This window comes from Macaca mulatta, chromosome 12 (genome assembly GCF_049350105.2).
Source record: "Macaca mulatta isolate MMU2019108-1 chromosome 12, T2T-MMU8v2.0, whole genome shotgun sequence".
Classification (NCBI taxonomy): Eukaryota; Metazoa; Chordata; class Mammalia; order Primates; family Cercopithecidae; genus Macaca; species Macaca mulatta.
In genome coordinates, this window is record NC_133417.1 from 101596280 (window position 1) to 101718694 (window position 122415).

Here is a 122415-nt window from a genome sequence, read left to right on the forward strand (position 1 = left end):
TGAGTTCACCAGGCAGAGACAAGTCACTGTGAAGTAGATAGCACAGGACCTCCCGGAGGGCAGCGGCCAGAAACTACATATCCCGGCGTGCCCCGCTCGAGAGCACAATGGAGCCTGTCGTCATTCGGTTCACGACGCTACGCATTCCCTGAGCGCCGCCGGATGCCGGCCTGGGTCCCGCCCAGGGCGGAGGGCCCTCCTGGGCCGGCTAAACTACAGTTCCCGACATGCCCTGCCACGGGTGCGCCTGCGTACCGGAGCTACTGCGCCGGGGAGCGGGTTGGTTTAAAACGCGGTGTTAGTTTCAAGGAAACCCGCCAGCCTGTAGCAGTACGGAGCCTCAGGCGGACAGATGGACTGTAGGGTGAGGCTGCCGGGCCCTGGGCGGGTGAGCTGTGGTCGGAGGCTCGTTGGGGAGAGGCGTCGGCTCAGATAAGGACAGTCACCACTCCCTGGCGCCCTCTCCCTGTCCTAACGGAGTCCAGTCTCACTCCCTGGACCTCAGGGCCCTGATTTAAGGCGCTTCGGCGTTGGCTGCTGATGAAAGCCATTTAGGAGTGAAGTTTGCATTGGCCTGGCTCCAGCTGAGGTATGGGAGATAGTCGCTGAAGCCTCCAGATAAGCCCAATACCACCTTTATTTATGTGTTAAGTTGGAGGTTAATAGGTTCCTGGGAAGGCTATTTCGGCGTTAATGTTTGATTTTTACCCCCAGTTAATCCTGCCTGGCTTGCTTACCAGAATATAGGTGTCAGGAATTTGCACTTGTTCTTTACGGCTTCTGCAGTACCTGGCGCTTTTGCTAGAACGGAATAGACATTCGTTAAGTTCCTGTCGAAGTAGTCTCCTGTTTATTTACCACCCATAATTTCCCAGGCACTGTACTGGGCTCTAAAGATAGAAAAGTGTCTATTTTGACCCCACTTTAGGGAAGTTCTATTAGTCTGCCCTAAATGCCCGCACACACGTGCTTCTAATTTGTTAATCTTGACGTGCTCAGGACTAGGTCCTTTAATCCTTTCTGTTCTCTGTTACCCCGCCTTATGGTTTTCTTGAGCTCTTCAGAAACTAATCTCCAGTCCACACCTCATCCCCAAACTTTAGATCCACAAATTCAATAATGTATCTTTCATGTTTTAAATTTGACATTTTAAAAACTACTATCTTTTCCACAAAACGGATTCTTCCTTAATAAGTTTCCGTAGTCTCAGTGATAGCACCATCCAGGCCAAAAACCTTGGAGTAATCTTGGCTTTTTCCTTTCCCTCATATCTCATATCTAATGCATCAGCAAAAGCTGTCTTTCAAGTATATCTAGCTACCAACCTCTCTTACAGTAAGAATACCACTGCTGTCACGTTGGTTCTGACCAGCAGCATCTCTACTTCTGCTCTTGTTCTTCCACCATTTCGAGTGGGAGGGAGTCAAAGTGATCCAGTTAAAAGGAAAATTAGATAGCATTCCTCAGCTATAGACCCCCAGTGGCTCTGAGAATCACTGACAGCAAAAGCCAGACTTTTACATTGGCCTTCAAGGCTCTGTGTATTCTGATTTATTTATTTATTTTTTCTTTGAGACAGTCTCGCTCAGTCGCCCAGGCTGGAGTGCAGTGGCGCGATCTCAGCTCGCTGCAAGCTCCCCCTCCTGGGTTCACGCCATTCTTCTGCTTCAGCCTCCTGAGTAGCTGGGAATAGCTACAGGCGCATGCCATCACGCCTGGCTATTTTTTTTTTTTTTTTTTTTTTTTTTGTATTTTTAGTAGAGACAAGGTTTCACCGTGTTAGCCAGGATGGTCTCCATCTCTTGACCTCGTGATCCGCCCGCCTCGGCCTCCCAAAGTGCTCAGATTACAGGCGTGAGCCACCGCTCCCGGCCGTATTCTGGTTTTATTATTACCATCTCAATTCATCTGTCAATGTTCTCTGTGTTACTCCTTCCTCTCCAGCCAAACCCACGTCATTATTGTGTGTGAACTCATCAGACTTTCTAACTTCAGGCCTTTGCACTTGCTGTTTCCGACTTCTGGGCCTTTCTGCCCTCTGATATCTATATAGCAGGTCTTTGCTCAAATGTTATGAGGCTTTCTTTGACCACACTGCTTAAAATGAAAACCTGCCCTGCAGCCTCCATCCCACGTACTTTCCTATTTCATTTTCCTCCTTTGCACTTATCACCAATAAACAGACTGTGTATTTTACTTACTGTCTGTCTTCTTCACTGGAATATAAGCTCCGCGAAGGCAGGGAGTTTTGTCGGGACTGCTCTACCCCGCCCACGCCCCGCGCCATTGCCTATGACAGTGTCTAGCTCTTGGTAAATGTTCAGGAAATGTTTGTTAGATGTGAGTGAATGAAGATAGTGTTACCATATTATTTTCCAGTGGTTGTGATAAACAACATTGACTCCCTGGACTGTTATTTTGGAACCAATGGCATATACTTGTATATGCTTTTGCCAGTGTGCACCTATTGCCAGGTGTAGGAATGAAGCCTGTGTCCACAGAAGCAAGTGTTCTCTTTTCAAAGTCATCTGGCTTTTACTAGTATATTACTTGTGACATGGGTCTTTTTCTTGCCGTGCTTTCCATAAGGTTACCTGCCTAGAAGCTCTTTGGAAATTTTCTCCCTAAACATTAAGACAGAATTCTATTAGTTTGATAATGATATATGCATAGAAATTAGTTATGAATGAACTTTTTTAAAATTAAAAGTTTATATCTCTATTTTTATTGCTGTTACTATCAAGCATTAGGACTTAGGTTCAAGGCAGCAATCAATATTTGCTCCTTTTCAAACACAACAAAGCACAGATATGTTAAAGCCGTTTTCTCTTTACTAGAATGTCAGCCAGTAGAGGTAGATTCTTTTCATGTAAGACTGTTCTTCTTAGACTATGAGCCATAGAACTATGACTTATGAGGATCTGCCAAGTGGCCAATGGAGAGTGTGTGTGTATTTATGTGTGTATGGGTGTGGGTGGCATTTCTGCTATCCCTGCTTTGGGCCTACCAGATAGGGAGGACAAACAAGGGTATGAGCAACTGCAGTGAAAATGAGAATCTTTCTCTAACTTTAAGCCCCAACGTGGTAGATTAATTTACTGGATTGAAAGTTCTTATCTCATACTTTAACAGCCTCCCAGATACTTGGGGACTCTGCCTGGTGGCTTTAAGACTGTCTTCTTGCTACTCAGCCATCACTGCCCCCTCCCTTGCTTCCAAGGACTCTCCTGACCTTGGCATTGTTTGGTTTTGTTTTTGTTTTCCCATGGTGGGAAGTGGAGGTGGTGGTTGGGAGGGAAGGTTTTCAGCTAACCCTGAGACTTGTTTTTATTTTTATTTTTTTAGAGACAGGGTCTTGCTTTGTCACCCAGGCTGGGGTGCAGTGGCACAATCATAGCTCACTGCAGCCTCTACCTCCTGGGCTCAAGTGATCCTTGTGCCTCAGCCTCCCGAGTAGCTAGGGCTACAGGCACAGGCCACCATGCCCAGCTCATTTTTAAACATTTTTGGTAGAGAATAGGGTCTTGCCATGTGGGCCAGGCTGGTCTGGAACTCCCGGCCTCAAGTGATCCTCCCACATAGGCCTTTCAAAAATGCTGGGACTACAGGCATGAGCCACTGTGCCTGGCCATGAGATCTGTTTTTAGTAAATCCCCAAAGGCTAGATTGGCTTAATTTTTGCATCAGCAACTTTGATGACCTGAACAGGATTCTCAGCGATTGACTAAGAGGATATTTTAAGGACAACACCATGTGTTTCACTCAAAAGCTTTGTCCCCTGCCTACCATCAATCAGTGTCCCAGTCACTTCAATCTCCCCCTTCTTAGGGTGAATTTTCTATAAACTTCCTGCCCCTCAGAGACTGGGGCAAGTTGGTTCCTCCTTTTTGAAAGTATATTTTCTCTATGGAAGCCTGAGAAGCTTTAGTGTAGAGCAGGGTCGGGTGGCACTGGGTATGGATGCAAACCAAATTCCTACCACGACACGTTGGACCTTTTTTTAAAAACAAATGAAGCAACTTAAATGATTTGCCATTTTTTCATGGCTGAAAGTACACATGTCCTGGAGAGTGAATGTAAGCATTTAATACAGATCATAGGTTCCTTAGGGAAATATCAACAAAACTAGACATTTGAACAATTACATGAAAAAATTTTAGTTGGGAATCTGCATCCTATTCAAACTGTGTGGGGGAGCTTCTCCATTTCCTATATATTTTTTTCCAAAGATAGACTTTTGCAATATGCATGTTAGTATTATGTGCTTGGCTTTTGATATAAATGAACATAGACAAGACTCTATATATATATATATATTTTTTTTTTTTGAGACTGAGTCTCGCTCTGTCGCCCAAGCTGGAGTGCAGTGGCACAATCCTGGCTCACTGCAAGCTCCGCCTCCTGGGTTCATGCCATTCTCCTGCCCCAGCCTCCCGAGTAGCTGGGAATACAGGCGCCCGCCACCGCGCTCGGCTCATTTTTTGTATTTTTAGTAGAGACGGGGTTTCACCGTGGTCTCGATCTCCTGACCTTGTGATCCGCCCGCCTCGGCCTCCCAAAGTGCTGGGATTACAGGCGTGAGCCACCGCACCCGGCCAAGACTATATTATAACCGGCTACCTGGGCCTAATAAATTGCCACAGAAATCGTTCTCCCTCCCCTGCTCTGGCACTGCTTGTCATTTTTACTTCTTCGTTCTACTTGTTTTTCCACCAGCTAATGCCTGGGCCTACCGTATGTAGAAGAAAGTGACTAAAACAAAAAACCAAAAGTTTTAAATCTCACATTAGCAGAGTTTGAAGATTACTGGTTTTGCCCAAATGTCATGTTAGTCTGAGGTGCTCTGTCTTTTCCTTGTGTTTATCAGACCCTGGTGATCCTTGGCTCTTTGTTTGTATTTGAGAGTGAGGTGCTGCATGCCTGACTGATAGAACGCTCTGGGAATTGTAAGGGGGTAGGAAAAGACAGGTGCCATCTTTTCTCTCCTTTTTATTTAGAAAAACAAAAGTCTGCCTAGGAGCCCTTTTGCAAACTTCTGCCCAAAGTCTCTTTGGCCAGAATATTCACATGAGTGTGCCCGCTGAGGCGAGGCTGGGGTCATGAGCTTTTCTGCTTCTTTTGGAGAGAGGACAAAGGAGCTGTGTCTGCACACACCCCATTAGCCAACCTTTCCCTACTTTTTCTCCCCACCTTTGGCCTGATTTATCTCTAGGTCAGTAGCTGGACAGCAGGTGACAGAAAATAGAATGGAGGTGTTTCTCCATTGTTACCCCTCCATTTTTTCCCCATCCATTGCTGTTGGTGGCTCCCCCAATTCCAGCCCTGGTTTATGGCAGCTGATCCAGCCCTATGGGCTTACTCAGAGGCTCTTCCTTTTCCTACTTGAGGAATACTATACTGGCTCATGTGGTAACATTACCAGGAGTCTCCACATCTGTTTTTTTTTTTTTTCCCCCAGAAATGTAGATGAACCCTACTTTGAATCTTTGTATGTCCAGAGACTGCATCAATATCTGCATGTCTTTGTCTTTCCTTCAGGAATGAACTGAAAAAAAAGAAAGAAAGTTAATAGAAGGGAGCTTCTTTCACCCCATGTCGTTAAGCTGACTTAACAGCAGATCTAAAGAATGCAAAAAGCTTGTGTCAAAAAATGCATTGTTTCACAGTAGGGCATGAAAGAAAAATTCTGGTCAGAAACACCATAATAAGAGTAAAAAGAAAAACAGGCTGGGTGTGATGGCTCATGCCTGTAATGCCAGCACTTTGGGAGACTGAGGCTGGCGGATCACTTGAGGTCAGGAGTTTGAGACCAGCATGGCCAACATGGTGAAGCCCCGTCTCTACTAAAAATACAAAAAAAAAAAAAAAAAAAAAAAAAATTTAGCTGGGCCTGGTGGCACACACCTGTAATCTCAGCTACCCGGGAGGCTGAGGTGGGAGGATTGCTTGAACTCAGGAGGTGGAGGTTGCAGTGAGCCGAGATTGCTCCATTTCAGTCCAGCTTAGGTGACAGAGCAAGACTCCGCCTCAAAAAAGAAAAAAATAGAAAGGCCATTTTCTGGGACCTGTGGGAAGAGATAGAAAGTGAATTGGAGAGCTATTTCAGGATGAAGAAACATCCTCAGCAGGTATAGCAAGCTCAGCCCCACCATGATTCTTGCTCCCACCAGTCCTCCCGCTTCATGAGTTCTTGCCGTGGGTCCTGGGACCACCTTCAGCAACTTGAACATGAGGTGGACCCCCCTTTCACTTCCAGGAAGGTGAGGGTCAGGGAGATACCTGATTATGTAGGAAGTGGTAACAAGGTATATTCCTGATATTCCAAGTTGGACCCTTGTGAACACATTCCCATACGAACACAATCACTAGAAATGGCTGAGGTTTACAACATGATTAGTAGAGAAATGTCTGTACAGGATGGAGTGTCAGGAAAATGTTTTTAAAGTTTTCATCAATTACTTTGTCATTGAACACGATTCATTTACACGTTGGGACCACATATAAGCTAATTCTGCTTCTGTCACTAATGTCTTGAAAGAGTATTCTCACTATTATTTTCATTGGGTTTTGGGGGAGGAGCCTGTGGAAATTTGATGTCAATAGCTGTAGAAAGGTCTTTGCTTTTGCTTGAAGTTAAGGTTGCATGTTATTTTTTAAAATGTTGCTTCAATGTAGGATACATAGTTGGTAAATCATTTATTTTGTGACAACTGTACAGAGGTCCAAGTATAGAATGTTTTTCAAGAAGGTTGAATGGTAATAATGTTACGATGAAAATGGCTAATAATAAAAGCCATTCCCTCAGCAAGTCATAGGTCCTCGTGTGTGACCAATAGTGGCAAATAGAATAGACTAAATTATGATGAAATAAACTACTCAACAATCTTAATGGCTTGCAACAACATAGGTTTATTGTATGTCATGACATCCACACTGTATATCATGAATGGGTTGTGGGTCTGTTTGATGTCATTGTCACCTTGGGACCCTAGTGCATGGAGAAAGTCCTGCCTGGGATGTTGCTCATCTCATGGGGGAGGGAAAAGAGAGAGAAGGTGAAGAACAAGCTGGCTCATAACTTCCACCTACATTTAATTGACCAAAGCAGAACACATGACCATTCCTGAGTTCAACAGGACAGTGATGCCTAATCCTGGCACAGGAATGGCAGTGACTATTTTTGATCAATAATAGGACCTACCACGCTAAGATTGTGACTGTATTCTTAGGTACATATGGAAACTACAGTGTCCAGACCGGTCCTTTCTCCAACCCACATCAACGCTACAGCTTCTGAAACATTCACAGTACTTCAGCAAAGGATGCGAATAGTTGAGGAACAGACCAGTTCACTGAGGGATGACCTAATAATGTTGGATTTTGGTGAAAAAAGGTAACAAAAATGAACTAGATCTCCGTAGGTTGAAGAATTTTGCTTCACTGCTTATTAAGTCACAGTAGTTTGGCAGATGAGATGGATATTTGCAAAGGAACTGGGAAATAATTTTCATTTGAGCATTACTTAGAAAATATTTACAAAATGAAGAGTTGTCATTCTGTGGTAGAGCTAGAGCTATTATCACTTCTTTCCTAAACAGATACTTAAAATGTGTTAATTAGGTATACAAACTTCGGTATTCTGTTTGCTTGATTAAAAACAAATGTAAGTTTTCATGTAATAAAAAAAGATTGGTTCTTATTTTAAAATAGAGACATATTAAGGTTAAAAGCTAGAATGTTGCTTCATGCCATTAATTTGGTCATTTTCTTCTCCCATATTTATTGTAAATTAAAAGAGGTTTTTGAAGTCTTTAAAAATTTTATAATTTAGAATGAGATACTCAAAAAAAAATTGTTTTTTCCCCTAGTGCCTCTAAAGAAGTAATTAAAAGTTGGATTATCAATGACCTGCAGAATCTGTGGGCTTAAGCAGCCAATTTAGAATTTACTGGTGTGATTTTTTAAAAATTACATATATATTTCCTGAGTGTCTCTCATGAAAGGTATCAAATTAGTATAGTGGGTATTGCACCCATGGAATAAATAACCCTTTATTCACAATGTAGTTGGTATAGCACCCATGGAATAAGTAACCCTTTAGCAGTTAAAGATTAAATTTGGTTCAAATGTTGAGTATGTTGGTAACACAATAGGAATATTTATTATGAATTTAAAAATGTTCTAAAAACATGAATATATTGCCTCCATGCAGACTTTAATAATTAGTTCACTATAATAGAATTAACATTTAACATTTTTATGCATATAAAATATACATATATACATACATATTTTATATGCATGTATTATGTATGTAATTATCACACCTTAAATATTTAACATATTTTTATTTATTTATTTATTTTTTATTATACTTTAAGTTCTAGGGTACATGTGCACAACATGCAGGTTACATATGTATACATGTGCCATGTTGGTGTGCTGCACCCATTAACTTGTCATTTACATTAAGTGTATCTCCTAATGCCATCCGTCCCCCCTCCCCCTCCCCACAGTAGGCCCTGGTGTGTGATGTTCCCCTTCCTGTGTCCAAGTGATCTCATTGTTCAATTCCCACCCATGAGTGAGAACATGCGGTGTTTGGTTTTCTGTTCTTGTGATAGTTTGCTGAGAATGATGGTTTCCAGCTGCATCCATGTCCCTACAAAGGACACAAACTCATCCTTTTTTATGGCTGCATAGTATTCCATGGTGTATATGTGCCACATTTTCTTAATCCAATCTGTCACTGATGGACATTTGGGTTGATTCCAAGTCTTTGCTATTGTGAATAGTGCCACAATAAACACATGCGTGCATGTGTCTTTATAGCAGCATGACTTATAATCCTTTGGGTATATACCCAGTAATGGGATGACTGGGTCAAATGGTATTTCTAGTTCTAGATCCTTGAGGAATTGCCACACTGTTTTCCACAATGGTTGAACTAGTTTACAGTACCACCAACAGCGTAACAGTGTTCCTATATCTCCACATCCTCTCCAGCACCTATTGTTTCCTGACTTTTTAATCATCACCATTCTAACTGGTGTGAGATGGTATCTCATTGTGGTTTTGATTTTCGTTTCTCTGATGGCGAGTGGTGATGAGCATTTTTTCATGAGTCTGTTGGCTGTATAGATGTCTTCTTTTGAGAAGTGTCTGTTCATATCCTTTCCCACTTTTTGATGGGGTTGTTTTTTTTCTTGTAAATTTGAGATCTTTGTAGGTTCTGGATATTAGCCCTTTGTCAGATAAGTAGATTTTAAAAATTTTCTCCCATTCTGTAGGTTGCCTGTTCACTCTGATGGTAGTTTCTTTTGCCGTGCAGAAGCTCTTTAGTTTAATTAGATCGCATTTGTCAATTTTGGCTTTTGTTGCCATTGCTTTTGGTGTTTTAGACATGAAGTCCTTGCCCATGCCTATGTCCTGAATGGTATTACCTAGTTTGTCTTCTAGGGTTCTTATGGTTTTAGGTCTAACATTTAACTCTCTAATCCATCTTGAATTAATTTTCGTATAAGGAGTAAGGAAAGGATCTAGTTTCAGCTTTCTACTTATGGCTAGCTAATTTTCCCAGCACCATTTATTAAATAGGGAATCCTTTCCCCATTTCTTGTTTTTGTCAGGTTTGTCAAAGATCAGATGGCTGTAGATGTGTGGTATTATTTCTGAGGGCTCTGTTCTGTTCCATTGGTCTATATCTCTGTTTTGGTACCAGTACCATGCTGTTTTGGTTACTGTAGCCTTGTAGTATAGTTTGAAGTCAGGTAGCGTGATGCCTCCAGCTTTGCTCTTTTGGCTTAGGATTGTCTTGGCAATGCGGGGTCTTTTTTGGTTCCATATGAAGTTTAAAGCAGTTTTTTCCAATTCTGTGAAGAAAGTCATTGGTAGCTTAATGGGGATGGCATTGAATCTATAAATTACCTTGGGCAGTATGGCTATTTTCATGATATTGATTCTTCCCATCCATGAGCATGGTATGTTCTTCCATTTGTTTGTGTCCTCTTTTATTTCACTGAACAGTGGTTTGTAGTTCTCCTTGAAGAGGTTCTTCACATCCCTTGTAAGTTTGATTCCTAGGTATTTTATTCTCTTTGAAGCTATTGTGAATGGGAGTTCATTAATGATTTGGCTCTCTGTCAGTTATTGGTGTATAAGAATGCTTGTGATTTTTGCACATTGATTTTGTATCCTGAGTCTTTGCTGAAATTGCTTATCAGCTTAAGGAGATTTTGGGCTGAGACGATGGTGTTTTCTAAATATACAGTCATGTCATCTGCAAACAGGGACAATTTGACATACTTAATTATGTACCTAATTATCACACCTTAAATATTTAACATGTTTTATGTATCACTTGTTTCTACATAACAAGAAAAGGTTTATGAAAAATCCATATTAAAATAAACAACAATTAAAAAGTCAGTGGTCCTCATTTATCCCACATTGGTCTCATCTTTACCTAATAACAAGAAATATATTTAAAATTGGAATGGTTAATAAATGCTTGTTAACTAAAGAGTCTATTCTTTTTTCTTTTTTTATAGTTTATTTTTAATTGACAATTGTATATATTTATGGGGTAAAATGTAATGCTATGATGCATGCATACATTGTAGAATTATTGAATCAGGCTAATTAACATATCCATAACCTCACATACTTATTTCCTTGTGGCAAAAGGATTTAAAATTACTCTTTTAAGAATTTTGAAATATGCAATACATTATTATTAATTATAGTCAATGTACTTTGCAGTGGATCGCTAGAACTTATACCTCCTCTTAAAATGGAGCTTTGTACTCTGATGAACAATCTCTTCTTTCCCTGTCTACCTCCTCACCTTTACCCAGCCTTTGTTAACTACTGTTCTACATTCTACTTCTGTGAGTTTGATTTTTTAAGATTTACATATAAGTCAAATCATGCATATTTGTTTTTCCATGCCTGGCTTATTTCCCTGTTGATGGGCATTTAGGTTGTTTCTATATCTTGGCTATTGTGAATAGTGCTACAGTGAACACAGGAGTGCATATATCCCTTTAACATACTGATTTCAATTCCTTAGGTTGTGTATCCAGAAGTGGGATTGCTGGATCCTATGACAGTTCTGCTTTTAGTGTTTTGGGGACCCTCCATACTGTTCTCCAAAATGGCTATACTAATTTACATTCCCATCAACTGTGTACAGGGGATTCCCTTTTCTCAGTACCCTTGCCAACTTGTTAGCTTTCATCTTTTTTATAATAGCCATTCTAACAGGTGTGAGGTTTTCTCATCGTGGTTTTAATTTGTATTTCCCTGATGATTTGTGATGTTGAGTATTTTTTTTAATGTATCTGTTGGCCATTTGTATGTCTTCATTTGAGGAATGTCTATTCTGGTTTTTTGACCATGTTTAAAAAATAAGGTTGTTTTCTTATTATTGAGTAGTTTGAGTTTCTTGTATATTTTGAATATTAGTCTTTTATCAGATGTATGATTTGCAAATATCTTCTCCCAATCTGTGAGCTGTCTCTTCATTCTGTTGATTGTTTCCATTGCTGTGCAGAAGCCTTTTAGTTTGATGCATTCCTGTTTGTCTATTTTTGCTTTTGTTGCCTGTGCTTTGGGAGTCACATCCAAGAAATCATTGCTGAGACCAATGTCAAAGAGGTTTTCCCTTATGTTTTCTTCTAGTAGTTTTAGTTTCAGGTCTTATGTTTTACATTTGTCTTTAATCCATTCTAAGTTGATTCTAGTATATGGGGTGAAATAAGGGCCCAATTTCATTCTTCTATATATGGATAGCCAGTTTTCCTAGTACTTGATTGAAGAGACTGTCTTCAGTCATTGTGTATTCTTGGCACCTTTGTTGAAAATCAATTGACCATAAATGCATAGGTTTATTTCTGGGCTGCCTATCATATTTTGTTGAGATATGTGTTGTTATGTAGAAATGTTTAGATATACAAATACTTACCATTGTTTTACATTTGCCTACAGTATTCGGTACAGTAACATGCTATACCGGTTTATAGGCCAGGAGATATAGCCTAGGTATGGAGTGGGCTATAGCATCTATGTTTGTGTAAATATACTCTATGATGTTTGTACAATGACAAAATCACCTAACAACACATATCTCAGAATGTATCATTGTCATTACATAACTCATTACTGTATTTGTGTCATACTCAATTTCTTTCATCAGCCTTTTAGAGTTTTCATTGTACAGATCTTTCACCTCCTTGGTTAAACTTATTCCTCAGTATTTTTTTTTTTTTTGATGCTCTTATAAATGGGATTATTTTCTTAATTTCTTTTTCAGATAGTTCATTGTTAGTGGATAGAAATGCTACCGACTTTTTGTATGTTGATTTTGTATCCTGCAACTTTACTGAATTCATTTATTGTAATTGTTTTTTGGTAGTGTCTTTAGGGTTTTCTGTACATAAGATTTTGTATGTCTTCAACAAAAAGAGACAATTTCACTTCTTCCTTTCCTGTTTGGATTTCTTTTATTTCTTTTTCTTTTCTAATTGCTTTGGCTAGGACTTAAAACAGTGCATTGAATGGAAGTGGTAAGAATGGTCATCCTTATCTCAGTCCTGATCAGAAGCTTTCAACTTCTCACCATTGAGCATGATGTTAGCTGTAGGCTTATCATATATGGCCTTTATTATGTTGAGGTACATTCCTTCTATACCTTTGATGTTGAGAGTTTTTATTATGAAACTATTGAATTTTGTTAAATGCTTTCTCTGCATCTATTGAGATGATTATATAGTTTTTATCCTTCATTCTATTAATACAGTAGATCACATTTATTGATTTGCACATGTTGAACTGTTGTTGCATCTCAGGGATGAATCTCACTTCATCGTGGTGAATGATCCTTTTACTGTACTGTGGAATATGGTTTGGTAGTGGTTTTTTTTGTTTGTTTTTGTTTTGTTTGTTTTTGAGACTGAGCCTTGCTGTGTCCCCCAGGTTGGAGTGCAGTGGTGCAGTCTTGGCTCACTGCAACCTCTGCCTCCCAGGTTCAAGCAATTCTCCTGCCTCAGCCTCCTGAGGATTTGGGATTACAGGCATGTGCCACCACGCCTGGCTAATTTTTGTATTTTCAACAAATACGGGGTTTCCCCATGTTGGTTAGGCTTGTCTCAAACTCCTGGTCTCGTGATCTGCCCACCTCGGCCTTCCACAGTGCTGGGATTACAGGCGTGAACCACCATACCAGCCACTGATGTTTTTATTGATAATTTTTGCGTCTGTGTTCAGGAATATTTACCTGTAATTTTCTTTTCTTTTAGTGTCTTTGTCTGCCTTTAATTTCAGGGTAATGCCGACCTTGGAAAATGAATTTGATGTATTCCCTCCTCTTCAGTTTTTTTGACAGCTTGAAAAGAATTGGTATTCTGCATTAAATGTTTGGTAGAAATTCGCAGTAATGCCATCTGGTACTGGGTTTTTATTTGATAGGAGGAAACTTTTTATTACTGATTCAATCTTCTTACTCTTTATTGGCCTGTTCAGATTTTCAGTTTCTTCATTATTCAGTCTTGGTAGGTTACATGTTTCTAGGAATTTATCCATTTCTTCTAGATTATCCAATGTGTTCTCATTTTGCTGTGTGGTTATTCTGAGGATTGCAAAAAAAACACAATAGGCTATTTTAAAGTGATAACAATTTAATTTTTACTGCATGCCCGAACTCCACACTTTCACTCTCCCTGCTCCCACTATTTATGTTCTTAATGTCACAAATTACATGTGTTTATAACGCGTATCTCTTAGCAAATTATTGTAGCTATAGTTGTTTTTATTAGTTTTGTCTTTTAACCTGTATACTAGAGATATAATTGATCAATAACCTGCTATTACAGCATTAGAGTGATTCGAATTTGACAGTGCTTTTACTAGTGGTTTTTATGCTTTGTTCTTCCTTCAGCTTGAAGAACTTTCTTTAGCTTTTCTTGTAAGGTAGTGGCAATAAACTCCTTCACCTTTTGTTTGTCTGAGAAAGTCTTTATTGCTCCTTTGTTTTTGAAAGATAGCATTGCTGAGTATAGTATCCTTGGCTGACAGTTTTATTTTTCTTTCGGGATTTTGACTATATATTCCACTTTCTTCTTGCCTACTAGGTTTCTGTTGAAAACTTCATTGATAGTCTAATATGGGTTCTCTTGTATGTAACAAGCTACTTTTCCCTTGATGCTTTTAAAAATCTTTGTCTTTAACTTTTGACAATTTGATGATAATGTGTCTGCATTGGTCCATTCTGCATTGCTATAAAGGAATACTTGAGACTGGGTAATTTATAAAGAAAAGAGATATATTTGGTTCATAGTTCTGCAGGCTGTAAAAACATGGTGCCAGCAACTACTCAACTTCTGTTGAGGCCTCAGGAAGCTTACAATCATGGTGGAAGGCAAAGGTGGAGTAGGTGAGTCACATGGTGAGAGAGGGAGGGAGAGAGAGGAGGAGGTGCCAGGCCCCTTTAAACAACCAGTGTGAACTAACAGAGTGAGAAGTCACTCATTACCATGGGAAGGGCACCAAGCCATTCATGAGGGATCTGCCCCCATGACCTAACAGCTCCCACCAGGCCCTACCTCCAACAATGGAGATCACATTTCAACATGAGATTTGGAGGGGACAGACATCCAAACTATGTCATTCCACCCTTGGCCCCCAAATCTCATGTTCTTCTCATACTGCAAAATATAATCATCCCTTCTCGATAGTACCCTAAAGGCTTAACTTATTCCAGCATTAATTCAAAAGTCCCAAATCTAAATTCTAAAGTCTCATCTGAGACTCAAGGCAAGTTCTTTCCACCTATGAACCTGTAAGACAAAATGAAAGTTATTTACTTCCAAGATATAATGTGGTACAAACATGGGGTAAACATTCCCATTCCGAAAGGAAGAAATTGGCTAAAAGAAAGGAGCAGTGGGTCCCACAGTTTAAAGCTCAAAAACAATCTTTGACAGTGTCCCATATCCTGGGCACACTGGTATGCCAGATGGGCTAGCAAAGCCTTGAGCAGCTCTGCCCCTCTGGCTTTGCAGGTTGCAGCCCCCGTGGCTGCTCTCAAGGGTTGGAGTTGAGTGCCTATGGCTTTTACAGGCTCAGGGTGAAAGCTGCCAGTGGCTCTGCCCTTCTAGGGTCTGGAGGGTAGGTTCATTCCCACAGCTCCCCTGAGCAGTGCCCTCAGGTGGGCCATTTGTGGGGACTCCAGTCCCATATTTCCCTTCAGTGCTGCCCTAACAGAAGCCTGTTGTAGGAGCAGAGCCTTTGCAGAGAGCTTCTGCATGGGCACCCACACTTTCTCATACATCCTCTGAAATCCAGTGGGAAGCTGCCAGACCTCCTTCATTCTTGCATTCCGCATGCCTGCAAGCTTAGCACCACATGGAAACTACAAAGGCTTATGGCCTATATCCTCTGAAGCAGTGGCCTGAGCTATATTTGGGGCCCTTTGAGCCTTGGTGAGAGCTGGAACAGCCAGGATGTGGGGAGCACTCCTGAGGTGGTACAGGGCAGTGACACCCAGTCCCCAAAACCATTCTTTCATCCTAGGCCTCTGGGCCTGTGATGAGAGGGGCTGCTTCAAAGATTTCTGAAATGCCTTCAGAGCCTTTTTCCCATTGTGTTGGCTATTAGCATCTGGCTTCCTTTTAGTCATGCTAATCTCTCTAGCAAATGGTTGCTCCACAGGCCACTTGAATTCCTTTCCTGAAAATGTTCTTTTGTTCTCTACCACGTGGCTAGGCTGTAAATTTTCCAAATTTTTATATTGTGCTTCAATTTTCAATATAAGTTTCAACCTTAAGTCATTTCTTTGCTCCTATATCTAATTGTAGACTGTTAAAAGCAGCCACGTCACTTCTGGAGCGTTTTACTGCTTACAAATTTCTTCTGCTTGATACCCTAGGACATCACTCTTTTTTTTTTTTTTGAGATGGAGTCTCACTCTGTCGCCCAGGCTAGAGTGCAGTGGCCGGATCTCAGCTCACTGCAAGCTCTGCCTCCTGGGTTCACGCCATTCTCCTGCCTCAGCCTCCTGAGTAGCTGGGACTACAGGCGCCCGCCACGTCGCCCGGCTAGTTTTTTGTATTTTTTAGTAGAGATGGGGTTTCACCGTGTTAGCCAGGATGGTCTCGATCTCCTGACCTCGTGATCCACCCATCTCGGCCTCCCAAAGTGCTGGGATTACAGGCTTGAGCCACCACGCCCGGCCTGACATCACTCAGATCCCTAAGGGCATGGACACATTGACACATTGCAGCCAAGTTCTTTGCTAGGGTGTCACATGGGTCACCTTTACTCTATTTTCCAATAACTTCCTCATTTTCATCTGAGACCTCATCAGCCTGTCCTCTGTCTATATTTCTTTCATCTGAGACCTCAGCAGCGTGTCCTCTATCTATATTTCTGTTGGCATTTTCATCACAACTACTTAAGTCTCTGAGAAGTTCTGCTTTCCCTCGTTTTCCTGTTTTCTTCTGAGCCCTCCAAACTCTTCCAATCTCTGCCCATTACCCAGTTCCAAAGCTGCTTTTACATTTTCAAGTACCTTTATAGCAATGCCTCACTATTTGTTTCCAACTTTCTGTGTTAATCTATTTTGTGTTTCTTATAAAGGAATACTTAAGGCTGGGTAATTTATAAAGAAAAGACGTATATTTGGCTTATAGTTCTGTAGGCTAAAAAGCATGGCACCAGCATCTGTTTACCTTCTGTTGAGGGCCTCAGGAAGCTTACAATCATGGTGGAAGGCCAAGGGGGAGCAGGCGAGTCACATGGTGAGAGAGGAAGTGAGAGAAAGAGGATGAGATGCCAGGCTCCTTTAGATAGCCAGCTCTTCTGTGAACAAAAAGTGAGAACTCACTCACTGCCAAGCCATTCATGAGTGAGCTGCCCCATGACCCAGATAGCTCCCACTAGGCCCTACCTCCAGCAATGGGGATCACATTTCAACATGAGATTCGGAGGGAACAAACATCCAAACTATATGAGTGTCTAAGTATGGGACTGCGGAACTCTGAATTTATCTTATTTGTTGTCCTTTGGGTTTCTTGGATCTGGATTTCTATGGCCTTCCCCAGGCTCGGTAAGTTTTTTGTTATTATTTCTTCGAATATGTTTTCTATTCCTTTCACTTTTCCTTCTGCAATTTTGATAATGGGCATATTGTTCTGTTGATGGTATCTCATAAATTCCATAAGCTATCTTCACTCCTTTTCATTTTTTTTTCTTTCTGCTCCTCACATTGGATGATTATCAGTGACCTGTCATCAGGTTTACTTATTCACTTCCACTTGATATAGTCTGCCATTGAACCCCTCTATTGAATTTTTTCAGTTCTCTTACTGTATTCTTCAGCTATATGATTTGTTGGGTAATTTTTTATACTTTCTTACTGTCTTTTGTTGAAATTCTGTTTGTTCTTGCATTATTCTCCTGACCTTGGCGAGCATCTTTATGACCATTATTTTGAATTGCCTCTTGGAAAAACCACATATCTCCATTTCAGTAGGATTGGTTTCTGGAGATTTGTCTTATTCTTTTATTTGGAACATACTTTCCTATTTCTTCATTTTTTTAAAAAACTTTCTGTGTTGGTTTCTGTACATTGAGTAAGACAGTAACCTCTCCCAGTCTTGTCAAACTGGCCCTCATGTAGGAGATCTTACCAATTTGTACAGCCAGAAATTATAATGTGTCTCACAAATCTCTGTGTTTGTACAACCTGATTTTTCTGTTTTTGGTGGCCCCAGAAGATTAAGATGTGCCGAGTCTTGTTAGTACCATGAGAGCAGTAAGACAGAAGCCACGGTCTCTAGATGCAGCTGAAAATGTTAGAGTATTAGATGCATGTTCCAGTTCCTTCTATCCTCAGGGTGAAGCTGAGAGCAGGTATTTATCCCTTACTGCACTAAAGCAGGCATTATCTATCTGCACTAAGGCAGGCATTTCTCTCTCTCTACTCTAAGCCAGGGAGAAGCTCTGTGGCAAATACCTATACTACTGTCATTCAGACTACATCCTCTGAGGGTATGGGCACTGGGAGTGGGCCCGTTGTATGTCTACCTTTTTGTTTTCTGCGGTCTAGAGAGACTTGGAAATACACAGCCAAATCAGCTTCCAGAGCTGGGTGGCTAAGGAGGTAGTCCTTGTATGAGAGCTGTAGAAGTTATGTCACTTGATGAGTGGACAAACTACTTTTAGGAAGCCTCTATAGACTTGGAGTTATTGCTAGGGCAAGCTAGGGGAGAAGTCTTGGCAAGTACCAAGCTCTCATTTAGGCTGCTAGAGGTGTATTGTTTGCCTGCCCCGTTAATTCCCTGATGCAAGTTAGTTAGAAGCCAGACCATCAAGTATTCACTGGGAGAATGTACAGAGAAATCCTTTTTAGTGAAAAACAGAACTGTGTGTTTCAGCACTTTCTCCGCACTGCTTCCAAGAGGTGTAGTCCCTGGAACTGCTTGCACTCCTGTTTAAAACCACCTCTTAGTTTTGTGATTTGGGAAGATTCTCATATGAGACTCTTGTATTCCTAATCCTTTCTGTCCCTAGAGCTACAAGGTTTAAAATGCAGTCCCTCAAGTAGAAGCTATAAAAGTTGGGGCGCTTGATGCATGGAAAAAGTTTTTCCAGGAGGAATTGGTAGACTGTAGTTATTGACTGAGTGAGCCAGGGGAATAGGCTTGGGGGCTGCCAAACTCCTGTTTAGGCTGCCACAGGTTATGTTTGTCAGCCCAGTTAATTCCCTGATGCAGGCTTGTGTGAAACTCAACTGGTAACAGCAGCAGTTGACAGAGTACATTGGCAAACTCCTTCCAGGCAGAAACTGGGAGCTTTGAGTTGCAGGCCCTTCTCTATCCTGATCCTGGGGGATGAAGCCTCTGTAAGTGCCTACACACCCATGTATAATCACCTCTTTGTTCTGTGGTCTAGGGAGACTCGGGTATGCCTAACCGCTTCTGCTCTTAGAGGCAGGTGAATTAAGAGCCATACTGTGGGGAATCTTAGAGTTAGGGTGCTAAATATGAGGTCCAAACCCTTCTCTCCTCAGGGAGAGAATACGTGTTGGGATACCTTCTTAATTGGATGGCACAGTGCCTGGGGTGAGGTTTGGACCTGAGTCTGCCTCAGCTTTTCCTACCTAGTCAATGTGGATATTTTCTCAGTTACCAGATACAGAAGAGTCTCTCAACTTGTTTCTGACTTTCCCTCAGAGGGAATTGATCTGTGTCAATTAATCAATTCTCGGAGGGAATTGATTAGCATGTCCCTACGTGGAGGGAGAGTCAGAAGCCCACCCTGTTGGTGGGCTCCAATTATTATTCTTATTGGAAATGTTACATTGACTCAGTTTTGGGCATTACTGTAGTAGAAATTGCATTGCATAATATTGTTATTTTGGGATCTTTGTCCCAGAGGCTATTTGGAGGCTCCAAACTGTTTAGAAGACCTGGACAGCCAGAAAGTCATTAGTCCTATCCAAAATGAAGCAATTTGTGCAGGAAAAACAGATATTTTATGGAAGAACTGTGAGTTTCTGGTAAATCGAATGTGTCGTCTTGAAAGCCTCATTCAGTCCTTGAAGATGAACATCTTCCGGCTGCAAACTGAAAAGGATTTGAATCCTCAGAAAACAGGTATAGAGATAAGAATCATCAGAAATGTCCTGTGTAGGTGCTTGATTTTCTTTACTGACCTTCTTTCTGCTGCTTGATGCCCCTCTTGTGCTCTCTGGTAGCTTTTCTGAAAGATCGACTGAATACAGTACAGGAAGAGCATTCTAAGGACCTGAAGCTGTTGCATCTTGAAGTGATGAATTTGCGCCAGCAACTGAGAGCTGTAAAAGAGGAAGAAGACAAGGCACAAGATGAGGTGCAAAGGTTGACTGCCACCCTGGAGATTGCCTCGAAAACAAAGGTTTGAGTCTAAGAGTTCTGAAGTGTAAACACACTGTTAAGTGTTAGCTGGAGGAGGCAACAGACCTATGACACTGACTTTTAAAAATAGGTGATGTCGATATGAGGATTCTTGGCATTTGACATTTGGCATGTTGATTTGAGGATTCTTGGCCTATTAGATTTGCACTGTACAACCCTTACCCCATACAAGTGATTGTGTGGGTCCAGAGGTATGAGATGGAGCCTGTGCTCTTCAGGAACTCATATGCTAGTTGGGAGAACACGCCACAGCATGAAAAATTAAAAAAGGAAAAAATAAGTATAGAAAGTGTTACAGAACAGTATAGTATAGGACAAAAAGTGAATATTGCCGAGTAAGGGCTTTGTGTTCAGACATGTTTGAGAGGGTGAGGATGCCCTATCTGGAATAGATTAGGCAGGCTTCAGGGAAGGGATAGGATCTTTAGAAGCAAAGTATAGGGGTGAGGACATTTCAAGGAGCACACGCAGAGGCAGCAAAGAATAAGGACTACTTGGAAAAGAAACTAACAGTGTTGTTCTCCCTTTATGGGCTAGGCAATGTAATAGATGTTCAATGTGTTATTTTGTTTAATCTTTGCAAAATCTTGGGTGAATAGGATATTATTGTCCCCATTTTTTAGCAATGATAGTACTGGGTCCCTGGGCTAAGTCACTTGTCCAAGATCACACATGCCTGTTGTCTTCTTGTTACCCAGGTTTGAAACTGGGTCTTTCTACTGGGTACAGCTAGGAGAAATCTATAAACTAGCCTTACAAGAGTGAGGATTTGTTTGTGGGAAATAAGTTGGATATTAGCTAGCAATGACATTATAGAGCATCTGAAAATCAGGAATAATTAGTAGTTGGGGTTGATCCTATGGGGAGTGATTAAGATTTTTGATATGGAAGTGACATAATGAAAACAGGAAAACAAATTTAACAATATATAGGGAGAGAAATTGGAGGCAGGGAAACCAATTAGGAATCCATAGCATTATTTGAGGCGTGAGCCAAATTAGGTCTGATCTAGGGTTGTGGCATTTTGAAAGGAAAGAGAAATGTTCTGTAAAAAAAAAAAAGATATGCTAGAATATGGTGCTGGGAAGGACTGAAGGCAGTAAAGAAGGCAAAGATGGTTCTGAGGTTTTACATCTGAGATTGTGGTGCCATTTATCTTAATAAAAAAGAATAAGTAGGGAAAGCTGTGTTTTTCATCCTCCGCTTGTAAGCACGAATAATATTTGAAGCTGGAAAAAACAGAATTCTTTAAAAAATTAAGAATATATCCTGTAAGTAAAATGTCTGTCAATTACCAGATTGACCTCTAATTATTGAATTTTATATAGGAGGTGGGTGCAATTAATCACTGTTTATGATATAAAAGAGGAAATTATAGAAATCATGTATCAAAGTAATAAAATAGCTTTCCTGTTAAATAACTCATGGTAATAATTACTTCAGACTTATAACAAAGAGTATTTATAACCATATTAAAAATAGCATTTATAGGTTGCCAGAAAAAAACCTGATTTGATCTGATACACCGATAGACAATTTCTTCCTGTCATTTCAGATTATTTAGAATCTTTTCTCCTTCTACTTTTAGAAGAATGCAGCCATTGTTGAAGAGGAACTGAAGACCACAAAACGTAAAATGAACCTTAAAATTCAAGAGGTAAGACAAAAAGATGGAGGGTGGAGGAGGTGTTGGAATTGCAGAGGGGAAATCAAGACAGCAGAAAGAGAGAATGAAAAGAAACCTTTGAAGAAGAAAATATGTGACTATGTAGTAGGAAGACTTTAAAAATATGCCACATTGAATTCAAGTGAAAGTGCCTGCCCTTACATGACATTAAGACTTCCTTTTACCTCAATACTGGCATGAAACTAGAAATAAAAAATAAATGCTTTGTGAGCCAGGAAGGAATAGTTACCACTTGTGGCTGCCCATATACTATAGTTAAGTGGACACTTTCATGCAAAGGCCTTTTAAAGTTGTATTTAAAATAAAAAACTATTAATAAGTCTGTTCATCTAATTTTACCTTAAACTTTCATTTCAGCTTGTTTTTAGTAGATAGCAGATTGAGAAATATGAAGTAGGTGGCTGCTAAAAGCTGTTGGACTAAAAATTTGCAGCTGAAAACAGTGGAAGAATCAGTAGAATTACTAACTCAATATACTCTGGCAGTGGCCTGAAACCTCAATATTCCCTGACATAATAGTATTAATAATTGATGTTCAAATCAAATGGGTCAAATTATATTTAAAAGATTCTGTTAATACAAAATAGAGAAGTAGACATACTTTTTAGGAAAATTCTTATGCAAAACTATTTTTAAGGTTATAAATTTTAGTGCTTAGGTGGTAAGCATAGGTATTTGGAAAATTGTATTATATTAAGTACTTTATTTGCCAGTAATTACTGATAAAAGCTTGATTGTTTATAGTTAGAATGTATTAAGTTTATTTTTAAGGTATTTTAATAGACCATTTTTAGGGCAGTTTTAGGTTCACAGAAAAATTATGCAGAAAACACAGAGTCCTGTATACCCCTCTCTACACTACCTCAGTTTCACTATTATTAACATCTTGATTTAGTATGGTACTTTTGTAACATTTGATGAGCCAATATTGAGCCATCATTTAGTGAAATATGTTAAGATTCACTATTCATCATGTTGTAAAGTTGTATGGGTTTGACAAATGCATAACACCATATATTTATCATTACAGGATCACACAGAATAGTTGCACTGCCCTAAAAATGTCCTGTGCTTCACCTACCCCTCCCTCCTCATGTCTTCTCCTGAGCCCCTGACAACCACTGATCTTTTTATTGTCTCTCTAGTTCTGTTATTGTTGGAATCATACAGTATGTATGTAGTCTTTTTGTACTGGCTTCTTTTATAACATATGGGCTTAAAGTTCCTTCATGTTTTTTCATGATTCAGTAACTCATTTCTTAATATAGCTGAACAATATTCTGTTGTATGTACCGCAATTTGTTTATCCATTCACCTATTGAAGGACATATTGGTTGCTTCCAGTTTTTGGCAATTATGAATAAAGCTGCTATAAACATTGTGTGCAGGTTCTTACATAGACATAAGTTTCCCACTCATTTGGGCAAATATAATACCTAGGAATGCAATTGCTGGATCATCTGGTAAGCCTACGTTTAGCTTTGTATGAAGCTGTTAACCTATCTTACAAAATGACTGTATCGTTTGCATGCCCATCAGCAAGGAATAAGGGTTATGGTTGCTGCACATCCTCACCAGAATTTGGTCTTGTCAGTGTTTTGAATTTTTGCCATTCCAGTGGGCGTGTAGTGGTATCTTGTTTTGATTTTCAATCCCTAATGATGTAATGACATTGAGAATCATCTCATGTGTTTATTTGCCATCTGTATATCTCCTTTGGTGAGTTATCTGTTAGACTCCTACCCCATTTTGTAACTGGGTTATTTCTTATTGTTGTGTTTTAAGAGTTCTTTGTATATTTTGTATACCAGTCCTTTATCAAAGTTGTGTTATGCAGTTATTTCCCCCTACTCTGTAGCTTATCTTTTTATGCTCTTAGCTGTCTTTCACAGAGCAGGAACTTTTAATTTTAACGAAGTCCAGTATATCAATTTTTTTCTTTCATGGATCGTAATTTTAGAATTGTATCTAAAAAGTCTACAAACCCAAGTTGCTAAGATTTTCTCTTGTGTCATCTTCTAAGAGATTTTATAGGTTTTCATTTTACATTTAGGTCTTTGATCTATTTTGAGCTAATTTTTATGAAAGGTATGAGATCTGTATCTAGATGAATTTCTTCTTGGCATGTGGATGTCCAGTGTTTCCAGCACCATTTATTGAAAAGACAGTCCTTTCTCCTTTGGATTGCCATTTAACATTATTTTTTACTGGGAAAATCTTATTCTTAATTTTTGGTTCTATGGTAAAGTCTTGAATTTTGATTAAGCTCTGTCAAAGACTTGCAAAAGTGCTATAATAGTCAAACATGGGCATTCTGAGGGTATGTGAAAAAGAAAGGGTGTGTTAGTTTGCTGGGCTGCCATAACAGAGTCCTAAAGACTTGGTGGTATAAACAGAAATTTATTTGTTGAAGTTCTGGAGGCTTGAAGTCCAAGATCGAGTTGTTAGTAGATTTGGTTTCTCCTGGCCTTTCTCCTTGGCTTGCAGGTGTCCGCCTTCTAACTGGGTCCTCACATGCTTTTCTATTTGTGTGTAGCCATCCCTGGTGTCTCTGTGTGCCCAAATCTCTTCTAATCAGGATATAGTCAGATTGCATTAGGGTACACACCAATGGCTTCATTTTAATTTAATCACCTGTTGAAAGGCCCTGTCTCCAAAGAGAGTCTCATTGTGAGGTAGCAGATGTTCGACTTCAACATAGGAATTTTGGAGGACACAATTCAGCCTATGACAGAGGGTTATATACAGATAGAAGTGTGGTATTTATCTTCCTAAGACATATGAAATATATATAAAATAGATACAAAATCTGGATGTTATAAACATTAAATGGATTAACTGATTGCCCTTAATAGTACTTCAGAAACAAATACTTCATTAGTAAAGGATTCTCTTTGTAATGTGCTTTTGTACGGCACATTATAGGTATATCATGTATAAAAGAGGAAAATATCTCTTTTTAAAAGTGACCATTCTTTAAAAAGTGGCTAGCTGAATGCTTTCAAGCCTGCATAATAGGGGTCATTAAAACAGAATTTAAAAGAGTGAAGTATTTAATTCTGAATGAACTAGAGGTTGAATCACATTTGACAGTGATACAACTAAAATTTAAACAAGATGATTTCCTGGGTGAGTATTTTGAAACTTTCAAGGAATAAATTATATCTTGAACAAATTGTAGTACATAATTTGATGCAAGTTTAGAAAAGTATATTAAGCTACTATATTTGAGAAAGTAATTATAATCTGATACTAAAATCTGAAAAAATATAACCACAAATAACATGGCTCATTCTTACATAAGATTGTAATATTTAACTTATCATTGGATAAGTAAGCAATTTCTAAGCTTAAAAAGAACGAAATTATAAAAAGGTCAATAGATTTGACCACATAAGAATACTTCTACATATAAAAAGCAAAACTAATAAAGCAGTAGTTCCTAACCTTTTTGGCGCTAGGGACCATTTTCTTGGAAGACAGTTTTTCCATGGGGTTGGGGGAGTTGAGGGGAATGGTTTTGGGATGAAACCGTTCCACCTCAAATCATCAGGCATTAGTTAGATTCTCATAAGAAGCACGCAACCTAGATCCCTTGCATGCCCTGTTCACAATAAGGTTCACGGTCCTATGAGAATCTGATGCTGCTGCTGATCTGACTGGAGGTGGAGCCCAGGCAGTAGGGCTGGTTCACCCACTGCCCACCTCCTGCTGTGTGGCCTGGTTCCTAACAAGCCATGGAGCAGTACTAGTCTGTGTCCCTGGGGGTTGGGGACCCTTATAATAAGGTATTATAACACAAATAGGCAACGTGTTAATAGTTTTTCCTTTTAAAGAGTTTAACAGCCTGGGCAACATGGCAAAACCCCATTTCTACAAATAAAAAAAAACAAAACAGCACGATGGTATACACCTGTGGTCCTAGATACTTAAGAGGCTGAGATGGGAGGATCACTTGAGCCTGGGAGGTCGAGGCTGCAGTGATCATGCCACTGCAGCCTGGGCCACAGAGTGAGATCCATCTCCAAAACCCACCGCCCCAAAACTTAAAACTGCCAGGCACAGTGACTCATACCTGTAAGCTCAGCACTTTAGGAGACTGAGGCAGGAGGATTGCTTGAGCCCAGGAGTGAGACCAGCCTTGGTAACAAAGTGAGACCCTGGCTCAACAACAAATTTTTTGAATTAGCTGGGCATGGTGGCACACTCCTTTAGTACCAGGTATTCAGGAGGCTGAGGTGGGAGGTTCACTTGAGCCTGGGGAGGTCAAGACTGCAGTGAGCCATGGTTGCACCATTGCACTCATCCTGGCTGACACAGTGAGACCCAATCTCAAAAACAAAAACACGTAAAATTGTCTTAAAATGCCCAAAAAACAATGGACAAAGGATAAGTATGACAGTTTATTACATAAATATATAAAGAGCTGATAACTATATTAGAAGATATTTAATCTCACAATAACCAAAGAAATCCAAAATTATTAAGATGTTAGTTTTCATTTATTAGAAGAGATTTAAGAAAATTTTAATACATATACTATTGATAAGGTAATAATTGGAAAATTATGAAGGTAATAATTGGAAAAAATGATTCTTATAGGAATTTATCCTTAGGAAATAATCAGAAATGTAAGGAAAGACCTGCTCACAAGTATGTTCAGGAGAGCAGCATTTGCAATAGTGAAAAATTGGAAAAAGCTACATGTCAAATATCAAGGATATGATTAAAAACATTATAGAGCATTTCCAAAATGAGCAATCTTGTAACAGTTTTATCCCAAGACATTTTTTACCTTTTAACTTTTAAAAAACATTTTAAAAATTATAAAATATATTCTCCATAGAGAAAAAAATGTGTACAATTTAGAAAACAGGTATAGTGTACTCTTAATGTCATCTACACTGGAGTTTTAAAATAGAATTTCTTTCAGTTTCACATCACTTCTTAAAAGGAATAGCATTCTCTGCAATTCCCATTTCAATTGGAAAGGATCTCTTTCCCTAATAATAAAAGAGACTCTTAACCTTCTTTATGTTTTATGTGATTCTTTTTATAGTCATTTGTTGACAAAAATAAGGTCAGTGTGCCTCCAAAATAGGGAAGAAAAAAAAAAGTGTGTTTTTCTACTCTCACATACCTCACAGCAGAACACTTCTGACACCCGACGACACACCAAGAAATTCTGTTCTTCAGTGGACACCAGTTGAGTGTCCTGTAATTCAATTCAGTCCTTACATTATCTACCTGAAGACAGGTGAGGACTCAGTCTCACAAGATTGCCCCCCACTTTAGACGCCAGTTGCAAGCCCCAAGTTGTCCTTCTGACTGACTTGCAAAAAATCGGTGTTCCCATGATGCCCCTCCACAAGTTTAAATAATTTGCTAGAACAGCTCAGAGAATTCAAACACTTCACTTACATTTGCCCATTTGTTATAGAGGACATTACAAAGGATACAGCTGAGCAGCCAGATGGAAGAGATGCATAGGGCAAGGCATGTGGGAAGGGGCACAGGCCCTTTCTGGGGCTCACCACCTTCCAGGCACCTCCATGTGTTTAGCTGTCCAGAAGCACTCTGAACCCAGTTCTTTTGAATTTTTATGGACGCCTCATTACATAGGCATGATTGATTAAATCACTGGCCATTGATGATCAACTTACCTTCCAGCCCTTCTCTCCTCATTAGAGTTGAGAGGAGGGGCTAGAAGTCCCAGTCCTTTAATCATGCTTTGATCTTTCTGGGGACCAGCCCCCATCCACAGCTACCTATCTTCCCCCATCCCCAGCCAGTCAGTCATTAGCACACAAAAGACACTCTTCTGAGGTGATTCCAAGTTTTTTATGAGCTATGTACCAGGAACCAGGGTCAGAGATGCAATAATATATTTCTTATTATATCACAATATCACAGTACCCAAATTCTTGGAGTGTCGGTTTGGTCTGCTACCTAATGGTTACTTCATTATTTGTTTAGACCTCTAAATTCCAAAATTGAATGAAAACAGTTTTCAGAGTGATGTTTATAATACTGCAAGATAAAAAATATATAGATAAATCAAAATACAGGAAAATAAGAGTTGAAAAATAAAGTCAGAAAATATAGGAATACAAAAAATACACAGTAAGGTAAGATACTAGTGTTTTTCAAACTTTTTGACAATCCATTGTTGAACATGTATTTTACACTGCAACACACATACATATACACAAACATTTCACAAAGCAGCACATACTCTTACTACTTGCTATGCACTCTCATATTTTCTTTCTACTCTTATTTTTTCCTTTTTCTGAGTGCTGCTTTCAATTTACTAATGGATTTTGACCTCCATTTTAGAAAACAGACCTAAATTATAGGAGGATGAGTGCAATACGTTTGATCTACATTCCTTAGGAGGTAATCCTAGGCCTTCTAGGGAGAAACAAAAGCATGTTTCTGAGTAGTCATAAATGAATTAAGACTGGGGGTGAGATGGCATGTCTGATAAACTTCTCAGGTAACTTTGATCTTTGTTAAACTAGTATGATGTTCAGTTGGTCTTGCCTAACTGTAATATTGCTTTGTAGCTAAGGAGACAACTGGCTCAGGAGAAGTACCTTAGGGAATCTTTAGAGAAGTCAGCATCAGCCATGCTCCTCAAAATACAAGAAATGGGATCAGCAGTGGAGGTAGAACGAAAACAGGTAGAAAGATTTCTTCTTATGTATGTTTGGGAAGTGAAACCAAACAAAAACTGATATTTTACCTATACACTTAAAATTTTACTAATTTCCTCTAGATTTGTTAAAATATTTACTTTTTGTTAGCAATATGTTAACAATCTTACTACAGTTTTTTTTTTTTTTTTTAAGTTAGTGCAAACTAAGAAAGACCCTAATATCACTATTCAACACTCTTAATTTATGAATCAGAGAGCTAAGGACTGGAGAGGTTAATTTACCTCAGGCTTTATAGAGGTGAACTCTTAGCTCCTAAGAGAAAGATAAAATATTTTTCCATTATACCATACAATCTCTGTTATAGACATTGATTTTGGAAGGCGTTGCCCTGGTCTCATGCTGTATATGTCTGCCATGGATCGAAAATAAAGACTAATGCGATCTAACACTGGAAGCAAAGAATATCAATAAGTAAAACAATTTGGACTGTATTTACACTGCTGTTTTCAATTATCATTATTTTAACATATTTTGGCCTTCATATTTATTTGAAGTACCTACAAATAATTTAGAATACTTTAACTGAGTCAATTCATATTTTCATTTTTAATATAATTGGATGACATAATCTTTATTATTTTAACGAATGGAAATAGTTTCCATTCATAACTGAATTATAACAAGGATTCTACTTTAGGAATTTGCAAATGATCCTTTGTTGCCATAACTTGCAATGCCAGTATGGTAGCCATTAGCCACATATGGCTATTTAAATTAGTTAAATAAAAGATTTATTTCTTCACACACTAGCCACATTCAGGTGCTCCGTAGCCACTTGTGGCTAGTGGATTGTTGCACTGGAAAGTGCACAGAAGGTTTTATTGGATGGCACTGCTCCAAGACCACATTCTGTTGAGATTTTAACTGTAACATAGACTAACTTCTCGTTGCTTCTCAGTGACATTAAGATTGGAATGTTGCCTTATACATGTGCTATAAGGCAGCTTATTAGAAATCTTTACCTTATAGAAAAGGAGTTTTTCTTATACAATTTCAGGTGCATATTTTGCAGCAAAACTGCATTGCTCTACATGATTCTATACAGAGCACTCAAGAACTACTGGCCCAGGAACAACAAAAAAAAGAAGAGTTGGAGACTGCTACTTCACAGCTCAAATCTGATCTAAGTATGAAAATAGATGCCAGAAATCACCCTCTCGTTAGTTTTTTGAGATTTCATGGAAGAACTCTTAAGATCCCAAATTCTTGAAGTGGCCCATGTTATTGATATTTCCCACAGTGCTGTATGTAAAACACTGCGGATTTCCCTTCTACCTGTAGTACTGAGACAGAGAAGGAATGTTGTTAATAGTATATTTGACCCTCTTAATTGTAAACGATTCCTTATTTTTTTCCAGCTTGTTTGTGGACCTGGAAATATTTGGTTTCTAGACATCTGGCTTGAATATTGGGCAAAAAAGTAAAACAATAGATTGAATATTGGATAATAAAATGTTAATAAGGAAGTAAGGCCCTGAATCCTTGATAACTTATGGATTCTGTCAGTTCATGTCAGATTCTCCATTCTTCATGTTATCAATCTATTTTGATTAACTTATATTTGTAGAGATGGATAGTTGTAAGGTACCTTAAAGAGAGCTTAGGTTAATCTCTTTTTATAGATGAGTCCTCAAAGATGACAGAGCTGGGAAATGAAAGAGCCTAGACTTGATCCCAAGGTGTTTGGTCATGTTTCTTCTAACCCATCAGCCTTTTATCATACTACTGTTGCTAGTACTTCATTATAAAGCAGTTTCCAGATAGTCTCAATGACAAAGGTCATGGAGTTATAAGGGCAGTGCTTCATGTGATTAATACATCATGGTTTACACCGAACTTTCACATAAATTATTTCATTCAATACTCAAATTTATCCTTCCAGACTTATAAAAGGAAAAAATGGCAAAGTAAGACCTAGAACTGGATCTTCTAACTCCAAGCTAGTGTACTCTCCAGTTCACCTTCTGTGCTCTGTGGCTGTAATGGGGGCAGAGAATACCAAAAAGGAAATGGAAATTATAAAACATATAGAGCAAGAGTAATCTATTCAATGTTTTGACTTACTGCTTTTAGCAGAAAATATTCCCTTTTCTTATAGTAGTGAATTACTGTGTGAAGTTCTCACTGACAATGCCCCTGGATAATTTTCTGTCTTCCTGTAATTGTGTGCCTACAAAAATATATGTACGTTTTATGGTGCTGCCACATTATCTCATTTGAGTACTGCAACAACCTGTCAGAAAGATAAGAAAATACTCACATTCTATAGAAGATATAAAAGGGGCTGGACGTGGTGGCTCACGCCTGTAATCCCAGCACTTGGGGAGGCCAAGGCAGGTGGATCATGAGGTCAGGAGATTGAGAGCATCCTGGCTAACACGGTGAAACCCCATCTCTACCAAAAATACAAAAAAATAGCTAAGTGTGGTGGCACACGCCCGTAGTCCCAGCTATTCAGGAGGCTGCCAGCTACTCGGGAGGCCGAGGTTGCAGTGAGCCGAGATCGTGCCATTGCACTCCAGCCTGGGCGACAGAGCAAGACTCCATTTAAAAAACAAAAAAAAAAAAAAAGAAAGAAAATATAAAAGGATCCACACTGACCGTACCCAAAGACCCACAGCAAGTAGAATTAGAATAGCTGGGCCTAAAACAGGTATCTATTAGTTGGCCCTCTGAATTTTTATGTTACTTTCTTGTTGGATTAATGCTTTATTTTTGAATTTTATAAAGAATTTGTGCAACACCATTAAAAAACCAAGATTAAAACAACAATAATTCAAAGTGACATGAGGAAAAGGAAGCCCGTCTGAATGCCAACTAGGTGCATAATACTGAATTATAGACTTGACATATATGCAGTTTTATTACTTTAAGGTACAAGTAGTTATTCAAGCTACATTAATAAAAGGAATGCCTTTAAATATTTGCTTCAATGAATTTAAACATGTAATTAAGTTTATTAACAATAAGCATATTATATACAGATTTATAGTACTTACGATGAATAAATTGTTCTTCAAAGTAAGATAAACACTCCCCTTTCATTCTTACTTTGATTAGTAGAATTTTCCCAAGGTCATATAGTTCGTCTTTTTTCTCCTTCATGTATTTTAAATTAGAGTTTATTCTGTTGAATTGTGGATTCATATGTTCAAAAAGTATAGTTTTTCTAAGGTATATCCTATATAAAATATCAGTTTTCATATGTTTTATAATTTCTGGCTTTAGAATATTTAAGTGAAACAAGACTGATAGATCGCTATGAATTTTTCTGTGAAGGCAAAACATTACTCTCAGATAAGTTTACACTTTTTGGCTACTAGTATATGATGCCAAACTGTTCCACAATTTTTGGTCTTTGGTTTTCTTTTCATTTGTGCATGCTCTGAGTGGTTTCAGATCTTTTTTTCCATACAAAATCATCCTCCTGAATACCAGTATCTTACTGACAACTAAATATCTACATTTGGATGCCTTGCAGATATGTCAAAACACATAGAAAACTTAAGTGTTTCACTCATTCTGTCCCCAAAACTTGCTCCGTGGTCTGTATTCCCTATTTAGCTGAAGAGTCCACTGTTCATCCTGCTGCCCAAGATGTTCTCCTTGTCTCATCTGTTGATTTTACCCCACTAGTAAGCCACCAAGTCCAAAAGTGCTCTCTGTTTAGTTTCACACATCTGTTTTTCCTCTGTGTCTCTGTTGTCATGATCAGTGAGAGTCAGTCCTCATTATCATTACTTTATTGAATTGTCATTTACTCATGTGTCAGTTACTTTAACAGCTACTAAATTCATCTCCTTGCCTTTATTGTACCTTTGTTAGAGTGATCTCTCTAACAGAATCTTTTGATCATGCCCCTCCTCAGCTTAAAATCCTTCAGATACCTCATTTACCATTGCAAATGACTGTGGACTAGTTTCTTGATAATTCCATAACAGTTTCTAGTCTATAAAAATATGATAGAAATAGTTGGGTTCTCCTTATCTCTACAAAAAATAGACATAAAATATTTAAAGCTTCTCACTATGTGATTTCAATGTAACAAGTTACTATTATCATAGTTGTGTGTATTTTTTGTTTTTAGCTTCTAGAGATGACCTCATTTCCAAGTTGGTTGAAGAAAATAAGGTGAGTTGTGAAGTTGTGGAGTACAGAGGTGGTCTTTCCTCTCTTCGCTAAGTCCTGTTTCTTCTTCCATGTTGGCTTACAGTGCTTCTTATTCTCATAAAAGTTTTATAAAAAAAAAAAAGTTTCATGTCAATGAGTAGTATATTTAGGATAATAGTGTTAGGAACTAAGAAATCATTTCATGAAGGTTATTAGAGTTTGAAAAATGTCAGTTGGCAAAAATAATAAGACTTATTTGTGCTTTTTGCCTATTGCAAACTAATTGTTTAAAATAAACTTAATGTAAGAAATATAACTACTTTTTGATGTTGGTGGTTGCACAACAGTGTGGATGTGTTTAATGACACTATACACTTAACAGTGGTTCAAAGGATAAATTTTGTCTAATGTATATTTTGCCATAATTTTTAAAATTAAAAACATAATGACTTTATATCTTACTACATTTCTAAGTCTCTTGATGTGTCGATTCTATTTCTTTTGGATGCTGTCGCATCCTGTGTTATATGATGTTTATTTTTCTTGAGATGCTTCTCCTGGGAAAATAGAAGGGTGGTTCTTCCTCTATAGGAAGAAGATTTATATTTTGTCTTTCCCCATTCTACTAAGTATGTTTTAGGGAAAGTCCCACCTACAATGCACGTCTGTTATCACTTCTCTCATCTCAAAGAAAACTAGCTTTTTTTTTTTTTTTTTTATAACCACAGAACAAAGGTGTTTTCTTCTGCTCCACCCTCGGGTCCTCATTTTTGAAAATATGTTCACTTATAACTTTAAAAGATCCTTGAATGTCTTCCTTTGAAGTCATAAGATCTTACTGCTAATAGGAAAAAATGTGTATGTATAATAATATAACAAATATTTAATCTTAGGGAGCAGAACTTTGATGTAAAGATACTAGGTATATTTAGGTTATGGTTTTAGGCAAATTCTTTCTAACTGGAATCTCAATATAAGAATAGATTTAATAAACAGTTTTAAAAAAATAGGCTTTATTTTTAAGAGCAGCTTTAAGTTCACAACAAAATTGAACAGAAGGTAAAGAGATTTCCCCATATACTCTGTACCCCTGTTCATGCATAGGATTCCTCATTAGCCATTTGATGGATATCCATTTAAAAAATTGATGTACCATTTTACATCCCCCACCAGAGTGGTACATTATTACAGTTGATGAACCTATATTGACACATTGTCACCCAGAGTCCATAGTTTACATTAGGGTTCACTCTTGGTGTTGTGCATTCTATGGATTTAAACAAATGTATAATGACATATATCTACCATTATAGTAGATATATTATAGTATCATACAGAGTAGTTTCATTGCTCTAAAAATCTTCTGTGCTTTGCTTATTCATCCCTCCCTCCCCTTCTAATCCCTGGCAACCATTGGTCTTTTTACCGTCTCCATAGATTTGCCTTTTCCAGAATATCATATAGTTGGAATCACACCGTCTATAGCCTTTCAGACTGGTTTCTTTCACTTAGTAATAAGTATTTATGTTTCCTCCATGTCTTTTCATGGCTTGATGGCACATTTTTCTTTTTTTTTTTTTTTGAGACGGAGTCTCACTCACCCGAGCTGGAGTGCATTGGCGTTATCAGATCACTGCAACCTCTGCCTCCTGGGTTCAAGTGATTCTCCTGTCTCAGCCTCCCGAGTAGTTGGGATTATAAGCGCCCTCTACCACGCCTGGCTAATTTTTGTATTTTTTAGTAGAGATGAGGTTTCATCATGTTAGCCAGCTGGTCTCAAACTCCTGACCTCAGGTGATCTGCCTGCCTCAGCATCCCAAAGTGCTGGGATTACAGGGATGAGCCATTGTGCCTGGCTAAAAGCTCATTTATTTTTAGTGCTGAATAATATTCCTTTGTCTGGATATACCACAAGTAATCCATTGACTTACTCATGGACATCTTGATTGCTCCAAGCTTTGGCAATTATGATTAAAGCTGCTATAAGTATCTGTGTGCAGGTTTTTGTGTGGGCATAGGTATTCAGCTCCAAATGGATAAATCTCAAGGAGCATGATTACTGGATCATATGGTAAGAATATATGTAGTTTTATAAGAAATCACCAAACTGTCTTTCAAAGTGGTTGTACCATTTTACATTCCCACCAGCAATGAATGAGGGTCCCTGTTGCTCCACATCCTTGACAACAGTTGGTGTTGTCAGTGTTCTAGATTTTGGCCATTGTATTAGGTGTGTAGTGGTATCTCATTATTGTTTTAAATAAACAGTTTTGATAAATAGTTCTGAAATAAAGAGAAGTTTAGGAGTTGAAGATACCAAGATTTTTATACATTCTTTATAAGACATTTATAAAGTTCCAGTGTATGTCATTGGAACTTGAACTGGTACTGGCTGAAATACAAAACAGTTATTTTTATAGGGGTGCACACAATATCTCTTATATGTGAAAAAGAGAGTAATTTTTTTCTTATAGAACCTGCAGATATCTTTCAACAAGGAGCACGAAGAAAATGCATATTTGAGGTCCAAAATAACATCTCTTCATGAAGCATCAGAAAAAGCACAAGTAAATGCACATGATTTTGCTAATTTTTAGATGTTATTTAATTTTGTTCAGTTAACCAAGAAACAAAATTAGTCTTGATTATATAAATTCATACCATCTCCATCGCTCAACTTTTCATTTCCATAAGATTTATTTCATCTTTGAAACATTATCAAATTAAATACATTTCTCATTTCACTCTCCAAATTCCTATGATATATAAGTATACAAGATGTACCACTAAAATTATATACTAGTTTACACTTTGCCTTTGCTTGCTTGCTAATTTGATCATTAAATATATGTATTTCCCCCTCCAAAGTGAACTTCTGAATAGTTCCATGGCAAGGGCTATGTCTTATGCTTTCTTTGTATCTTCTATAGTGAATAATTATACAGTAGGAACCTAACAAATGCTTGCTGGATTTTGAAGTTAGAGGTAATCATTGTGATGTTTTATATATATGTGCATCTGCAACAAGAAGAGTCACCAGATATGCAGGCAAATTGGAGTTACTTACCACAGAGCCTAAAGAATTGTTTATTGTTTAAAATACCTTTTCTCTTGGTACAATTTGATTGTCTCAATATTAGGATCATAGTGTTGCTGGGCTCTCTGTATAATAAAAATAATAAAATACAAAGTGACTGTGTTTTTAATATAATAACATCAACTACTATTACTCTTCATATATTAATAGTAGTTAACATTTTTACTGAGCCCATTCCACATTCCAGGCACAATTCCAGGCACCTTATATTAGTAACAAATAGTAATCCTCACAATAGCCCTATGAAATGAAAACTATTATTCACATTTTAAAGATAAGGAAGCTGATGTACAGAGAAGTTCAGGAACATAGATAATAGGTGGCAGAGTTGGAATTTGAATTCAGGTAACCTGGCTCCAAAGAAAATTAGCTATTTTTTTTCAAAGAGCAAGGGTTCTCTGTTTCATCCCCAGGTATTCCTTGATGAATAGTTTGTACATCTGCATCTGGTGTGACTTTGTGCCTCTGAATGTGTTTCTAACTACTGTACTGTCCATACCACTTGTGATGTTTGTCAGATAATCTTTTATTTATCTTTTACTCCATTTTATTTCTTGTGTTTTTTTCCTAGTGCTCCTTCAAAGTTGCTTGTTCTTGAAGAACTTGTTTAAAACATAAGATTTTTGCCAAATCTACCTTGCAAAAAGAACTGATATTTGATATAAATGTTTTCTCAATAATACAAATTTCAAATTATGAAAAGAGAATTATTAACTACCTGCATATGTGATAGATCTGTGTAGCTCAAAAGATTTTTGTTTTATTTTGAAACATTAATCTCATGATGGTAAAATCATCTATATTTTGCTTTTATGAATATTGTCAGCTAATGGCGAAGGAGCTTAGGTATGTTGTGTTACTAGCTAAATAATTCTGAATGCTCATGGATTTCTATAATATTGGCTAGGTACTGACATTGTAAATTCCATTTTGCAGATGTCTTGCTCTAATGAACCAGTGTTCAAAATTGTGAAGAGTAGATCAGTAAAATGCCATATGCTTCAGTTGCTCTATCAAATCAACAAATCTCTTAATTTAGAATTATTTAGGGTATAGACTTTTAATATTTGAAAGTATTTTTTAAACTAATGACATGTGAATTGAGGATAGGTTAAATAGATTAGGTTCACATATACAGTAAGATACTATGTAATCATTAAAAATAATGCTTAAGTAAAAATAATTCTTTATTGGAGAGACCAATGACTTGCTGTGTGTGTTTTCTTAGGTTTTGAATGACCAATTGACTAAAAAGTGTTCAGAGCTGAGCTGCATGCTTCAGACTGTTACTATGGAAAAAGCCAGAATCATTGCTGACCATCAGGCCATTCTGCAGGTATTCATTTAACACTAGTGAATGTGTTAAATTTAATAGAGTTCACCAGGTGGCAGAAAGCCAGCCTGGTTGATAGATCAGGAAATGTTTATGGGCAACTGGAGAAATAAAATATTTTAACAATAAATTTAAAAAATCAACTGAATTATCTTATTTCTATTAGTGCTTTTCAATTTTCATCAGAGGGGTGATTTGGCCTTACATTCAGGGCTTTTCATGATTTCTAATCAAATATCATCGCTTGAGGAAAAGTAATTATTTGTCCCATTATTTATAGAATCATGGAGAACACGTATAACTAACCCTAAAGTACTTAACCTTTTCCTCAAACACCTTACGGTTTCTCATTTTGCTTATGCCATTTTCTCTGCTGAGAATGCTTTTTACTTCATCTTCAATATTTGAAATTCTCTTTATTATTTGAGTCACTTTCTTCAGGGAGCTTGATCATCCCAATAATAAGGGATAAGTTTTCCCTTTCAACTTCTATTCCTGGAAAATTAACAGACTACCATAGAAATAGATCACTTTCTCTTTTTGTAAGCATACTTACTATATATACTAAGCATTGTGCTAAGGATTTTACACATATTACCTCCTTTAATTGTAGCAGCCATTATGTAAAAGGGTATTTATTATCCTTATTTTACAGATAAGAAAATGAGGGTTAGAGAAGTTCACTTGCCCAAATTCACCTAACTAGCAAGAAGTAGAGTTGCCTTTTAACCTCAGGTGACTCCAGAGTCAATGTATGTAATCATTATGTTATGCTGTATCCGCATTCTGCATTCTCTAGTAGTAATTTATGTGCTGGTTCATTTCCTGGATTACACTGTGAGCTCCCTAGAGGCAAGAACATTGCCTTATATATCTTTATTTCTCATAGTGCTAAGCCTGCTTTGCATGTAACATATACTCAATAAATATTTAGTTTTTAACTCTGTGCAAGTATAATGCTATATCTAGATAGGATTATAGTGGTGAACAAGACAAAATTTCTACTTTCATGGACTTATAATTCTGTGGACTGAATATATAATGAAATACTTATTACAAATATTTCAAAATTTTGGAATATAACACAATTGGGATCCCATTTTACCAGTGTGAAGACTTGCTTTGCAATCAAATGTTAAAATAGAAGTCTTTTTAAAAGAATTTTTAAAACTAATTATTAATATGTACTGTATTTGCAAAAACTTTATGGATTATGTATAGGGGTATATGGTACATAAAAATGTCATGTTTTGATAATCCCAAAATGGTGAGCCAAAGAAAATAAATTATGTAAAACAGTTATAGTGCTTCTGCTGTAACATTATCTGAGTGCAATTTAAGATGGTCTCCAAAGAATTCACAGCAAACTGTTAAACATGCTAATCCTTAGAATGTGGGATTATTTGGAGGGAAAGTGTAGAGAGGAAGGGATCTTTTCATTTTATATACATTTATGTTGCTTTACTTTTAAAAATGAAGCACCATATTGAAATTTTAAAATACCAAAAATACTCGTAATATAATTTTCTATCTTTAAAAATATGTTGGTATTAGGAGTTGTATAATTTTTCAGCAGGCTGGGTAAATAATGCATCTTGACTATTGGCTAGTAGAGCTATAAAATGGTAGAACTGTAGTCAACTCAGAGGAGGACAAAGAGAAACTGGGCGTTAAAATAAATTATTTTAAAAAGAGGTTTTATTTATGTAAATATAACTTGTTTTTTTAAGTTAGTTCAGTGTTTTTGATCAGTTACTCCAAATGACACCCTATCAAAAGACTTTCTGGAGTTTCAACTTCTACTATTGCTCTTAACACTCAGGTAGAGCAGAAAATGATGACGCAGACATTTCAAGAACAAAACTTATTGCTGGATGCAGCCCATGCCAGTATCACAAATGAACTACAGACTGTTCAGAATGAGAAAACCCAACTCCAAGCACATCTGTAAGTAAATTATGGGCAACTTCTTATACATCTTTTGTTCTTCCATTTGTGTTTCTTGTCATGTGTCTGTCTGTCTCAGTCTTATCTTCAATGAAAACATTTGATTGTGCATTTTTTGGACCGGCCACAGAGATAAAATAAAGACTCTGCCCTTAAGAAACTAGTTTTGTTGGAACATTTTAGTAACTACTCTCAGTCAGGAAATATGTTCTATAAGAACATGTAATTGCTCTTTCTGTTAAATTAGAACTCTCATTTAGCTTTCATATGTTCTTGTTCTCTTCCTGCAGGGATCATTTAATCCTTGAGCGTAACCAGTGTATCCAGAAAGCACAGGATGCTGAAAAGAGAACAGCTGTGCAAAAAGAGTTGCTAGAATCAACTATTGCAAGATTGCGAGGTGAATTGGAAGCATCAGTGCAAGAGAAGAAATCTCTGCTAGAGGAGAAAGAAAGATTTCAGAGGGAGGTAGGTAGAACCAAATTTACATTATCTTCTCGTTGTGGTGTGATGATGTTTTAAAATTGTATTCTAAATGCAAAAGACAAGAAAAGAAATAAAACCCAGATGCAGTTTGTCTGAGTTGCCCAATGAAGAATCTTTAGGTGGCTAACCTATGCCTTTTAGCCTGTGAAGTAGTCTGTGCCAAATAGAACAGTATATTCTTATCCAGCATTAGTGAATGTTAATTAGTAACTCACACATCCTCATGTTAGTTAAGGAGTCAGATTTTAAAAATTGATTTCCCCTGAAGGAGTGGGACAGTGAAGGTTAAAGGGGAACAGCCCTGTCTCCCTACTTAGGAAGGAACCAGCAGAGTCTGACATGCAGACGTGTCTTTCTAATTTCAGGGCTATTTGTGAAGTCTGCTCTGCCTCAGAGACTCCCTGATTGGCCCCTTTTCTGAGAGGATGTGCTATCTCTGCAGTGTAGGTATTAATTGACATGCAGGATATGTCTGCTATAGTGGAGCCTGTCAGCTACTATAAAATTGACCTATTTCTTTTTTTCCCATCCCCCTTGGGCAGGTTAATAAAACAGAAAAAGAAATAGCACAAGAAAGATGCAATTTGGAAAAGGAATTAGCTAAAAACAAGGTATTCTACATTTTACTTATTGATATTTCACTATATTTCCTTCTATATTGCTGCCTACTGTATCAGCTTATGTTAATGAGGAGATGGGTGATGAATACCAAGCTGCGGGGGAAAGGAAAGCTATGAAGCTGGATGCCACTCAGAGCACACCAGTCACTGCAGCAGACGGTTGTCTCTGGGGAACATTTTCTTGTTGAGCATCTGATGTTTGCCAGTGAGTCATCACTGCCTCTGGCCCTAGTGTTAACTGAGGATTCTAGCCAAGAAGTCACCTGAGAGTTAGCTAATGGGCCTGTGAGAGGCAAAGAGATGATTGCTGACTAGGCTGTTTTTAAATAAAAAACTAAAGGCTGGGTGAGGTGGCTCATGCCTGTAATCCCAGCTCTTTGGGAGGCCAATGCAGGTGGATCATTTGAGGTCAGGAGTTTAAGACCAGCTTGACCTACATAGTGAAACCCCATCTCTACTAAAATACAAAAATTAGCCAGGCATGTTGGTGGGTGCCTGTAATCCCAGCTACTCGGGAGGCTGAAGCAGGAGAATCTCCTGAACCCAGGATGCAGAGGTTGCAGTGAGCCGAGATCGTGCCACTGCACTCCATCCTGGGCGACAGAGCAAGACTCCCTCTCAAAAAAAAAAAAAAAGCAAAAACTAACTCAGGCTGCCTGAGTACCTATCAGCACCTGCCACTTTATCTTTGAGGTACCATTTTCTATTCTAAAATAGAATGTTCAGAGAAACAAATGAAATCCTTATTAAACAAGAACCAATCTTTAAAACATTGCTGTTTGTGTTTCAAATTTTGAAGAGAGTAAAGATTATGTATCACTGTCATCTAGAGAATATATCTGGAGCAGCAAGGAGTATTAGCTTACTTAGGCAAGAAATCCAGCAATAGGTATTGGGTATAGTCATCAAGCCTTGACTGTTTCTTTGCTTCTGGTTTGCCCAAGTAGCATTTGTATTACTATATATACATGTAAACTTTTAATTTAAGGATTGGAGAGAGGAGAAATGCTAGAGTTTGAGCCTGAACTCAAACGCAGTTACCACCAAGCTAGCAGGTGCCTTCTCTGGTTCTAGTGATATGAAAATAGTCCACCCTAAGAATCCTCAAATGAGGCTGACTTCCTGTGGCAAGGACTTTGGTGGTATCAATTTAGCCTCACCCATGCTTTCTAAAATTGGGAAAATTGGTGACTACCATTAAATTCATTAATGCTTTTTGCTTAAAAATATTAGTGAATGAGGGCGGGCATGATGGCTCACACCTGTAATCCCAGCACTTTGGGAGGCCGAGGCGGGCAGATCACTTGAGGCCAGGAGTTTGAGACCAGCCTGGCCAACAAGGCAAAACCCTGTCTCTACTAAAAATACAAAAAAATTAACTAGGCACGGTGGCACACACCTGTAATCCCAGCTACTCGGGTGACTGAGGCATGAGAATTGCTTGAACGTTGTAGGTGGAGGTTGCAGTGAGCCAAGATTGCACCACGCACTTCAGCCTGGGTGACAGAGTAAGACTCTGTCTCATAAAAAAGTTAGTGAATGTTACATGGCCAAGGCAAATGCTGTGAATATGTTTGGGATAGAAACATAGCATTATTATTTTGCTTGTCTGATTTCATTCGTCTTAATGTAGCTAAGTATAAGTTCACGGTGCTGAAAGATACTTGCTCATTAGAGACATTCTGTGAAGCCAAATGATAATGCTTATAGAGAATCTCATTTTGTGGTATAAACTGATTTTTAAAATATGTGTTCTTTTAATGCTATGCTTTTTTTAAAAAGTCAGGTTTATTATAATTTACATACAGTGAAATTCACCCTTTTTTAGTGTATAGTTCTATGAATTTTGACACATACAATCTTGTAACCACCACCACAATCAAAATATAGAACATTTTTGTCACCCTAAGAAAGTTCCCTTGTGCCCTTTTGTAATCAATGCCTTCTTCCACCTCCTTCCCCTGGCAACCATAGATCTGTTTTTTTTGTCCCTATAGTTATAAATTATCCAGAGTGTCATATAAATGGAATCATATAGTATATAGCATTTTAAATTTAATTTCTTTCATTTAGCATAAGGCATTTGAGATTCATCCATGTTGTGTGTCAGTAACCTGTGCTCCATTGCCTGGATGTATCACTTTCTTTATCCATTCACCAACTGAAGGACATTTGGGTTGTTTCCAGATTTTTGGCAATTAATAAAGCCCCTATAAATATTCACATATGCAGATATATATTTCTGTTGAGTAAATTTCAAGAGTTGGATTTCTGGTTCCTATGATAAATATATGCTTAACATAATAACAAATTGCTCAACTGTTTTTCAAACAATCTGTACCATCTTACATTTCCATCAGTAATTCATGAGTTCCAGTTTCTCTACATTCTCACCAGTGCTTGGTTTGGTTTTTTAGTTTTATCTATTAGAATTTGTGTGTATCAGCGGATCACTGTGCTTGTAATTTGCATTTCTCCAATGACTAATAATATTGAGCTGCTTTTCATGCGCTTATTTGCCATTACAAATTGACATATCTCATCAAATCTTTTAACCATTTTAAATTCAGCTTTTTTTCTTGAGTTTTCAGAGGTTTTAAAACATATTCTTAAATCTTAAAAATATTTTTACTGTTTGTATATATACAAGTCTTTTGCCAGATATGTGTTTTACAAATATCTTCTTCCATTTCATGATTTTTCTTTTCATTTTCTTTCAAAGAGCAGAAGTTTTAAATTTTAATGAAGTCTAATCAATTTTAAAAATTTTGTGGATCATACTTTTTGAATTTTTGCCTAACCTAGGATCACCACAATTTTCTTTTTTGTTGTCCTCCAGACGTCTCATAGTTTTAGGTTTTATACTAAGTCTATGATCCAAGTGAATTTTTATGTATCATGCAAGATATTGTTCAGGATTCATTTCACTTTTTTTTTCAGGGTCTCACTCTGTTGCCCAGGCTGGAGGGCGGTGACACAATCACAGCTCACTGCAGCCTGACCTCCCCAGGCTCAGGTGATCCTCCCGCCCACCTCAGCCTCCTTAGTAGCTGGGACTACAGACGCATGCCACCACACCCAGCTAATTTTTTTTATTTTTTGCAGAGATGGAGTTATGTTATGTTGCCTGGCTGGTCTTGAACTTCTGGGCTCAAGCAATCTGCCCAGATATCTCAACCTCCCAAAGTGCTGGGATTACAGATGTGAGCCACTATGCCCAGCCTGGTACCTTTTTTAAATTGCTCCATTGATGGGCTTTTGGGTTGTTTCAACTTTTTGGGTATTAATGATTCTATGAGCATTTGTATACAATTTTTGTGTGTAAACATATGTTTTCAGTTGTCCTAGGTATAACCTAGGAGTGGAACTACTGGGTCATGTGATTACTCCATGTTTATCATTTTGAGAAACTGCCAAACTCTTTTTCAAAGTGGCTACACCGTTTTACAATCCCACCAGCAATGTTTGAGAGTTCCAGTGTCTCCACATCCTTACTAACACTTGTTATTGTTCACATTTTTAAAATACCCATCCTAGTGGGTGTGAAGTATTTCACTGTGGTTTTTAAATTGAGGTGAAATTCACATAATGTAAAATTAACCATTTTAAAGTGAATAATTCAGTGGTATTCAGTACATTTGCAGTGTGGTGCCACCACTGCCTCTGTCTAGAGTCAAAATATTTTCATCACCCCAAAAGGAAACCCTGTACTAGTTAAGCAGTCACTCCCCATTCCCTCCTTCTCCCAGCCCCTGACAACCACTAGTCAGCATTCTGTCTCTATGGATTTACCTATGCTGGGTATTTTATGTAAATATAATCATACAATATGTGATCTTTTGTGTGTGGCTTCTTTTACCTAGCCTGATGCTTTTGGGGTTCTTCAACATTGTAGTATGAATCAGTACTTCATTTTATGGATGAGTAATGGTGATTGTATGTATGTATGTGCATGCACACACACACACACACACACACCCCAAATTTGTTTGTCTGTTCATCTGTTAAAGAACATTTGCACTGCTTTTACCTTTGGCTATTGTGACCAGTGCTGCTATGAACCTGTATATACATATATTTCAGTACCTCTTTTCAATTCTTTATGATATATGTATCTAACAGTGGGATTTCTGGATCACATGGTAATTTTATATTTAACTCTCTGAGGAATCACCAGTTTTCCACAGCACTAAACCATTTTACATTCTCACCAGTGATGTACAAAAATTTCAGTTTCTCACATCCTCACAAACACCTATTTTGTGTTTTATTATAGCCACCCTAATGGGTGTGAAGTGGTACCTCACTGTGGTTTTGATTTGCATTTCCATAATAACTAATGATGTTAAGCATCTTCTTGTGTGCTTACTCGTCATTTTATATCTTCTTTGGAGAAATGTCCATTCAGATCCTTTGCCTATTTTAAAAAGGGATTATCTTTTAATTATCAACTTGTACGAGTTCTTTACATATTCTAGATACTACACCCTTATCAGATATGTGATTTGCAGGTATTTTCTCCCATTATGTGGGTTGTATTTTTATATTGGTAATGTCCTTTGATGCATAAAAGTTTAAAAAAATTTTAAGTTTGGTTTATCTGTATTTCCTTGGATTGTTTGTGTTTGGGTATTATATTTGAGAAACTCTTGCCTAACTGAAGGTCATACAAATTTATCCCTATTTTATATTATAAAATTTTTTATAGTTTTATGTATTTATTTAGGTCTTTGATCCACTTTGAGTTAATTTTATATGTGCTATGAGGTAAGGGTTTGACTTCATTATTTTGGCTATAGATATGCAATTGTCCCAGCACTCTTCTTTGAAAAGATCATTCATTCTTTCTATTGAATAGTTTTCACTCCTCTGTCAAAAATCAGTTAATCATAGATATGTAGGTTTATTTCTAGACTCTTAATTCTCTTGCATTGATCGATACGTCTATCATTATGCCAATGCCACACAGTCTTGATTACTATTGTTTTGTAGGAAGTTTTGACGTCTAAATGTGAATCTTCCAACTTTGTTGCTGTTGTTGTTGTTTTAAAGATTGTTTTAGCCATTCTGGGTCATTGCATTTCTGTATGAATTTTAGAACCAGACTCTCCATTTCTGTAAAAAAGAACAGCTGGAATTTTGGTAAGGTTTATATTGAATCTGTAGATCAATTTGAAGAGTATTACAATCTCAATAATACAATTTGTTGTGTATTTTCTGTATAAAGTATGTCCTCACTTAATGTCATCAGTAGGTTCTTAGGTTTCAACTTCAAGTGAAACGATATACAGCAGGTCCTTGAATAACATCATTTCATTCAATGTTGTGTTATGATGTTGATAAGAAAAAACATTGATTTTGTTATACATTATCATTTCACTTAAAGTTGCAGTCTCCAAGAACCTATCAATGACAGTGAGGACTACTGTATAAGATAGTGTCATCTCTATAACTGTCTTACAAACTATATCTCTATAAATTATCTCTATTTGTAATAGAGATAGTTATTTTTTGTAGAGGCGGAGTTTTGTTATGTTGCCTGGCTGGTCTCGAACTCCTGGGCTCTCTATTTGCTATGTCTATTTGTAATAGAGATAGTCTCACTTCTTCCTTTCCAATTTGGCTGCCTTTTATTTCGTTTTCATATATAACTGCCTGATAGAATCTCCAGTGCAATACTGAATGGAATTGGTGAGAGCAGATATCTCTGTCTTGTTTCTGATCTTAGGGGGAAAGCTTTTAGTTTGTCACCATTAAGTATGATGTCAACTGTGGGGGATTTTCAATGCTCTTCATCAGGATTAGAAAATTCCCTTATATTCCCAGTTTGTTGGGGATTTTTGTCATGAAAATATGTTGAATTTTGTCAAATGCTTTTGCTATGTCTATTGAGATGATCTTGTGGGTTTTGTTCTTTGTTCTATTACTATGGTGTATTACAGTGGTTGACTTCAAATGCAAAACTAAGCTTGCATTCCTTGGATAAATTTTACTTGGTCATGTTGTCCTTTTTATATGTTGTTGCATTAGGCTTGCTAGTATTTTTGTTAAGATTTTTGCATCTGTATTCATAAGGGGTACTGTTCTGTAGTTTTATTTTCTTGTAATGTTTTTGGTTTTGGTATCAAGATACTGTTGATCTCTTAAAATGATTTGGTAAGTATTCCCTCCATTTCTATTGTTGGGAAGAGTTTGTGAGGGATTGGGGTTAATTCTTCTTTAAATATTTTGTAGCATTTACCAGTGATGCCATCTGGTTCTGGGCTTTCTTGTATGTAAAAGGTTTTGTTTCTTTGTTTGGTTTATTCTTTTTATTCTATAGGTCTATGCAGATTTTCTACCTTTATTTGAGTCAGTTTCAGTAGTTTGGTTCTTTCTAGGAATTTATCCATTTCATCTAGGCTATCTAATTTGTTAGCATACAGTTTTCAGAGTAGCCCCTTGTCTTTCTTTCTGTAAGGTCAGTAGCAGAGTCCTCTCTTTGATTTCTAATTTTAATAATTTGTGTCACCTGTATTTTGTTCTTGTTTAGTCCAGCTAAAGGTTTGTCAATTTTGTTGATCTTTCTAGAGAACCAACTTGTGGAAGTTTTTAGAGATTTTTCTCTATTATTTTTCTCTATCTTATTTTTGCGTTAATCCTTACTGTTATCTTTAGATTTGCTTTGGGTTTAATTTGATTTTCTTTGTCTAGTTTCTGAAGATAAGCTTAGGTTATTGATTTGAGAAATATTTCGTTGTTAAAATGTAAGTGCCTGTAGGAGTCACTCTGAACCTATTCTCGTTCAGGGGAGTGCCCCTAAAAAAATAAAAAATAAGTGCCTGCAGCTACAAATTTCCCTCTCTGCACTGCTTTAGCTGCATATGAGATGTTTTGTTATTTTGTGTTTTCATTTTTGTTTATCTCAAACTGCTATTTAATTTCCCTTGAGATTTCTTTTTTGACCCATTGGTGGTTTAGAAGTGACATGTTTAGTTTATTCACATATGTGAATTCCCCAAATATTCTTTTATTGATTTCTAATTTTATTCCATTGTGGTTGGAAAACATACTTTGCATGGTATCAATCCTTTCAGATTTATTGAGAGTTGTTTTATGGTGTAACAGGGATATACCCTGAAGAATGTTCCATGTGCACTTGAGAAAAATGTGTATTTTGCTGTTATTGGGAGGATTGTTCTATAGATGTCTGTTAGGTTACTTGGTTTATAGTGTTGTTCATGTCTTCTCTTTCCTCCTTAATCTGTCTAGTTGTTCTGTTGATTAATGAAAATGGGATATTGAAGTCTCCAACTATTACTGTTAAATTATTTATTTGTTCCTTCAATACTGTCATTTTTTGCTTCATATATTTGTGGCCTCTGTTAGGTGCATATATATTTATAAATGATACATCTTCTTGACAGGTAAACACTTTTTCAATGTCCTTTATCTCACCAGTTTTTTCTTAATGTCTATTTTGTTTATTAGGACAGTCATTTAACTCTTTTTAGATTACTGTTTAATTTATATGGTATATGTTTTCCACGCTTTTGTTTTCAACCCCATTTGTAACTTTGGATCTAAAGTGTATATTTTATAAAGAGCATATAGTTGGTTTTTTAAAAACTCATTTTGCCTATCCATATAAATGGAGTGGTTTGATCCATTTATATTTAATATAATTACTGTTAAGGTAGGATTTATATCTGCCATTTTGCATTTTTTGTTTTTTGCTTTTTGCTCCTCTATTTCTCAATTAGTGCCATCTTTTATGTTAAATATATATTTCTAGTTCACCATTTTAACTCCCTTATCATTTCTTTTATTCTATATTTTAGTTTATAGGTAACAGAAAGAATTACAAACAAAAATGTATAGTACCTTTTATATATACCTATGTTGCTACCTTTACTGTTACCTTTTATTTCTTATATGGATTCCAGATATTGTCTACTACCCTTTTATTTTAGCCTAAAAAACTTCCGTTAGTATTTCTTACAGCATATGCTTTCTAGCTTCACAATCCAAACCCCACCAAAAATGGGGACCTGGAGAAATTACTCTACATTTTAGGTGAAGTCTGAAGAACCACATTCTCAAGAGTGTATCTAAACCAGAAGAAAAACTCTTCTATGAATTATTTCAATTTTTATTTATCTGGGAATATCTTAATTTCTTTGCTGTTTTTGAAGGATAGATTTGCTGAATTTAGAATTCATGGTTGAGTGTTTTTCTTTCAGCGTTTTGAGTATGTCATCCCGTTGCCTTCTGGCCTCAACTTTCTGATGAGGAATCAGCTGTTAATCTTGTTGAGATTATTTTGTACATCAGGAGCCACTCCTCTCTTGGTACTTTCAAGATTTTGTGTCTCTTGCTTTCGACAGTTTACTTGTGTATGTTTTGGGGCATGTCTTTTACACTCATTCCCACAGTTGGCAACTCTCCTTTAGCTTTCATTTCTGATCACCAAACTGCTGCTGGAATGCTCACACCTGTTACTGCAAATTCAAAACCTAGGGAAGACTTCTGGGAATTTACTTTATGTCGGCCTTGGGCTGCCTGGTACATAGCTGCACCCACAACTGGGCAAGTTCAACAACACAGGAGCCTTTCCACAGACCATGATTATTGTAGCTTTATAATAAATCGTGAAATTAGGTAGAGTCCTCCAACAGTGTTGTTTTCCAAAAGTGTTTTAGCTATTTTAGTTTGTTTGCTTTTTCATGTGTTATAGAATGACCTTAATGATTTCTACAAAAATGTTCTCTGGGGATTTCAACTGAAATTAGAGTTAACATCTCAGCAATATTGAATCTTCTAGTACAGTTAGGTTGTCACTTAATGATGGAGATACATTCTCAGAAATGCATCTCTGGGCAGTTTTGTTGTTGTGCAATAGAGAGTACTTACACAAACCTCGATGGTATTGCCTACTGCACACCTAGGGTTTTTCTTTAATTTTTAAGTTCAGTGTACATGTGCAGGTTTGTTATATAGGTAAATGTGTGTTATGGGGGTTTGTTGTGCAGATTATTTCATCACCCAGGTATTATTATTTTTCCTGATCCTCTCCTTCCACCCACCCTCCACCCTCTGACACACTCCAGTGTGTGGTGTTCTCCTCTGTGTGTCCATATATTCTCATCATTTAGCTCCCACTTATAAGAGAACACGCAACATTTGGTTTTCTGTTCCAGTGTTAATTTGCTAAGGATAATGGCCTCCAGCTCTATCCATGATCACGAGGACATAATCTCATTCTTTTTTGTGGCTGCATAGTATTCCATGGTGTATATGTACCACATTTGGTTTGTCTGGTCTATCATTGATGAGCATTTAGGTTGATTCCATGTATTTGCTATTGTGAATAGTGCTGCAGTGAACATACACATGTGCATGTATCTTTATAATAGAATGATTTATATTCCTTTGGGTATATACCCAGTAACAGGATTGCTGGGTCAAATGGTATTTCTGTCTTTAGGACTTTGAGGAATTGCCACACTGTTTTCCACAATGGTTGAACTAATTTACACTCACACCAACAGTGTGCAAGTGTTCCTTTTTCTCCACAATGTCACCAGCATCTGTTATTTTTTGATTTTTTGACTTCTTAATCATTCAGACTGGTGTGAGATGGTACCTCATTGTGGTTTTGATCAGTGATGTTGAACTTTCTTCATATGATTGTTGGCCACATTTATGTCTTCTTTTAAGAATTGTCTGTTTATGCCTTTTGCCCACTGTTTAATGAGGTTGTTTGTCTTTTTCTTGTAAATTTAAGTTCCTTATAGATGCTGGATATTAGACTTTTGTCAGATGAATAGTCTTCCATTCTGTAGACTGTTTACTCTGTTGATAGTTTCTTTTGCTATGCAGAAGCTCTTTGGTTTACTTAGATCCCATTTGTCAATTTTTGCTTTTGTTGTGTTGCTTTTGATGTCTTTGTCATGAAATCTTTGCTCGTGCTTTGTTCTGAATAGTATTACCTCAGTTGTCTTCCAGGGTTTTTATAGTTTTGGGTTTTATATTTAAGTCATCAATCTATTTTCAGTTAATTTTTGTATATGGTATAGGGAAGGGGTCCAGTTTCCATCTTCTGCATATAGCTAGCCAGTTATCCCAGTCCCATTTATTGAACAGGGAATCCTTTCTCCATTGCTTGTTTTTGTCAGGTTTGTCAAAGGTCAGATAGCTGAAGGTGTGTGGTCTTATTTCTGGGTTCTCTATTCTGTTCCATTGTTCTGTGTCTGTTCTTGTACCAATACCATGCTGTTTTGGTTACTGTAGCCCTGTAGTATAATTTGAAGTTGAGTAGCATGGTACCTCCAGCTTTGTTCTTTTTGCTTAGGATTTTCTTAGCTATTCAGGCTCTTTTTTGGTTCCATATAAATTTTAAAGTAGTTTTTTCTGGTTCTGTGAAGAATGTCAATGGTAGTTTAATGGGAATAGCATTGAATCTGTAAATTGCTTTGGGCAGTATGGCCATGATTCTTCCTATCCATGAGCATGGAATGGTTTTCCATTTGTTAGTGTCATCTCTCATTTCTTTGAGCAGTGTTTTGTAGTTCTTCTTGTAGAGACCTTTCACCTACCTAGTTAGCTGTATTCCTAGGTATTTTATTCTTTTTGTGGCAACTGTGAATGGGAGTTTATTCATGATTTGGCTCTCAGCTTTACTGTTGTTGGTGTATAGGAATGCTAATGATTTTTGCACATTGATTTTGTATCCTGAGAGTGCTGAAGTTGCTTATCAGCTTAAGAAGCTTTGGGGCTGAGGCGGTAGGGTTTTTGAGATATGGGATCATGTCATCTGCAAACAGGGATAGTTTGACTTCCTCTTTTTCTTTTTGAATGCCCTTTATTTCTTTCTGTTTCCTGATTGCCTTGGCTAGAACTTCGAAGTTCTGTGTTGAATAGGAGTGGTGAGAGAGGGCATGCTTGTCTTGTGCCGGTTTTCAAGGGGAATGATTCCACTTTTTGCCAATTCAATATGATGTTGGCAGTGGGTTTGTCATAGATGGCTCTTATTATTTTGTGGTATGTTCCTTCAGTACCTAGTTTATTGAGAGTTTTTAACATGAAGGGATGTTGAATTTTATCGAAGGCCTTTTCTGCATCTATTGAGATTATCATGTGGTTTTTCTCTTTAGTTCTGTTTATGTGATGAATCACATTTATTGAATTGCATATGTCGAACTAACCTTGCATCCCAGGGATGTAGCCTACTTGATCATGGCAGATAAGCTTTTTGATATGCTGCTGGATTCAGTTTGCCAGTATTTCATTGAGGATTTTTGCATCAATGTTCATCGAGGATATTGGCCTGAAGTTTTCTTTTTTTGTTGTATCTCTGCCAGGTTTTGGTGTCAGGATGCTGCTGGCCTCATAGAATAAGTTAGAGAGTAGTCCCTCCTTTTCAGTTTTTTCGGAATCGTTTCAGTAGAAATGATACCAACTCTTCTTTGTACCTGTGATAGAATTCAGCTGTGAATCTGTCTGATCCTGGGCTTTTTTTGGTTGGTAGGCTATTTATTACTGCCTCAATTTCTGAACTCGTTATTAGTCTGTTGGGGGATTCAATGTATTCTTCCTGGTTAAGTCTTGGGAGGGTGTATATATCTAGAAATTTATCTTTTTCCTCTGTATTTTCTAGTTTATGTACATAGAGGTATTTTTAAGATTCTCTGATGGTTGTCTGTATTTCTGTGGGGTCAGTGGTAATATCTCCCTTATCATTTCTGATTGTGTTTATTTGAAACTTCTCTCTTTTCTTATTAGTCTAGCTAGAAGTCTATCTATTTTATTTTCTTGAAAAAACAGCTCCTGGGCTGGGCACAGTGGCTCATGCCTGTAATCCCAGCACTTTGGGAGGCCAAGGCGGGCGAATCATGAGGTCAGGAGTTCGAGACCAGCCTGGCCAATATGGTGAAACCTTGTCTCTACTAAAAATATAAAAATTAGCCAGGCGTGGTGGCACAGGCCTGTCATCCCAGCTACTTGGGAGGCTGAGGCAGAAGAATCACTTGGATCTGGGAGGCGGAGGTTGCCGTGAGCTGAGATCGTGCCACTGCACTCCAGCCTGGGCGACAGAGCAAGATTCCATCTCAAAAACAAAACAAAACAAAAACAGCTCCTGGATTTGTTGATCTCTTGAATGGTTTTTGTGTCTCTTTGTCCTTCAGTTCACCTCTGATTTTGATTATTTCTTGTCTTCTGCCAGCTTTGAGATTTGTTTGCTCTTTGTTCTCTAGTTCCTTTAGTTGTGAAGTTAGGTTGTTAACTTGAGATCTAATTTTTTGATGTGGGCATTTAGTGCTATACATTTTCCTCTTCACAGTGCCTTAGCTGTGTCCCAGAGATTCAGGTATGTTATCTCTTTTTTCTCATTAGTTTCAAATAACTTACTGAATTTTGCCTTAATTTCATTATTTACCTGGGAGTCATTCAGGAGCAGGTTGTTCAATTACCATGTAGTTGTGTGGTTTTGAATGAATTTCTTAGTCTTGAATTCTAATTTGATTGTGTTGTGGTCTGAGAGACTGTTATAATTTCAGTTCTTTTACATTTGCTGAGGAGTGTTTTGCTTCCAATTACATGATCAATTTTAGAGTAAGTGCCATGTGGCAATGAGAAGAATGTATGTTTGTTGTTTTGGGGTGGGGAGATCTGTAAATATCTGTCAGTTCCATTTGATCTAGTGCTCAGTTCAGATCCTGAATATCTTTGTTAATTTTGTGTCCCTATGACCTAATATTGTTAGTGCAATGCTAAAATCTCCCACTATTGTTGTATGGGAGTCTAAGTCTCTTTGAAGGTCTTTAAGAACTTGCTTTGTGAATCTGGGTGCTCCTGTGTTGGGTGCATATATATTTAAGATAGTTCTTCTTGTTGAACTCTCCACCATTATGTAATGCCCTTTTTTGTCTTTTTTTTTTTTGTCTTTATTGGTTTAAAGTCTGTTTTTTCAGAAACTAGGATTGCAACCCCTGCTTTTTTCTGTTTTCCATTTGCTTGGTAGATTTTCCTCCATCCCTTTATTTTGAGCCTGTGATATGCCTAGGTTATATGGTGTAGCTTGTTGCTCCAACCATTGTTGTATATGTGGTCCATCGTTGATTGAAACATTGTTATGGAACACATATCGGTACATGAACATTATATATCTCTCTGTTTTATTTTGGTTTTTTATTTCTCTCAGTATTTTGTAATTTTCAGCACATCATATCTTAGACATATTTTGCTAGATTTGCACTTAAAGAATTTCACAGCGTTAGTACTGTTTTAAATGGCATTTTAATGAAATGTGAATTTCCAATTGTGCGTTGTTAATATGTAGAAATACGATCGATTTGCCATTATATCCTTCAGCCTTGACACACTCACTTATTGTAACATCTTGCCTTACTGCACCAGCTATGGCCTCCTGAATGATGTGGAATAGGAGTGGTGAAAGTGGATAACTTTGCCTTTTCCCAGTTTTAGGGGGAAAGTTTTTCACTATTAATATTGATATTAGCTGTAGGATTCTTATAGAAACTTTTTTAAATCAACTAGAGGTTTCCTTTCATTTCTAGTTTGCTGAGTTTTTATAATGAACTGATGTTGAATTTTATGAAATTCTTTTACTGCATTAAGATGGGTATGTGGGTTTTCTTCTATAGTCTATTGAAATGGCATATTATACTGATCGATTTTGAATGTTCAACAAGCTTTGCATTACCGAGATAAGCTTCACTTAGTCCTAATTTGTTATCTTTTTATATGTTGCTGGGTTCATTTTGCTAATATTTTGTGGAAGTTTTTTTTTTTTTTTTTCTTTGAGACGAAGTTTCACTCTTGTTACCCAGGCTGGAGTGCAATGGCGTGATCTCGGCTCACTGCAACCTCTGCCTCCCGAGTTCAAGTGATTCTCCTGCCTCAGCCTCCCAAGTAGCTGGGATTACAGGCATGTACCACCACGCCCGGCTAATTTTGTATTTTTAGTAGCGATGAGGTTTCTCCATGTTGGTCAGGCTGGTCTTGAACTCTCAACCTAGGTGATCCGCCCACTTTGGCCTCCCAAAGTGCTGGGATTACAGGCGTGAGCCACTGCTCCTGGCTGGAAGATTTTTGCATCTATATTCATAAACTTGAATTGACTTTAAGTAAATACCAGAAGGACTTTAACTTAGAGTAAAGGGGAACTATATAATTTACAATAACCCTTTTGCTGAGGGCAACTAGAAAAACTCAAAAAATGGACGAGCGAGAAAAAGGGTTCTTTTTAAAAAAATTATTAGACCCACAAACCACACAGAGAAAAGGGTTCTTAAAAACATCATAAAGTGGCTGGACGCTGTGGCTCACATCTGTAATTGCAGCACTTTGTGGGGCTGAGGCAGGAGCATCACAAGGTCAGGAGTTCGAGACCAGCCTGACCAACATGACGAAATCCCATTTCGACTAAAAATACAAAAATTTTCCAGGCATGGTTGTGCGTGCCTGTAATCCTAGCGACTCAGGATGTGCCCCGAATTGGTGGGTTCTTGGTCTCGCTAACTTCAAGAATGAAGCCATAGACCCTCGCAGTGTTACGGTTCTTAAAGATGGTATGTCCGGAGTTTGTTCCTTCAGATGTTCAGATGTGTCCTGAGTTTCTTCCTTCTGGTGGGTTCATGGTCTCGCTGGCTTCAGGAGTGAAGTTGCAGACTTTCACAGTGTTCCAGCTCTTAAAGGCGGCACGTCTGGAGTTGTTCGTTCCTCCTGGTGGGTTCATGGTCTCACTGGCGGGTTCATGGTCTCACTGGCTTCAGGAGTGAAACTGCAGACTTTCGCAGTGAGCGTTACAGCTCATAAAGGCAGTGCAGACCCAAAGAGTGAGCAGCAGCAAGATTTATTGCCAACAGTGAAACAACAAAGCTTCCACACCATGGAAAGGGACTCAAGTGGGTTGCCACTGCTGCCTCGGGCAGCCTGCTTTTATTCCCTTATCTGACCCCACCCACATCCTGCTGATTGGCCCATTTTACGGAGAGCTGATTGGCCCATTTTACAAAGAGCTGATTGGTCCATTTTGACAGGGTGCTGATTGGTGCGTTTACAAACCTTGAGCTAGACACAGAGTGCTGATTGGTGCATTTGCAATCCTTTAGCTGAACACAAAAGTTCTCCAAGTCCCCTCTAGATTAGCTAAACACAGAGTGCTGATGGGTGCATTTACAAACCTTTAGCTAGACAAAGAGTGCTGATTGGTGCATTTACAATCCTTTAGCTAGACACAAAAGTTCTCCAAGTCCACACTAGATTAGCTGGACACAGAGCACTGATTGGTGTGTTTACAAACCTTGAGCTAGACACAGAGTACTGATTGCTGCATTTACAATCCTTGAGCTGGGCACAAAGTGCTGATTGGTGCATTTACAATCCTCCAGCTAGATATAAAAGTTCTCCAAGTCCCCACCAGATTAGCTAGATACAGAGTGCTGATTGGTGCATATACAATCCTCCAGCTAGACATAAAACTTCTCCAAGTACCCACCCGACTCAGGAGCCCAGCTGGCTTTGCCTAGTGGTTCCTGCGCCAGGGCCGTGGGCAGAGCTGCCCACCAGTCCCATGCCGCGTGCCTGCACCCCTCCACCCTTGGGTGGTCGATGGGACTGGGTGCTGCAGAGCAGGGAGCGTTGGGGAGGCTGGGGCCGAGCAGGGGTTGGGGCTTGGGCATGGGTATGGCAGGCTGTAGGTCCTGAGTCCTGCCCCATGGGGAGGCAGCAGCTGACACCCAGCAAGAATTCCAGTGTGGCACAGGGGGGCCAGCAGTGCTGGGGGACCTGGCGCACCCCCTCGCAGCTGCTGACTGGGGTGCTAAGCCCCTCACTGCCCAGGGCTGGCAGCGCCAGCTGGCTGCTCCAAGTGTGGGTCCTGCTGAGCCCCCGCCCACCTGGAACTCACGCTGGCCCGCAAGGGCCATGGGCAGCCCCAGTTCCTGCCCACGCCACTCCTTCCACACCTCCCCACAAGCAGACTCTGCCTCGCAAGCCCAGAGAGGGGCTCCCACAGTGCAGCCGCAGGCTGAAGGGCTCCTCAAGTGGGGCCAGAGTGGATGCTGAGGCTGAGGAGGCGCCCGAGAGCAAGTGAGGGCTGCTAGCATGTTGTCACTTCTCAAGGAGGCTGAGGCAGGAGAATCACTTGAACCCGAGAGGCAGAGGTTGCAGTGAGCTGAGATCACAACACTGCACTCCAGCCTGGGTGACAGAGCAAGACTCCATCTAAAAAAAAAATTTAAAAACCATAGAGCTATCAGATTGGTCATATCTCCACATTTAGAGGCAAGGAAACATATGGAAGATATTGTCCATTTTACAATTATAATTGTCATTTTAAAAATAAGATAATACTTTTTGGATCTGGCATAAATAGTTTTTTACTTTTGTTTCTTTAAAGGTAGACATAAATACATTAACTCATAACCTGCAGACTCTTGAAGAAGAGAATAAGCACCTGGCAGATCAAATGGCTTCCCTAGAACTTCAGCAAGTCACTTCTGATTACCATGGGGTGGGTATAAAAAGGTCAGTCTAAATAGCAATTAATGACTAATGAGTTCAGAAATAACAACAACCAGAGGTCAGGAGATGGATTTTCTTTGTGTTTTCATAATTATTATAAATCTTGAATAATTCAGAATAAATAAAGCAGAGATTCTTACAGTATTCAAACAATAGCGAATTTGAGAAACCAAGAGTTTAAGGGATTTGTTAAACATTTGCCTTCACAAACAATCTGTGTTACTGAAAAGTACAAATATATCTAATGTTTTAAAATAGTTCCTCTTCCATAAATTATGAGGAAGAAACTTGTATTTTTTTCCTCATCAGTTTCCTCCATTAGGCAATCAGTAATAAGTCTGATTTCTGAAGGCTGTTTGACAAGATCAGTGCATTACAAATAAATAGTACAGTTCTTAAAACATCTTCTCCAGGCTGGGTCTGTAATCCCAGCACTTTGGGAGGCCAAGGCAGGCGGATCACGAGGAAAGGAGATCGAGACCATCCTGGCTAAGCTAACACAGTGAAACCCTGTCTCTACTAAAAGTACAAAAAATTAGCCGGGAGTGGTGGCGGGCGCCTGTAGTCCCAGCTACTTGGGAGGCAGAGCTTGCAGTGAGCCGAGATCACACCACTGCACTCCAGCCTGGGTGACAGAGCGAGACTCCATCTCAAAAAAAAAAAAATCGGCCGGGCGCGGTGGCTCAAGCCTGTAATCCTTGCACTTTGGGAGGCCAAGACGGGCGGATCACGAGGTCAGGAGATCGAGACCATCCTGGCTAACCCGGTGAAACCCCGTCTCTACTAAAACATACAAAAAACTAGCCGGGCAAGGTGGCGGGCGCCTGTAGTCCCAGCTACTCGGGAGGCTGAGGCAGGAGAATGGCGTAAACTCGGGAGGCGGAGCTTTCAGTGAGCTGAGATCCGGCCACTGCTCTCCAGCCTGGGCGACAGAGCGAGACTCCATCTCAAAAAAAAAAAAAAAAAAAAAAAAAAAAATCTTCTCCAAGTAAAGGGGATTTAAAAATATGGTCATTCCATTAAGTAGCTAATAATTTTCCTGTGTGCTTTCAAATACATGAAAAAGTATTACTTACTGCTTTTAAGCATGCAAATAATCTTTGAGAATTCCTGGAAGACCTCATTGTGAGTCTGTTTTAATCTGAGCTAAAGTCTTTCAAACTGTTATAAGCTGCTCATTACTTCAACTATGAAAAATTATACAGACTAAGTCTAAATCTTCTTATATGGTCATGGTTTTCAAGCCAGATTTCCTGCTTTTCAGTTTTGGCTGTGACCTCGGGTATGATCCTTAACCTCACTGAGCCTCAGTTTCTTAATCTATCAAAATGAGGATAATAATGCTATAACTGTGTGGATGTTTGAGGTTAAGTAAATTAATACAGAACATGTGGCACATAGCTAACATTTATTGAATTCTTAGTATCTGAACTGTCTCAGAGAAAAAAAAAATTACATATAAGTGCCTATTGGAATGACAAGATCCGTTAGCTGTAATCCCTGATACTATTTCAGACCAACCCCCTCTCTCCACAGAATTAAAGATTCAGCCATGTCCATTGCTGGTTGGCAAGACTCAGCTGGGTTCCTTTGGAAGACCACATTCTCAATCTGACTGATTCTTTCCTGAATCCATTGCCAGTGAGCAGGCCTAGCCTTACCCTATTAATGACTTTGACAGATCTTGCCAGTGATTTGGTCAGTGTTGATTTTTGCCTGTCTACCACGTCTTGATTACAGCTTCCCAGTGATGACTCATAGATAACGCAGTTCTAGCTTGCAGTTCTGTCTCCACCCAGAAGTGTCTCTGACCATGCCTGCCTGGAAATGCTTCAGTTGGCTATATGAGTTTGAGGAATGAGCTAGGGATTTCAGGATTTGTTTTTGAATCTTAGCAGTATCATTAAATCTATTGTCATTCAATACTGGCAGTGTATTTTTGTTCTTTGAGAGTTAAAACTTGAAATTCTTTATAAAAGGTGCCTTCTGGTCTAACCCCTCATTGATTTTTGGAGATACACATAAGACTGTGTGTTGTGTGTATAACATCACAAACTTGAATTCAGATAGATCTGGTTTCAACCTCCATTTACTGTGTGACCTGGGCAGGTTCTTAACCTCTCATGGCTTGCAATGCCAAGAGGATCTTTCCTAGTGTAGGTATCCCACAGTACACTCTGAACACACATATCAGAATAATTACTACATTGATTAGAAATTGACCTGTTTATGCATCTACCCTCATTCTCTTCTAATGCAAGAACAGTATTCATCTTTATATTCTCTTGCCTATCATAATGCCTAATACATAATAGGTGCTTTAAAAACATTGATTGACTGGAATACAAAGAAGGTCATGTCTGTTTTGCCAGGCAGTAAGGATTAATGTCATATTGCAATAATAAATATTATTCTGTCTGCTTTTTCTTTCATATTTCGTAATTTCAGGGTTTTTTTTTTTTTTTTTTTTTTTTTTTTTTTTTGCCATTTTAGCCTGTAGTGATAGTGCAATTTAATTCCATTACCACTGGCAGTCACGCAGGGACCCACAGTAAGAAAATATCCAAATGTAGGAAGGTTACTATGCCTGAGTTCAGTTTGAATGATTTTCCTCCCCACTTCTCTTTTGGGGTTTAAACACGTATTTTAAAATTGTAGCACCAGACAGAAACATAATTACCTATACAACTGGGACTTTAAAGACTTGAAATTAGAAAATGAACTAAAATGTATTATTTCTTAAAACCAGGATGACATTGTCAGTGTACACTCATGCAGATGTCAAAGTTGGTTTGATTTTCTGGGGCTCATGTCATACTGTTGTTAAATATTTTGAATAAAAAATCCAAAATAATCAAAAACTTTAAAAAATGCTTACAATCTGCTTATAAAATAGCTTTACCAAGATGCCAGTATCCTACTGGTTTTGTGTATTCTTCTAACAGCTTCTGCTAACTTGTACAGCTCACGTGGATTTAAAAATGATTTTAGAAATAATTTGGTGGCTTACTGTTGATCTTTGGCAACCTATCTTTCATATCTTAAGATAATTCTTCCTATTTTTACTTTCTGCCTTTCCAAAGAGTGCTATCTTTGTGTTTCTGAGTTAGAACTGATATTCTAATGCTTGATATTTTTCTCTGTATGATGTTTCTCAAATGATTCCCCAGTTTCTGTTTTGCTCTATATACTAATCATGTTTATAGTATATTACCAAGAGTATTTAAGCAAAAGTTAATTTCAGTTCAGTCTTCTATAACTCAGAACCTGAGATATTCACTTATTTAAGTGTTTTCTAATTTCCGGTCTCCTGTACAGGTACAGGGTCTATTTAATCTGTAAACAGTAATTTAAGTAACTGCCTTAACATCCACTTTCCCTTAGCAACTTGGAACAATTTTTCTGTGTGTGTCATAATATTTAAATAAGTGAACCTTTGTCAAATATTACCACATTTTGATTTTGCTCAATTTTCATTTAGTACATTAGCACTCTCTTTGGTGGCATAATGGGAAAATTATTATTTTAAAAGTATATTTAAAAGATTAATGGAAGTTCTTCATGCCTTTGCCTGAAAGAGGGAATTGTATTGATGGGGAAAAAGCACCATTATTTTTTAAATTTCTGGTCACCTTTTATAGAAGACCCAGATAATTTAAGTTATTCTTTAAAAAAAAAAAACCTTTCTCCATTTCAAGAAGACAGTTATGTTTGAGTGTTCAGTATTTGTTAGAGCTAGCATATTTTAGGTTAACTCTAGTTCTTGTTTTTTTATGTGTTCTTACCTATGCTTTACAGCACACTGAGACATCTTAATTTGTAGAAGTTTGAATCGAATTTTAAATAATTAAGCTTTTATTGTTATTGTAGCTTTGCTTTTGTGGTATTATTGATCATCCTTACAGTTTATTTGCTGCTGAAAACTTGGTCTACATAATCCAAAATTGTAATGTTACATGAATGGAATGATTTTGCATCATAGTTCCCAAAATAGATAATATTTTGGCAAAGAGGACTGTGTTTTCCACAGATAGAAAATTAATTGATGATGAGCTGATTTTGTGATAATATATTTATGGTCACCAGTTTCCTGTTTATTGATAGCAGTCTACATTTTCCTCAGGTTATTTTGAAACCAATACTCTACTGGTCTAAATGCTTTTTAAAACATATTTTCCTTTGCCTTACTGGGAGCAACACAGTAATTTTTAAAACTTTTAAAAACTGAATTATGAATATGTATAATAATGTATGAAATAAATATTCTGACAGGACAAATACTTGGTCTAATAGTTAATAATCCACCAAAGCCTAATATTGGGTATAAGTTTTTATGTTAAAGGTGTATGATTTTAGGGTAGATGGTATACAAGGGCTAATTCTTTATGGCTTTTCCATTGATTTTTATCAAGTGTTGAATGTCAAAAATGAAAATTCTTCTAGCCAAGGCAACTACTAAGGAGAAAACAATGCTCCAGACTACTATAACTTTTTTTTTTTTTTTTTTTTTTTTTTTTAAAAGGAGATGGGGGTCTTGCTGTGTCTTCCAGGCTGGAGTGCAATAGCACCATCATGGCTCACTGTAGCCTCCACCAGCTGGGTTCAAGCAATTCTCCCTCCTCAAACTCTCAAGTAACTAGGACTAAAGGCATGCACCACTGTGCCCAGCTAATTTTTTAATGTTTTGTAGAGACAGGGTCTTACTATGTTGACTAGACTGGTCTTGAATTCCTGGCCTCAAGTGATGCTCCCACCTCAGCCACCTAAAGTTCTGGGATTACAGGTGTGAGCCACTGTGCCCAGCTTAGTGTGCCTTCTCATAGAAAATATTTTGAACAGAGGAAAATATGAGTTACAGATTATAGTAATCTAGTTTGGAATGTGTTTTTGCTTTTATTTAGAAGCATGTGTGGTAGGTTCACACACTTAAAGGATATTACAAAGTGGTGACTAAAGAATAGCTGTAATCATGTTGGAGGTAGTGAGGAATATCTCTTATGTAAATTAATACATGGGTTTTATCTTTATCAGCTTACCTAAAATTGAACATAAAACAAAAGTCTACAATTCTTTGTCTTAAAATGCCTAAAAGGCACTCTGTTATTCACAGAATAAGCAAATATAAACCAGAAATAGTGAATGATGTCAATATAAGATACTTACCAACATTAATAAGACTTTGAACTTAAGATTTACTGCAAATGATCCATAGTGCAGCTAGTTAGCTTATGAGTGATTAAGAGTTTGTGTCTTCAGTCACATTTGCTTTGTGTGCATTATCTCCACATTTGGTTTATGAAGGTGATTTTGACATATGGCAATATTTCCTGTTATTAAGATATAGCACTGGTATTGATTGTGAAGAGTGAAAATTTCCATGTTCAATCACTTAATGGTGCCCCTTATATAAAGAAAGTACCAATATGGCCCCAAATTTAAATTTTGTACTTATTTTTTCTGATATAGTCTGAGAACAACAGGATATGAAAAAATAACTGTCATTATTAAAGGCTGTCTGAATAATGAAAATATGTAATTTCGTGAAATATGGAACCTTTGATAATGTTTGCCCCAGATAATACTGTGTTGAGTATTTGATCAAACAATGAGTTTGAGTCTCCAGTAAACATTTATTTTGTTTCTGAGATTTTTCTAAACTGCTTTTTACCATAGTAAGTTAGGTGCCTTCTGCTGTCAGTGGTCCTGGTCACTTGCAGCTGCTGTTTCTGTAAAGAACTGTGTAATGCTCCACAGACTACCTGCAGTCACTGATACAACCACACCACATCCGTGTTGGGTCACAACTACAAAGGAGTAACTGACATAACAAAAAAAGAGTTAATATACAAAACCAACCAACTCTGGTACTCTTAAGGCTTCATGCTTTTATTAGCAGTCTTCTGTACATGTTGCATATTAGCCCTGTGATCAACTATGTAGGGAAAGACTAAAAGCAGCAGTAGCAAATAGATAGGAATCTTGATCTTATGATGATAGAAATGGTAAGGATGTAAATACGTGTTTAAAAATGAAAATGGTTATTCTTTTCTATGCCTAGAGATTCTGATGTCTGTGTTTGCCTTATCAGCTTGCCCAACAGAAGGTGGAAAAAATCTTAGGAAAAATTACTGAAAGTAAAAATAAACTGGCCTATGAAAAGGGAAAACTCCAGGTATGAGATTTATTTTCTGATTTTTCTTGTCTGAATTTTAAAAATACCAATTATCAAATTAAATATTGCTAGATTTTGAGAATACCTAGCTCTGTCATTTACTAAGTCTGTAGTCTCTGGACATCCCTAAGTTTGTGGCCTCATCGATAGCCAGGTGACTTCTATTTACATTCCGTAGTTGCTGAAACCTAAAATTGTGAAGCCGAAACCCGTTCTGTGACTACTTGAAGCTTTATTGTAATCATTTTATGTGTGGTCATTCCCTGAGAATGTAGAAAGCCTATACCTCTTTTTGCTGAATTTTTTAAACACATTTCTAAAAAGAAAAAACCTGGAAACAGACTCAGAGGCAATTGAGTGAATGTGATGATACTGTTCTTTTGCTGCCTGTGGGTTTTGTCCCTATGGTACCCCAGAGCAGGAAGCCTGAAACTGATATAGGTAAGCTTTGACTTAAACTAACTCCAGTGGAAACATTGAAATCCAAATCAGTGGTGCTAAATCTTAGCTATACATTAGAATCACTGGGCAGTTTTTAAAATTCCTCATGCTGGGAAGTGTATAATATCTGCCACTTACTTTGAAATGCAGCATAGAAAAAATAGGTTGATGGATGGAGAAGAGGAGATGATAAATGGATAGATATGTGATAAGCAAATAAAAGAATATTAATGGTAGAATTTGGATGGGATGGTTGGTGTATGCATGTTCACAGTAAAATTCTTTCCATTTTTCTATACTTTTAAAACATTTTATAAAATGTTGAGAGAGGCTGTACATGGTGGTTCATGCCTGTTTCCAACACTTTGGGAGGCTGAGGCAGGAGAATGGCTCGAGGCCAGGAGTTTGAGACCAGCCTGGGCAATATAGCAAGACCCTATCTCTACAAAAAAATAAATAAAAATTAGGAAAGCATGATGGCAAGTACCTGTAATCCCAGCTACTTGGGAGGCTCGGGTGGAAGCCCCAAGTGGGAGGATCACTTGAGCCCAGGATTTGGAGGCTATGGTGAGTTATGATCATGCCGTTGCACTCCTGCCTAGGTAATAAAGTGAGACCCTGTCTCTAGAAAAATGTAGGGGGGAAATTCCCATGACTAGAATTGCACCCCAGAGCAATTAAATCAAAATCTCAGTGGATAGTTCCTCGACTAAAGTGCTCTGTGTGTGTGTGTGTGTGTGTGTGTGTGTGTGTGTGTGTGTGTGTTTGTGTGATGAAGTCTCGCTCTGTGATCCAGGCTGGAGCGCAATGGTGCAATATCTGGGCTTGCTGCAGCCTCTGCCTTCTGGGCTCGAATGTTCCTCCTACCTCAGTCACCCAAGGAGCTGGGATTCAGGTGTGCAGCACCATACCCAGCTAAGTTTTTTCGTATTTTTGGTTTGTCCATGGAGATAGGGTTTCTCCATGTAGCCCAGGCTGGTCTCGAACTCCAGAGCTCAAGCAATCTGCCTGCTTTGGCCACCAAAAGTGGTGTGATTACAAGTGACTTCAGTACTTTTTAAAGCTCCTCAGATGATTCCAATGTTGCAACCATAGTTGAGGCCCGCTGGACTAAATAGTATGAAGTGAAGCCCAGTTAGGCTTGGCAACTGTCTTAGTCTGTTTTCTGTTGCTATAACAGAATATCTGAGATTGGGTAATTTGTAAATTAAAGAAGTTTATTTGGCTCATGATTCTGGAGGCTGGGAAGTCCAGGATCATACAGCCTATCTGTGAACACCTCGTGCTGCCTCATGTCATGGCAGAAAGCAGACAGGAGAGTGGGTGTTTGCAAAGAGACCAAACACAAGAGGCAGCCTCACTTTATAACAACCCAAGAGCAAGAACTTACTCAACCCTGTGAAACTGCATTAACCGTTCATGAGAGCAGATCCCTCATTACCCAAATACCTCTTAGAGATCCCACTACCTCTCAACATTTAATTATATCAGCAGTTAAATTGCAGCATGAGTTTTGGCAGGGTCAAACCACATCCAGATCATAGCAGCAACTATGGAGCTTATTTGATAAGTAATCTCACTAGAGGTTTGCCAAACACATCAGTATTAACCTCATCCTCATCTACTCAAAGGGCTTACCATAGGGTTAGCAGACAGGATGGGGCCCAGAAATAGCAGGCCAAAAGGTAGTTGATAAGCCATGCTTGTGGAACAATATATTACTAGAACAATAAAAAGAACTGCAATAAAAAGAATTTCTAGAACACCTATTAATATTAATATTTTCCAGAGGCCGTGATGCATTTAAATATTATCTACATTTGTGTGACTGTGGAAAGGTCTTACTTTTCTTGAGTTTCATCTTAATCATCTATAAAATGAGGAGGATAAGTACACCTCTCTTATCTACTTCTCATTGGGAAAAATAGGCTCCATTACAGGCAGGGTGTATACATCTTTACAGGCATAAAATAACTTTCCCCTTTGTGAAATGAATGATCTCATTAGAGGCTATGACCCATGACTTTAACCTTCTTTTAGCTTTTCCAAGAAAAATGAAATACATTATTAAATATATAAGACAAATCCCAGGCCCTCATGACAGACTTAAAGCCAAATTTTGACTGGGAATGAAATATATTTTATAATTTATGAATGGGTCTAATATTATCTGTCTGACCTTTTAAACCTCAACCATGCAATTTTAGAAATTATCCAGATTCTGTGTAATCATAAGGGAAATAACGTGCCTTTTGGTGTTCATATTCCTATAATAAGAGTTTAAGATTTTTGATAGTCTTTGAAGAAACACTTTTTGAACTATTGTGAACTATTGATTCATTGGTATTTTTATGTCAGGTCTTGGACTGCTGCATTCCAAAAGCACTGACTTCATCAGCTCTAGGGAAAGTGCTCTTGGAGCATATAACTCTTACAAGACAATTTAAAGGAAGAGCTGTATACTAAACTTAGTCAAAACAGTAGTCTTCTGTGTGTTCTCGCTCAACTGGATTAGAATGGATTGAAAATATACATAGGAATTGTGTTTGGTAAAAGATTACATTTTCAGAATCAGCTTGTTAATGAATGATATAAATACTGGCTTTTGTGTGTTAATTTAGACTGTATTGGAAACTGCTGCCTCATGTTCAAACATGGTTTGAACTTCCTTTTCAGTGCTGTACAGTATTCTATTATGTAAATATGCCACAATGTATTTATTCTTCTGTTGATGGATAATCAGCTAGTTTCTAATTGCTTGCAAACAGTAACAATGATGATATGATGAATTTTTGTACCAGTCTCCTTATATACAGAAGATTCTCTCAGCTAAATATAATTCTTAGGAGTAGAATTCCCGGGTTTTAGGATGTGCATATCCTGAATTTTACTAGATTTTGTCATATTTCCCCTTACTAAAAGTAGTTAGGCCAGTTTTACAAATCAGTATTTTTTTTATTATACTTGAAGTTCTAGGGTACATGTGCACAACCTGCAGGTTTGTAACATAGGTATACATGTGCCATGTTGGTTTGCTGCACCCATTAACTCGTCATTTACATTAGGTATTTCTCCTAATTCCATCCCTCCCCCTGCACCCCACCCCACGACAGGCCCCGGGGTGCCATGTTCCCTGCCCTGTGTCCAAGTGTTCACATTGTTCAGTTCTCACCTATGAGTGAGAACATGGGGTGTTTGGTTTTCTGTCCTTGCGATAGTTTGCTCAGAATGATGGTTTCCAGTTGCATCCATGTCCCTGCAAAGGACATGAACTCATCATTTTTTATGGCTGCATAGTATTCCATGGCATATATCTGCCACATTTTCTTAATCCAGTCCATCATCTATGAACATTTGGGTTGGCTCCAAGTCTTTGCTATTGTAAATAGTGCTGCAATAAACATACGTGTGCATGTGTCTTTATAGTAGCATAATTTATAATCTTTTGGGTATATACCCAGTAATGGGATGGCTGGGGCAAATGATATTTTTAGTTCTAGATCCTTGAGGAATCACCACATTGTCTTCCACAATGGTTGAACTAGTTTACACTTCCACCAACAGTGTAAAAGCATTTCTGTTCCTCCACATCCTCTCCAGCATCTGCTGTTTCCTGACTTTTTAATGATGGCCATTTTAACTGGTGTGAGATGGTATGTCATTGTGGTTTTGATTTGCATTTCTCTGATCAGTGATGATGAACATTTTTTCATGTGTCTGTTGGCTGCATAAATGTCTTATTTTGAGAAGTGTCTGTTCATATCCTTTCCCACTTTTTTTTTTTTTGAGACGGAGTCTCCCTCTGTCACCCAGGCTGGAGTGCAGTGGCCAGATCTCAGCTCACTGCAAGCTCTGCCTCCCGGGTTTACGCCATTCTCCTGCCTCAGCCTCCCGAGTAGCTGGGACTACAGGCGCCCACCACCTCGCCCAGCTAGTTTTTTGCATTTTTTAGTAGAGACGGGGTTTCACCGGGTTAGCCAGGATGGTCTTGATCTCCTGACCTCGTGATCCGCCCGTCTCAGCCCTCCAAAGTGCTGGGATTACAGGCTTGAGCCACCGCGCCTGGCCCCTTTCCCACTTTTTGATGGGTTTTTTTTTTCTTGTAAATTTGTTGAAGTTCTTTGTAGATTCTGGATATTAGCCCTTTGTCAGATGGGTAGATTACAAAAATTTTCTCCCATTCTGTAGGTTGCTTGTTCACTCTGATAGTTTCTTTTGCTGTGCAGAAGCTCTTTAGTTTAATTAGATCCCATTTGTCAATTTTGGCTTTTGTTGCCATTGCTTTTGGTGTTTTAGTCATGAAGTCCTTGCCCATGCCTGTGTCCTGAATGGTATTGCCTAGGTTTTCTTTAAGGGTTTTTATGGTTTTAGGTCTAACATTTAAGTCTTTAATCCATCTTGAATTAATTTTTATATAAGGTGTAAGGAAGTTTCCGCTTTCTACGTATGGCTAGTCAGTTTTCCCAGCACCATTTATTAAATAGGGAATTCTTTCCGTGTTTCTTGTTTTTGTCAGGTTTGTCAAAGATCAGATGGTTGTAAATGTGTGTTGTCATTTCTGAGGGCTCTGTTCTGTTTCATTGGTCTATATCTCTGTTTTGGTACCAGTACCATGCTGTTTTGGTTACTGTAGCCTTGTAGTATAGTTTGAAGTCAGGTAGCATGATGCCTCCAGCTTTGTTCTTTTGGCTTAGGATTTTGCAATGTGGGCTCCTTTTTGGTTTCATATGAACTTTAAAGTAGTTTTTTCCAATTCCGTGAAGAAAGTCATTGGTAGCTTGATGGGGATGGCACTGAATCTATGAATTACCTTGGGCAGTATGGCCATATGGCAGTATGGAAGAACAAATGTTCTTCCACTTGTTTGTGTCCTCTTTTATTGCATTGAGCAGTGGTTTGTAGTTCTCCTTGAAGAGGTCCTTCACATCCCTTGTAAGTTGGATTCCTAGGTATTTTATTCTCTTTGTAGCAGTTGTGAATGGGAGTTCACTCATGATTTGGCTGTTTGTCTGTTATTGGTGTATAGGAATGCTTGTGATTTTTGCACTTTGATTTTGTATCCTGAGACTTTACTGAAGTTGCTTATCAGCTTAAGGAGATTTTGGGCTGACACAATGGGGTTTTCTAAATATACAGTCATGTCATCTGCAAACAGGGACAATTTGACCTCCTCTTTTCCTAATTGAATAGCCTTTATTTCTTTCTTTTGCCTGATTGCCCTGGCTAGAACTTATAGTTGAATACAGTTGAACTTACTATGTTGAATAGGAGTGGTGAGAGAGGGTGTCCCTGTCTTGTGCCAATTTCAAAGGGAATGGTTCCAGTTTTTGCCCATTCAGCATGATATTGGCTGTGGGTTTTTCATAAATAGCTCTTATTATTTTGAGATAACGTTCCATCAGCACCTAGCTTATTGAGAGTTTTTAGCATGAAGGGTTGTTGAATTTTGATGAGAGCCTTGTCTGCATCTATTGAGATAATCATGTGATTTTTTTGTTGGTTCTGTTTATGTGATGGATTAAGTTTATTGATTTGTGTATGTTGAACCAGCCTTGCATCCCAGGGATGAAGCCAACTTGATTGTGGTGGATAAGCTTTTTGATGTGCTGCTGGATTCAGTTTGCCAGTATTTTATTGGCAAAATACTGGATTCCTTCTTTTTCTGTATTTTGGATTAGATTCAGAAGGAATGGTAACAGCTCGTCTTTGTTTGCCAGTATTTTATTGAGGATTTTCACATCAATGTTCATCAGGGATATTGGTCTAAAATTCTCTTTTTTTATTGTGTCTCTGACAGGCTTTGGTATCAGGATGATGCTGGCCGTATAAAATGAGTTAGGTCGGATTCCCTCTTTTTCTGTTGATTGCGATAGTTTCAGAAGGAATGGTATGAGCTCCTCTTTGTACCTCTGATAGAATTCGGCTGTGAATCTGTCTGGTCCGGACTTTTTCTGGTTGGGAAGCTATTAATTATTGTCTCAATTTCAGAGCCTGTTATTGGTCTATTCGGATATTCAACTTCTTCCTGGTTTAGTCTTGGGAGAGTGTTTGTGTCCACGAATTTATCCATTTCTTCTAGATTTTCTGGTTTATTTGTGTAGAGGTGTTTATAGTATTCTCTGATGGTAGTTTGTATTTCTGTGGGATTGGTGGTGATATCCCCTTTATCATTTTTTTATTGTGTCTATTTGATTCTTCTCTTTTCTTCTTTATTAGTCTTGCTAGTGGTCTATCAATTTTGTTGCTCTTTTCAAAAAACCAGCTCCTGGATTCATTGATTTTTTTGAAGGGTTTTTTGTGTCTCTGTCTCCTTCAGTTCTGCTCTAATCTTAGTTAGATTTTGAATTTGTTTGCTCTTGCTTCTCTAGTTCTTTTAATTGTGATGTTAGGATGTTGATTTTAGATCTTTCCTGCTTTCTCTTGTGGGCATTTAGTGCTATAAATTTCCCTCTACACACTGTTTTAAATGTGTCCCAGAGATTCTGGTATGTTGTGTCTTTGTTCTCATTTGTTTCTCAGAAACAAAGAGCATCTTTATTTCTGCCTTAATTTTGTTATGTACCCAGTAGTCATTCAGGAGCAGCAGGTTGTTCAGTTTCCATGTAATTGTGTGGTTTTGAGTGCGTTTCTTAATGCTAAGTGCTAATTTGATTATACCGTCGTCAGAGAGACAGTTTGTTGTGATTTCTGTTCTTTTACATTTGCTGAGGAGTGCTTTACTTCCAACTATGTGGTCAGTTTTGGAATAAGTGTGATGTGGTGCTGAGAAGAATGTATATTCTGTTGATTTGGCGTGGAGAGTTCTGTAGATGCCTATTAAGTCTGCGTGGTGCAAAGCTGAGTTCAAGTCCTGGATATCCTGGTTAACCTTCTGTCTCACTGATCTGTTGAATATCAACAGTAGGGGGTTAAAGTCTCCCACTATTATTGAGTGGGAGTCTAAGTCTCTTTATAGGTCTCTAAGAACTTGCTTTATGAATCTGGGTGCTTCTGTATTGGGTGCATATATATTTAGGACAGTTAGCTCTTCTTGTTGAATTGATCCCTTTACCATTATGTAATGGCCTTCTTTGTCTCTTTTGATCTTTGTTGGTTTAAAATTTGTTTTATCAGAGACTAGGATTGCAACCCCCGCTTTTTCTTATTTTCCATTTGCTTGGTAGATCTTCCTCCATCCCTTTATTTTGAGTCTGTGTGTGTCTCTGAACGTGAGGTGGGTCTCCTGAATACAACACACTGATGGGTCTTGACTCTTTATCCGATTTGCCAGTCTGTGTCTTTTAATTGGGGCATTTAGCCCATTTACATTTAAGGTTAATGTTGTTATGTGTGAATTTGATCCTGTCATTATGATGTTAGCTGGTTATTTTGCCCATTAGTTGATGCAGTTTCTTCATAGCATTGATGGTCTTTACAATTTGGCATGTTTTTCCAGTGGCTGGTACTGGTTGTTCCTTTCCATGTTTAGTGCTTCCTTCAGGAGCTCTTGTAGGGCAGGCCTGGTGGTGACAAAATCTCTCAGCATTTGCTTGTCTGTAAAGGATTTTATTTCTCCTTCGCTTATGAAGCTTAGTTTGACTGGATATGAAATTCTGGACTGAAAATTCTTTTCTTTAAGAATGTTGAGTATTGGCCTCCACTCTCTTCTGGCTTGTAGAGTTTCTCCAAGAGATCTGCTGTTAGTCTGATGGGCTTTCCTTTGTGGGTAACCCGACCTTTCTCTCTGACTGCCCTTAACATTTTTTCCTTCATTTCAACCTTGGTGAATCTGACAATTATGCGTCTTGGGGTTGCTCTTCTTGAGGAGTATCTTTGTGGTGGTCTCTGTATATCCTGAATTTGAATGTTGGCCTGCCTTGCTAGGTTGGGGAAGTTCACTTGGATAATATCCTGAAGAGTGTTTTCCATCTTGGTTCCATTCTCCCTGTCACTTTCAGGTACACCAATCAAATGTAGATTTGGTCTTTTACGTAGTCCCATATTTCTTGGAGGCTTTGTTCATTTCTTTTTACTCTTTTTTCTCTAAACTTCTCTTCTCACTTTATTTCACTAATTTTTCTTCAATCACTGATACCCTTTCTTCCACTTGATGGAATCGGCTATTGAAGCTTGTGCCTGTGTCACATAGTTCTCATGTCATGGTTTTCAGCTCCATCAGGTCATTTGGTCTTCTCTACACTTTTTTCTAGTTAGCCATTTGTCTAATTTTTTTTCAAGGTTTTTAGCTTCTTTGCGATGGGTTCGAGCATCCTCCTTTAGCTCAGAGAAGTTTGCTATTACCGACCTTCTGAAGCCTACTTCTGTCAGGTCGTCAAAGTCATTCTCTGTCCAGGTTTATTCCATTGCTGGCGAGGAGCTGTGATCCTTTGGAGTAGAAGAGGCACTCTGGTTTTTAGAATTTTCAGCTTTTCTGCTCTGGTTTCTTCCCATCTTTGTGGTTTTATCTACCTTTGGTCTTTGATGTTGATGACCTACAGATGGAGTTTTCGTGTGGATGCCTTTTTGTTGATGTTGATTCTATTCCTTTCTGTTTGTTAGTTTTCCTTCTAACAGTCAGGTCCCTCAGCTGCAGGTCTGTTGGAGTTTGTTGGAGGTCCACTGCAGACCCTGTTTGCCTGGGTATCACCAGCGGAGGCTGCAGAACAGAAAATATTGCTGCCTGATCCTTCCTCTGGAAGTTTCATCTCAGAGGGACACCCGCCTGTATGAGGTGTCAGTTAGTTGCTACTGGGAGGTGTCTCCCAGTTAGACCACATGGGGGTCAGGGACCCACTTGAGGAGGCAGTCTGTCCATTCTCCGAGCTCAAACACCATGGATGGAGAACCACTGCTGTCTTCACAGCTGTCAGACAGGGACGTTCAAGTCTACAGAAGTTTCTGCTGCCTTTTGTTCAGCTATGCCCTGCCCGCAGAGGTGCAGTCTACAGAGGCAGCAGATCTTGCTGAGCTGTGGTGGGCTCCACCCAGTTTGAGCTTCCCCGACTGCTTTGTTTACCTACTCAAGCCTCAGCAATGGCGGACGCCCCTCCTGCTGCCAGGCTGCTGCCTCACAGATCGTTCTCAGAGTTCCGCACTAGTAGTGAGCAAGCCTCTGTGGGCGTGGGATCCGCCGAGCCAGGTGCAGGACATAATCTCCTGGTGTGCCATTTGCTAAGACTGTTGGAAAAGCGCAGAATTTGGGCAGGAGTGTCCCGTTTTTCCAGGTACCGTCTGTCAAGGCTTCCCTTGGATAGAAAAGGGAAATCTCCCCAACCCCTTGTGCTTCCCAGGTGAGGCGATGCCCTGCCCTGCTTCAGCTCACCCTCCATGGGCTGCACCCACTGTCCAACCAGTGCCAGTGAGATGAACCAGGTATCTCAATGGGAAATGCAGAAATCATCTGTCTTCTGTGTCGGGCACGCTGGGAGCTCCAGCCTGGAGCTGTTCCTATTCGACCCTCTTGCAACAGAATAGCCTAAAATCAGTATATTTAAGATGGCATGCTAAATAGGTGCATTGGAGTTACATATGTTAACATGGATGAATCTCATAAAACAATACTATATACTGTTTAGGGATACATATAAATTTATTTTTTAAAGAATAGGAATGATACATTCAGCAAAATAGTTAACCGTAGGATAGAAGGAGATTTGGTTGGGATAGGCTACAGAGAAGCTTTCAATTTTAATGGTAATATTTTTTTTAAGTTCAGTGGTGGATAGATGGGATGATGGCATATATGTCTGAATGATTTCCAGCACTTTTTAAACTGTTTTTAAACATTTGTCAGTTTGAGTTCTTTGGCTTCACTCTAATTTACCATTGGCCCCACCACTTAACCAGGGATTTCAACATTGTGTTAGCTGCCTGGCTCCTATAAGCAACTGCATTTGTGACCTTAATTTAGAAGTTAGGTGAGTGCTTGGTTTACTTTGTTTTTTTACAGTTAATTTATTGTTGAACTATAGCATATATACTGAAAAGTACACAGGGCACAGCCTGATGAATTTTTTATAAAGTAAATATAGCAATGTGATCAGCACTCAGATCAAGAAACAGAACATCCCCAACACCCAGTACCCTCTTCCAGTAACTGTCACCCACAAGGCCAATTAACCATCCTGATTTCTAACACCCCATTCAAATTTTAACAGTTGCTGAAAATGTCCAGTAGCTACAGTGAAATAGATGTTTGCACTCTACAGATAGGAAACAAGATATTGAGAGATGGAACAGTTGATTTAAATGAAATTTTGGATGAAAATTTTCCTTATTTAGGGGTAGGTTCAGTAACGTTAATTGTTGTGTGTGAAGCGTTCGGGGATAAGAGGAAGCAAATGTGGAAAAATGCATAATTTGGAGATTTATGAGTATATATTAAATGATTTTGTCCTCAAAAATGGTAATTTTCTTTAAAGAGAGACTTGTGAGTATTGTCTTTGTGAATTAGTTTTAAGATATAATTCAACATGTAAGAATTCCATCAACTTTTGTCATTTTGTGTCAGTGAAACACAAGACTGTATGCCAGTTCACTCCCCCTCCATTCTTCTGGTCTGATATGTCTGCTTCTTGTATATTGACAGTTCTAATTATACACATTCAGAAGGGTTTTGAATGCCAGGTACCACAATTCAAATATATTAGTCACAAATTTTTGAATTATATTAGCCACAAAATTCGTGAGTCATGTCCATTTGGAGGCCGATAAGCACTAGAAACCAAATGAGTTATCTCAGCACATTTAAATGGCTACAGAATCTACATTATTTTTTGCATGATTAAACTTGGGATTGCTTTTTGCAAGTTTTAAGGATTCTCTGGAATTTTTTTTTTTTTTTTACAACTTGACCTTTTTTCCCCCTTCTGGAATATATAAATATGTGTAAATATATATGTTTAAATGTCTTTTTTTTTTCATTTTTTTCTTATTTTTGTTTTTCCTCTAGATAAAAGTTAAACAGCTAGAAGAACAAGTACAGTCTTTTACTGACACCAGCTTACAGAATGATCATCTACGCAAGATGAATAAGTCTCTACAGACTAAATATGCTCAGGTGTGATTAATATCTACAAAAGCGGATTGCTGCTATATTTCATTTTTAAGAAATTGTTTGATGTCTTTTTCCCCACTTTACCATAGAATCCCAGAAAGATAAATATCCTGTCACTTGACTCAATTTAACAAACTTTTTTTCAAGCACCTAGTACATACAAGGTTCTGGTAAGCCTCAGAAATTGTAAAGATACCTGAAGCAGGATTGAGACATTCAACTTGCTTATTATAGTTAGGAAATGTACTCCATAAACTTTATTACGAATAGAAAGTTATACTTTTCAGAAAAATAGATTGTATTACTGAACATTCATAGGGAGCATGATTATGAGTAGAAGCAGTGAGAAATGCTTTCATAAAGGCAGTGCTTTTTGAACTTGAGCCTTACAAATTTTGGCAATTGTGAGGAACAAGTATCCTTGTTTTTTTTCAATTAAAGGCAAACTCAGAACTCAGTGCCAAGAGGGTACACCTGCAACAAGCAGATGCTCATCTGAGAGAGGTATTGGTAATGAAAGTGCTTACTTGTCAGCATGGTGGCTCTTGAGGCTAAAAGCCTTTCATAGGTCACACAATATTTTAACAAATGAATAGAAAAAGTTAAGCAAGATAACAAAAACATTTAGTGAAGAACATACCTCAGGAAGGTGTTACCAGAAGAAAGTGACTCATTTCAATTATTTACAAATTTAACATGCATATCATTAGGTTATTTTTTAAATTGTTAACTCTTAATAAAAGCATATTAACTTCTGTGTCTATGATATTTGTGTATCTATACTCCTGGTAACCAAGGAACTAAAATATGTTTTCAAATGGAATACTCATAGGGTTCTAACCACTTGACTCTGCTGATGAGTGATGAGGTCACAGAGTTGTTAAAGGGCCTCATTAGATGCGCTCTCTAACAGGGGCTCACTGACAGGGAAGTTGGCGTAAGGTCTGTTTCTTTGCTGGGTCATATTTTACAGTGTGATCTTTTCACTCTGAAAGCGGAGAAACACATTTTCAAATATATTTTCCATTACGGCTCCTTCTAGAACACTGTGTTGTTTCTCCTAGTAAAGTGGCTATTCCTTGAAAAATAACTATAGGTTTAGCTGATTTTATTGTTTTTATTAATAATTGATGATGCCTTTAAGAAAAAGAAAATCTCCAGAGAGGCCTGCATCTTCAAAATCCCCTGAAATCTCTAGGTCCCATGTAAACAGTATAAAGGAGAGAACGTCATCAGTTGGGTTGCCTAGTGTTATTCCAAACTCTACACGCCGTGTGAGCTTTGCACCTAACCTGCCTTCTGTGAAAACATCTCAGGATATTGGAGACTCTAGGATCTCTCTAAAGACTCTTTTGAATGCTATTAAAACCATGGAGGGAAGACTGGAAGGCAAAATAGAGATTCTTGCCTCAAGACCTTTAGTAAATGATGAATCACCAAATTTTCTTAAACGGGACTCGGTAAGTGAAGACCACAAATTAAATCTTCAGGAAATTTTAAATGTATACAAGAATGAAGTATTAATCCAGAAAGATAATGCTTGAAGATATGAGTAACTAGGAAATAAGGTTCTTCACAAACAGAAAAAAGACTAATATAGATTGAAACCATTATCCTAGCCATCACATAATTAGTTTTAGACATAGAAAATTTGACATAACAGTAACTACTGAGTTTTTTATATAATTTTGATTTTTTTAAAGTCAAAATTTCTACCTAATCTTAACATTTGAGCTAAAATGCTTGGATAAAGCCTCATTTTCAAATAGAAATAAATTAATTCAAGAAACCCCAAGAAATTTCACATTGGAAAATATTTTCTTGAGAAAACTTATTAGAGCATTCTTCTTTATCTGATATTAGAAATAGAAAATACTGTAGCTTATCTTCTAGAGTGGGCCACTATTACCGGAAGGAGGGCTGTGAGTGTGAGTTGTCCAGGTCCTTGGCGTTTTGAACAAAGAATTGAACAAAACGCACAAAGTGACGAAGGAAGCAGTGAAAGCAGGGATTAAAGCGGTGAAAACTCCATAGGGTGTGGAGTTTTCTGGGTTTCAAGTTTACAAAGTTTTCTGGGTTTTAAGTACGCCTTTTGAGGTCCCTATGGATTTGGCCTGTGGCTAATTAAAGGCTGAGGTGAATTGACGCCCTATGCTGATGAAGGGATGGCCCATGCTCGGCCTGTGGCCAATCCAAAGCACTCTCCCTTTCCATCTGAGACATGGTGGAAGCGGGAGGAGTGTAGGGAGAGTAGTAACCTTTGATCCTTTGCTACTTGCTGGGGAGATGGAGTTTTTCCTTTTGGTGTAGCTTTTGGAAGTTGGTGTTAATTGGATTTAGGTTCCCTGTCCCCAGACCCAGGTGTTTTCTTTTGATCCAGCTTTGGGAAGTCAGCAAAAATTGGCCTCACTTTCGCTGTCCCCAGACCTTGGTGTTTTTCCTTGATTCAGCTTTAGGAAATCAGCATGAATTGGCTTTAAGTTCCCTGCCTCCAAACCCTATTCTCCTGCCTCACTACTATTTAGATGTCCTCTGTAAACATCTAGTGGCACTTTTGCATTTGTATGTGTGTGTATATACATACTGATAAATATACACTTTAAAAACTGGTAGAATTTTAAAAATGATATTCTTGTATACTTTTCTAGAACAAAATTCAGTAGATTATCAGGACCTATAAGTTGCCATCCTTTGCACTTTTCTGGGATCCTTTTCTGTAGAAAAAGTTAAGTATTTTAAATGTTACAGGTTCAAGTTTAAGGATGTTTTATGATGTTGAGGTAGATGTGGGGAAAAGATATCCTCCTTTGTTATTATTGGGATTATGAAACAGTACAACTTCCTATGGAGGGCAATTTAGCAATATTTATCACAACTTTGACCCCACAGTTGTCCTTCTAGGACTTCTTCCTACCAATATACTGGCTTGTACACATGACATAAATACAAGGTCACTCACTGAAGTATTGTTGGCCAATAGCAACAGAGGAAGCAACCAAAATCTCATCAATAAGAGACTGGCTAAATAATAGTTCGTATCCATAGTTTTGCAATACTGCTTCAAGATATATACATATATAAAATTAGGTTTAAACAATAAAAGTTCAGAAGAGTATATGTAGTATTTTACTATTTGGATGTAAAAGAGGTGGGGAGATAAAGAATATATACATATGCATTCACTTGTATAAGCATAGACTGTCTAAAATGACCCATAATAAAATGGCAACATTATTTTTGAGGAAGGAAACTGGGTGGCTGGGATGTTTTTCACTTAATCTTTTCGTACTTTAAAAATAATGTGGATGTACTACCTATCCAAAATAGTTTTATGAATGTTTTCTTTTCAACAAAACTGAAAGCAGAGAAAAGATAGTCTTTTCAACAAATGGTGCTGAGATAATTGGATATCTATATGCAAAAATAAAATGTCTTTGCTCCATATCTCACAAAATATATAAAAATAAAATGGATCATAGATCTAAATGTAAACCCTGAAACTGTAAAACTTTTAGAAGAAAACGTAGGAAGAAATCTTTGTGATCTTGGATTACACAAAGATTTCTTAGATTTGATATCAAAACCATGATCCATAAAGGGACAAAAGCGATAAATTGGAGTTTATCAAAATTGACAACTTATACTCTTCAGAAACATGAAGGTAATGAGGAGACAAGCTACAGACTGGGAAGAATTATTTGCAAATCACATATCTGATTAAGGCCTTGTTTCCAGAAGGTATTAAAAATAATTTTTAAAATTTAAATACTAAGAAAACCTAATAAAAAGAATAGGCAAAAATTTGAACAGATAATTTCTTCAGCAAAGTTATGTGGCTGGTAAGTGCTTGAAAAGAGGTTAAGCATCAGTCATTAGGGAAATGCAAATATAATCACAGTGAGACACTACCACACACCTATTATTAGTACAGCCACTTTAGAAAATAGTTTGGGAATTTCTTTAAAAGTGAAACATACTACCACCATGTGACCTAGTCAGTGCACTACTAAGTATTCATCAAAGACAAATGAAAGTATGTCTCCACAGAGACTTGTACACAGGTGTTCACAACAGCTGTATTTGTAATAACTTAAAACCGGAACCAACTTAAGTGTCCACCAGGTGAATGGATAACTAAATTGTGATGCCCCTACAATAGAATACTAAGCAACAGAAAGAACTGTTGATACATGCAGCAGATTGAATGACTCTCAAAATAATTACACTGAGTTAAGTTATTCCAAAAAGAGTGCATACAATACAATTCCATATAAAATTCTAGAAAATATAAACTAATCTATTGTGACAGAAAACAGATCAGTGGTTACCTGTGAGAATCAGTAGGAGTGTGGGAATAGAGAGAGAAGCGGGGAGATTACAAAGGAGCATAAGGAAACTTTTGGAGATGATGGAAATGTTTGTGTCTTAATTGTTTCAAAGTCTTATGCATGTGTCAAAACTTATCAAAATGCACACTTTAAGTATATGTAGCTTATTGTATGTCACTTATACCTCAGAAAAGGTGTTAAAAAAGAAAAATCATGTATTACCTATTCAAAAATGTATTAAATGTTTAAAGTAACTTTTTCTTTTCTTTTTTTTTTTTGAGATAGTGTCTCGCTCTGTTGCCAGGCTGGAGTACAGTGGTGTGATCTCAGCTCGGCTCACTGCAACCTCTGCCTCCTGGGTTCAAGCAATTCTTGTGCCTCAACCTCCCAAGTGACTGAGATTACAGGCTCCCGCCACCACGCCTGGCTAATTTATTTTTTATTTTTATTTTTATTTATTTATTTATTTACTTGTATTTTTAGTAGAGACGGGGTTTCACCACGTTGGCCAGGATGGTCTCCATCTCCTGACCTCATGATCCGCCCACCTCGGCCTCCCAAAGTGCTGGGATTATAGGCGTGAGTCACCATGCCTAGCCTAAAGTAACATTCTTGAAAGGACAGAACTGTAGAAATAGAGAACAAATTACCGTACATCAGTGTAGTGTGGGAAAGAAAAGAAAACAAATTAGTGGTTGCCAGAGTACAGGATGAGTTTTTGGAGTTTTTGGAGGGAAGCGCGAATACAGAGATAGCACAAGGGAATTCTTCTTCTCTGGTAATGGAACAGTTCTGTGTCTTGACTGTGGGGGTGGCAGTCATGTGAATATGTAAACAGGATCAAATTGCATGAAACTCTGCATACACATGCACATGCATACACACATAGATGAATGAAGGCTGAAAAAATGGCAAAAATGGAAAAATAAGTAATCTAGTTAGTCAAGTTAACAATAGTGTATGCGTGTCAATTTCCTGGTTTTGATGTTGATCTACAGCAATATGAGAAGTCAGCAAAAGAAGCAGGATGAAGAGGCCGGGTTTGGTGGCTTACGCCTGTAATCCCAGCACTTTGGGAGGCTGAGGCAGGCAGATCACATGAGGTTAGGAGTTCGAGACCAGCCTGACAAACATGGTGAAACCCCTTCTCTACTAAAACTACAAAAATTAGCTTGGCGTGATGTTGCACACCTGTAATCCCAGCTACTTGGGAGGCTGAGGCAGGAGAATCGCTTGATCCCAGGAGGCGGAGGTTGCAGTGAGCCCAGATTATGCCATTGCACTCCAGCCTGGGTGACAGAGCAAAACTCAGTCTCAAAAAAAAAGGATGAAGTATACGTTGGACTCTGCACTGTTTTTGCAACACCCTGTGAGCCTAAAATTATCAAATAAAAAGTTTAAAAAGAGTAATATTTAAAATAGTATGATTATCTGAACTGATGGTGTGGCACTACCAAAACTGTTTCAAGGAGGTTCTAATACTGTACTACTTCTAATTAGGATTCATTCTGCTGTAACACTCTTTTCTTGACCATATTTAGTACTTATACATCTTGGCTTTTATAATGTTTGTACATTTATATTTTCAAAAGGAAGCTAGTCTCATAATAATTTCTTTCCCACTTTACATCTCAGCTTCATAGATAGTCTTATTCTCCCTATTCTTGTGTTTTCATGGAGATTAATATATTAGGTTTGTCTATGTTTATTCACGCAGATATTTTTATTGTAGTTTCCTTTAAAGAAATAAGCAGCTAATAAAGATGGGTTTTATTTATAGTAGTGAATAAATATATTTAAACATTTAAAATTTTGTTTCTAAATTTCTATGTCTTATTCTAGTCACTGATTTGTGATGTTATTTATTGTTTCTTTTTTCCTACTTAGGTGAAATCTATTCTTGAAAGAAGTAAAGAGGAGCTGTCCCGAACAGTGAAGTGTCGTAATGCGGCCCTGAAAGAGAGTCAGAAGTTGAAAGAGGACCTCGAGGCCGTGGAGGACAGGGAAAACAAGAAGGCAAGGAATCAGTCCCTTCTGACCGTCTGTCACTGAGAAGAAGCACTTACGAAATCTTTCATGAGCCATATGTTTTGCTTTCTTGCTTCCATTAGTAAGAAAAAGGATTGATCAGGGGAAGATTTCTTTTTTTAGAGAAAAGATAATTTTAGAATAGTTTAAATTTTTTCCCTTAAAAATACATTATATATATATATAAAACTTTCAATGTTTTTTTAAACTTTGTCTTAAATACTCAAAAGAGAAAGTTCTAATTTTTTCTATTGAAACACATCTGATCTTGGTAATAATAACCTTTATAGTTATGTTTTATTAATGTGAGATAAGATTTCTGTGATGCTTTCTCCTTAACAGTGTGTGTGTGCTTAGTGGGAATAGAGGTCACATCCCAAACTTCTCTTTGTCAGCAAGTGCTAGGTTTTGTCTCTCTGAGGAGGGCTGTGAGTTACCTCATTCTTCAGCAGCTTCCGCTTTTTCTTACAGTCTTTTTTTCTCAGATAATTCTAATGCATTTCAGATGTATTATTCTCACTTGACCCCATCAGAAGTCAGCTGAGAGGCCAGCCTGGCACCACCTCTGTGCTGGTTAATGTGTATGCTGTAAAATGACCATAGTTGGGAAGCTGCAGAGTTCACCATAGGATCTGGGGGTCAGCTTTTCTTTTTCTTAACAACAACTTAAGAAACCACCTAAAAATAAAATATACTTTAATTATTTCCCCTAGCATCCTACTGTGTCTGCTTGTCTGCTTTCCATACTCTTTCCTGGGAGTAATGAGATCCACAAGCAGAAGAGTAACCAGAAAGGATCAAATGTCTTTGTGTTGTTTCATTTTCTGTTAGGTGGGAAACTTTCAGCGACAACTGGCAGAAGCTAAAGAAGACAACTGCAAAGTCACAATCATGTTGGAGAATGTGCTGGCTTCTCACAGTAAAATGCAAGGTGCTCTGGAGAAAGTACAAATAGAGCTTGGGCGGAGGGATTCAGAGATTGCAGGCCTCAAGAAAGAAAGGTACCTGTGTTTTTTTCCTGTCATTGGTATTGCTGCATTGTACTAAGGAGCAGTGTCAAGTCAATAAATGAAGTCACTTTATGTAGCTTCCTTTACAAAAAAAAAAAAAAAAGTTGTAAAATGATATGTTTAAAGAATTACTAAGTTAGAGAAAATTTAGAATTAGAAATAAATATTATTTCCAAAAATTCAAAATGCCCCTATTGTGTAGTGATGTGAAGGAATTTCTAGACTATATATCCTAGAAATTCATTAGCTATACTGTTGTTTTACCCTTGCTTTTTGCACCATGTAAACCTAATTCTGTTCTTGCTTCTACAGAATAGTAATTGTCAAGATAATGGAAACTAAGTACATACTTTAGTTTGAATTAATTATCCATTTATTACTATCCTGTTTCAAGATTAATAATTATTGTAGGTAAATCATCCTGAGAACCACTTCTTGCCATGTTTTATAAGTAAATTCCTTCATAGAATGTTTCAAAAATTAAATAAAATGTCCTTTTATTAATAAAAATTTATTCCTCAGAATAAACAGTCTGAGTAGGGCATATTGCCTCTATGTTATGAGAGAACAAGTGAGTTTTCTTTTTTCTTTTTTTACATTACATGTTGTTTATCTTTTAAAAGTTGCCTTTGCATTTTTAAAAAGTCAAGGGAATGGTATTAAAAATACTATTCACAATAACTTTATAAGTGGCTATTATATGTAGATGCAAAAATCTCAACAGCAAGCCAATCTTTGTAAAGGCAATATATTTTTTACTAGTGACATTTCCTAGTGATATATACGTATGATGCTATTTGAGCTTCTTAGAAGAAAAGTGTTCTGTAACTCCCAAATGATATCATTCCTAGATGATTCTTTTCTGTAGTCACTCTTTTTGTGCTTTTTATTTTTAGGGATCTCAATCAACAGAGGGTGCAGAAGCTAGAAGCTGAAGTGGACCAGTGGCAGGCCAGGATGCTTGTCATGGAGGACCAGCACAACAGTGAGGTTGGGGCCAGGCTTTAAAAAATGATAACATTGATATGTTTAGTTTTACTGGGATATTACTGTTTTGGGGAAAATGAAGTGAAACAATCAGGTAAATGTTTTTTTCAATCAAGTCTGAGTTTTGCACAGTGACATATCTACAAATGGGGAATTGACCTGTCTTACAATGAGTCACTTATTGGCAAACCAGTACCACAATAATGACTAATCTCTTTGTCTTATATGGTCTACATTTTTATTCATTTATTAATGCACAAAAAATTTCAGAAGTTAATGGGCTTAGAAAATATAGTCTGTCAGAAACAGCTTGAGTGATCCCACTATTAATAAGGAGTCACCTACACACACACGTGCTCACAGGTATATGTACATACATGCATACGTATCTATACGCACATATGTAAAATACACATGGATAGTTCATAAATAAGGGTTTTTTTTCCTGTTAGAATCTATAAGGAACAGTGGACAGGTTTTTTCTTCAAGGGAGTGAGACCAGAAGGTCATAGGACCAGGAAGGGGAATTTAGTTTAAAATTTAAAAAATTAGGATAAATTAAGCTGGGTCTGTTTTCCAAAGCTCTCTGGTGACCAGTGGAGCATGCCCTTCCCATTGCCTTCTAAGTGTTTCCTGAGCAGTGTCTCTAATAAGTTCTCATTCATATATGTGTATACATATACATATATATATTCCAGGCACCTGGAATCTTTGCTTGTGGTTCCAACTAATTATTGTTTCGGTGGCACTTGATGATAGAACGTGAGGAGTGTTTACGCAGTGTTATGGACTTCTTGCATCTATCTGTTACAGTGGAATTGAAAACATGCTTCTCTCTTTCAGATTGAATCTCTACAAAAAGCTCTAGATGTAGCTAGAGAAGACAACAGGAAACTTGCTGTGAGTCTGGAACAAGCTCTCCAGACAAATAATCATCTGCAAACAAAGCTAGATCACATTCAAGAGCAACTGGAAAGCAAAGAACTTGAGCGACAGAATTTGGAAACCTTCAAGTAAGAGCAGTGTAGTCACAGTAAAATTAGGGAAGCACCTCTGGAGGAGTAAGTCACATTCACATAAATGGCTCATTCACATAAATCAGTTAAACTCTTTTCTCGTACTTTGCCCTAGTACTTCCAGCAGAGCCATGTTAAGAACCAGGCATAGCTGAGCACCAGCAGATAATAGCTGGCTAGAGCATGATCATTTGACTCTCCTTCTCAGCTCTTCCTTCATCCACTGTCTAGCTGCTGCTTTACTCAAAGGTTAAATGAAAACATAAAGAATATTGATTAGAAGGGACATTTGCATGTTTCCATGAAGGCTTTCCTATTAACAGCTTATATGTCCTTTAAAGACATGATTTAGACAAAAAACATCAGCCTGGGTGGAATGACTCCATCTAAACAGATGTTAAGCCATTAAATGTTTTCAGTTTTGACCCGAGATTACTTAGATCAGACCTATCCAGTTCAGGTCAAATGACTAAAGTTTTGCCTTAAATTATACCTAGGTAAATATTTAGATATTAATAGCATCCCATGAAAATTTATACTTAAAGGAAATGCAGTGTGCATGTAGATCTTTATTCCTTTATAAATATTTATTTATTTATTTATTTATTTATTTATTTATTTGAGACTGAGTCTTGCCCTGTTGCCCAGGCTGGAGTTCAGTGGTGTGATCATGGCTCACTGCAGCCTCTACTTCCTGGGCTCATGCAGTTCTCCTACCTGAGCCTCCTGAGTAGCTAGAACTACAGGCGTGTATCACCATACCTGGCTAATTTTTTTTTTTTTTTTTTAAGAGAGAGGGTTTCTCCATGTTGCCCAGGGTGGTCTCAAACTCCTGGGCTCAAACAGTTCACCTGCCTCAACCTCCCAAAGTGCTGGAATTACAGGCATGAGCCACTGTTCTCAGCCTAGATACTTGTTCTTTTCAATTAGTGAGCATGTTGATACAGGAAAGAGGTATAAGCTACAGCAGAGATGGTATTTTCCAGATATATGATCTCTGCAAATTTTACATTCAGCTGAAATGTTACTGCCTTAAGACCGTTCCATATTGTGTTTATGTAGTTATTGGCAGCAGCATTTAAAACTCTCCAATGTCAGTTTAGGTAATTATGATTTAGACGGCTAGTAATTGTTTCAAAGCCTGAAAATTATTTAGTGACTATAAAATGTAGTCCCTGCCACTACTGCTTCAAACAAACAAACAAAACCAAAGGAGAAAAAAATATGGTTAGGTCATTTACAGGAAAAGTATGAGGTGAGAGTTAGAGGTCTCCTTGCAGCATTTGCTTCAGGATTTACCTTTATGCCACTGCTTATGATAATAGTTTGTATTTTCATCAAAGATGAATCATGCTTCTTTACTTGAGATCTTTGAACCTCCTGAAATCATATGCAGAACTGTATTTATCAGTGCGCAGGGTTAGGAAGACAGAGCAGGTTTTGGAGAACTTGTTGGGTTTTAGGTACAGTTATTTAATTTAGACTTAGAACTGTAGGCTTAGTTCTAAGAAGAGGCTACTATTTGGAATTCATCTCCATAAAGATAAAAGCTAAACGCCGGATGTGGTGGCTCACACCTGTAATCCCAGTACTTTGGGAGGCAGAGGTGGGTGGATCACGAGGTCAGGAGATCGAGACCATCCTGGCCAACATGGTGAAATACCCTCTCTACTAAAAATACAAACCTGGGTGTGGTGGTGGGCGCCTGTAGTCCCAGCTACTTGGGAGGCTAAGGCAGGAGAATCGCTTGAACCTGGGAGGCAGAGGTTGCAGTGAGTCGAGATCATGCCACTGCACTCCAGCCTGGGTGACAGAGCGAGACTCCATCTCAAAAACATAAAAAGATAAACGCTAAAGCTTTGGTGTGGGTTAGACTGCCATGGGAAAAGTATATAGAGAGAACCAAGGTCAGAACTTGGAGATGTGCTGCATTTCAGGTAGAAGGCGAACAGAGGCCACAGAAGGATCCAGAGAAGGAGCATTTAGTGGAGGTAAGGAAAGAATCAGTAGAATGTAGTATCACCAAAGTCAAACACAAGTGAGTCAGATGCTGCACAGTCAAAGAGACCAGAGAGGAAGCCACTGGGTTTTGCAACAGGTATCTACCAATCATCCTCCAGGTGGCCAGTTTCTGTAGATACAGAAGATCACAAGGAGTAAGTGATTGATGAGGAAAGGCAGGCAAGGAGGACAATGGTGAAGATAAAGAACGTCAGATAGCAGCTCAAGAGTATAACATGAAGAAAAGTCATTCTGTTGCTGTCCTGTTTTTGGAATGGGAGGAACTGCACCATGATTAAAGATGATGGGAAAGAACTCGATTGAACTGGAGAAAGAGGGAGTCGAAGCGGAAGGCTTATCTTTAAAGATGAGGTTGGATATTTCTTCCTTTGGGACTAGAGGGAAGCAGAAGCTGGGTGAGTCTTCAGAAGACTGTTGAGGAGGCTGATTGGTAGATGGTCTGCGATTTTCCTTAGGAAAAAAAGAGCAAGATGAATACATTCTAGAGATGTGCTGTATAACATAGGGCTATAATGAACGACACTATATTGTATGCTTAAAATTTGAGAAGAGGGTAGACCTCATATTAAATGTTCTTACCACAGTAAAAAGAAGAAGAAAGTAAGAGTTGAAGCTGAAGTGCTATGTGGGGGTTCAGGGCAGAGGTAGAGACTTGAGAGAAATTTTAAAATTTATAGTTAATAAAAAATTTAATTAAAACTAAAATTTAGAATTTGAATTTTTAGAGCTAGATGATGACAATAGTTAACATCTGTTACATGCTCATGATATGTTGGGTAATATGCTAAGGACTTCACATGCATTATTTCCTTTAGGACAAACTATTACCCTATGATGGTGGTTACTGTTATTATTCCCATTTTGGACATAAGGAAACAAGCAGGGGAAGGTGGTGTACCATACTCAAGGTCAGACATCATCTTACTAGAGCTGGGATTAGGATCCAGGCAGCAGCAGGCTGACTCCAAAACTTATAGTCTTAATCATTTCGATATAAGCACAATAAATTTAAAGGCAATTTAGAAAGTTATAAGAAAATCAAAATACAGCACTGTAAAATGATGGTTTTGTTCCCTTTCTATATCTCCATGAATTTTTTGCCCATTTTTCAGATTGAGGTGGGTATGGGGAGGAGTGTGGGAATGTAAGAAATAACCACAATTATATCCAGTAACTTTAGGATCTCCATCCCTTTATGCTGTGCCTTGAGGACAGGTGTCAGCAAATTTTTAGATGTGATGACCAAAGTGTATTGATACATTCCTGCCTGGGGTACTGGAGGGACAGTTGAAGTTACCACCTGCAAGTCTCATGTAGAGACCAAGTCACTGAATGCTGCTAAGTGGAGAAACTGAATCCATTAGTAGATGTGCTTTTAGAGACACATGGAGAACATGGATGTATTATACAAATAAGAGCAAGAGATGGTCAGGAGGAGAGAGGGGGGAAATGAAGATGATTTCATGGCAGGGCAGGCTCCTATCCTTTGAGAAGGAACCAATAACTCGAGTAATCATATAGTAAGTCATTATCAGCTGGATCAGAGAATGTTAAAGCTGGAAGAAGCCTAGTAATTGCTTAAATCCATTTGGTCCTTTTTGGAGTCACTTATCCTTTTAAAAATCAGAAGCTATGGACTCAACTACAATCCCTCACACACACACACATTTTGCATATTATTTCCGGGAATTCCAGCATCCTCAGAAGATTAATCATAGGTCTTGACCAAGGAGTTCAAGTTAGGAATGCTGATCTAATTTAAGGCTCTCAGTTTAAAGATAAGGAAACAATATTATTACAAGTTAAAACTTGAGTAGTAAACAGCTGCTAGCAAAAAGACATCATCTTACTAGAGCTGAGATTACAATCCAGACAGTAGCAGGCTGACTCCAAAACCCATAGTCTTAATCCCTTTGCTAAAATAATGGTTTTGTTTGAAAAGACAAAGGCAAGAGAAAAGACAAAAGCAAATATCTCTTAAAGTATTTCTGCTTCCTCCAATATTTTTCTTTGATGTGAGTTTTTTACTCATTTGGTTGGTAAAATGAGTTAATTGTTTCTCAGCCTCCTAAATAGCTGGGATTACAGGCACCCGCCACCATGCCCAGCTAATTTTTGTATTTTTAGTAGAGGTGGAGTTTCACCATGTTGGCCAGGCTGGTCTCAAACTTCTGACCTCAGGTGATCCACCTGCCTCATCCTCCCAAAGTGCTGGGATTACAGGCATGAGCCGCCTTGCCTGGCCTGTTTGATGATTTTTACGTAGAATTAATGTTTTTTCATGCTACAGGTAAGTTCACTTCTTTTTTCTTCTGTTAATGAGCTCCAAATTAGGTTCACCAGGCTACTGATAGGCTGCTTGTTTATAAATCACATACCTTTTGGAGAGTTGCACACTCCCCTCCAAAACTTTCTTACCTCCTAAAATGATTTCTAAAGGTGACTTATCACCTCTCTTCTTCAAAACAGAGACCAGATGACTGAAGAGTCCAAAGTGGAAGCAGAATTGCATGCTGAACGCATAGAAGCCCTAAGAAAGCAGTTTCAAACTGAGAGAGAAACTGCAAAGAAAGTGGCACAACGGGAAGTGGCTGAGGTATAGAGTCATGAGGAAAGTTTCTCTCTTTGTGAATGCCTCTTAGGAGGAAAAGCAGCTCTGGGATTTCAGAGAATGGCTGCAGTTGGCCTCTGACTCCTCTCGTCCCCCTTTGATCAGCAGGCCAGATGTAATTAAGACCGCTCTATAAAGCAGCACACAAGAAAAAAGTTTCTGACAGAATTCTCTGCCCAGCAAAGGTGTGCCTTGGTGGGAGATTTTCCATCAGAGAGTGATAAGCGAGAGGGATAGAGGAATAAGGAGACTGCCATGTGATAGACAGAAGAGAAATCATCTGTCTTCTCAGTTCACTTAACTGGCATCTATTCTGCATCTACCATGTCCTGAGAGACACGGAGAAAACAGTAGAAGATATGGTCCTGCCCTAGTGTGTGCCAAATGACACTTGTTTGGGATCTCCACTCCGGACATGAGACAAATAGGGAAAACATCAGAGAACTTTCTTGGGTAGCAGAGGCTGTGTACAACTTTGAAGGAATTCGAAGTAAGAGAAAGTTTATTTTAGGCCATTTGGTTGATAGAAGAAGGGAAGCTTAATGAGAGTACAGGATTGAGACTAGCAGAGATGGCAGGACTGGACACCTTACAAAACTGGCCAAGCTTACTTACAAAAATGAACAGGACATGCAAGCAGATGAAAAGTAGCCTCTGTTGATTAGAGCAGAGACTTTGGGAAATGTTAGAGAAAGAGTGTTAGCTTAAATGGGACCACCTGATGGATGGCCTTAGTTATAGAAATGTTGGATGTGAACTCAGGTAGAAATGGAGCACTATGGGTTTCTGAGCAGGGGGTGGTATGATAGAAGCATAAGTTTAGGAAGGTTAATGTAACAACAGAGGACAGTAGAGGATAATGAAGAGAAACTGGAGGCATGGAGACTCAAGAAAACTATAACCGTTAATTTGAGTATTAGATGATTAGGGCCAAGCAAAGTAGTTCAGTTGAAAATAGAAAACAATTAAGTCAGAAAGCCCATTTTAATAGAAAAATCATCAAACAGGCCGGGCAAGGCGGCTCATGCCTGTAATCCCAGCACTTTGGGAGGCTGAGGCAGGTGGATCACCTGAGGTCAGAAGTTTGAGACCAGCCTGGCTAACATGGTGAAACTCCATCTCTACTAAAAATACAAAAATTAGCTGGGCATGGTGGCAGGTGCCTGTAATCCCAGCTATTCAGGAGGCTGAGGCACAAAAATCGCTTGAACCTGGGAGGTGGAGGTTACAGTGAGCCTAGATGGCGCCACTGCACTCCAGCCTGGGTGACAGATGGAGACTCCGTCTCCAAAAAAAAAAGAAAAGAAAAGAATTTATCAAACAGACATTAAATGTTGTATCCTGGAGAAGGAGGGATTAAAATAATTCCTTGGTTGGCATGGCTGGTCTGTGTTTCACCAAATTTGTTACATTTAGTAGTTGCAATTGACAGATGATTCACAAAATCAAACTCAAATAATGGTATATAAAACAATTTTGTGAATTGCAAAGCACTCTATAAATACAAATGTTATAAAAAGCAAATTCTTTTTATAGAAGAATTAGGGAACATAAAGGTGTGCTAAATGTAGAAATGTACCTTTAGTCAGAGATCATTGTTAAGAATACTTACAGCCGGGTTCAGTGGCTCACGCCTGTAATCCCAGCACTTTGGGAGGCCGAGGTGGGGGGATCACGAGGTCAGGAGATTGAGACCATCCTGGCTAACACAGTGAAACCCCGTCTCTACTAAAAATACAAAAAAATTAGCTGGGTGTGGTGGTGGCGCCTGTAGTCCCAGCTACTGGGGAGGCTGAGGCGGGAGAATGGCATGAACCTGGGAGGCAGAGCTTGCAGTGAGCTGATAATTGTGCCACTGCACTCCAGCCTGGACTACAGAGCGCAACTCCGTCTCAAAAAAAAAAAAAAATACTTACAAAATGAAATCCTTTGAAGAAGGATCAGTGACAGTGAGGGAGTGACAGCAGTGAGGAGTTGGCAGCAGCAATGGGCTCACAGAGCACTGCCTGAGTCCCAGCTCTGCCTCTTATTAGCTACGTGTTAATTTACTGTGTAAGTAAGTGACTTAATTTCTGAGTTTCAGTTTCCTCAGTCATAAAATGGAAACTACCACAACTATTTTTCCAGTTTATCTTGAGAATTAAATTGGAAAGCATTTTTAAAGTAATTATCACAGTACCTGAACATAATAATCACTACAAAGTAAATGATAGTTGCTAGTGCTTATCCAGTTTTAGAAAGGCTGTGATTGAGGTAACTGAAATATCTAACAGGAAGTTAGTTGGGCAGTAATAAAAGACTGTAGTGTAAAGTTAGGATCTAAAAGAAGGAACTAGTATAGAAAGAAAAGGTACAGATATCCTTGACTTCACTCTTTGCTGTGTTAAATGCTGGCAGACATAGAGAGTACCACCTTCCTGTCTTCTCCCTTCTCAACTGCCTCCTCTTCCTAAAGTTTTCGAGTGGCAGTGGTTTAAGGGCATATTAGAAGGACGGGAACTCTGTAAAATTATTTAAGTAACTACTATGCAGTTTTTTTCACGAGATAAGTTTATTAAAATCCTTGAGAACAAAAAGCAAAATTATAAAAATATATGCCATGACAGTCAATAACTTGACAGATATTTATATAAACTGCCATATAATTCATTTTCATTTCTTCAGAAATGAGGTTGCAAGTGACAGAGAAGAGCTTATAGCATGATAATCACAGAGTATTGTGTGTGCCAAACTCTACTTCTTTCTCTATATGATCTTAATTTAATTTGTTATTTGTATTCTATGAAGTAGGCTATACACACACTGTTCAGATGATGAACCTGAGGCTTAAGGTAGTTAATTGCCCCAGATCACTCAACCAGTAAGTGCTGAAGGTGATATTTGGACAGAGGCCTGACTCCAAAGCCATGCTCTTAAAATGCAAATGATGAATATACATTTACATTCTTTATTCCAAGAAAGAGTTTGTTCTTCAGTGATAAAAATTATGAAAACCACTTGGTCTGTTGCTCCATAAATCTGCTTAATCAGACATTATTATTGCCTCACTAACTCTCCTTTTTAAAAGAAAATCCAAAGATAACAAAATATAAGGACAAAACTACATAAGCTTCTCTTGATGGAAAGTAAAAATGTTTCAATTTTTTCCCTTGTGTTTTAAGCTGAAGAAAGCCCTTGATGAAGCTAACTTCAGATCAGTGGAAGTGTCCCGGACCAACCGAGAGCTGCGACAGAAACTTGCAGAGCTAGAAAAAATACTAGAAAGTAACAAGGAGAAAATAAAGAATCAAAAGACCCAAATTAAGCTCCACTTGTCAGCTAAGGCGAATAATGCTCAGAATATAGAAAGGATGAAGGTTGTATGAGAAACCTCTTCTCACTTCCTGGATACCCTATGAGGATGTAGGCAGTCAGTGGTGTCTGGGGAAGACAGGTTTTAGAACCCTACCAGCCCCACGTATTCTCTGGGAATTATAGCCAGTTGCCTTTGGGGAGACTTTTTCAGTGGAGACGCTGCTGTGTAAATGTTTGATTTCTCCTTTGCTGCCAGTGTCACATTCTGGTTCCCCATCTGTCCCTTCCGTGTTGATTGTACTGGACTTTGCTCTTTTGGGATCAGTGGGCCAGATGGGAAAGAAAGCTCAGCAGGAACTGGTAACTTTGGGTCTCATATTGGAATCTTTCTGTCATCTTATAGGCAAAAAGAGCAAGCCAGTTTTTCCACTGATCATCTTTTTATGTTATTTTCCATTTACTTTTAGCAAATAGAAAAAGAATTGAAGCAAATGGAGCTAATTAAGGATCAATATCAGAAAAAAAACTATGAACAGGTAGATAGATGATTTCCATACACTCTGTGTTTACCTTTCATGCAAAATCTCAAACTTGGAGGGGGTTCACCAAATGTCTCCGTCTTTGTATCCTTCCAGTCTTTGAGTATCCAGAGATTTGTGTGTGAAATGACTAACCTGCAGAAAGAGATGCAGATGTTGGCCAAGAGCCAATATGATGCCTCAGTGCGGAATAAACAGCAAGAGCTGTGCCTAGAAGCAGAGCGGAAAATAAGGCAGGAGCTAGAGAATCGGTGCCAGGTAAAAGGTTTCCTAAGATTCATCTTAAAGATCATCAGCAAATGACATGTGCCAAGCCCAGCAGTATTGCATCTAGACTTTCTAGAGTCTACAGAAGACAACACATATTTACAAATTGTTTATCTTAGCTAAGTCCTTAGAATAATAGTATCTAGGAAGAAGACTGTAGTTTGAATACGGCAAATGTTCTCTGTTTTCAGTTGAATAAAAGTAACGTCAAATTTTGAAGAACATCTAGGGCTTACATATGCAAAGTATCAGTTACTAAGTAAGACTTCTGAACTGAATTCCATAGCCTTTCAGGAACTTTATACACCTCATTTCTTCTCCTAGCACAGATATACCTGTTGCTGTTACAGGACTCTTAGGTATTCCTAAATGAATAAAAAGCATAACGTCATATCACTGAAAAGGGACTTCAAGAGATCACTGAGCTCTTGTCTTTCAATAGGGTTTGTCATGAGAAGTATCTCTCCAGTTCTGAAAAGACATATTAATCACTTTCCTCAACAGAATCCATAAGTAAAAAATCAAAATGTGTAATCATATCCACATATGTAGATATGGAGACTATAGGTTAAACTGAAAATAACGGTTTTTATCTCATATGTCGGTAGCACCTGAAGTTAGAAGGCACTCCATCCTATTTTCATATTTGGTTGCCCATTTATTATAACAGTGAAGCATTTGATTCCTTATGGTATGTTGGAAGTTTATAAAAATCTCTGTATCACATTTTCAGGAATTGGAAGAAACTATCAGACACCTGAAGAAATGTAAAGAGGCAACAGAGAATAAGCTGAAAGAAGCCAGTGTGGAATCAGAACAGGTGAGCCAGACCCATGGACGTAAAGACTTAGACGTTTCCTTCAACACAACAACCCTGAAGCAACCCAAGTCAATGTGAAGTCCTTCATTAACAGAGTTGTCAGGAATGCAACAGGGAAAAACCAGTAACTTCCCAAGTGTAGTCTCTATTGTAAAGAAGTGATTTTTAGATTAAGAGTCTGTGTCCTGATGATAGATGAGAGATAACGCGATGCTAAAATATTAAACCTGAAGTCCAAATCTCCCTACTAAATATGAGGAAAAACCAGCATATGTGTGGATTTTAGTGCATTATTATTTGACATGACCCTACTGAAAGTGGATGCTCTTTGTTCAATCAATCAATAACTAAAAAAGTAAAGTAGACCCCATTTAACTAATTTGTGAATTTGCCTTTTCTATTCTAAACTTAAATTAGCCTTTTGGGGGGTATTTCAAATCATACTTTTTTTTCTTTCTTTGAAACAGGATCTCACTCTGTCACCAGACTGGAGTATATGGCATAAGCTTGGCTCACTGCAACCTCCACCTCCTAGGCTCAAATGATCCTCCCACTTGAGCCTCCCAAGTAGCCAAGTAGCTGGGCATGGTGGTGTACCATGCACAGCTAATTTTTGGTGGAGATGAGGTTCCACTATGTTGCCAGGCTGGTCTTGAACTCTTGCACTCAGGTGATCCACCAGCCTTGGCCTCCCAAAGTGCTGTGATTCCAGATGTGAACCACTACACCTGGCCCATGAACTACTACATTCTTAAGAGTTCATATATTTTTTCATTTTCAAAGCCATCTTGTACCTTCATTCTTAATTTTCTCCTGGGTCCTCTCTTGCATTACTTCACATCCAGGAAACATTAACAAATGCATGGAAAGCAGCAAGTCTGCATGCATTGTTTAACCCCTCACTCAGAAATTACTCTCATATATAGGTTGTTAAGTATATTGTGCAAATAGGTTGCAAAGAACATGCAGTCAGAATTTGGGTCTTTTAATTTCTAAGTAAAAAATCTCTGCAACTAATACACAAAAAACTTGTAACTCTTTCTTTGTGTCTTTTAATGGTGATATTTATATGTTCAGATAACGGCTAACCTGGAAGAAGCCCATCGCTGGTTTAAACACAGGTTTGATGGTCTACAACTTGAGCTGACAAAAAACCGGTTGCAGAGGCCTTCTGGGGAAGACAGGTGGCAGGAAAAGGTAAGATTAAGACATGGATGTCTTAAGCAATTTTCTACTTGTTGCTTCTCAGATTTCTAATTACTAAAGTTCTCTCATCATCTTGATACTGTCTCTGTTAATCTTTAGTTTCTTTACACTAATGCTAGCAAACCAGTTAATTTCTTTTTCTTACAAACTTCCACCTGTCACAAACTTTTTAGATTAGAATCACCTGTCTTCATGAATACATGACATGTGTAGAGACAAAACAGGTGCAGATTGCTGCAGTTAGCTTTGAACAGTCAGTGTTACTTGTGTTTTCTTTCCAACAGGACCAAGATGTAAAACATGATGTCATGTCCAACCAATCTGTTCTGCATCGATGGGAGAAAAAACAGAATCTTAGGCCTATGCCCAAGAAGTATCATTCTGAGGTACAGAGGAAGTGATGTCCTTGACAAGGGAGCTTCTTTATGTGTAGCTACACTCCATGATTCCACGAGCCCAGCAGCCAGGGCTGGCCTGTTTCTAGAGTCATAAGAACATGAAGTCTTTGATGTGGGCTGAAGATTTTGGACCTGAGTTTATCATTTTATGAACTATTATATCAGTACAAAGCTACCCCGTTGTTTTGTCCCTTTTTGCATTTTCCACCCAATAAATTTATGTTAATTTGTTTTATGATAGGAGATGGTGTTCCATGATTCTTGTCTGTTCTAATAAGTATAAGAAAAAGCTTTTAGCAAGGTTCTAAATGATATTGCCACTAAACGATATGATATTTTGCTTCAATGAAACGTCCTCCTCTAACATGCAGTAGATAATCCCTGAAAACAGAATTGTGTGAAAAGTGGTAAAGACTCCTCTACTGTCTTGCAGACTGACACACTTCTGTGTTGGGTAATTAGCAGCATAGCTTTTAAATGACTAATATCTCTATTCTCAAATAAGGCATTTCAGATATTATGTTTACAGCTTCCTTGGTCATTAAAAAAGTTACAGAATGCAGCAGTCTGTTCTTCTCAGGGAGACGATGCCTGACCAACATAGCTCTTCCTTACTATAGTTAAGGAATAAGCTCATCTTCATCTTTTTATTTCAGATGTTGAGTGGTGGATTAGGTAATCCAGATTTAACATATGTAAATGGATGGCATAATACCTGACTTAATTACTACTCAAGTAGTCATAGCTGCTGCTGACATTATCAGGACCTAAATCAAGTAAGCAATCATGAAATTGTAAATAATATCAAATATAAGACCGTCAAAGGTTGATGAGCCTACTACTCAATATCTGATAGAAAAAAACAAAGCTACATTTATCACTTACTATATAGTAAGGGATAATTGTTGTTCAGGCATAGTCTTCCTTGAGCAGAGCAGACTGTTAATCTCATGTAGGTTCTTTGGGAATATGGAATTCATATTGACATCTGTAGAAGTGTAGTTACTGAAGTGAGACTATTGTTTATTGATTCACATTCAGAAGCATGTTAATTGGAGTGGGTCCATTTCTGTTTGTTTGACTTAAGGAATAAAGGACTCTTGCTGGTTTTCAGGCTTGTAAAAGCATGTACAAAAAGGCAAGTTGGCCAGGTCCAGTGGCTCATGCCTGTAATCCCAACACTTCGGGCGGCCAAGGCAGGCAGATCACTTGAGGCCAGGAGTTTGAGACCAGCCTGGCCAACATGGTGAAACCCTGTCTCTATCAAAAATACAAAAATTAGCCAGGTGTGGTGTTGCAAACCTGTAGTCCCAGCTATTTGGATGGCTGAAGCACAAGAATCTCTTGAACCCAGGAGGTGGAGGTTGTAGTGAGCCAAGATCACGCCACTGTACTCCAGCCTGGGCAACAGAGTGAAACTCTGTCTCAAAAAAAAAAAAAAAAAAAAAGAAAAAAGAAAGAAAAAAAGTTGTCATTGATCTAATGGACAAGTTAAAAACTGGTAAAAACTGGTAGTTAAAAACTAGCTGCTTGTTCTCATGGCTTCCAAACAATCAATCTTAATCTGCTTTTGGGAGGATGTAAACATTTTATTATTTGTGCCCCCTTTTGGTCCTCTATCATATGTTAGGACAGTGGCTCTGTAGAAGCATTTGAGACTGAACAACAGACATCAAACAACTATTTTGTTAACCCAGGTACAATGTGAAGTGTTAGCACTGGTACATACACCTCTCTGGTTGGAAAAAGAAAATAATTCATGGCTATTTTATTACCTGTAACTACTTTGGTTCTATGGTTTGAATGTGTCCCCTCCAAAGTTCATGTTGAAACTTAATTCTTACTCTGGTGGTATTAAGTGGGGGGCCTTTAGGGCCTCTGGGGAAGTGGATTAAGTGGGGGGCCCTTGGGGCTCTGTCCTCATGAATGGAGTAGTGCCTCATTAAAGGGCTGGAGGGAACTAACTTGGGCCATTTTGCCTTTCTGCTTCCACCATGTGAGGACACAGCATTCAGCTCCTCTGGAGGAAACAGCAACAAGGTGCCATCTTAGAAACAGGGAACAGGGTCCTCACTTGACATCAAATCTGCAAGCACCTTGATCTTGGACTTCCCAGCCTCCCAAACTGTAAGAAATAAATGTCTGTTCTTTATAAATTACTCAGTCTCAACTGTTTTGTTATAGCAGCAGAAACAGACTAAGAAGATGCTTGGTTATGAACAATTTAAGTTGTTTACTGTGTCTCCAAGGGTTGGGCCATGTTATTTACTGGGTCAGCTAAAGTGAGAGAACACATTTTTGGTGGTCTCCTCAAGTTGTCAAACTCCTATGGGATAGGTCACTATCCATAGGAGTTGATGTGGTTTGGCTCTGTGTCCCCACCCAAATCTCATGTTGAATTGTAATTCCCAGTGTTGGAGGAGGAGGGGCCTGGTGGAAGGTGATTGGATTGTGGGGGCAGTTTTCCCCCTTGCTGTTCTTGTCATAGTGAGTGACTTCTCACAAGATCTGGTTGTTTAAAAGTGTGTATTACCTCTTTGTTCACTTGCTCTCTCCTGCCACGTGAAGATGTGCTTGCTTCCCCTTTGCCCTTCCACCATGATTATAAGTTGCCTGAGGCCTCCCCAGCCATACCTACTGTACATCCTGTGGAACTGTGAGTCAATTAAGCCTCATTATAAATTACCCTGTCTCAGGTCTGTATAGCAGTGTGAGAATGGACTAATACAGGAGTCTCTCCAAAAAGGGATTTATCCCTTTGGACTCTTTAAGATATATAGTCAGTTGAGGGTATTGGGGAATTATAACTCTAAAACAGCCTAACCAGGAGCCCCCCAGAATAATTAACCTTGGTCCAGGGTTGGCACTGAAAACCTTGGTGGTGAATTCCACAAAGGAAAAAGATCCCAGTTACTAGACAAGGGAGATGATCAACCTTAATGGATTGTAAATGTATTACCACTTAATGTTGTCATGACAGTCACAGTTATATGCCAAGAATATTTATATCCTCCTTTTCCAGAACAAGGACATTTTTCTTCACTTATGTATTGTCCTCAAAGGGTGCCATTATTGATAAAGTTAATGTAACATACCTTTATGTTATTTTTTAGATTGGCTATACTAGATTGGGAGAAAGACATAGTTAGATGGATGATCATTTCTAGTAAAGCTTATATTTGTTATAAGAGGTATATGATAGCTAAATCACAACTATATATAAGCTTAAACTAGTAAAGAGAGGAGTATGACCAGCAGAGTAACAGACAAAGGTACGTTAAAGAGAATGTGACAGAAGAATCTCGTTCAAATGGTCTCAGGCCGAAGCCGCCTATTTTGTGTGGCTGTCTACTTGTTCTGAGGCTTTTGGGTTAGCAGCCAATTTCTGCAGATCATCCGCTTCTGAAAGCCCTTCAGAGAACTTTGGGATCTCTAATGGGTAGAACTTTCTGATTCTATTAAGACCTTTTCTGTTTTTCCAGAGGATTGAAGTGATATGAGCAACAAGGATTCATTTAAAAAGCAAAGCTTATATAATTCAAATCATGAAAAACCATTCCAGCTTAATGTGTCCCTGTATTATTAGATAGATGTAATGTCCTTGGTGGGAAACACAAATCCTTTTTTAGCCATTTTAAGTGCTAGTGCTTCCACTCATCCAGAAAATAAATATACCATTATTACTATATATAACACACATAGAATGAAGTAGTTATATAAAATCCATTTGGATGTACTCAAAGAGTCTTTTAGGATATGGTTCTAGTTCATACCCACCTTTATAACTTTTCCAAATTAATTTCGTTACAGATGAGACATTATCTGGCCACATGCTTTGCCATGATGCTAAAAAAGTTTCTATCAGTGATGAATATTTTGGCAAGTTTTTTCGTACTGTGATAGGTTGTTCTATAGAGGATTTTAGCAAGTGTCTATTTGAAGGTTTTCTTTTCTCTCTTCATCTTATTTTAAGTTCAGGGGTACATGTGCAGCGTGTGCAGGTTTGTTACATAGGTAAACATGTGCCATGGTGGTTTGCTGCACAGATCATCCCATCACCTAGGTATTAAGCCCAGCATCCGTTAGCTATTCTTCCTGATGCTCTTTCTTCCCTCACTCTGCCCCCTACAGGTTCCAGTGTGTGTTGTTGCCACTCATGTGTCTATGTGTTCTTATCATTCAGCTCCCACTTATAAGTGAGAACACATGATGTTTGGTTTTCTGTTTCTGTGTTAGTTTACTGAGGATAATGGCTTCCAACTTCATCCATGTCCCTGCAAAGGACATGATCTTATTCCTTTTCACTGCTGCATAGTATTCCATGGTGTATATGTACCACAGTTTCTTTATTGAGTCTGCTATTGATGGGCATTTAGGGTTAATTTCACGTATTTGCTATTGTGAATAGTGTTTCAGTGAACATACACGTGCATGAATCTTTATAATAGAATGATTTATATTCCTTTAGGTATATTTCCAGTAATGGGATTGCTGGGTCAAATGGTATTTCTGCCTCTAGGTCTTTAAGGAATTGCCACACTCTCTTCCACAGTGGTTGAACTATTTACATTCCCACCAACAGTGTAAATGCTTTCCTTTTTCTCCACCACCTTGCCAGCATCTGTTGTTTTTTTGACTTTTTCATAATAGCCATTCAGATGGTATCTCATTGTGGTTTGGATTTTCATTTCTTTAATGATCAGTGATGTTGAGCTTTTTTTTTCCATATATTTGTTGGCCACTTGTATGTCGTCTTTTGCGAAGTGGCTGTTCATGTCCTTTGCCCACTTTTTAATGGGGTTGTTTTTTTCTTGTAAATTTAAGTTCCTTGTAGACTGTGGATATTAGATCTTTGTTAGAAGGATTAGACAGCAAAAATTTTCTCCCATTCTGTAGGTTGTGTGTTCACTCCGATGATAGTTTCTTTTGCTCTGCAGAAGCTCTTTGGTTTAATTAGATCCCATTTGATAATTTTTGCTTTCGTTGCAATTGCTTTTGGTGTTTTTGTCATGAAATATTTGCCTGTGCCTATGTCCTAAATGATATTGCCCAGAATTTCTGTTAGCATTTTTATAATTTTGGGCTTTACATTTAAGTCTTTAATCCATTATGAGTTAATTTTTGTATATGGTTTAAGGAAGGGGTCCAGTTTCCATTTTTTACATATGGCTAGCCAGTTATCCCAGCACCATTTATTAAATAGGGAATCCTTTCCCTGTAGCTTGTTTTTGTCAGGTTTGTCGAAGATCAAATGGTTATAGGTGTGCTGTCTTATTTCTGAGTTCTCTATTCGGTTCTATTCTATTGGTCTATGTGTCTGTTCTAGTACCAGTACCATGTTGTTTTGGTTACTGCAGCCTTGTAGTATAGTTGGAAGTTAGGTGTAGGGTGATAGTTCAGCATTGTTCTTGTTGCTTAGGATTGTCTTGGCTATTCAGGCTCTTTTTTGGTCCCATATGAATTTTAAAATAGTTTTTTCTAATTCTTTGAAGACCATCAATGGTAGTTTAATGGGCATAGCATTGAATCTATAAATTACTTTGGGCAGTATGGCCATTTTCACGATATTGATTCTTCCTATCCATGAGCATGGAATGTTTTTCCATTAGTGTCTTCTCTGATTTCTTTGAGCAGTGGTTTGTAGTTCTCCTTGAAGAGGTCTTTCACTTCACTTGTCAGTGGTATTCCTAGGTATTTTATTCTTTTTATAGCAATTGTGAATGGGAGTTTGTGTTTTGGCTCTCTGCCTGCCTGTTGGTGGGGTATAGGAATGCTAGTGATTTTTGCACATTAATTTTGTATCCTGAGACTGCTGATGTTGCTTATCAGCTTAAGAAGCTTTTGGGCTGAGACAATGGAGTTTTCTAGATATAGAATCATGTCATCTTCAAACAAAGATAATTTGACTTCCTCTGTTCGTATTTCTTTCTCTTGCCTGGTTGCCCTGGCCACAACTTCCAACATTGTGTGGAACAGGGGTGGTGAGAGAGGGCATTCCTGTCTTATGGCAGTTTTCAAGGGGAATGCTTCCAGCTTCTGCCCATTCGGTATGATGTTGACCGTGGGTTTGTCATAGATTGCTCTTATTATTTTGAGATACATTCCTTCAATACCTAGTTTATTGAGAGTTTTTAACATGAAGGGATGTTGAATTTCATCGAAGGCCTTTTCTGCGTCTATTAAGATAATGTGATTTTTGTCTTTAGTTCTGTTTATGTAATGAATCACATTTACTGATTTGCGTGTGTTGAACCAACCTTGCATCCCAGGGATGAAGCCGACTTGATCATAGTGGATAAGCTTTTCAGTGTGCTGCTAGATTTGGTTTGCCAGTATTTTCTTCAGGATTTTTACATTGATGTTCATCAAGGATATTGGCTTGGAGTTTTCTTTTTATGTTGTATCTCTGCCAGGTTTTGGTATCAGAATGATACTGGCCTCATTTGATGAGTTAGGGAGGAGTCCCTCCTTTCAATTTTTGGGAATAATTTCAGTAGAAATGGTAGCAGCTCTTCTTTGTACCTCTGGTAGAATTCACTGTGAATCTATCTGGTCCTGGGCTTTTTTTGGTTGGTAGGCTATTTATTACTGCCTCAATTTCAGAACTTGTTGTTAGTCTGTTCAAGAATTCAGTTTCTTCCTGGTTCAGTCTTGGGAAGGTGTATATGTCCAGAAATTTATCTGTTTCTTCTGGATTTTCTAGTTTATGTGCATAGAAATGATTATAGTAATCTCTGATGGTTGTTGGTATTTCTGTGGGGTCACTGGTAATATCCTCCTTATCATTTCTGATTGTATTTATTTGATTCTTCTCTCTTTTCTTCTTCTTTAATCTAAACAGCAGTCTATTTTTTCAAAAAATCAGCTCCTGGATTCATTGATTTTTTTTTTTTGAAGGGTTTTTCATGTCTCTTATCTCATTCAGTTCAGCTCTGATCTTGGTTATTTCTTGTCTTGTGCTAGCTTTTAGGTTTGTTTGCTCTTGGTGCTCCAGTTCTTTTAGTTGTGATGTTAGGCTATTAACTTGAGATCTTTTTAATTGTTTTGATGTGGGCATTTTAGTGCTATAAATTTCCCTCTTAACACTGCTTTAACTGCATCCTGAAGATTCTAGTATGTTGTATCTTTGTTCTTATTAGTTTCAAAGAGCTTCTTGATTTCTGCCTTAATTTCATTACTGACCCAGGAGTCATTCAGGAGCAGGCTGTTCACTCTCCATATTGTTGTGTGGTTTTATGGGAATTTCTTAACCTTGAGTTCTAATTTGATTGTGCTGGGGTCTGAGAGACTTTGTTATAATTCCAGTTCTTTTGCATTTGCTGAGGAGTGTTTTACTTCCAATTATGTGTCCAATTTTAGAGTAAGTACCATGTGGCGATGAGTAAAATGTATATTCTGTTGGTTTTGGGTGGACAGTTCTGTAGATATCTTTCAGGTCCATTTGATCCAGAGCTGAGTTCAGGTCCTGAATATCTTTGTTAATTTTGTGTCTCAGTGATCTAATATTGTCAGTGGGGTGTTAAAGTCTCCCACTATTATTGAGTGGGAGTCTAAGTCTCTTTGTAGGTCTCTAGGAACTTGCTTTATGAATCTGGGTGCTCCTGGATTGGGTGCATATATATTTTGGATAGTTGGCTCTTTTTTTTTTTTTTTTTTTTTTTTGAGGCCGAGTCTCGCTCTGTCGCCCAGGCTGGAGTGCAGTGGCGCGATCTCGGCTCACTGCAAGCTCCGCCCCCCGGGTTCCCGCCATTCTCCTGCCTCAGCCTCCCGAGTAGCTGGGACTACAGGCGCCCGCCACCACGCCCGGCTAATTTTTTTTTGTATTTTTAGTAGAGACGGGGTTTCACTGTGTTAGCCAGGATGGTCTCGATCTCCTGACCTCGTGATCCGCCCGCCTCGGCCTCCCAAAGTGCTGGGATTACAGGCTTGAGCCACCGCGCCCGGCCCTGGCTCTTCTTATTGAATTGAACCCTTTACTGTTATATAATACCCCTCTTTGTCTTTTTTGATCTTTGTTGGTTTAAAGTCTGTTTTGTCAGAAACTAGGATTACGACCCCCCACTGTCTTCCATTTGCTTGATAAATTTTCCTCTATCCCCTTATTTTGAACCTATGTGTTTATTTTGTTTGTTTGGTTTTGGTTTTGGTTTTTGGTTTTTCGAGATGGAGTCTCGCTCTGTTGTCCAGGCTGGAGTGCAGTGGTGCGATCTCAGCTCACTGCAGCCTCCACCACCCGGGTTCAAGTGATTCTCCTGCCTCAGCTCCCAAGTAGCTGGGATTACAAGCACCTGCCACCATGCCCTCCTAGTTTTTTTGTATTTTTAGTAGAGACGGGGTTTCACCAAGTTGGCCAGGCTGGTTTCAAACTCTTGACCTCAACCTATTTGTGTCTTTGAACGTGAGATGGGTCTGTTGAAGACAGCATACTAATGAGTCTTGGCTCATTATCTGGCTTGCCGTTCTATGTCTTTAATTGGGGCATTTAGTCCATTTACATTTAAGATTATTATTGTTATGTGTGAATTTGATCCTGTCATCATGATGCTAGCTGGTTATTTTACAGACTTGTTTATGTTGTTGCTTCATAGTGTCACTGGTCTATGCACTTCAGTGTGCTTTTTTATTGGCTGGTAATGATGTTTCCTTTCCATATTTAATGCTTCCTTATAGAGCTTTTGCAAGGCAGGCCTGGTGGTGATGAATTCCCTCAGCATTTGCTTGTCTGAAAAGGATCTTATTTCTCCTTCACTTATAAAGCTTACTTTGGCTGGATATGAAATTCTGAGTTGGAAATTCTAAATCCATTTATGCCGGAGGTTGCAAAATTTTTTTGTGAAAAATCAAACCTTGCCAATGGCCTTAAGCAGTAGGATATAAGTAATTCCAACAAGCTTAGCGTTCCAGTAATGGATCACTAGGCATAAATGGGTAAGGATGTTGAGTATTGGCCCACAATCTCTTTAGGCTTGTAGGGCTTCCACTGAGAGGTCTACTGTTAGTCTGATGGGCTTCCCTTTGTAGGTGACCTGGCCTTTCTCTCTGGCTGCCCTTAACATTTTTTCCTTCATTTCAACTTAGAGAACCTGATGATTATGTGTCTTGGGGTTAATCTCATAAAGTGTCTTACTGGGGTTCTCTGCAGTTCCCGAATTTGAATGTTGGCTTGTTTTGTTCATTCCCTTTAACGTTTTTTCTTTATTCCTCTCTGCCTGTCTCATTTTAGAAAGATAGTCTTCAAGCTCTGAGATTCTTTCCTCCACGTGGTCTATTCTGCTGTTGATACTTTTGATTGCATTGTGAAGTTCTTGTGTTGTGTTTTTCAGCTCCATCAGATCAGTTATGCTCCTCTCTAAACTGGCTATTCTGGCTGTCAGCTGCTGTACTGTTTTATCATGATTCTTAGTTTCTTTGCATTGTATTAGAACAAGCTCCTTTAGCTTAGCGAAGTTTGTTATTACCAACCTTCTGACATCTACTTCTGTCAATTCAACCATTTCTTCCTCAGCCCAGTTCTGTGCCCTTGCTGGAGAGGTGTTGTAGCCATTTAGGGGAGACAAGGCACTCTGGCTTTTTGAGTTTTCAGCATTTTTGTGTTGATTCTTTCTCATCTTTGTGGGCTTATCTACCTTCAATCTTTGAGGTTGCTGAACTTTGGGGTTTTTGTGGGGTCTTTTGTTGTCGTTGTTGTTTTCTGTTCGTTTTTCTTTTAACGGTCAGTCTACTCTTCCATAGGGCTGCTGTGGTTTGCTGGGGATCCACTCCAGAGCCTAGTTGCCTCAGTTTTTCCCATACCTGGAGGTATCACCAGTGAAGGCTATGAAATAGCAAAGATGGCAGCCTGTTCCTTCCTCTGGAAGTTTTGTTCCTTCCTCTGGAGGTTTTGTCCCAGAGGGGTACTGACCTGTTACCAGCTTGAACAGCACCTGTAGGAGGTATCTGGAGACCCCTTTTGTGAAGAGTCACCCAGTCAGGAGGAACAGCATCACAGACCCACTTCTTAAAGAAGCAATCTGGCTGTTTTTTGCTAGTGCAGCTGTGCTGTGTTGTGGGGGACTCTTCCTCATCCAGACCATCTGGACTCTCTAGAGTCAGCAGACTGGAGCTGCTGAGTCGACTGAACTGCAGAGATAGCAACTGCCCCTGCCCCCAGCAACTCGGTCCTTCTCAGACCGACTTCAGCCTGTCACTGCTGGCTGGCTGGAATTCCAAGCCAGTGTGTCTTCACTTGTGAGGTGCCATGGAAGTGGGGCCCACAGAACAATGCTGCTTGGCTCCCTGGATTCAGACCCCTTCCTAGGGATATGTACTGACAGGTCATCCCCCTGCCAGGATCCTGGGGCCAAGTATGCAGAACTCCTGGGTCTCTGTGTGTGCCGGAGTGACTGCTCTGCCAGGACTCCACGCAGCTCTGTATTGGTCGCAAGGCCCTGTTGGCAAGGGCTTATGAGGGGATCTCCTGATCTGCTGGTTGCAGAGATCTATGAGAGAAGAATAGTTTCCCAGATGGGATCACACACTCACTCACTGCTTCCCTTGGCTGCGGGTGGGGTTTCCTTTGGCTCCCTGCTGCTCCTGGGTGAGCCATCACCCTACCCTGCTTTCTTCCTTCCCCATGGGTCGAGCTGGTTGCCTAGTTAATGCAAGAACCTGGATATTTCAGTTGAAGGGGCTGAATTCACTCGCTGCCTTCATTCCCTTCCATGAGCGCCGCAGACTGCAGCTGCTTCTAATCGGCCATCTTGCCCCCGCTCCATCCTCTGCCATTGAAGTTTTATCTTGTGCTACTGAGTGGCCATTCTGGTTTCACTGTGTCTTATCATCAAGGATCTTAAAACCCAATCATTCTTAGTGTTTCTTTACAGAATTTGGTAGTGGGGAAAATTTAGTGTATTTCAGATGAATTCCTTGAACTTTTCCATGGATTTGTTATTTGAGGTTTATTTTTCTTTTTGTATAAGGTGTCTTTATGTAAGGACTTTAGTTAGAACAGCCTGTTTAGTGTGTTGATTTGCTAATGTATTTCTATGATATATTTAAAGTGTTTCTGTGTTATGTTCATAGTGTCTATAATATGATATACTCACTTCCATTGTGGGCCTCTACTTTTATGACAGCAGTAGGATCAAAGTATTCTGAAGGCATCAATTAATTCATGTTTGTTGTTCATTTTTAAAGGATGGTTGAGACTAAGAAATGTCTTTGTTTCTCTAGGATTTCAAAGGAGTGAATTATTCTAAAAGTATTGTAGCTACTAGAACATACATTCATTCTTTATTTTCACAATTTTTCATGCCTTACGAAGGCCACAGTTTAGTCATTTAAACAATTTGGCTCCTGGTAAGGAATTAAATTCTTAATAGATATTTGTTGACATTATATAACCAGCCTGATTTGTCCCTTTTTCTTTTTAATATAAGATTCATCAACAAACAATATTAAGTCAGAATTTGGTATTGAAGTGTGCATATGTTCTGTTCAGGACATGAATATGCATTTGAATTACTGAAACGCTGTAATGAAATTCTCTTCCATTGAGTAAGAAATATAAAATTGCTGGGCTAAGGCTATTAAGCCAGGACTTCTGCTTCCGACCACGATAGCGTTACAGGGACCAGATTATCCTCCCACCTACAGCAACCAAAAGACAGACAAATATGGAGACATTGGTTTTTAAGAACACTGGAAGTTATGCAGTAAGAAACAGTGATCCCTGAGAGAAAGGGAACAAATGAGGTAAGCTCTACAATTGCCCCAGTGTATTGAGAAGAAATCAAGTTGGATCCCAGCAGGTCCCCTGAGTTAAGAGCTGGAGCTGAGATTCCAGAGAGACAGAAGTGGCTAGAGTACCAGGACAGAGACCAGAAAGGAGAGCTGGACAGAGGGGACATTTTCAGATATCTGCAGAGGTTCTCTTAGAGTATTCAGAGTAGTTCTGGTCAGCACATGCATGTGAGGAAACCATCTAAGGCTGGAGAAAGAATTATCCACAAGGGTTAGCGGTATTGATACCTGGTACAAAAATATACTGCCAGTTCCCACCTGCCAGAATTGGAAACCTCATTGGGTAGAGTATACAGAAGGATCTTATCTCAGTAGTAGAGAACAGTTAGCCCTCGGTGAACACTGCTCTCGTCTCACCTAATGAATCTTAAAAGACCCCAAATGATCTGTTTCCAAGTAACTGTGTCCAGGACAAAGCTTAAGAATATTTACAGGAATACTAAAATAGATGGCATTCATCAAGGTAAAATCACAGTGTCTGGCATCCAGCCCATAACTACCAGGCATGCAAAGAAGCAGGAAAATATGGCCCATAAAGAGAAATCAATCAAAATTGACCCAGAACTAATACAGATGTTAGAATTCATAAACAAAGACATTAAGAAGACATTATCATTATAACTGTATTCTATATGTTCAAAGTATTATGCCAGTGGATGGTATTATGGGAAAGTTATAGTCATATGCTGCTTAATGACAGGGATATGTTCTGAGAAATGTGTCCTTAGGTAATTTTGTCATTGGGCACACACCATAGCATGTACTCACACAAACCTAGATGGTGTAGCCTACTACACACCTAGCTGCATAGCATATTCTATTGCTCTTAGGCTACAAACCTGTTACTGTACTGAGTACTGTAGGTATTTGTTATGCAATAGTATTTGTGTATCTAAATGTATAAAAGGTACAGTAGCAATACAGTATTGTCATCTAATGGGACCACGGTCATATATGCAGTCTGTCATTGAATGAAATGTCATCATGCAGCACATGACTGCAGTGACATTAACTCATAATTATGTAATTAGTAGAAAAATGATGAGTGGCTTTCTTTAGCAATACAGACTTATTTACCACATGGTAACAACAGATTTCTTAAAAATCTTAATTAGGATCTCGATCCTAATACAAGATTTGTAGATGCTTTGACTAATCTTTTGAGTGTACTCATTGTTCTGAAGCAAGGAGGCCAAGCCATGGCCACTGAATTAAGGGATAGGCAGTGCTTCTTGTAAGTGTGTGGTGGTGTTGAGTTAACACCCCGAGCATGGCCTAACCTTTTCATGTTTGTAAAAAAAAGAGATTTATGAAAATCTAGGAAGAATCCATCTGTACTGTAATTGACTTTGCCCCAGTGAATCTGTCTGTGGAGTCTTTTGCCCTTGTACCATAGCTGTTTCTCTGGTAGTTGCTTGAGGTATTTAGTGAGATTCGTGGTGTATTCTAATGTCATATCAGCTATACTCTGATCATATGTAAGAGCTGGAGTTATATATGAAATCTATAGGTGTCACAGAGAATATAAGGGTATTGTCCTGACTGATCCCAAAGTATCAGCTACAGATTGGGACTTAGTATTATAATTTCTCATTTTTTTTTTATTGTTTCTAGGAAACCAAAGCAAGTAAAGTTCATTTCCCCTCAAGCTTTTATAATCATTATGCATTCTAAAATTTACCTTTTATCTTTTTCTATTATCTATTATTTGTCATAAACAGTTGATTTTAAGACAAAATCTCTCATAAGTCAGTTTGCCTTTTTTCATTTTAGACAACTTTGAAGTTTCTCTCTGAAGGATCCGATGTTCCATAGTGGTGGGATTAATTGTAGATGACACTAAGATCGACGAGAATGCTGTATTGTTCTACTTGCGAGTGTGGAGAAAGGAGAAGGAGCTGTTGTGAACTAATGTCTCCCTTGGAGTGGCATCATTAGACAGATTTTGGATAGGTATCCTTCAGTTTCTGAGCCAGTATCAGACCATTGTTCTTTCAGTGATCCTTTTACTTACACTATCTTCTGGTTTCTTCAATAGTCTTTCAGTTCTTAACAGGGGACTTTCTGGTCTAGTGTTTATGTCAGAGGTCAGTTTTATATAAAGAACCATAAGTCATATTGATTTCTAGCTTGTATACTTCTTAAGGCTACCCAAAAACATTTGTTCACATATTAGATGTTTTCTAAAACAGTTTAACGTTTCAATTTACTTTTTTCTTACGGCACTCTCAAATTTAGATTTAGACCCATTAACAAAAAGAGAGGATAAGGCTTTCTTTACTTAATCTCTTGGGTCTACTCCAGAGTACTATATGAAAGAAGGGCAAAACTGCTAAGACATTTGCCAACTATTTAACATTTGGCGTCGCTCTTCTCAAGAGCATTTATTCTGGCTTTTATCTGGTGATCAGTCATGTCATCGAGCAAAAGGGCTTAAGCTGGCACTATACCATGTGATCCTGTGTTCCCTGCCTTGGACTTCTTTAGACAATAGAGATTTATAAATCAGTTTCTAATTGTAAGCCGTTTTATAAATGGTCAGAAACAATGTACAGTGCATAGCAGACTAAAATAGACTATGGAATATTTTCTGTTTACCAACCTCAACAGAAAGACAGCTTTTTTTTTTTTTTTTTTGTAGTTCTAATAATATTGAGTCTCATTGGACTGGTCATATGCCTACTGTCAACCAATCACTGTGACTTGAAAGATGGATTATGCACTGATGCTGGGCCTGGGTGCCATGTTCCATCTCTGAAACTGAGGATGGTTTTCCAAAGCAAATCAAGGTGATGTTCGCATAAAAAAGGGGAAATGGTTTAGGTCAGACCAAAACCACAGATGCCCAACAGTCAAAAGATTGTAAGTAGAGAAAATACACCAAGGTGGTCACTGTTGGATTTTATTAATGTTGCAGCCAGAGAGCTCTGAGCTGGTGCTGGGTTCTTCTCTGATTCTGACACCCCTTTTCCTCTAGAGCATTTATATAAAATACCCGCAAGCTGTCAAGTTCTTCCTGAAGCTTTTAAAAACTGATTCTTTAATAACCTAAATGTAGGACCTTCCAGGTAGCTACAGACAATGGCAGCTGCATAGCTACCTACCTCTCAGTATTTCCTCCACCAGCAATATGCAACAAGACAGGAAAAGTCAGTTCTGCATAAAAACCACACCCTCAGCATATATGAAGACGAACAATGCCAAATCTTCAAAATATCCAAGTGAAAAGAGAAAAATCACCAAACCCCTCTCCACACTCTCTCATATGAGTACTTCTGCCCAACCCTCACCTCACCACAAGGTAGCAAACAAAGGCAGAGCAAGAAAAACTGTAGGGACTACAGAAAAAGGAAGCTAGTGCGGGGGTCCAAGGTTGATCTGAAACCACCACCACAAAGACTAAATGCACCCTAAGTCTGGAAATACTGAAAAAAAAAAAAAAAAGTGTCCAGGCAGATGACAGCATGAACTACAGGGAAGGAACTTCTTTAGGATGCACAGGATTTAAAGATGCAGGCATGATTTAAAGGCAAAGGGCATAGCTTCTGAAAAGGCAAAAAGAAAGGGAGAAAGCCCCTTTTGGCAATTGGATTGTTAAAGGGAAAGGGAAAAAAGGAAAAGAAAAGAGGGCTTAGCAAGAAAAAAGAGAAGCATAAAATCAAAGAACTCATAACCCTTCCCACAATCACCAAAACTCTCTCTCTCTCTCTCTCTCTCTCACCTGGAAAAACACCTGGACTTTTTTGAGAACACCTGGACTTTACTACATTCACAGAAGAGGACATGACAAGCTCGAAATATTAATAAACAGCCCAATACCACAAACAGGAACAAGAGGAAAGTTCATACAGAGCTACTGCCAAAAATCAAGAAATGAAACTCCCTCATATCAAATTAGGAAAAAAATCCCCCAATAAACAATTACAAAGGAGAAGAAACTGAAAGTGAACATTTCAAACAAATATATTCAGACAAACTTTGAGGATATGAAAAAACACTGTGAAACAGAAATTCAAAAACAGGATAGAAGTGGACAGAAATCAGAGATAAAAGCAGGAGTCATTGAAAAAGCCAGGAAAACAGCCAAGAAAATGAAAATGACAAAGGAAGAAATAAAAAAAGGTTAGAGAAAAAGTAATGGAATGGAAGACTCCAATATTTGTGTTATTGAGGAAGACAATTAAAGCAAGGTAACAGAGGTAATGTTTAAAACTATACTCCAAGAGCACTTTTAAAAACAGAAGGAAAAAAATCTATAAATGTAAAGTGTTTAACAAGTATTAGGTTGGGGTGCAAAAGTAGTTGCAGTTTTGCAATTAAAAGTAATGGCAGGCCGGGTGCAGTGGCTGACGCATGTAATCCCAGCACTTTGGGAGGCTGAGGCGGGCGGATCATCTGAGGTCAGGAGTTTGAGACCAGCCTGACCAGCATGGTGAAACCCCATCTCTACTAAAAATACAAAAAAGCAGCCGGACGTGGTGGCGGGCGCCTGTAGTCCCAGCTATTCAGGAGGCTGAGACAGGAGGACTGCTTGAACCCAGGGGGCAGAGGTTGCAGTGAGCCGAGATCATGCCACTGCACTCCAGCCTGGGTGACAAAGAGAGACTCCGTCTCAAAAAAAACAAAAAGCAAAAACCGCGATTACTTTTGCACCAACCTAATACTTGGGAAAAACTGAATGATCAAGTTTCAGACATATTCTGATAAAAGTATTAAATTTCAAAGACAAAAGATCCTCAAGGTCAGTAGGCCAAAAGATCAAAAGAATTTACACAGGCAAAAGACTGTCAGACATTGAGAAACCAATACAGTAAGCAAGGTGACAAGGAATTGGTGTGGTTGGCAGGATTCTAAGAGAGGCCCCAGGATTCTTTGCCCACTGGTGAACATGCCTGCATCATCCCTAGACTGTGAAAGTGATGGATTTTACTCCCGTAATTAGATTGTATGTCACAGTTAATTTTCAGAAAGGGAGATTATCCTGGTGGGCCTGACCTAATCACATAATCCCTTTAAAAGCAATTTTCTCCAGATGCACGCAGAAGAGAGAGAGATTTAAAGCACAAGGGTTTCATGTGCCCTTGCTGGCTTGAAGAGGAAGAAGCCACATATGCAGGGGGCCTCTAGGAGCTGAGAGCGGCCCCTGACTGAAAGCAAAACAGCAGTCCCAAAACTGTACCCACCTGAAGGAGCTTGGCAGCACATTCCTTCCCTGAAGTTGCTTTAGGGCTTGGAGCCAAGTGAAGTTGGAGCTGAATGTTGAGTGGAGTTGACCTGGCTCAGTCTGGGCCACCAGTCCATTTCCTGACAGCCCCTCAGCACTTCTGTACCTTTCCAGCACCCAAAGAGGGTGCCTTGGGAAAGGTAGAATCTACCACCAATAATAATGATTCCTGTCAAAGGAAACCCAAATAGATTTCTCTCCCAGCATAGGTGAGGCTTGTAAGTTTCTGATTTCTACTGCCTTCAATGTAGGTGCCAGCACCTCTTCCCACACCTTTAAAATCACTGCTGCCTCTACTGCTCCGAGGCATTGGAGTAGCTGAACAGAGCTATCCTATGTTGTTTCCTCTGGTTCTCTGAAGTCTCAGCTTTGCCTCCTTGCATCGGAATCAAGAATCATCCTGAGTTTCTTTTGCCTCTTGAGCTGCCTGAAATGGCCTGCAGTTGGCAGCACTCTTGACTCTTCCCGCCTCCACTGCTTTTGTAAACGTAAGTAAGTTCTTGACGAGCCCTAGCGGACACAGAGTGAGAAGACTTCTGGCTTCCTGATGAGACTAGGTTTATTATTAAGGGAAAGCCAAAAGCTTGCTATAAAGCTTAGCCAAGCCCACAGGCCATGTACTCTTTTTGTACTTCTAATCCTAATAACATCTCAGAGGACCTTGTAAATCCTTCACAATCCACCTCTGCCTCTTAGTCTCTGAGGCGCCCCCAGCTCCCACTTTCCTTGTTAGCTTTCCACATCGGCTATTTCAGTGGTCCTGTTCTATGTTTTGTTGCTCAGATGTAGATGAGGCTGGTCTGCTTTCTTCTGGGATCCTCCTAAGAACTCCACTCGACTTTCCAAGATCTTCCTTACTTTTCTAAACACAATTCAACTTTATTTTGAAGTTTCATGTTGGCCATAAAAGGGGAAAAAATTGATAAACTTGATGATACTAAAATCTAAAACTTGAGTCTTAAAGACACCACACATAAAGTGAAAAGTGACAGGCTTAATACTAGAATAAGAATGCCTATGATTCAATAAGAAATATGACCCAGTTTTTTAAAAAATTGGCAGAGAATCTCAAAAGCAATCCAGAGAAGAAAAAAAAATCCAAAATGTTTATAAATATATGAAAAGATAGATTTCAACTTAACCAGCATGCAAATGAAACAATTATTTTTCACTTATCAGTTGGGACAAAAGGAAGTTTGAAGCAAGCATGGGGAAACAGGTATCCTCACACAATTGGTACAGCCATTTGGGAGGGCATTCTGGCAGCATGTACTGTGTTCAAATGCATGTACCCTACAATCCAGGAATTATGGCTGTGTACATGATGAGGCATGCAGTTTCTTTCTCCCCTGGAGAGGCTAACTTGGTTCCTACAGGTCCTGTGCATCCTAGGAGGAAAACTTTAGGCCTTTCCATGTAAATTATCTGCAAGACAAACAGACCTTTATATTGTTAACATTGACTGATACTTGCAGCAGAACTTCAATGTGTTAACACCTTACCATTTCGTCTCTCGGGCTTACCAAAGAGACCCTCTAGGAAAAGAATGGGAATAGGAAAAGATGTTGAGGAGAGGGGAAAAAAAACTATCCTGTTATTTAGCAGCTGAAATTATCAAGATATTTTTGGCCTTTAAATATTTCCTAGAGATAGAGTTAATGTGAATTGTTTTTCACTCATTCCAAAGCTGGCTTTAGTCTGCGACTCGAAGGTATTGCTTTTCAACCTTTTTTGTTTCATGGCATGCAGAATACACAGCACTATATGCAATGTATGCTGAGATGAATGGTCAAGGCTGCTCTGGGATTTGCTGGCTTCCCCAAGGCCTGACAGGTGATCATACTTTCTCCCAGCACAAAGTTGGAACACTTTTTTGTTGTTGTTGTTTGTTTTGTTTTTTTATACTTTAAGTTCTGGGGTACACGTGCAGAACATGCAGGTTTGTTACATAGGCATACATGTGCTGTGGTGGTTTGCTGCACCCATCAACCCATCATCTACATTAGGTATTTCTCCTAATACCATCCCTCCCCTAGCTCCCTACCCCCCAACAGGCCCGGGTGTGTGATGTTTCCCTCCCTGTGTCCATATATTCTCATTGTTCAGCTCCCACTTACGAGTGAGAACATGCGGTGTTTGGTTTTGTGTTCTTGTGTTTGCTGAGAATGGTGGTTTCCAGCTTCATCCATGTCCCTGCAAAGGACATGAACTCATCCTTTTTTTACGGCTGCATAGTATTCCATGGTGTGTATGTGCCACATTTTCTTTATCCAGTCTATCATTGATGGGCATTTGGGTTGGTTCCAAGTCTTTGCTATTGTGAACAGTGCCACAATAAACATACGTGTGCATGTGTCTTTATAGTAGAATGATTTATAATCCTTTGGGTATCTACCCAGTAAAGGGATTGCTGGGTCAAATGGTATTTCTGGTTCTAGATCCTTGAAGAATCGCCATAGTGTCTTCCACAGTGGTTGAACTAATTTACACTCCCACCAGCAGTGTAAAAGGTTCCTATTTCTCCACATCGTCTCCAGCATCTGTTCTTTCCTGACTTTTTAATGATCGCCATTCTAACTGGCATGAGATGGTATCTGATTGTGGTTTTGATTTGCATTTCTCTAATAATGGTGATGATGAGCATTTTTTCATATGTTTGTTGGCTGCATAAATGTTTTCTCTTGAGAACTGCCTGTTTATATCCTTCACCCACGTTTTGATGGGGTTCTTTTTTTCTTGTAAATTTGTTGAAGTTCTTTGCAGGTTCTGGATATTAGTGCTTTGTCAGATGGATAGATTGCAAAAATTTTCTCCCATTATGTAGATTGCCTGCTCACTCTGATGATAGCTTTTTTTGCTGTGCAGAAGCTCTTTAATTAGATCCCATTTGTCTATTTTGGCTTTTGTTGCCGTTGCTTTTGGTGTTTTAGCATGAAGTGTTTGCCCATGCCTGTGTCCTGAATGGTATTGCCTAGGTTTTCTTCTACAGTTTTTATGGTTTTAGGTCTTATGTTTAAGTCTTTAATCCATCTTGAGTTAATTTTTGTATAAGGTGTAAGGAAGGGATCCAGTTTCCGCTTTCTGCCTATAGCTAGCCAGTTTTCCCAAAACCATTATATTAAATAGGGAATCCTCTCCCCATTGCTTGTTTTTGTCAGGTTTGTCAAACATCTGATGGTTGTAGATGTGTGGTGTTATTTCTGAGGCCTCTGTTCTATTCCATTGGTCTACATATCTGTTTTGGTACCAGTACCATGCTGTTTTGGTTACTGTAGCCTTGTAATATAGTTTGAAGTCAGGTAGCATGATGCCTTCACCTTTGTTCTTTTTGCTTAGAATTGTCTTGCCTATGTGGGCTCTTTTTTGGTTCCATGTGAACTTTAAAGTAGTTGTTTCCAATTCTGTGAAGAAAGTCAATGGTAGCTTTTGACATGTTTTTGCAATGGCTGGTACCTGTTGTTCCTTTCCATGTTTAGTGCTTCCTTCAGGAGCTCTAGTAAGGCAGGCCTGGTGGTGACAAAATCTCTCAGCATTTGCTTGTCTGTAAAGGATTTTATTTATCCTTCACTTATGAAGCTTAGCTTGGCTGGATATAAAATTCTAGGTTGAAAATTCTTTCCTTTAAGAATGTTGTATATTGGCCCCTACTCTCTTCTGGCTTGGAGGGTTTCTGCAGAGAGATCTGCTGTCAGTTTAATGGGCTTCCCTTTGCGGTTAACCCGACCTTTCTCTCTGGCTGCCCTTAACATTTTTTCCTTCATTTCAACCTTGGTGAGTCTGACAATTATGTGTCTTGGGGTTGCTCTTCTCGAGTAGTATCTTTGTGGTGTTCTCTGTATTTCCTGAATTTGAATGTTGGCCTGCTTTGCGAGGTTGGAGAAGTTCTCCTGGATAATATCCTGAAGAGTGTTTTTCAACTTGGTTCCATTCTCCCCATCACTTTCAGGTACACCAGTCAAACGTAGATTTGGTCTTTTCACATAGTCCCATATTTCTTGGAGGCTTTGTTTGTTTCTTTTCACTCTTTTTTCTCTAATCTTGTTTTCTTGCTTTATTTCATTGAGTTGATCTTCAATCTCTGATATCCTTTCTTCTGCTTGATCGATTCGGCTATTGATACTTGTGTATGCTTCACGAAGTTCTCGTGCTGTGTTTTTCAGCTCCATCAGGTCATTTATGTTCTTCTGTAAACTGGTCATTCTAGTTAGCAATTTGTCTAATCTTTTTTCAAGGTTCTTAACTTCCTTGCATTGGGTTAGAACATGCTCCTTTAGCTTGGAGGAGTTTGTTATTACCTACCTTCTGAAGCCTACTTCTGTCAATTCGTCAAACTCATTCTCCATCCAGTTTTGTTCCCTTGCTGGCAAGGAGTTGTGATCCTTTGGAGGAGAGGAGGCATTCTGGTTTTTTGAATATTCAGCCTTTCTGCGCTGGTTTCTCCCCATCTTTGTGGATTTATCTACCTTTAGTCTTTGATGTTGGTGACCTTTGGATGGGGTCTCTGAGTGGACGTCCTTTTTGTTGATGTTAATGCTATTCCTTTCTGTTTGTTAGCTTTCCTACTAACAGTCAGGCCCCTCTGCTGCAGGTCTGATGGATTTTGCTGGAGGTCCACTCTAGACCCTGTTTGCCTGGGAATCACCAGCAGAGGTTGCAGAACAGCAAAGATTGCTGTCTGTTCCTTCCTCTGGAAGCTTAGTCCCAGAGGGGCACACACCTGATGCCAGCCAGAGCTCTCCTGTATGAGGTGTCTGTCGGTCCCTACTGGGAGTTGTCTCCCAGTCAGGATACACAGGGGTCAGAAAGCCACTTGAGGAGGCAGTCTGTCCCTTATCAGAGCTCAAATGCTGTGCTGGGAGATCTGCTGCTCTCTTCGGAGCTGTCAGGCAGGGACATTTAAGTCTGCTGAAGCTGTGCCCACAGCCGCCCCTCCCCCCAGGTGTTCTGTCCCAGGGAGATGGTTTTATCTGTAAGTTCCTGACTGGGGCTGCTGCCTTTTTTTTTTTTTCCCCCAGAGATGCCCTGCCAAGAGAGGAGGAATCTTGTACTTGGTTTTTTGGCACGGTGGTGCACGCCTGTAATACTGGCTACTTGGGAGGCTGAGGTGGGAGGATGACCTGAGCTGGGGAGGACTAGGTTGCATTGAGCTGTAATTGTACCACTGCATTCCAGCCTGGGCTACAGAGCAAAACCCCATCTCTTAAAAAAATAAGAGGCTTGGCATCCTTGGAACTAGTTATAACACAATCGACTACTGCTTGTCCTCTTTTATGCAGTTGCAGGTCACTGGGCCAGAGTATCTGTTTATTGGCTTTCTCTTTCTCCTCTACACTTGCCTGAACTCCCTGAATATAAACGCTTGACAGTCTACTAAAATGCCAAGTGGTCCTGCTAACTCTCACTCTTCACATTAGCATACTTACCTGAACTGCAAACAGGATAAATTTGGAGTATGATCTTCAGAGTTGTGATTAGACTTTTCATGCTTCATCTGGTTGTCTTGATACCTGCTAGACTTGTTTAGGTTAAGGCTGAAAAATGGGCAGCAAGAAACACATACTATGGTCCAGCTGCCCTTCTTTCAATGCTGATGGGAGCCACACAAACAGAGCTTATGGATCTGATTGCTCAAATATGGAGGGCGAGACTGAGATTTTTTCTATTGAAATGTTAAAAGTTAGACAAAGCATATTACAATTAAATTTTACCATCCTAAATCTATAGAAATGTACTGCCATCTACTGCATATAAAAAATCATTGCAGGGTATGTTCCTCCTACTGGAATTATTTATAATCAAGCAGTCACACACATTGAAATGTACATGAATTTATAAGATATGGCAACTGCCACAAAGAACTCATTTAGATTTTTATAACCTTTAATTTTCTTATCTGAAATGTTCTCAATTTTCCATTTTGTCTCTTTAAATTCTATTTTCATTAATTTTTGCAATTACATTTTAAATCTCATAATGTTCTCATTCTTTGAATTCCTTCCTTTTAATAGCATCCTCTTGTTTCATGTGTATGGTATTTTCTTACCTGGGGATATGAACTGCATTTTGTTTTTCTACTTCCTGCACGAGTTCTGTTCCCTTTGCATTCCTTCCTCCCCTCCCATTGCTTATATGGATCTCTCCCACTCCTGAAGCGTTTCTCTGTAGTCTGATGATGGTGAGCTGTCCACTAAGCTGCTAGCAAGGTGCCAGCAAGCTGACAGCAGTGGGAGGGGTTTGTTCACAGGTGGGCTTCTCTGGCCAGGATGGGCCGTTTCATTGAGAACCTTCAAACTGCCAGTATATATAAGCTTTTTTTTCTTGGACAGGATTTCTCAGAAAGGAACCCTTTAACGTCCTGCTCAGAGGATGTTAAATAGATGCCGGTTTTCTAGGAGCTAAGGAAAAGGCAGCTGGGCATCTTGCTGCTCCGTGTGTAGACTTGCACTTAATCCTCTGCTTTCAGTATAACACTCTGGCCTTCATCTCTGCCTGGTATTCCCGAATCCAGGGGTCCTGATTCAACAACTCCAGAAAACAGATCACCAGTGTGCCATGAGGGAGTGGGACAGAGTTTCCTTAGGTGAAAAGGGTAACTATAGAGGGTCTCACTGCAGCTTAACAGCCTTGCCACTGCTCCCATTTTTGACCACATTTCACCTGCGTTTGGAGGCACCTAGTGGACGAGCTTTAAGGTCTTGAATCAGCTTGCTTCTGCCCCTCTCCCTACCACCTCCTATGGGCATTTAGCTTTCATTTTACTGTAGTTTATTTAGTTACCAATTGCCCATTTGCTTCCTAATTTCTAAAAATTACTTTGTCATCTCCCTGTCATCTCTTACTCTTTTTGGCCTGGAGTTTATACTGTCTTTTTGTTTGCTGTGTTTTGCTGGTTTTTGGATTTGGGAGATAAAAGTAACTGTGTTACTTTTGAGATGGAACAGGAACCCCTCTTAGGGGCCTAGAGCCTGTCCCTGCACCAAACAAAATTTTCTTAAAATATTGAATTCCTTCAAAAAAAAAAATTTCAGATGCCTAACTATCCCTAAAAAATAATGTAACAAAAAGATAATAACTTAAAACAATAGCCAAAAAAATTAGTCACTGGATGGTTTGGATCTCTATAAAAACTAAAAAGAGCATCTTATATGTCCCTGAGTTGTTTTTCAAAAAACCAGACCCGCCACCAAGTGGATCCACTGACACATAAACCTCTAATAAGGGAGAACTGAAGATTAAATGCTGCCACTCCTTGCTCTGAGTTTCTTCCTGAAAGGCCTAAAACAAGTCACGCCCACGAGCCAGGGCTAACATTCTTTTCTGATGACCCCAAAATTTTAAATAAAGCTTCTCTTCCTTAACCAATTACAAATCAAAAAAATCTTTAAATCTGTTACCTATAAGCCCCCACTTCAAGATATCCCACCCTTTGAGGCCAAACCAATGTATTATAGAACCTCCATGTATTAATTTACAATTTTGCCTCTAACTCTTGCTTTCTTAAAATGTACCCTGGCCTTTAAAAACCCTTCCTTATGAGCCACTGGAGAGGTCAGATCCTAAGCCTAAACTGCCCAATTTTCCTTGCTTCAAGGTGCCTACAAATAAATGCCCTCCTTTCTCCTGCTGAAAACCTTGGCATAGATGTTTGGCCTAACTATGCTGGGCAAGCAGACCCCAGTTCAATTTAATAACATTGTTGAGATTTTTCATTAATTAATTAGTATTGGCATTTATTATAACTTCTAGCTTCCCTCCATGCAAATTTGACCACTCCTTATATTTTCACCTAAGTTGTTAATGTTAATGAACACGGCAGCATGTCATTTGCAGTTTGTCTCCAGTCTACATCAGTCTGTCAACATGCATTCTTTGAGTTTGGTCATTCTACCAGCTGAAGAACCAGCCACACTCCCATTCAATCCACAAGCATATCACAGCAGTCTTCCTCACAGACTCTGCTGAAACCCAGATACATAAAAAGTAAGGTAGTCCTCAGAACCACCAGTCTAGTACCAAGCAAAAAGTATATTTCCAGAATATTGAAGTGGAAGTTATTATAGAATCAAGGATATCTTATACAATGAATCCAAGGGTGAGAAGGCAGCTGGCCTTTTTGCTTGGAAGGAAGAGTAAGTATCCTAAGGAACATCACTTCTCCTGAGAGCACACAGATGGCTGGAATCATGCCAGGACTAACATGCCCAAGTGGTTTCCAGAATCCACCTTTTGCCCACTTAAAAAATTCAGTTCATTTGATCATTTTCTTCTGAGAATGCCTCAAAATTATAATTTGCAGTTTCATAGCATAGCCATTAGTATAGGGACTATAGACCTGGAGATATAGTTCATTTCTAGTCCCCCCTTACCCATATCCTCACCCACTATCTTGGCCATTAACTCCTTTCCTACCCTGTTCAGTGTTATGTTGGAGTATACGTTCTTTCAGTATTAACTATGGTATTATAATACTATTAGTGTTACAACACCACAGCAGGAACACTCCTCCTGTTCTTGCTCTGAACGATTTTGAAAAGCCTGTTTATTGTGGATTAGACTTTGTGACTCTACTTATAATTCAGCAACAAATTTTATATTCATTTCTGTTTGCTTTATACTCTTTCTTCCTATGAAAATAGCTAGAAAGCAGTAATGCTAAATTAAAAGATAGAATGGTGGTGGATCAGTTCAAATTTTTTTGTGTGTGCATTTAACAGAAAAACCCAAGCTGGTGTAAATATTTAAGTGGAAACTATAACAGAATCAAGGCTATCTTCTAGAACGAATCTAAGGGTAAGAAGGCAGCTGGCCTTAGGATAGAACTGAAAACTGGAAATCTCTGGGACTTCAGAGAACTCTCTCCTTCGCTCATCTTTACTTCTCTTAATGCATACATCTCACTTTTTTTTTCTTTCCAACAGAACGGGTTAACTGCTAGTTGGCCTAATTGTTCTGAAGTTCTGGCCCCACATGAAGGTTCTATTTCAAGTCTGAAATTCCCAGGGAAGGAGGGAGGAAACTCCTGATTGGCCCAGATTGATTCAGGAGCAGACTCCCTCCTCGATCAACTGTGACCACACAGGAGCAGCGGAATCTCAGTGCGTGAAACAGATACCAGGACCCCACTGCTAAGGTGAGGATGGTAGGTAAGAGAATGAATATGAGCTTTTAAAAAGATACCCCAAAAGATGTTTTTATACAGGGGTTTTGATGGGCTGAAGGCCTGGAAGACAGAAACACTGCCAGTGTCTTTTTTCTTTCTAAAATAAGCTTATACTTGGCTGGAAGCAGTGGCTCACACCTGTAATCCCAGCACTTTGGGAGGCTGAGGCAGGCGAATCACGAGGTCAAGAGATCGAGGCCAACATGGTGAAACCCTGTCTCTACTAAAAATACAAAAGTTAGCTAGGCACAGTGGCGGGCACCTGTAGTCCCAGCTACTTGGGAGGCTGAGGCAGGAGAATCGCTTGAACCCGGGAGGCGGAGCTTGCAGTGAGCTGAGATCGTGCCACTGGACTCAGCCTGGAGACAGAGCCAGACTCCGTCTCAAAGAAAAAAAAAACTTAATGTTTGTTGTTACTCTGAACTGCAGCAACTGTGTTCTTCTGAAGGAAAATCTGAGCAAGGAGCAGGTTGCTAGTGATCTTGGAACATGCTATTTAATCTCTAGATATAAGGTGGTGATGACAATATCAATAACAACACCTACCTTGCAGTTCCCTGAGAGAAACAGAGATAACATATCCAAAGTGTTTAGCACAGTACTTAGCATATAGTAGCAGAGTAAAAACTCAGCAAATGGTAGCTATGATTTTAAAAGCTAAACAAACCTATGCAATATCAGCTTTTTTTTTTTTTTCATTTTTCCTTAGGGAGACTTATTTCCTCCAAGGCTATTTAGTAGACACTGGAGCTACATACAGTCCAGTGAGCTAATTTAAGAGAGAAACTCAGAGCACAGAATGCTCAGTTCCACAGAATTCCAACACACTAGTCTAACTTATTACTGTATCTGGTACCTCTACCATTACCTGTAAATGGCATGAAGTAAAAAAAAGCATGTGAAACAATTAACCTTAATTATAAAAATAAAATGTATTTAAATTATACACAGAGTACACAATATACTTATTACATACAAATTCTGCACTAGAAAGTTTTGTGTACAGTAGAAACAGTGGTAAGAATTCCTAATAAGTCCCTATTTTATTTGATCCTAAGCCTCTACTTGTTTCCCTGCCACAGTTGGGCTGGCTGTTACTAACCCATATGCACACTAATTACAGCTTTTATTTTTCCCTAAAAAGTTGTTATTGGCCGGGCACCGTGGCTCAAGCCTGTAATCCCAGCACTTTGGGAGGCTGAGACAGGCGGATCACGAGGTCAGGAGATCGAGACCATCCTGGCTAACACAGTGAAACCCCGTCTCCACTAAAAATACAAAAAACTAGCCGGGCGAGGTGGCGGGCGCCTGTAGTCCCAGCTACTCGGGAGGCTGAGGCCGGAGAATGGCGTAAACCCAGAAGGCGGAGCTTGCAGTGAGCTGAGATCCGGCCACTGCACTCCAGCCCGGGTGACAGAGCGAGACTCTGTCTCAAAAAAAAAAAAATTGTTATTAAGCTAACAGTATATCTAAAAAGTATGGTTAACTTAAATTCAAAAACATGTAATAGTGGAGATGAGTAAAAGGCTTTTATGTCGTGTTTTTACTCAGGAGTATGTCCTTTATTCCATATATACTACTTGCCCAGT

At 38.6% G+C, this 122415-nt stretch overlaps 1 protein-coding gene and 1 non-coding gene across 8 annotated transcripts; one reads left to right on the top strand and one right to left on the bottom strand.

Annotated features, from left to right (window-relative positions):
- The first annotated feature begins 200 nt into the window (after positions 1-200).
- On the top strand, positions 201-94901 carry CCDC150 (coiled-coil domain containing 150). Of its 7 annotated transcripts, XM_015131900.3 has the most exons (27): positions 201-364; positions 7230-7393; positions 19435-19655; positions 19757-19935; positions 21544-21612; positions 28212-28328; positions 29362-29491; positions 32452-32495; positions 34949-35041; positions 36800-36907; positions 38727-38851; positions 39142-39319; positions 39880-39948; positions 56363-56476; positions 62576-62659; positions 74031-74138; positions 80351-80479; positions 81323-81492; positions 82398-82491; positions 83332-83501; positions 87996-88122; positions 91299-91493; positions 91899-91967; positions 92067-92228; positions 92971-93057; positions 94135-94254; positions 94548-94901. In XM_015131900.3, the coding sequence occupies exons 1-27, from the start codon at positions 353-355 to the stop codon at positions 94662-94664; spliced, it is 3255 nt and encodes a 1084-aa protein (XP_014987386.2). In that variant the 5' UTR covers positions 201-352; the 3' UTR covers positions 94665-94901. The 7 variants fall into 7 exon arrangements, with proteins under 7 accessions (XP_014987386.2, XP_014987390.2, XP_077813460.1 ...); XM_015131904.3 differs by lacking the exon at positions 56363-56476; XM_077957334.1 differs by lacking the exon at positions 28212-28328 and having other exon boundaries at positions 202-364.
- LOC114671614 (small Cajal body-specific RNA 16) lies at positions 48382-48562 on the bottom strand. Its single transcript, XR_003721648.1, has one exon.
- Positions 94902-122415: the final 27514 nt, after the last annotated feature.

Coding starts and splice junctions, on each gene's coding strand:
- CCDC150 (XM_015131900.3), top strand. Junction 38,852..39,141: donor ACCCAACTCCAAGCACATCT/GTAAGTAAATTA, acceptor CTCTTCCTGCAG/GGATCATTTAATCCTTGAGC. Junction 82,492..83,331: donor AGGACCAGCACAACAGTGAG/GTTGGGGCCAGG, acceptor TCTCTCTTTCAG/ATTGAATCTCTACAAAAAGC.